The sequence below is a fragment of the Mobula hypostoma genome, chromosome 6, assembly GCF_963921235.1.
Source record: "Mobula hypostoma chromosome 6, sMobHyp1.1, whole genome shotgun sequence".
In the NCBI taxonomy this organism is placed as follows: domain Eukaryota; kingdom Metazoa; phylum Chordata; class Chondrichthyes; order Myliobatiformes; family Myliobatidae; genus Mobula; species Mobula hypostoma.
In genome coordinates this window covers 84,023,173-84,167,351 of record NC_086102.1, presented here as the reverse complement: position 1 = coordinate 84,167,351, position 144,179 = coordinate 84,023,173, and the positions used below count along the sequence as shown (strand labels likewise).

The following is a 144,179-nucleotide window of genomic DNA, read 5'->3' as shown; positions in this document are numbered from 1 at the left end:
CCTTCTTGAACTGCTCTGGTGACATATTTACAATGCTATCGAATAACCATTTCCAGGATTTCTCCTGGTGCTTTAACTATCGACCCGGTTTGTTAAATCCTCAAAGCAAAACAGCAAATTTGTCAAATATAATTTCCATTTCAATAAACAACGTTGATTTAGCTTAACAGTGCAGGGCCTTAATCTGAAACGTCAAAACCTCTTTCCCTCGGAGCCTCTTTCCCTCAGAGTTCCTCCAGCAGTTTTGTTTTGCTCCAGATTCTAACATCAGCTTGAGGAGGTGGTGGAGGCAGATAGAATCATTAGATTTAAGATACATTTAGACAGGCATCTGAATAGGTAAGGCATAGAAGGGTGTAGAGTCAATGTAAGCAATTGGGATTGGAAACATGCATTTGATGGGTCTAGGAAACTATTTCTGTGCTTTATGCTTCTATTGGATCTACATTATCTGAAACTCACAAGCTTCGTTGAGTTTTTGTACCATACCGCATCTTGCTTTCACCTTTTATCTTTTTTAATTCAAAGAGATTTTTTTTTCACGGTCAATAGTCCTGAGAAAACTTCCTTTAACACAGGTACCAACCAGCTTGTATTTATCCCCTTCTTCATCCCAAACGTGTCCACGTACGTATTTCATTTCTTACATATTTATTTAGAAATAAAATATTCAATTAAGAAGGCAAGTATTTTTACATGAAGTTAAACCAGGTGATGCTGCTACTGCTGGGCAGTAAGTGTATGAAAGGGAGGTCGCCGAAACAGATGGATTGAAAGGCGGGAGGATTACTAAATGACGAGGATGCAGGTGTGCTCGGACGAGAAGTCTTTGCCCTTACGCATGAACTTTCTTTTCCCATCCCTGATGCTAATCTGCACTATACTTCCAATTTTTCCCAGAATAAAATGTAGGTCATTTGGAACCAAAATGAGACGTTTAAGGCGGTGAACCTTTGGAATTGTCTACCTCAGAAATCCGGTAGAGTAACTAAGCCAAGTCAAAACGGAGATGATGGGAATTCTAGATATTAAGGGATAGTGCAGGGAAATGGAGCCGAGGTGAAAGGAGAGTCTTAAAGCCTGTCGAACGGCAGAGCAAGCGTCAGATTCTTGTTTCTTGTTAAAAGTTTTCAGCAAGAACAGGTATCTTCGCTTTTCAACTTTCACATAGAGCATCATGCCTTTCCATTACTTGCATGGCTGCTTCCTGAATTGCCATTCTTCGTATTCCGCGAGTTGCTGAGGCAGCGCCTTAAGGACGGTGTCCCTTGAAGGAGGACTGCACCAAACGGACGGGGTCGGGTCGGGGTGGGCGGAGGTAGGCCTTTTTATTATACTGGAGAAGCCGAGAGGCCGACTCTTCTCTTATTCAGTTTTATTCATACGCTCGGAGTTTGTCTGGCTAGCCTGCTCGCGACTCCGTGGGGAGGCCTTTCTACCGCTTCAAGTGGCTGTGACTGGGTTCCCCCCTGCCCGTGCGGTGAGCCGAGCCGGGCGGGGCGGAGTCATTGGCTGGCGGCTGGGCGGGCCGTGCGGGGCGGAGCGGTGTCATTGGCTGGCGGCCGGGCGGGCCGTGCGGGGCGGAGCGGTGTCATTGGCTGGCGGCCGGGCCGGGCGGGGCGGGGCGGGGCGGGGCGGAGCGGTGTCATTGGCTGGCGGTCGGGCGGGCGGGCCCGGACAGGTCGGAGTAGGCGCGCAGCAAGATGCCCGGCAAGAAGAGCCGTGCGCCGACCTCGACCCCGGACCAGTGGGTGGTGCTTGCCCCAGGTAAGGAGTGAATGGCGCCGGCTAAACATGGAACGGCCTGGGCGTCCTCCCAGCTCCCAGGCGGGTGCCGTTTCGGCTCTGAACCGCGCTGGCTGCCTGAGGGACCCGGGGGGAACCTGTGGTCCGAACCGATCGGCGATACCAGTACGCGTGCGCGGCCGTCCCAGAGCAGGCGCTGTAAAGTCGAGAGGTTTCGCTCTGCTTGGAGCGGGATATCCCGGTGGTATTTGTGTCCCGGGATTGTCCTCACTAAGCCCCCCCACGGCCCGGTCAGGTGCACTCCCGTTCTTCACCGTGGCCCTCAGCACCAGCTTCCCAATCCAGGGAATGACTGTACTTTCGCTGTCTATACTTCTCCCCAGCCAATGAGTTCCTCCAGGTATCTGCCTCTTCGTTAGCCCAATACTCACGTCTCTCTTCCCCCGATCATCTGTTACACTTTTCCCCATTATCTGTCCAACAGTTTCCCTGCTGTATTTCATTTGCCCGCACCCTACCTGCTGTCACCAATCCTCAGTTATTCACTCAGTCTGCACAACTTGATGTGGAACAGTACAGCATGCGAACAGGGCCTTCAGCCGACCATGTCTGGACTAACTATGATTGGTGCTGGTTTATTATTGTCGCATGCACTGAGATATAGTGAAAAACCTTGCTTTCCAGATAGATCATGCAATGCACTTGGAGTTTGTCTGTTATGTACCTTGTCGTGTGATGTGAGCGACTGTGGTCTTTCCGTGACCATGAGTGTTCATGGCACATTTTTCTGCAGAAGTGGTGTGCCTTTGCAGCCTTCTGAGCAAAGCTACAGGACCGGTGACCCCAGCAACTAACAATACTCATCAGAGATTGTCTTCCTAGCGAAAGTGGTAGCATAACCGGGACTTGTAATATGCACCGGCCGTTCATACGATCATACAGTGCCTGTTCCTGTGGCTTCACATGACCCTGTTTGGGGGGAGGGGGGGACAAAGCAGGTGCTACACCTTGTCCAAGGGTGACCTATGGGCTAGCAGAGGGAAGGAGCACCTTACACCTTCTTTGGTAGAGACGGATCTCTGCCCCCAATAACCAAAACTACATGGAGTGGCAAAACAAAAAGACAAAACAAAATATGTTGCAGTTACAGAGAAAGTGCAATGCAGGTGGACAAATGGAGTGCAAGACCCCTAATGAGAGATTTGGGAAATCAAGAGTTCATCTTTTAGCGTTTGAGAGATCTGTCCAGGAGTCTAATAGTAGGGATAGTCCTTGAGTCTGGTCTGGTGGTATGTGCTGTACTTTGTTTCCATCTTTTTCCTTTCCTGTTCATATTAATGTCAATGTCTGTCTAAATGCCTTCTAAAACACTGCTATTGTATCTCTGTGGTAGTTACCATGTAGTAATTTAAAAAATAGTTAACTTGTACATCATTAAACATCCCCTCTAGTATTATTATGCACTCCATTATTTGACATTTCCACCCTGCTGGGAGTTGGGGGGGGAAGATTTCCACTCTGGGAGTTGGGGGGTTGCATTTCCACTCTAGTGGGAGTTGGGGTGAATTTCCACTCTGGTGGGAGTTGGGGGGGTTGGATTTCCACTCTAGTGGGAGTTGGGGTGAATTTCCACTCTGGTGGGAGTTGGATTTCTACTCTGGTGGGAGTTGGATTTCCACTCTAGTAGGAGTTCGGGGGTGAATTTCCACTCTGGTGGGAGTCGGGGGGTTGGATTTCCACCCTAGTGGGAGTTGGTGGGGTGAATTTCCACTCCAGTGGGAGTTGGGGGGTTGGATTTCCACCCTAGTGGGAGTTGGGGGAGTGAATTTCCACTCTAGTGGGGGTTGGATTTCCACTCTAGTGGGAGTTGGAGGGGGGTTGGATTTCCACTCTAGTGGGAGTTGGGGGTGGGTGAATTTCCACTCTGGTGGGAGTTGCGGGTGAGCTGGATTTCTACTCTGGTGGGAGTTGGATTTCCACTCTAGTGGGAGTTGGGGCGGGATTGGATTTCCACTCTAGTGGGAGTTGGAGGGGTGAATTTTCACTCTGGTGGGAGTTGGGGGGGAAGTTGGATTTCTACTCTGGTGGGAGTTGGGGGGTTGGATTGCCACTTTAGTGGGAGTTGGGGGGGTGAATTTCCATTCTGGTGGGAGTTGGGGGGGAGTTGGTTTTCTACTCTGGTGGGAGTTGAGGGGGGGAGTTGGATTTCTACTCTGGTGGGAGTTGGGGGGGTGAATTTCCACTGGTGGGAGTTGGGGGGGAGTTGGATTTCTACTCTGGGAGTTGGGAGTGGATTTCTACTCTGGGAGTTGGGAGTGAATTTCTACTCTGGTGGGAGTTGTAGGGGTGGATTTCCACTCTGGTGGGAGTTGGGGGGTTGGATTTCCACTCTAGTGGGAGTTGGGGGGGGTGAATTTCCACTCTGGTGGGAGTTGGGGGGTTGGATTTCTACTCTGGTGGGAGTTGAATTTCCACACTAGTGGGTGTTGCGGGTGGGGTTTGGAGTTCCACTCTCGTGGAAGTTGGGGGAGGGTGAATTTCCACTTTGGGGGGGAGTTGGATTTCTACTCTGGGAGTTGGGGGGGAGTTGGATTTCTACTCTGGTGGGAGTTGGATTTCCACTCTAGTGGGAGTTGGGGCGGGGTTGGATTTCCACTCTAGTGGGTGTTGGAGGGGTGAATTTCCACTGGTGGGAGTTGGATTTCTCCTCTGGTGGGAGTTGGGAATGAATTTCTACTCTGGTGGGAGTTGTAGGGGTGAATTTCCACTCTGGTGGGAGTCGGGGGGTTGGATTTCCACTCTAGTGGGAGATGGTGGGGTGAATTTCTACTCTGGTGGGAGTTGGATTTCTACTCTGGTGAGAGTTGGGGGAGGTTGGATTTCCGCTCTAGAGGGAGTTGGGCGGGGTCAATTTCCACTGGTGGGAGTTGGCAAGTTGGATTTCTACTCTGGTGGGAGTTGGGGGGGAGTTGTATTTCTACTCTGGTGGAGGTTGGGGGGTTGGATTTCCACTCTAGTGGGAGTTGCTGGGGGTGAATTTCCACTCTGGTGGGAGTTGGGGGGTTGGATTTCCACTCTAGTGGGTGTTGGGGGGGTTGGATTTCTACTCTGGGGAGAGTTGGGGGGGTTGGATTTCCACTCTAGTGGGAGTTGGTGGGGTGAATTTCCACTGGTGGGAGTTGGGGGCGAGTTGGATTTCTACTCTGGTGGGGGTTGTGGGGGTGAATTTCCACTCTGGTGGGAGTTGGGGGAGAAGTTGGATTTCCACTCTAGTGGGAGTTGGGGGCGTGTGAATTTCCCCTCTGGTGGGAGTTGGGGGGTTGGATTTCCCCTCTGGTGGGAGTTGGGGGGGTTGGATTTCTACTCTGGGGGGGTTGGATTTCTACTCTGGTGGGAGTTGGGGGGTTGATTTCCACTCTGGTGGGAGTTGGGGGGGGGGTTGGATTTTCAGTCTGGTATCAGTTGGGAGGGGGGTTGGATTTCCACTCCAGTGGGAGTTGGGGGGGGTTTGGATTTCCACTCTGGTGGGGGTTGTGGGGGTGAATTTCCACTCTGGTGGGAGTTGGGGGAGAAGTTGGATTTCCACTCTAGTGGGAGTTGGGGGCGTGTGAATTTCCCCTCTGGTGGGAGTTGGGGGGTTGGATTTCCCCTCTGGTGGGAGTTGGGGGGGTTGGATTTCTACTCTGGGGGGGGTTGGATTTCTACTCTGGTGGGAGTTGGGTTGATTTCCACTCTGGTGGGAGTTGGGGGGGGGTTGGATTTTCAGTCTGGTATCAGTTGGGAGGGGGGTTGGATTTCCACTCCAGTGGGAGTTGGGGGGGGGTTTGGATTTCCACTCTGGTGGGAGTTGGGGGTGAATTGGATTTCTGCTCTGGTGGGAGTTGGATTTCCACTCTGGTGGGAGTTGGGGGGATGAATTTCCACTCTGGTGGGAGTTGAGGGGATGAATTTGCACTCTGGTGGGAGTTGGGGGTTGGATTTCCACTCTGGGAGGAGTTGGGGGGGTGAATTTCCACTGGTGGGAGTTGGGGGGGTTGGATTTCCACTCTGGTGGGAGTTGGATTTCTATTCTGGTGGGAGATGGGAGGGGTAATTGATTGTGTAAATCTGAACTACTCATCTCATAAATTTGTATATTTCTGAGGTCACCCCTCAGTCTTCGATGTGGAGAGAAAACAATCGAAGCTTCTCTAACCTTGGCTAATACATTCCAATCCAAGGGAACCTCTTGTGCACCCTTTGAAAGTCTTGCGACTTTTCTGTAGTGTGGCAATCAGAGCTGTGCGCAGAACTTCAAATGTGACCTAACTAATCGTTTATAAAGTCAAAACTGAGTTTATTGTCATATTCACAAATGTGTATGCACAGGTGCAGTGGAAATTTTTATTTGAAGCATCACAGGTATGTAGCATCACATAAGCAGATCTCACAAGGAAAACAATTTTTACATGAAAGAACACTTAGAATGGTAGCAATACCTGTTTTAGTGCAGAATGATCAAATTGGTCATAGTGTTGCTAATCTCTAGTGATTAGGGTCATGAATCAAACACTTGTTTCTTGAACATGTTTTGCAACGTGAATTTCCAATTTTTATGCTCAATGACCCAATCGGGGAAACCAAATAGAATGTAAAACAGTACAATAGTGTTGTGCTGAACTAATTAAATTAATTCATAACACGCTGGAGGAACTCAGCAGGTCAGGCAGCATCCGTGGAAACGATGAGTTGGCGTTTCGGGCTGGAACCCTTCGTCAGGACTGTAGAGGGACGGGGCAGAGGCCCTATAAAGAAGGTGGGGGTGGTGGGAAGGAGAAGGCTGGTAGGTTCCAGGTGAAAAACCAGTAAGGGGAAAGATAAAGGGGTAGGGGAGGGGAAGCAGGGAGGAGATAGGCAGGAAAGGTGAAGAAGGAATAGGCTTCCCCCCACCTTCTTTATAGGGCCTCTGCCCCTTCCCTCTACAGTCCTGATGAAGGTTTCCAGCCCGAAACGTCGACTCATCGTTTCCACGGATGCTGCCCGACCTGCTGAGTTCCTCCAGCGTGTTGTGAGTGTTGCTTTCACCTCAGCATCTGCAGATTATTTTGTGTTTAAATTAATTAATTCTCCCTCCCCAGTGTTCACTCTGCATATCCATGTTCTTATATAGGAGCTTCTCACATGTCTCTATTGTTCTTGTCTCCACTACTCCAGCACGCTCCAGGCATCTGTACTGGGGAACTTTACCCCACACATCTCCTTTGAACTTATTTCCCCATTCCACCTTAAATGTATGCCCTCTAGTATTAGACTATTTAACCTTGGAGAAAATATACCAGCAGTTTATCTCTGCCTCTCATTCTTGTAAATTAATATCAGGTCTCCCCTCAGCCTCTGTTGCTCCAGAGGAAACAGCCCAAGTTTATCCACCCTCTCCTTATAGTGCATGCTCTAACCCAGACAGCATTCTCTTCTGCACCCTCTTTAAAACCTTTGTATCCTCCTTATAAAGGGGCAACCAGCAATAACGGCCGTGGCCTAATTAAACTTTTATGAAGCTGCTGCATTACATAACAAGAAATGGGACTGCTCCTGTTCCAAACAGACAGATGGCTTAAACCAAGATAATGAGCCATAGAGTTTATGCTAGGAGCGATTTTTTTGATTGAGACTTGGCTTGAAAGGTTATTTAATATGGAAACATCTCATCTCAAGATGCATTATATGGTTATATATGTCATATACATGTATAACCAGAAATGACAAACTTGACTGACATATTCTTGGTACACAGCAATATGGGCATATTTTTCTATTTAACCAATACTTGGCCTTGAAACTAGTAGGCAGATTTGGGAATCCATGGTTTTTGATCAACCGGCCTTGCACTGAAATTTAACACCTCCCCAAACTTCTGCAGTGTTTTCCTTGTTGGGGAAACATGCTGGAGGAATTCCAGTATTCACATTATTGCTGTAGTGCAGCAAGAAGAGTTGTCACTTTATCATTTACCTCTTAAGCACTTAACAACACCACAGAAATATGGCGTTTTGCCCAGCACGTAATTAATTTCAAGTTGAATCTGTTCATTTCAAGTGTCGCAGTCAACATGGATGAGGTGGACTGGGAGGTTCTGTTTCTGTGCTGTATATCTCTGTTTTTTTATGTTCACCTTGTAGGTGCCAAGCTGGTTTCACAAAATGGGAGCTTGATTTTATTTTCCTTTTCTAAGGAAATTCTCTGTTAGTATTAAAGTGTGAAAAATTCTTCAACAGGAGAGAAGGCAGTGAGAGAAATTGAAAACTTGAGATTTTTTTGGTGATTTGTTATAGAACTTTTTTTACATTCACTGTATCACAGGTCTGATAATCAGTAAATTCTGGAATTAGCTGACTTCAGCTGCTTTGAAAAAATGAAGGCTTAAGGGATGAAGATAATTGTTTTCAGAACATCAGTAATCTGAAATGCTTCCTTGAAAATTGGCTTGTGAAATAGCTTCAATTTCTGAAAATAACATTTAGATCAATCACATCTGTGTCTAACTGGTTGACGTCTTTTGGTGTCAATGTTGGTGAACTGATGTACTGTTCTGTTACTAAACCAATGTCCACAGCTAGGTTTTATTTTCCTTAGTAACTGGAGTTTCCTTTGGCTACATCTTTTATCATTGGAAGGAAATTTGAATTTATGAAGCTCATGAGAAATTTCTTCAAAATGTGCTGTAAGAAATGGAACTGTATGTTCCGGAATCTCAGATCTTGAAGGAAGTGAGTCAGTAGCTGAAGTGATAGGCAGCAAGTTTACAAGCAATAAATGCAAAATGATCCAAACACAAAATTAATCAATGTTAATCAGTAGCTTTGAGCTTTTTTTGTTTCTTGTGGTTTGAAATTTGCTAACTGATCTGAAACACTGTCCTCTGTGCCGGAAGGAATGAAGAATTCCCTTTTACTAATTTGCTTTTTATCAATCCTCATTAAGTCAAACTGGTAAGGCTGGAAATGCTTGTTTGTAATAGTTACTTTGTTGCAAGTAGAATTTAAAATCTGCTCATCTACTTGTCTTAAAAAAAAGAGTATCTGAAGTGAAAATTAAGTTGGGTTATACTTCAGTAATACCAATATGAGAACAGAAAATGTAAAGAACTCAAAAGAAAATGAACTGAAATTGTATACAGTAAGTTGCTTATGTCACCAGCTTCACTTAAGCTCTAACAAAGCATTGTCTGGTTTTCCTGGGATTAAAGAGAGTCAGTTGTTTCTATACTTTTCGAAACCTCAAAGATAGCACATTTAAATTGGAAAGGATTTTTTTAAAAAATGTTTACAGATAATGGGTTATACGTTGGCTGTCGCTGGGTGCAACAACAAAATACATGTTCTATATTAAAAGGTTAAATTGTGTTTCTTGATGCAGCCTATTCATTTATGTTTGCTTTTATTCCTCTGGCTTTCCAATTTTAGAATAATGTCAAAAAAATGCTAAAAACATTCAGCAGGGCAGGCAACATCTGTGGCAAGGGAAACAGGATTAAGATTTCAGACTGAAAAGTGTAATGAAGGATCTTCAACATGACTTGTTAACTCTGTTTCTCTTTCCATAATGCTGCCTGACCTATTGAGTGTCTCCAGCATTTTATTTTTTATTTAGGTTTCCAGCATTTGCATTTTTTAATATATTTGGTTTTCATTTCCTGTTTCAGAGTCTGCTATCGATGCACCAAAGAAGAGAGGTTCTGGTCCTGTTTTTACTAAACTTCGCAATCCTAAAACAGGTAAGTATCAGAGTGTAACTGAGGTTTGTGGGAAAGGTGACTGCAGATAAAGGAAAAAAATTCAGTGGTTAAAGAAATGTCCCAAAACAATGAATTGCAGCACTGGCAGTTTAGCCAGTGTATCATAGTTCTAATATAATAATTTTATGTAATAGCTTACATAACATCAATAACTATGTTTGAAAAATACTTGGCCTTTGTGGAGTGAATGCATTCTTTGGATGGTGGACCAAACTAGTGGATTTATTGCTAAGTTTCGGTATTAAGGATCATAGAACCAATAAGTTCAGTTGATTTGCAGGTGAGCACTGATCAAAATGAATCTTTATTGTATAGAAATGATTGAATTAACAGCACATGAGCAGCTTACTATTCCCTCAACTGGTCTATGCCATGGCTTGTGTTCTACACCAGATTTTTTTTCCCCCCACCTCTTTTCAGTGAATCCCATCAGCATATCCTTGTGTATGATGTTATAGCAATTCTAGGAATGTGGCATAAATGGAACCGGAAATCTTGCTTAGCATTCCCTGTTTTCAGATTAATTGGAGAGTGGGATTAAAAATACATGGTTGGTAATATTGGTCCAAGAAGCAATGACTTCTGTGACAAGGGATGTTAGATGAGATTGTGGGCTGAAGTAAAGAATAGAAGGGAGCAAAGGCAATGTCATTTGACCTCAACTATTGAGGGAAATTCTAGAACAAATTTCCGATTAGTGCAGAATCAGTAAGGCAATAATAATTATATTGAAGGATTTTAGTAACCCAAATACTAACCAGAATATAACCAATGTAAAAAAAAGGGATTCAATTCCAAAATTTTTTTTAGGGAACATTTTACCACACTGACAAATGTGAGGGAAGAGGTTTAAGATGGTGCCGGTGAAGCACAGTGACAACTTGTGGGCAGCGAACAAAACGACTAAAAACTTTATTAAACACTCTTTTCCTCAAAAACAATCACTGCAAACAGTAGCCTGTAACTTCCCTGTCAGATCTGAGCTTTTAAGCCGCCTGTACAACCTGGCGTTTTTGTGGTGTGAACGCCAGGTGGTCAAGATGATGAGAGGCATTGATCATGTGGATAGTCAGAGGCTTTTTCCCAGGGCTGAAATGGCTAACATGAGAGGACACAATTTTAAGGTGCTTGAAAGTAGGTACAGAGGAGATGTCAGGGGTAAGTTTTTTTACGCAGAGAGTGGTGAGTGCGTGGAATGGGCTGCCGGCGACAGTGGTGGAGGCGGATACAATAGGGTCTTTTGAGAGACTCCTGAATAGGTACATGGAGTTTAGAAAAATAGATGGCTATGGGTAACCTGAGGTAATTTCTAAAGTAAGTACATGTTTGGTACAGCATTGTGGGCCTAAGGGCCTGTATTGTGCTGTAGGTTTTCTGTGTTTCTATGTTTCTAACTGAATTTTCAAAGGTGCAGGATGGTTGCAGTGTATGGGCTGAATTGAGGTGGCAGGGAAGAACCAAACAGAACTTATTCTGACCAAAAAAAAGCTTAACCTAAGTGGAAGATGGAAATTTACTAGTAAATATTTTGAAGCACTTTTTTACCAAATTGGGAAATAGTAAAACTGAGGAACAATTTTGTGAAGTAATGGATGGGGTGAGGATAATAGAAAGGGAAGTTTTGTGTTAAGTATTCACATGGAGGAGGATGGAATTTGGGTATTGTAGTATTATTTATTCCTTATCCCTCATTAGTTTTGGAGAAGGTGGTGGTGGTGAGCTGCTTTTTTGAATAGTTGAAGTATTAGGAGGTTTAACACTTTGTAAATGGATAAGTCACCAGGAACGGATGAAATATGCCCAAGGCTGACTTAAAAAACCAAGGAAGAAATTTGTAGAAACTCTGACCATAATTTTTTTGATGACACCTGATGACAGGAGTTATGCTGACTTGATGATTGGCTCCTGATTTAACTGCTTTTAAAAAGGTAGGAAGGGATAAACAAAGTAAATGGGTCAGTTAGCTTGTCTTCAGTTTTGGCCAATTTATGAAGGATAATGTAGACCACCTTTAGAAAGGCATTAGATTAAACGAACTCTTACAGAATGGATTTATTTAAGGAATGATATCTGAGCACTTTCATCAAACTTTTCAAGAAGATAACAACAAAGGTCATTGGGGGCAGTACAGTCAATGTAGTTTGGATTTCAAAGGTTTTGTGCCAAGGTTCAGTGTGGCAGGGTTTTTTTTTAAATGTAAAGGCACATGGAATCTGAGGGTGAGTATCCAAATGGATTCAAATCTATCTCAGTGGTTGACTTTGTGATTGGAAGATTATGACCATTGTTCCATGGGGACCAAGTACTGTTGATACTTAGTCTCTTTCACTCAGTAATTTGCATTCGAGAGTTATAAAAATATATGGAGCATGATGAAGAAGTATGTCAATATAAAAATTGGCTGTGTAGCTGACAGGTAAGAAGAAAGCTTTTTGATTGCGGAAAGATACAGATGGTTTGGTCAGTTGAGTAGAAAAGTAACCAAAAAAATTTAACCTAGAGAGGTTTGTGGTGAAGCTTTTGAGTAGAAACAACAGACATGGGAGTGTGTAGTCAATGGAAGAATACTAGAAATGGAGAGGAAGTCTACATTCACAGGTTTTTAAGGGCAGTAGAGCAGGTGAATAAGATGATGAAAAAGGAATTAGAGGTTCCTGCATTTGTTAGGTAAATCATAGAATTTCAGAGCAAGGAGATTATGTTAGAATTGTCTGTAGAGTTCATTAGGGCACCAGCTTGAGTGTGGCATATTTTATGGTCGCTACACTGCAGGGGAAAAATGTGATTATGTTAAAGAGAATGCAAAGGCAATTTGCCAGGGATTTGCAAATAATTCTTAACCTACTGTTACCTCCAAAATCCATGAAGTACTGTTTGTATCTTTCTCACCAAGTTTCCAGTGGTGACAACAGAGCCTGCAGATACTGGAATCTGGAGCATGAAACAATCTGCTCTAGGAACTCTGAGTTCAGCAGCATCTGTGGCAGGAATATGAGATGTCAACGTTTGACCTGGCTGATTACAACTTTGTCCTTTTGACAGCCCTCTATCTTCATCCACCCCTGAGTGGACCTGCACTTTCTTAATTCCAATTCCCCTCCAGCCAAACATAGCCAGAGAATTGCGTGCAATGGCTTCGTTCCTAGACTTGCATATTTGCCTCTAACTTCCCACAAGGATCAGTTCTTGGCTGCCTGGTTCTCTTCCACTTGCTGCCCCTCAGTGATGTCATCCAAAACAGCATCAATTCCCACTTGTACTGATGACCATCAGGGCTCCTCTCTTCATCACTCTGTTATCTCTGAATAACTCTCGTCTGAGTGCTACTGATACCATGTAACACAGTACTACATGTCGCATGGTTGAGTGGTCGGTGACTAAACCAACTCCCCCACCAGGCTTGCCTGGTGAGGAGGGAGGCTAGACACCCTGCAGGACAAAAAAACAAGACCTGTCAAAGGGTGGATGAACCCTCTTGTAGGGTCAACAGCCATCTAGCAAACGTGCCGTGAAGCGCGGAAAGGGCATCCCTTGCATTGAAGCTTGGTCTGGTCATTCACTGCAGCAAAACTTCCCCCAGCTGTCTTGGACTCCACCATGCTGCTGGATCTGGGAGGGGATGTCGAGAGGGTGGGTCTGGACCTGTGCAACCCCCTACTCACCTAAAATCCATTCACGCACATGCTGTTCCTTTCTGAGGAGTGGGGTATCCTATAACAAACCTCATTAACTGACTGAAAGGAACCATCATCATCCTGTGGGATGGATAGCTAGAGAGAGACAGAGATCTCTGAATAACTACACTGCTTGTCAGCATTCTAGTTTTGAAGGAGCTCTGTTTTATCCTACAGATTTGAAAGATTGAGCCATTACCATTGTTTATTTCACATGCACTTCCTCCACCAGAGTGCACAATATCTACAGTACGTACCAGTTACAAAGTACATTAAAGTTACTTTAAAGTCTACACTGACAGCAGCTCTCAAACCTGTGAAGTCTACATCAAAGAAAGGCAGGGGCAGCTGGCAAATAGGAATATGATTGTTTGCAAATGGAGTCAGAGCGATATAGCACGGGTACAGGCCCGTGCTATATCAAACAGTCTATGCCAATCAGAGTGTGCACTCAGCTACTCCCAATTTCATGTGTTCGGCCCATGTCCCTCTTAAGTCTCCCTCTCGCTCTCTCTCACTCACTATCCATCCCATAGGATGATGATGGTTCCTTTCAGTCAGTTAGTGGGGTTTATACCCCACTCCTCAGAAAGGAACAGCATGTGTGTGAGTGGATTTTAGGTGAGTAGGGGGTTGCACAGGTCCCGACCCACCCTCTCGACATCCCTCCCGGATCCAGTGGCATGGTGGGGTCCAAGACGGCTGGGGGAAGTTCTGTTGCAGTGAATGGCCAGACCAAGCTTCGATGCAAGGGATGCCCTTTCCGCACTTCATGGCACATGCTTGCAAGATGGCCGTTGACCCTACGAGAGTTCATCCGTCCTTTGACAGGTCTTGTTTTTCATCCTGCAGGGTGTCTAGACACCCTCCTCACCAGGCAAGCCTGGAGGGGGAGCCAGTTTAGTCACCGACCACCCGACCATGTGACAGATAGTGCTGGGTTACATGGTAGCAGTAGCACTCAAGACGAGTGACCTTACACATACCTATCCAAGTGCTCGTTAAATGATACTACAGTACCTGCTTCAACCACTTCCTCTGGCAGCTTTATCCATATATTCACCACCCTCTGACTGCTGAAGGTTACCCCTCAGGTCCCTATTAAATCTTTCCGCTCTTCCTGAATCAATGTACCCTTGTTTTGGACTCCCTTGGCCTGGGGAAAAGACTGTTACACTCCACATTATCTGTCCCTTTCATAATTTGTATAAAGTTCTCTTATTCTCCTACTTTCAGTGGAATAAAAGCCTAACCTGACCAACTTCTCCCTATAACTCAAGCCCTCTACTCCATGAAACATTCTCATAAATGTTTTTGGCTCATTTTCTGGTTTAACCACATTTTTATACATAGATAACTAAAACTGTACACAGTACTTCAAGCAACACACATCAAAGTTGCTGGCGAGCGCAGCAGGCCAGGCAGCATCTCTAGGAAGAGGTACAGTCGACGTTTTGGGCCGAGACCCTTCGTCAGGACTAACTGAAGGAAGAGCTAGTAAGAGGTTTGAAAGTGGGAGGGGGAGGGGGAGATCCAAAATGATAGGAGAAGACAGGAGGGGGAGGGATGGAGCCAAGAGCTGGTTAGGTGATTGGCAAAAGGGATATGAGAGGATCATGGGGCAGGAGGCCCAAGGAGAAGGAGAAGGAGGAGGGGGGGAAAAAACCCAGAGGATAGGCAAGGGGTATAGTGAGAGGGACAGAGGGAGAAAAAGGAGAGAGAGAGAAAGAATGTGTATGTGTGGTTTTGTCAACAACTTGTACAATTGTAATGCAGTGTCCCAACTCATATATTCAATGCCCTGACTAATGAAGGTCAAGATTCCACTGCATGGAACATGCAGTGTTGATTTCAAAACTTTGAACACTTTTATTGCCACTCTTAACTCCTGAAACTCCTCGACGCCACTGTGGGATTACCTTCACCAGAAAGACTGTAGCTTGGTAAAGATGGCTCGTGGCCACCTTCTCAAGGGTAGTTGGGAATGGAAAAATTTTGTTTTGTTCTAGCAATGCCTGATCTTCTGGGAGAAAAAAACGTTAAAAGTAGTCATTGCATTAGAGTATCATCTATTGAGAGTTAAGTAGAGTTAACATTTCAGCTCAATGACACCTCATCAGGTTATCTTTGTTTCTTCGTCCAAAGCTGGCCAAATCCTCTTGAGTATTTCCAGTATTAATTTGTTTTCCTTTCACATGTACAGCATCTGCGTTTTGCTTTTTGATTGAACTATGTAAATATGTGACTATTACTATCTATTTCTACTATTATGGTAACATTCTGACACTGAATCTGCCTCAGCTTGCTGTTAAAACCTAAATCTACGATATTGCCTCCAGGCTTGACTATTTCAGTGCATTCCCAGCTGGCCTCCCGCTTTCTGTGATGTGATCTAAATGGGTGTTCTTTGTTTCATGAGTCAGTTAGTAAGCTTCTTTGTGTTCTGGGTGCTGAAACACACTGGATGGAATTGGGATTGTTGGCCCACTTCTGTTCCATAATGACTCAATAATTTACCAGCTTCTGATTTAATCAATACCTAAATTTAAAATTTCTCATCCTTAAAACTCAACTCTGGATTTCATTTCCTCTTAACAAACTGTTCAATCCACTGACAATTGGAAGCAGAATTGTTATCATTGATGTGAAATTTGTTGTATTGCTGCGGACCCAAACTGGCTGCTGTGCCAGTTTCTTCTGGCATTAGTCTGTTATATTTGACACTAGGTTTCAATGAAATCCAGTGGGGTTTACTTAAGCTAATGCCAAATTCAACAGATCTATGAGATCTTTTCCTGTTTGACCACTGTAGCTAAACAAATGACTCTTTTTGGTATGCTGAAGTATAAAAATGAATTTTAATAGTAGGTCCAGTTATGACGTTCAAATGTAGGATGCTGGGAAGAACACAAGTGTGTGTGTGTGTGTGTGTGTGTGTATGCACAAACTGAATGGGCTTAACATGCTTAAGCCACTTGACTGTCCAGTGCTCCTGGTGTGACCTCCTGTATGTCGATGAGATTCGACGTAGATTTTGAGACCATTTCGCCGAGCATCTACACTCCGTCTGTCAGAAGAAGTGGGATCTCCCAGTGGCCAGCCATTTTAATTCCACTTCCCATTCCTATTCCGATGTGCTTATCCATGGCCTCCTCTACTGTCGCAATGAGGCTACACTCAGGTTGGAGGAGCAACACTTTATCTTCTGTCTGGGTAGCCTCCAACTTGATGGCATGAACATCTATTTCTCGAACTTCCGGTAATGCCACCCTGCCCCTTTTCCACCATTCCCCATCCCCCTTATCCTCTCTCATCTTATCTCCGTCTGGTCCTCCTTTCCCCCCACACCTTTCTTTCATGGCCATCTGTCCTGTCCTTTTAGACTTCCCCCCTTCTCCAGTCCTGTATCTCTTTCACCAATCAACTTCCCAGCTCTTTACATCACCCTATCGCCTTGTATTTCTCCCTCCTCTTCCCGCCCCCCCCACCCCACCCCTAACCTTTTAATTCTCCAGTCCGGCTGAAGGGTCTTGGCCCGAAATGTCGACTGTACACTTTTTCATAGATGCTGCCTTGGCCTGCTGAGTTCCTCCAGCATTTTGTGTGTGTGTCTTGTTGGATTTTTTATGTTTTAAATAAATGTACATATTCTAAACTATTTATTGTTTAAACATGAACCATTGCATGTTTTCTATCACGTTTTAATGTTCTTCATAGAATTAAATGTTGCTCTCCAACATATCATTGACAATACATAACCGATGACTTGTAGTGCATGTTTAAATTTAAAACCTTGATTTGGATTGAATGAAATCAATTTGCTTTTTAATAAAAACTTCTATTTTATTATGACCACTCTCCCCTAAAATCCCCTTGACTGCAGCATTATTCATTAACACTGACTCATTGCATTATACCAGTTTTAAGGTGGCTAGTTCTCTCATTTGGTGCTCAGTACTGATTTAGAAAGTCATCCTATGTACAAAAGATAAGTTTGTCTCCCTTTGCACGATTGCTTCTGATTTGACTTATGCAGTCAGTACGTCAGTTAAGGTTCCCTCATAATTATTGTATTACTATAGTAGATGTTCCTTTGATCGTTATATTACATTATCATTACATTGGGGGTTGAAGGACAATGTCTGTCAATGTTTTCTGCCTTGTTATTTTTTTAACTCCATCCTATCTGATTCTGCTAAGTTCCTTTCTCCCTCCTGCTTTTATCCTAAATTAGAGCTACCTCTCCACTCCTCCATCTTGCCTATGTCTTGTATCTATTGGACTATACCACTCATGTCTCAATATTATGTATGCATCTGTTTATTTTCTGTAGTTGTACAGTTTCTTTTGCATATTGGTTGTTTCTGCCTTTATAGTTTTTCATTGATTCTGTTGTATCTCTTCGTATCTACTGTGAATACCCATAAGAAAATAAATCTCGGTATTGTATGGTGACAAACGTACTTTTTGATAATACATTTACTCTGAATTATAAGTGAAGTATTGTAGAATTTTGAATTCAAGGCCTCAGTCTATTTATAACTACCTCCCTATAAAGGCTAAACAGATTACACCCTACTTATTTCTATTTGTGCTTTCAGCTCATCTACCTTGTTATTAATAGTGTGTCTGCTTTATTTTCCCTGGCTCTAGTTAGAGGTCAAATCTTATGTTTCTATACTCTGTACATTTCTAACATACTCTGATTATCGTTTAATTTCTTAAGATCCAGAGGGATCTTGGGGTCCGAGTCCATAGGACAATCAAAGCCGCTACGCAGGTTGACTCTGTGGTTAAGAAGGCATACCATGCATTGGCCTTCATCAGTCGTGGGATTGAGTTTAAGAGCTGAGAGGTAATGTAGCTATATAGGACCCCCGTCAGACCCCACTTGGAGTACTGTGCTCAATTCTGGTCGCCTCAGTACAGAAAGGACGTAGAAACCATAGAAAGGGTGCAGAGGAGATTTACAAGGATGTTGCCTGGATTGGGGAGCATGTCTTATGAGAATAGGTTGAGTGAACTCGGCCTTTTCTCCTTGGAGTGACGGAGGATGAGAGGTGACCTGATAGAGGTGTACAAAATGAGAGGCATTGATTATGTGGTTAGTCAGAGGCTTTTTCCCAGGGCTGAAATGGCTAGCATGAGAGGGTACAGTTTTAAGGTGCTTGGAAGTAGGTACAGAGGAGATGTCAGGGGTAAGCTCTTTATGCAGAGAGTGGTGAGTGCCTGAAATGGGCTGCCTGTGGCGGTGGTGAAGGTGGAAACGATAGGGTCTTTTAAGAGACTCCTAGATGGATACATGCAGCCTAGAAAACTAGGGGGCTATGGGTAATGCTATGTAGTTCTAAGGTAGGGGCATGTTTGTTGCAGCTTTGTGGGCTGAAGGGCTTGTATTGTTCTGTAGGTTTTCTGTGTTTCACTTCACTTGAATTATCCTAAGCCTTATCTACTACACTAGTTACTTGATGCTCTCATTTGATACTGTAGAATCCCTGGATAAACAGTTAGCTTAAGGACAGAAGCTAGTAAGTTGAGTTTAAGTGGTTGGACTGCAGTATAGTAGACAGTGGTATTCTGATGGGGTAAGTGCTAAGGTCTTAAGTCTTAGGGTAATGGATGAATTGAAGGAAATTTATATTAGGCAGGAAATGGTATTGGATAGACTATTGGGTGTGAAGGCTGATAAGTCCCTGGGACCTGATGGTCTGCATCCCAGGGTACTTAAGGAATCGTGGATGCATTGGTAATCATTTTCCAATGTTCTATAGATTCAGGATCAGTTCCTGTGGATTGGAGGGTGGCTAATGTTGTCCCTCTCCAAGAAGGGAGGAAGAGAGAAAACAGGGACCGGTTAGCCTGACATTGGTGGTGGGAAAGATGCTGGAGTCAATTATAAAAGATGAAATTACGACACATCTGGATAGCAGTAACAGGATTGGTCCGAGTCAGCATGGATTTATGAAGGGAAAATCGTGCTTGAGTAATCTTCTGGAATTTTTTTGAGGATGTAACTATGAAAATGGACAAGGGAGAGCCAGTGGATATAGTGTACCTGGACTTTCAGAAAGCCTTTGATAAAGTCCCACATAGGAGATTAGTGGGCAAAATTAGGGCACATGGTATTGGGGGCGGAGTGCTGACATGGATTGAAAATTGGCAGGCTGACAGAAAACAGAGTAGCAATTAATGGGTCCCTTTCGGAATGGCAGGTGGTGACCAGTGGGGTACCACAGGGTTCAGTGCTGGGACCGCAGCTGTTTACAATATATATTAATGATTTCGATGAGGGAATTAAAAGTAACATTAACAAATTTGCCGATGACACAAAGGTGGGAGGCAGTGTGAAATGTGAGGAGGATGTTATGAGAATGCAGGGTGACTTGGACAGGCTGGGTGAGTGGGCAGATGCATGGCAGATGCAGTTTAATGTGGATAAATGTGAGGTTATCCTCTTTGGTGGTAAGAATGGGAAAGCAGATTATTATCTAAATGGAGTCAAGTTAGGAAAAGGGGAGGCACAACAAGATCTAGGTGTTCTTGTACATCAGTCACTGAAAGCAAGCATGCAAGTACAGCAGGCAGTGTAAAAAGCTAATGGCATGCTGGCCTTCATAACAAGGGGAATTGAGTGTAAGAGCAAAGAGGTCCTTCTGCAGCTGTACAGGGCCCTGGTGAGACCACACCTGGAGTACTGTGTGCAGTTTTGGTCTCCAAATTTGAGGAAGGACATTCCTGCTGTTGAGGGAGTGCAGCGTGGGTTCACAAGGTTAATTCCCGGGATGGCAGGACTGTCATATGTTGAAAGATTGGAGCGACTGGCCTTGTATACTCTGGAATTTAGAAGGCTGAGAGGGGATCTTATTGAAACATATAAGATTATTAAGGGATTGGACATGCTGCAGGCAGGAAGCATGTTCCCACTGATGGGTGAGTCCAGAACCAGAGGCCACAGTTTAAGAATTAGGGGTAGGCCATTTAGAATGGAGTTGAGGAAAAACTTGTTCACCCAGAGAGTGGTGGATATATGGACTGCTCTGCCGCAGAAGGCTGTGGAGGCCAAGTCTCTGGATGCTTTCAAAAATGAGATGGATAGAGCTCTTAAAGATAGTGGAATCAAAGGTTATGGAGATAAGGTGGGAACTGGATACTGATAGTGGATGATCAGCCATGATCACAGTGAATGGCGGTGCTGGCTCGAAGGGCTGAATGGCCTACGCCTGCACCTATTGTCTGTTGTCTATCTATTGTCTCTCCAATCCCATATACTTTCTGACAGTGCAATCTGAACTGCAATCCTTACCCCAACACTTCAGCTGAAAGTTGCCTATTTTGTCCCAACTTTGTTGTACTTTCCAGTCAATGGTGCACTTTCACTTTTCCCCCTATACATTACTGTTGATTTTATTTTGCTCCTGACACTCAATATATAACAAATCATGATTCTTCACTTTTCTTAAAACTTCTCATCTCCTTCTGGCTCTTTGGATCATTATCTTAAACTTGTTCACTGACTTGAAACCTCAGTACTGTTTCTATCTCTGTTTTTGTCTATTTGTGCTTTTGTGTGCTTCCAGCATTTTCTGCTAATTGTCTGGATTTTTGTCTGCGGTGCTTTGGTTTTGCTGCTGGTCAGTATTTGAACTGAGTGTCATCACATTTGATTGGGTCTCCTGATTTCTACCACTGTTACAACACTGAACAGAGCTTTGAGTGTATTTAATTTTTCTCTATCTTTTTCAGGAAGTGCTGCCTTGTACCTTTTTAGCAGTGATTGCAAGCAGGTTTATGAAGTGAAGGCTTTTGATGAAGACTATCATTCTTGGTTTATTGGTCAGTCTGTTCAGCGTGGTGAGTATTCTTGTTAAGTATTTTTATGGCTCTTCATTTGTTATTATGATTACATTGCATGATACATTTGTAAAAATAACTATACTAATTTAGCCAGTAAATTTTTTTTTGCAATACAGTATAAGAATACAGTTTTCCATTGTATTTGGTGCACGGAAGGCACAGTTATTTTGAAGGTCTGTTGAGAATTCACAGTAGCAGAACATCTAGTCAGCAGTGTGAACAAATGGCAAGCATGCCCAAGATGGCACATGCCAAAGTTGATTCTTTAAATCCCAACCATAATAGAAGAATACATAATGATTATCTTTACAGTCAAATGATCAGCGAATATTATTTCACAGGAAATGGTGCCAGCTAGATGGTTGTGAAAACACATGATGTTGGATGATGTGTTTGAAATCCTCACAGACCTGATCAGTACAGTCGGCCCTCCTTATCTGCGGGTTCCGTGTGCATGGATTCAACCAACCGCGAATTGGGGAAACCCGGAAGTTCTCTCTCCAGCACTCGTTTGAGCATTTTTTCTTGTCATTATTCCCTAAGCAATAGAGTATAACAACTATTTACATAGCATTTACATTGTATTAGATATTCTAAGTAGTCTAGAGAAGATTTAAAGTATACGGGAGGATTTGTGTAGGTTATATGCAAATACTACGCCATTTTATATGATGGACTTGAGCATCCGCGTTTTTTGGTATCTGTGGGGGGTCTCGGAACCAATCCCCCGTGGATAAGGAGGGCTAGCTGTATTTGGATAGTAAATGATCGGGCCATTTGGCAGCGTGATTTTTATCTTCTGTCAGTTGAGTTTGCAGGGGTGATAAAATATGTGAAGAATGATTAACCTGGTAACATTACCCTAACACACCACTGGTTGAATACGTAAAATAATTGATTGGTCTACAAGTTAACCTTTCAAAGAATAGTCTCCATGACAACTGATGGTGAACTAAAATGGTGAGTGAGGTCGGTTTTGTCAATCTGTTTGCAAAGTATCTTGGACATCGGCTGATAAATAGGCTTTTTACTATATAGTAGATGAACAGGCTTTGTGTACAAAAGCTGGCCTTAAGAAACTTGAAGTAATAAAAATTGTAAAGAAGGCAATTCATTTTATTTCTGAGTCTGCTTTAAGGAAAAAAAACTTTCAGAAATTACTTAGTGAGGTGAATTTGGTGTGTACAGGATGACTTGTGTACAACTGTGTTCTTCGGCTTAGACATCCTTTCCTTTTACAATTTGAGTGTTTTGATGAAAATTGATTTTAATGAATGAAAAAATTTCTTGTCAAGAATTATGGCATTGTGTGGATTTGTAGACTGATGTTTTTTTTTGCCCATTTCTCATTTTTAAATGACTTCACCAAATTGCAGGGATCTGGCAGAACACTTAATGTTATGTTTGATAATATAAAAAGTCTTTGAAATCATACTGGAAGTATTCAAGCAGGATGGTGAATTTAACACTTTGAAGTATTCCTCAAACCTATAAACACTGGACTGATAGTGAAATTTTTGGGGAAAAAATGCATTCAGAGTCTTCCAATGCAATTTTTGAGCATTATTGGTTCAACTATTGAATAATTTTCTTCAAGATTCACTAAATTCAGGTCATTTGAAGAAACTGCAACATTCGTAAAGTATGCAGACACTGTAGCATTAGAAAAACTGAATTTTGGAAATGTTGCAGCACATTTTTTGGGTAATTTTGAAATGCAATTAATTTTACAAAGGAGCTCAATTTGGAGGCAAAAATGTGTCGACTTAAGAGATGAACTAGAAAATATTGAAAGCGATTGGTTAGTGACTAGATCAAAGCATAAAAATCCAGATAGAGGTTCTGAAACTCTAGAATTCCATTTCTGAAACTTTTAACTGTCTGAAAAATCTTGCATTGGCAATATTAACAGTATTTTCATTGACATATTAATGTGAGTCACTGCTTTTACTGAGGAACTTAGTTAAGTTTTCAGTAAGATGCTGGTGCACTCAGGTGCAGTGGCCACTTTGGGTCCAATCAAAGTTGTATTTGTTCATCTTGTCTTTTTTTTAAAGATCACAAGTCACTGCTGGTTACTAAGAATATCAAGTACAGCAGTACTATCCCATAAGCCAGGGGTCCCCAACCTTTTCTGCACCACGGACCAGGTTAATATTGACAATATTCTTGCGGACCGGCCGACCTCCACCCCCCCCCCCCCGGTGTTCAAGTGGGGTTAAACTCACCTCAACACGTCTTTTACAGTTAGAGCTGCCAACCTTCTCACTCCCAAATAAGGGACAAAAGTAGCAGTCAAATCCCGGGACACTTGTGTTTGCCCCAGGAAAGATTACCGTGACCATGAAGCCTTGCGCGGGCACCTGTGTGCGCATGCGTGACGTGCGAATGCGTGTATGTGCCGATTTTTTTCTCCTACAAATCGGTTTTGCCTTCATCTTCCCGACTATACTGCACATACATTACTTCTACTTTATATAGGCTGTGTATTTATCATATCATTCCTGCTTTTACTATATGTTACTGTTATTTTAGGATATATGTGTTATTTGGTATGATTTGGTAGGTTATTTTTTTGGTCTGGGAACGCTCAAAAATTTTTTCCCATATAAACTAATGGTAATTGCTTCTTTGCTTTATGCCATTTCGGCACGAATGGTTTCATAGGAGCACTCTACCTTAGCTGGGGAAATACAGGACAACGGCAGTCCCGTATGGGACAAACCAATTTAGCCCAATATACGGGATGTCCCGGCAAATATGGGACAGTTGGCAACCCTATGTTCAAGTTCAACAGTGCGTGGCAAGGAATGAGGAAAGATGCAGCTGACTCTTATCAGTTCCTCGCGCTAGTACATGCTTTGCGGCCCCGTGGTTGGGGAACGCTGCCGTAAGCAAGTTGCTCAATAGTGATGGAGTTGGACTTATTACATAACATTGTTGTGTTTTTGCCGGACTTGTCATGCACCATTGGATGTTGCGCAGTGTGTGTGATTGTCTTGGATGTTTTTCTCTTGTGTTTGCAAGACAACGTTAGACATTGGTAACATAGAATACTGCAATCCTGGTTCACTGGTTCATTGGCGAGACTGGCAGGGGTGCTGCGTTGCCTCAGTTGTGATGGGGACTAGGCTGAAGCTGTGCGGGTCTCCTGTTGCAGCCAACCAGGAGAGGAGACATTGAGGCGGTATGGGAGAGTCTCTAGGGGGCGTGCTGTGATCCGTACTTCAAATTGAGGAGCAACTTTTATTTACAGTAAGGGTGGTATAACTATGTGGAATGAGCTGCCAGAGGAAGTAGTTGAGGCGGGTGCAATAACAACCTTTAAAAGACAGTTGGATGGGTACATGAATTGGACATGTAATAGATGTAAAGGTTTAGAAGGTTATGGGCCAATCACTGGCAAATGGGACTAGCTTAGCTGTGGCACCTTGGTTGGTTCGGATCATTTGGGCTGAAGGACCTGTTTCCGTGCTGTATAACCCTGGCTGAGTTGTTTGCTACTCGTCCCAACTATTGGGCTTAAAGGAGCCATTCAGTATAAACTCAAGTGCTCTGTGCTTCAATCAACTTTGCCAAAGGCCTACACTTAACGTTTTGGGAGCAGCTGCTTCTCCCCTGTCGTCAGAATTCTGAACGATCCCTGAAACCCATGAACGCTGCCTCACTATTCTGTTTTTGCATTAGTCATTTATGCCTTCCACTGTACTGCTGTCACAAAAATAAATTTCATGGCATCAGTCAGTGATAATAAACCTGACTCTTGCGTTTGTTAAAAGTGCATTTGATTGCAGAAGGAAATGATTGAATGACGAGCAATGGTGAGTTAAATGATGTTAATTTCTATTCTTTCTCTTTCAAGATGGAAGGCTTCTCTTTGTTACTCCCCTGGATCCACTGTTTCTGGTACTGCCATACTTTATTAATGCCAATGAAAAGGTGAGGTGTTTTCCTGTACTAGATGACTACTATGTCAATATTTGACTATGAAATGCTGAAATGAAGAATATTCCAAAATTTGATAGGAACCACAAGGACCTAAAATGGTGATGATGATTTTTCTAATATTAGCAAATACTTGCACAAAACATGTATTGTTCCATGTTTTGTAGAAACTTGTAGCAAACAATTATTAATTTCATTCCAAGATTGTGATTTTAGTTAGTAGTTTTTATTCTTCATTACAATAAAATAAAATGTTGCCTTTTTCCCCCAGCAAGGAAAATTTGAGCCAGCCGATCAAGTAATAAAGGATGAAGAATTTCCTGCATGTGCCAGTCTACTGAAATGTCCAAGAACTTTGGAATCACTCCATCATGTCACTGATGAGAAAGGTAGAGCACTGGAAACCCAGAACTACTTGTAACTCCCTAAACCCTCCTCCTTTTGACTACACTGAGAGAATTTCATTTATCTTCATTGCTCTTTCCTGGCCCCAGCAGTACACACTCAGCAGTTGTTCTTTGGGCCTGGTGATTTTCCCCAATTGTAAATGTCAGTGACTACTTTAGAAAGGTTGAACGTTTCCTGATTACATGAATTAGTGTCTTCCGGTCAGTGTTGTCAAGGTATAGCAGCTCTGTGATGCATGACTGGATTTGGGTCAAATACTTCTGTGATCGGTGTGGTGATTTTAATGGGGTGAAACAGATACATTATTTGATGTTGTGATGTAAACCCATGCATGATATCAGCCTGACTGAATAGTAACACCCTTGCTTCTGAATCAGATGTTTTTGGTTCCAGCCCCCTACTAGGGACCCGAGTACATAACCTAAGGTTCCACTGCTGTCTAATATTGAGAGAGTATTATACTGTCAGATGATCTGTTTGCCCATTGAGACAGTAAACGCAGCCCTTTCAGGAGCATGCAGGATATCCAGTATTTTAAAGAAGTACATGGAAGTTCTTCCTATTGTATAGCGAACATCTATTTCCTCTTGCCAAATCATTTTGAAAGATCATCTGGACTTGATCACGTTGTTTGTGTGGGATTATGTTGTGAACAAATTCCCTGCAGCAAGTGCATGTGGAACCAATCTGAAAACAATGCAGAAACAGCCTAGCCTCCTGTTCACATCTCTGTTACTTTGGAAGTGGTGGTGGGAGGTAAGATTTGAATGCCAACAGATTAGAAGGAAAATCTGTAGAGATTTCCTCCTTGTGCCAAAAATACTAAGTGTGTGTGGGAGACTAATACATACATAATCAGAATCAGGTTTAATATCACCAACATATGTGGTGAATTTTTTGTTTTAGATTATGAGGACACTCAGTCCTCGTTTATTGTCATTTAGAAATGCATGCAATAAAAAATGATACGACTTTCCTCCGGAATGATATCACAAGAAAACACAGGACAAACCAAGACTAAAACTGACAACCACATAATTAAAACTTGTAGTTACAACAGTGCAAAGCAGTACCATAATTTGATAAAGAGCAGACCATGGGCACAGCAAAAATAAGTCTCAAAGTCCCGATAGACTCATCATCTCACGCAGGCGGCAGAAGGGAGAAACTCTCCCTGCCGTGAACCACCAAGCGCTGCCAACTTGCCGATGCAGCACCATTGGAAGCACCCGACCGCAGCGGACTCTGAGTCCGTCCCAAAACTTCGAGCCTCCGACACAGAGCACCATCCTCTGCCGAGCACTTCGACCCCGCCCCGGCCACTGAGCAACAAACAAAGCCAAGGACTCAGGGCCTTCTGCGGAGATTCTGGACCACACAGTAGCAGCAGCAGCGAAGCACGCATTTCAGAAGTTCACCAGGTGTTCCTCTGTGCTCTCATGTCCATCTCCATCAAATCAGGATTGTGCACAGCACCCTACTTGACAAATAACAGACATCACCACGAGTGGCCGCTGCGAGCTGCGTTGGGCTGCCATCTTCTCCTCCCCCCGGTTATTAAATTTGTTAACTTTATGGCAGCAGTACAATGATAAATATATATATAGAGATAAAAAAACTGAGTTATATTAAGTGTATGTGTGTATAATAATATATATCTATTAAATAGTTAAGTTAAAATAACTAGTGCAAAATAACAGAAATAAAAATGTAAGTTGCTGGTGAAAGCAGCAGGCCAGGCAGCATCTCTAGGAAGAGGTACAGTCGACGTTTCGGGCCGAGACCCTTTGTCAGGAGGGGTCTCGGCCTGAAACGTCGACTGTACCTCTTCCTAGAGATGCTGCCTGGCCTGCTGCATTCACCAGCAACTGTTATGTGTGTTGCTTGAAACTCCAGCATCTGCAGATTTCCTCGTGTTTGCAGAAATAAAAATGTAGTGAGGTAGTGTTCATGGGCTCAATGTCCATTTCAAAATCAGATAGCAGAGGGAAAGAAGCTATTCCTGAATCACTGAGTGGGCCTTCCGGCTTCTGTACCTACCTTTGTGGCAGTGACAATGTGAGGAGGGCATGTGTTGGATGGTGGGTCCTTAATGATGGAAGCTGCCTTCCTAAGGCACCGCTCCTTGAAGATGTCTTGGATACAATGGACTCTGGTACCCATGATAGTGCTCACTAATTTCACAAGTTTCTACAAGTTATTTTGATTTTGTGCAGTTTCCTCCCCCCGCCCCCCCCCCACCAACATCACCAATACCAGATGGTGATGCACCCAGTCAGAATGCTCCCCACGGTACATTTGTTGAAATTCTCGAGTATTTTAGTTGACAAACCTATTCTCTTCAAACTCCTAATGAAATATAGCTGCTGTCTTGCCTTCTTTATAACTGCATCAATATGTTGTGTCCTCAGAGATACTGACACCCAGGAACTTGAAATTGCTCACTCTCTCATCTGTCCTGAAGTCCACAATCAGCTGTTTGGTCTTGCTGTCGTTGAATGCAAGGTTGTTGCTGCGACACCACTCAACTAACTGGTATATCTCACTCCTGTACACCCTTATTAACTGCCAGCAAGGTGGAGATGTTATTATTAATCCACATAGATTGTGTTCTTCCGGTTAGGAAGTCAAAGATCCAGTTGCAGAAGGAGGTACAGAGGCCTAGGTTCTGTACCTTTTCAATCAGGACTGTAGGAATGAGTGTTAAGTATTGAGCTCCAGTCGATAAACAATATCCTGCCATAGGTATTTGCATTGTCCAGCTGTGTCCTGGATTAAATGAAGGAACCTTTTAAAGATCACAACTCTGTGCAAATGACTTTGTTTGCCAGCATACTTTTGTATATTTGTTTCTTCTGTTATCCCTGGCATACTCATAATTTCATTTAGTCTTGTTTTGCCTTTTTTTCCTCAGGAATGGGTGATCGAAAGTTTTATAAGTATAACAGAGAGAAAACCCTTGTGTGGCTAAAAAAGAAGGTGATATATTAAATTACATTTTATTTTCTATAAAAGGTGTAGACTTCCAGGAGGACTATGCCCCATTCATCCTGTGTTAAAGCTTTAATCCGTGCCAAGAACTTTAGAGGTGATATAACCAGCAGTGAGGAATCAAGCTATTTGTTAGCACTTGCAGAAGTCACAGGGAACTCTGTAAATCACTTGATTTTAGCAATTCATTTGTTTAAGTTCTGTTTTACTCTTGATATCCAATTGAGCTCTCAACCACTGTCCCCCGCCTCCCATACCTTGTGGTTGATCACAACTGTAAAAGCAATGGACAGGATTGTTTCTTGTTCTCCTTAACTTGCATCAAAGAATAGCTTTAAGCGAATGAACTGAGGAATTAATTTGGTTTTGTTTTGCTTGTGTTGGACTGGGTCTGTTCTGACTTGTTTCCATGAACACACTTGACAGAGAGTGAATCATTTTGACAGTATATGTGTGAAGTATTTCTGTGACTTGATTTTAATTAAACAACTATCAGCTGCATGGTAGCATCCTTGTCCCTATCAGAACATTTGGGCTCAAGTCTTAATCTAGAGACTTGAGTATATAATCTGGAGTCCACATTAAGAAGCACTGCACAGTTGTGTTGGAGGTGCACTTAAGTAAGTGAAGGTCTTGTCATTCTTTCTGAGTGTTTGTAAAAGATCCCAAGCCTATGCTCTGAACAAGAGCCAGATAGTTTGCCTGGGTGTCAGTACTGTCTGACCATCCAACTTATTACTCTTTCTGGACTCCTCTGAATAAACTAAAAACTGAGATGATTTTACAGTTTTTTTTTTAGTGTCTCGTGAAGTTCCAAAGCATTTTACAGCTAACAAAGAACTCTTGATGAGTAGATACCGTGGTAGTGTAGAAAACATGGCTATCAATTTGCAGATAACGTTGTATAAATAGATATGTAATAACAACCAGATAATCAGTTTTGGTCAATCGATTGAGAAATTAAATATTAGCCAGAATTTTTGGGGTAATTACTGCTCCCCCCTCCCCATTTTTGAATGTAGTGTTTTAGATATTTTGCATTCAGCTAAAATGTCTGATAAAACCTCAATTTGCTGCTGCATTTCCTTAGCTCTGTGGAAGCCCACATTTTGTGCTTGAAAATCGAAGAGCTGTAGATGCTGAAAGTCTAAAATAAAAACAGGACAGGCTGAGGGTGTTCAACAGGTTGGACAGTGTCTGTGTAGAGAAACAGTTAACATTTCAGATCAGTCTCCCTTCTAGTGCTTGTGTCTCTGGGTTGGGACCTGAACTTCAGCTTTCCAACTTGGTGGTGAGTGAGCTGTGCTACGGATGACTGTGTCGTGGTTGCTACATCTTAGAACATTATCCATAGTCTCATTGCCATTGGTTTGGATTTTCTTACCATTTTATCCAAGACCTTGTTTTGTCGTGACTGTGGTAGCTGGGTTACAATATTAAGGCAAGTCATTGCACAGACAGCTTTCAGTCCTCAAATGGAGTAGACTAAATCATTCTTGACTTGAGGCACTGCCTTAAAAAGTGTGGATTCACTCAATTGATAATTTTTTTTAAATAATTCGTTGGTTTTAAAGCACTTAGTGAAAAGCTGTAATTGTTTGAATCATTGGGAATGGAGAGCTTGTTTAAGCATTTACAATCTTCTGGATTTTGTACTAAATAGCATAATGCTTTGTGGGTCAACTTTTTTTTTTATTCTTTGGTTGTGTTTCTTGCTTTAAATAGGTTGAACAGACTGTTAAAACACTGAAGAGCTCTGGTGTCTCTGTTGGTGGAGGTGTTCAGTCCAGTATGTTGATAAGAAGTAAACAAGTCACAGAAGCAACAGAAGGTTGGTTCACATTTCCACAATCTGTTTAGGCATTTATTTTGCAGGTTATTTTCATCGGTGGAATGAGGTATGAAAAAGTACTTGGGCATATTTGGAATCAAGATTTGAGTCTTACTGATAAGTAAGTAAATGAGCATGTGATCTTGCTATTTGTATTTTTGTGAATGTTAGGCTTTTGCATTTGTTGATAAGTTGATCAGATTACTGGTAGAGTACTGATGTTCTTTGATTGTTGTGATTTACTTCCTTGGTTTTTGCTCTTTGGTTATCTGTTAAAATGATGCATGACTTGGATAGAAATACTAGACTTGGCCATGGCAATGTCAACATTACTATATATAGGGAGGAGCTGAAATGTGGACAGCTCAATCAATTAACTTAATTTTTTCCAAGTATGATGGGCTTCAATAGAGCAAAGGACCAGCGGCATCCAATCACATTCTGTATGGAGAATGGAACAGGTCTGGATGGAGATCAGTGATGTTCTTCTGGAAGCAAAGTTGTCCCTCCAGTTGCTCAATGAAATGTTAGCTGCTGCACTGTGCTGTCTGATAAAGATGTGCTAGAACTTCAAACTTTGGCAAAAGTACACGATGGTGGATATGCTTTAGCTACATTCATTTAGGTTTTCTACTAACTTAAAAACAGATATGGCTCAAGTCCAAGTGTCAGCTAGATTATAGTTCAATTGATCATGGAAACCATTCAGCTTAGTCTGTTAGAGCCATCCTATCTATCGATCCCATTGCCCAACTTATTTTCCTGTAACCTGTTCATGCACATTAGACATTGGCTGACTATGATCACCACTGTTTAATTGTTAGAAATAAAGTGAGGATTAGGTGAAGTTAAGAAGTGGCAGTGACATTTGACAAGGACTTTGAGTTGATGGTCACTAAAGTGAAGAATATGGTTCAAAGTGGCATAAAAACAAAAAATAAAAAAAAAGAGCGGAATTATGCCATTTGGCCCATCAAGTCTGCACTGCCATTTAATCATGTCTGATCCATTTCCCTCTCAACCACGTTCTCCCATCTTCTCCCCATAAGTTTTCGTGCCCTGACTTATCACAAATCTATCAACCTTCCAGTGACCTAGCCTCGATAGCAGCCAGTGCAATGAATTCCACAGATTCCCTACCCTCTGGCTAAAGAAATTCCTGCTCATTCCCATTCTAAATGTATGTTCTTTTATTTTGAAGTTGTGCCCTCTGGTCCTAGGCTTCCCTCACTATAGGAAATATCCTTGCCACATCCATTCTATCTAGGCCTTTCAACGTTTGATTGGTTTCAATGAGATTCCCCTCTCATTCTTCTAAATTCCAGCGAGTACAGACCCAGAATCATCAATCGTCAGAGATGGGTTGCTCCTCCACCCTAAGGGTGGCCTCAAGAAGATGCCATTGACCGACATGTCAGACTGGGAATAGGAATTGGAATTAACATGTTTGGCCAGCGGTAATTTCTGTTTTAGTGGATGGAGTGGAGGTGCTTGACAAAGCAGACCCCCAATTTATGATGAGCCTTACCAATGTCGAGGAGATCACATCGGGAGCACTGGAGCTTTATGATATTGTGATGCATTAAAATAAAAGTTAGTTACATTGGTTTGGTTGAAGAAAGCTACTGAGCCTGATAAGATTCTGGACTCGAGATGCTAAGGTATCAGTAGCACTAGAGAAGTCAAAATTCAGGCCTCATTAGATGTAATATACAATCAAATTAGTGATTTTAGTATATTGTATATGTCAGTTTTAAATAATAAATTAGATAAATGATGGGAAAATAGCCTGGAGGATAAAAGTGATGAGAATGTTTACTCGTACAGAGAGTAAACAGAGACTGCCTAACAGCTGTTCCCAAGTTTTAACTATTAGGTAATTCATTAACTGTTGATTAAAGGCTCAATATAAATTAAAATTAATTTCTTCAAATGGGTGCAAATAAAACAAGAACACAAAAAATATCTGATTCTGATCCAGTTTTGCATTTTGAGTGCATTTTTCATATGTCAAACTTAAATTATTATGTAAAAGTATTTCTATGCCCAAGCCAGTCCAGTGCTTGATGTCTATTTATGGACACATATAAAACAAAACTAAAATGTTTACTGAAGTGGATCAGCTTAGCCTTATTATTTGGGAATCGGATCAAGTGGAAAATTACTGTATTTTGTACTGAGACTTTGATTCTCATGTTTTCTTTGATGCTCTGATCTTCTAGCGAATGGAGAGTCATTCTACTCTTTAGGTCACTGTCGACTGGCTGCCATTCCTCATTTATTCTCACTTTGTGGCTTCCCAGCAAGGCTGATAGTTGTTGCCCATTCCTAAATGTCCTTGAATCATTTTTGATTATAGTGATGTCTCATGAGCCATGACAGTGCAGACTGAGGTCCACCAGACAGCACCATCTTCTGAATCTTCCTCACTGCAGAATTGCACCTCCCATTCCAGCAGACCTTCAGCTCAAGTGGTGCTAATCTGCAGAGCAACTGGAAAACAGTTCAATCTCCATTGCTTTTAGAACCTCAGTCACTGAGCTGTAGTGCTGCACAGACTATGTATGTGCCTACTCAGAAGCTGAGCTCTTAAGTCATCATTCACTGAAGCATACGTGAGTCTGGATCTAGCAATGAATGATCTGCTTTTCTTCCTGATTCACATTAAATCAAGACATTAATAAATCTGGTTGCCTTAGCAAAACTCAACCAATGTGTTAGTGAGCAAGTTGTTGGTTGCGTACATGCCTTTTAATAGCATGTCTGCTGTAAAATAGCATGTCATTCCCCTTCCTTTTCAGTCTTGAAGAAAGGTCTCGGCTCAAAACGTTGACTGTTTGTTTATTTCCATAAATGCTGCCTGACCTGTTGAGTTCCTCCAGCATTTTTTGTGTGTTGCTTTAGATTTCCAACATCTGCAAACTTTCTTGTGTTTACACTTTCCATCATCTTTCTGATAATAGAGAGTTCATCAACGAGTAGTTAATTTGGGGACCTACCATTTTTGATGTGCCATACCTGAATAATTCTCCACTCTGTCGGTAGATGCAAGTGGCATAGCTGAAGCTACCCTGGTAAAGTTTATCTCAGCAATAGGGGTTGAAAGAAGAATTGGTTCTCCCCTTCAACCTTTTTCAGCCATTGAAGACTATAATACCACATCTATATAGTGTAAAGTGGGGGGCAGGGGTTGTGGGGGAAAAAGTTCTGATGCATTCAAAAGTGTAAGTAGGATAGTGTGGTGTAGAATCCAAGCCCAACACCACTAGGAAAATTATCATGTAATTGGGTTACTTAACATTATTAACCAGAAAGATGATCTGTTTGGAGTGCAGCTTGAACAGTTCACTTTCAGACCCTGATGGGTGAAGTAAAAAAATCCGTGAGAAAATGTTGAAATATATTTTAACATCATTCTCAGGCTTATTTTTAACTTATTGCTATAGATGCCAAACCACTCCTGGGCTCTTAACAAAATCCTGATTTCTACGTTCCTGTCATTGATGCCAAGACAACTGGATAACTTTAGAGTCTTCTAGCTATGTTTTTTTGTCTAATTGAAATTTGTGTGACAAGGTCTGCTTTCAAACAAAGGTGTGAATCCACTTATATCTCGGCATCATGATAATTAGTTACTCTGCAACTTGCTATCAATGTACCCCAGCCCCTTGATTTTACTATAATCCTCAGTGAATCCTCTGAGAATACTGGCTTACTCAAATGTATCTGCAAAAATTAAGAAAACACTTGGACCTTTGTAGATAGACCCAATATTCAGAGAATGATTTTTTAAAAAAAGATGTCAAATCCTTCCCAGCACTCACTATGTTATTCTTACAGTAATATTGGTCTTTTTTGTATGGGCAACTATTTTGTTTTAGTTGGAGATTGCAGACCATCATATTCAAATCTTTGACATTAAAACATTGCATAGCCACATTGGAAATGTTTTTATGTTTGTATTAGAACTTAGTAGATGTTGGAAAAAATTACTGATCTTGTCCATGAATGTTATTCATCATTCTAGCATCTATTGCTGTAGGTGAATCTCAAAATACCAGGACATTGTTTTCCATACCAGGAAATTGCTTCTCCGAGTGGAGGCCTGTGACTAGTGGTGTGCTACAGGGATCAGTGCTGGGTCCATTGTTATTTGTCATCTATATCAATGATCTGGATGATAATGTGGTAAATTGGATCAGCAAATTTGCTGATGATACAAAGATTGGAGGTGTAGTAGACAGCGAGGAAGGTTTTCAGAGCCTGCAGAGGGACTTGGACGAGCTGGAAAAATGGCAGATGGAGTTTAATGCAGACAAGTGTGAGGTATTGCACGTTGAAAGGACAAACCAAGGTAGAACATACAGGGTTAATGGTAAGGCACTGAGGAGTGCAGTGGAACAGAGGGATCTGGGAATACAGATACAAAATTCCCTAAAAGTGGCATCACAGGTAGATAGGGTCATAAAGAGAGCTTTTGGTACATTGGCCTTTATTAATTGAAGTATTGAGTATAAGAGCTGGAATGTTATGATGAGGTTGCATAAGGCATTGGTGAGGCCGAATCTGGAGTATTGTGTTCAGTTTTGGTCACCAAATTACAGGAAGGATATAAATAAGGTTGAAAGAATACAGAGAAGGTTTACAAGGTTGTTGCCGGGACTTGAGAAACTCAGTTACAGAGAAAGGTTGAATAGGTTAGGACTTTATTCCCTGGAGCGTAGAAGAATGAGGGGAGATTTGATACAGGTATATAAAATTATGGCGGGTATAGATAGAGTGAATGCAAGCAGGCTTTTTCCACTGAGGCAAGGGGAGAAAAAAAAACCAGAGGACATGGGTTAAGGGTGAGGGGGGAAAAGTTTAAAGGGAGCATTAGGGGGGGCTTCTTCACACAGAGTGGTGGGAGTATGGAATGAGCTGCCAGACGAGGTGGTAAATGCGGGTTCTTTTTTAACATTTAAGAATAAATTGGACAGATACATGGATGGGAGGTGTATGGAGGAATATGGTCCGTGTGCAGGTCAGTGGGACTAGGCAGAAAATGGTTTGGCACAGCCAAGAAGGGCCAAAAGGCCTGTTTCTGTGCTGTAGTTTCTATGGTTCTATTGTAGCTGACATTCAGCTTTAAGCTGTTTTGTTACCTGCAGAGAGGTGTGTTCAGCTCTTTAATCTCTAGGAACTACTAGGACCTGCTGTATTTTTTTGAAAGCTGAAGTAAATGAAGAAACAGAACCACTAGATACTGCGTCAGAGAAATGAGGAATTAAGTGAGGTAATGCTGTCACTTCAGAAAATATATCCATCTGCAAAGATTAGAGTTGATGCCAACTATCAGTGTTGATAGCGGTTTGTAATTCCTGGTTACTTTCCATTACAGGTGCAGTCTGTGCATTGCTATCTTTATTTGCCAAGTGAGGACGGGAGGGACGAACGGCTCTTGTTTTTGTTGTTTGTTTGTTCCAACATCTGTGTTATTCTGCCCAGCTAGTAGGACCGCTATGTTGGTGCCAGAATGTGTGGTGACACTTGCGGGCTGCTGCCAGCACATGCTTGGGTATGCTGATTGTTAATGCAAGCGATGCATTTCACTGTATGCTTTGATGTACATGTGACAAACTTGAATCTTGATCCACAAGTTCCATGTGATAATTGGAGCCATGTATAGGAGTTCTATTATCCAGATTAGATTAGATGAGATTCAACTTTATTGTGATTGTGCTGAGTACAGATACAAAGCCAATGAAATGCAGTTAGCATCTAACCAGAAATGCAAAGAATAGTGTTATTTACAAAATAACTGCGAATAAAAAGTAAGTGCTACAGCACACAACTATAAAAATACTGAGACAGTACAATATGGGTGCAATACTGCTTAGCGCTGTGATGTGAGGTTCAGCAGGGTCACAGCCTCAGGGAAGAAGCTCGTCCTGTGCCTGCTGGTGCGGGAGCAGAGGCTCCTGTAGTGCCTACCAGATGGGAGGAGAGTAAAAAGTCCATTGTTAGGGTGAGATGCATCCTTGATCATGCTTTTCGTCCTACCCAGGCAGCGTTTATGTCAAGTCAAGATGACTTGAAGAGGTCAGTTGTATTGAAATTGGAAATTTCTTGCTGCCAGGCATAAAGTGTGAACAAGTTTGCCAATAGCAGATGTTTCTTCGCTGAAAACAATGTACAGGTGAACATACTAAAAACGTTTTTAAAAAGAAATGTGTACTGCTCTTCAAGGAGGTAAACTTACTTGAACAAAAAAAGGCACTTAGAAATTCCCATTCGCCTCCCCCCCCCCCTTCATTTTACGAACAGGTGCTTAGAAAGGTTTTAACTCGTGTAGAGCGTGGGTTGCAATCCGTGAAAATCATTTTGAGGTAAAGGTGTAAATGTATCTAGTTGTGGATTCCAGATGAACCACATGATTGGTTTTTATGTTAGAAATGCTGCATTATGACTGTAGTCCCTTTAGCAAGTACCTGTCAGATTACATGGATTCTGTGGTAAGGTAAGGTCAAGGATATTGAGCAAACTTATTTACTGCCTGGTGCTAGCCAATTCTCAAGCTCTGCAGCTTTCCATGTGGACCTGAAGACTTGGACAATAGTTTTAGAAATTGAGTTTTCAGCTTCCTCTGACAACAGGAAGACTGTGCTGAAGAGAACTGGAAGAGGGTCTTTGTGGAACAATTTAGCCTTCCAGAAACTGCTGGTGGAGTGTCCTGAAGAAGCTCTGCTGAGGTACTTGAAATTTAGCACCCCACTGCTGAATCAAATGGTTTGCTCATTAAAAACAACTTGATTATTTCATATCTCCCCTCATCCCAAAAAGTGATGTTCATGCTGAGAGGTCAAGTGGTGATGCTGGGATTCTGTACCAAATGAGCTTCCTGGCTGGTCTTGAAGAAGGGTTTCGGCATGAAACGTTGCCTACGTACTCTATTCTGTAGATGCTGCCTAGCCTGCCGATTTCCTCCAGCATTTCGTGTGTGTTGCTTTAGATTTTCAGGCATCTGATAATTTTCTCACTTTTGTGGTGGAGTGCCCATTTGTACTTGACCACTGGTTTAGCTATGTTGCAGAAAAGTTTGAAGGCGTCAAGTGAAACTCTGCTGAGGTACTTGAAATTTAACACCCCACTGCTGAATCAAATGATTTGCTGCATTAAGAACAACTTGGTTATTTCAGTAACTCACCTCATCCCAAAACAAGATGTTCATGCTGAGAGGTCAAGTAGTGTTGTTGGAATTCTGTGCTGAATGAATGTTCCTTGAGCTTCCAAGCTGGTGTTTCACAAGGACTAGTTTCCATTTTTTTTTTGTGTGTGCGCGTCTGCTTGTGTGCAATGTTGGTGGGGCGATGTCTTTTTCATGCCTTTACAAGGAGCAGAGCGAGGGAGAGAGACTGTGTGGCACGTCACTCCTCACACAGACATTTCGCAGTATTTTTCCTTTTATTTTACAAGGTCGAGTTGCGATCTCGGCACTCAACCCAGCATGGATGGAAAGTGTACTCGGGAGCGGCCCTGACTGGGTTCGAACCCGGGAACCTCTGTTCCAGAGTCCGGCGCTGATGTCATTGCTCCACCAGCCGGGCTGCACAAGGACTAGTTTTCAATATGAAACTTTTTTTAATATATAGAAATGAGCAAAGTTCATGTAAAGAATTTACTGACATAAAAATTGACAGTGATCTATGTATGAAGGTTAAAAACTTGTTCATCAAATCCTGTTATTTCACAGTATAGTTTCCCACAGTATATTTGATTTATTTTTTCTTTTTTCTTTTTTCTTTTTATTTCTTTTTGTCCTGTTCTGTCTGAAAGTTAACATGTTCCCACTTTGTCTGGAACTTAAGAGTGGCAATGTGCTAAAACATATTATTCATTAAAACTCCTAGCTTCCAAATTCACAGTTGTGCTGCTAGTCTTCCTTGAACCTCAAAAACTCTAAATCTGTTCTCAGTGGAAAACATAATTTAAGACCTTAGAACAAGATGGTAGTACCAGAGGGACATCAAGACTGCTGTATACTCTGCTTTATGGAAACATAACTCACATCCACAATTTTGGACACAATCCTGCAGCTCAATGACTTTGCCATTCTCTGCAAAGACAGGACAGGTTGCCTTTATTACTTTATGGCTTGACCATTGCAATGCTCTGCTGGTGTATCTCTACATAAGTTTGAGGAACCATGGATAAACCAGGAGATTAATATTCTGCTGAGGGCTAGTTTTGTGCCATTCAAGACTCAAGGCTATTTTAAGAATGAGAAAACAATACCAATTGAAGTTAGAGATGGAATCTGATGCACTTCAGCTCTGGCAGGGTTTGCAGGCTATTATTTCCTACAAAGCAAAACCTAACATGAATGGCTGTGGTGCTTCACTGCCAGATGAGCTCAAAGTCTTTTATGCCTGCTTTGAAAGGGAGAATAAAAACTATACTCCTGCAAATCCCTGCTGCATCTGGTGACCCTGTGATCTGTGTCTTGAAGGCCAACATCAGAACACCTTTGAAGAGGATGAAGCCTTGCAAGTTATCAGGCCTTGATGGTGTACCTGGTAGGGCACTGAAAACGTGTGTCAACCAACTGGCAGGAATGTTACAGGACATCTTCAATCTCTCACTGCTGCAGTCGGAGGTTCCCAACTGCTTCAAAAGGGTGACAATCATACCAGTGCCTGAGAAAAGCAGGGTGTGCTTCCTCAATGACTATCGCCCAGTTGCACTCACATCTATTGTGATGCTCTGTTTTGAGAGGTTGGTCATGGGCTGAATCAACTCCTCCCTAAGTAAGAACCTGAACCCAATGCAATTTGCCTGTTGCCACTGTAGGTTTACAGTGGATGCAATCTCACTGGCTCTCCACTCGCCTTGGATCAACTGGACAATAGCAACACCTACATCAGGCTGCTCTTTATTGACTACAACTCAGCGTTCAACACTGATTCCCCTCAGTCCTATCAACCAGCTCCAAAACCTGGTGCTGTGTACCTTCCTCTGCAACTGGATCCTTGGCTTCCTCACTGGGAGACTGCAGTCTGTGCGGATTGGAAATATCATCTCCTGGCAATCATCACTGTCACACATCAAAAATGAGTGCTTAGCTCACTGCTCTACTTTCTCTACACCCAAACAGTTTGACTAGGCACAGCTCAAACACTATCTATAAATTCGCTGATGACAACTATTATTGGCAGAATATCAAATGGTGACAAAGAAGAATATAGTGTGAAATAAAGATAGTTCGTTGAGTGGTGTCTCAACAACAGCCTTGTACTCAATGCCAGTAGGACCAAGGGATTGATTGTGGGCTTCAGGAAGGTGAAGTTGAGGGAACACAAATCCAGTCCTCCTCAAGGGATCAAAAGTGGAAAGGGTGACCAGTTTCCAGTTTCTGGTGGTCAACATTTCTGAAGATCTATCCTGGGCCCAAAATATTGATGTAATTACAAAGAAGGCATGACAGCAGCTATATTTCATTAGGAGGTTGAAGAGACTTGGTATGGAGATCATTCTAACTGGTTGCATCACCGTCTGGTACAGAGGGGCCACTGCACAGGATTGGAAAAAGCTGCAGGAAGTTGTAAACTCAGCCAGCTCCATGATGGGCGCTAGCCTCCTCAGCATTGAGAACACATTTGAAAGGCAATGCCTGAAAAGGGTGGCATCCATCATCCAGGACATGCCCTCTTCTTGTTGTTACCATCAAGGAGAAGGTACAGGAGCCTGAAGAGAGACACTCAACGTTTCAGTAACAGCTTCTTCCCCATTACTATTGTTTTTCTGAATAGATAATGAACCCTTGAACACTATCACACATTTTTTTCTTGCTCTCTTTTTGCAGTACTTATTTAATTTATTTTTCATATTTATACTTGTAATTTGTTTTTTATTATGTATTGCAATGCACTGCTGCTGCAAAACAACAAAAATTCACGACATATGGCAGTGATATTAAATCTGATTCTAATGCTGGCGCATCCTACATATGTGGTTTTCCATGGAATGTTCTGGAGTTTCCCTACACCTAGAATATATTTTGAACCTTGTGTGCCTACATTTGCTTACATTTTGCTTTTAGCTTTGAGGCTGTTAGACCAGACCATGAGACGTATTTTTCTGAGCAAGCCTTGGAAATTGGTCATTAAGTGGGAATACTGATCACTACTTAAATTGCTAGCAAAATGCCAAATGTTTTTACTAATTTAGCACTAACTAATCAATAAACCAAGTAATGTATTCTCAGTATTGCATTTAGGTATCATATTTTGATTTTTCTATGTGAATATTGGATTTTTTTCCCCCCAGAGGACTACATACGATACGCTCACGGTTTGCTGTCAGATTATATTTCCAGTGGTCTAAATGCAGAGCTCTTCAAGTTCTTGAAGTAAGTATCTGAATAATTACAGAAATGTTACTTGTAAATTAATTGTGAAGTTAATCAGTCCTGCCCAAGGGTTTCGGTCTGACTGTACTTTTTTCCATAGACACTGACTAGCCTGCTGAGTTCCTCCAGCATTTTGTGAAGTTCCGTCATTTTACAAAATAGAGCTTTGGTTCCTTTATTATTACACTAAAGTACTCTCCCATTCATTTACTCCTCTGATAGTGACAGACGGTTGTTGATAGAGCCTGCACTTGTGTATTTAAGATAACTAACCAGTTTGAGAACTTCAGTGTGTTACCAATGGTTTGCATTTGTATAGGATCTAAAGATACTAAAACTTACCAAAGTGATACACGGAAAGCACAGTGGTCAGTTGTCAAATCTTGCAAAGACGAGTATTGAGAAACTGGAGTAGTCTGTGAGGGTACAGGTCCTGAGGAAATTAGAGTGACAGTGTGTTACCAGGGATGATATTGAAAACAAGATGATGTTCTTAAAATTGGTGGAGAGTCTAGGTCAGTGTGCAAGCAGCAATGTTTTGAACTCAAATTTATCTAGAACATTACAGTTGTCAAATCATAGGGTATTAAAGATGAACATAAAACTCAAACACAGATATTTCTCTGACTACAAATGGAAGAACAGGAATGAAACCAGATGTGTGTTGATTCACCAGCTAGGTAATGGAGAAGGTTTGGAGGTGGATGGCGTAGTTAACCAAAGGTTGTAGGTAGATTAAGGAAGAATTGTTTACCATGATCACACTGATGACAGTTGCCAGTGTGATTTCTTTTCAAATATAATTTTGATAGGAATTTGAGCAGATTAGAGCATCTAAGTCTAGGTTAGATGGGAGTGAATTTGAGCAAAGGGATAATGTAAAGAAAATAACAACCAATGTGAAAATGCACCTTCAAAAATAGCAATTTTCATTTTTCTGAATGATATGAAATATTCCTTCAGAATGCTATAAAGTACAATGATATAAAATGTAATGCTAATGCTTTGAGATATTGAAAATCTGAAAAGTCCTATAGAAGAGTTTTAGCTTTTTCAAATTGCCAGTTCCAAACCTGTATTTACATGGCTGTCCTAACCTGCCATTCATGTCAGAATTTAAATTGCCATTTTGGGACATTAAAACTTGTTCAAAAGTTCTGATTGGACTCTGAGCAATGCAAGCATGATGCTTATTGCATTCTTCCCACCTTCCTTCAGGCCAGAAATCTGAACCTGCTGATATTCAACATTTCTCATCTGCAGACCTCTGGAGGACCTACACTCCATTTACCCTTCCCATCCTCTAGTGAAAGGGATATTCGTAATAGACGTCTTCAACCACCAGTGTAATTCTACCTAGTGCTCCATTATATAGTATTAATTGAGAGTTAGCATTAGTTCTGCAACAATCAGATGAAAGACCTGAACGTGTCATAAGTGGAGTTTAAAAGCAGTGAGGATTGATTCATTAAATGGGTGCCTTGAGTACTTGTGTCCTGTTGGAGTATGTTAAACTTACAATGAGTACGATTGGGGCCACTCCTGACACTTGCTACAGCACTGGAGGAATGCCACATTGATTGGATTTTCTTGAATGCAGTAGGATGCTTTACATAACCCAATAATCTCCCTACAGTAATTTGAACAAGAATTGAGATCTTCACCTCAGTCAGCCATGGAAATAAGAATGCTTCTAAGGTCAACCATAGCCCAGATGGTAATCTGTGCATCAGAAAGTCTTTGATTCAAGCCCCACTGCAGACTGAACCAAAAGTGACACTCCACTGTAGTACTAGGAGGAGTCTTGCTCTACTTGTAGTACTGGAAGAAGTGTACTATGATGAAGTACTTTAAGAGTTTAGTTATAGCTAGAATCAGCCCCTGCCTAAGGAAGGACCTGGACCTGTTGCAATTTGCTTGTTGCTACAAAAGTTTACAGCGGATGCAGTCTCACTGGCTCTCCACTCGGCTTCAATCACCAGGGCAATAGTAATACCTATGCCGGGCTGCTGTTTGTTGACTACAGCTCAGTGAGTGAGTTTGTAAATCTGGCAGGAGCAAAGAACGTTGGGAATGGCGATGGTGGAGAGCTGCAGGAGGCGAGTGGGACAGGTGGTGATGAAGGGGTGCCAGGGCGTGGGGGGTTGGAGTGCTGGGGGTGCAGACACACTCAGCCATGAGACAGCAGGCAAGGTCATTTGATTCCAAACAGTTGGTTTATTGATCAATACAGAATATCTCTCTGGTGCTTCCCGCTACCTCCCCTCTCCCTGCCTCCTTCCCACTCTCGGCCTCCATTGGAGACCCATATCAGAATCAGGTTTATCATCACTCACAGTGCAATACATAAAATTACTACAATACTGTGCAAAAGCCCTGGCCACCCTAGATATATATATGTGCCTAAGGCTTTCACACAATACTGCATGCCTGTTACATTAAACCTAATTCTGATTCAATAATATTATTGTATCCTAAAACCTACCTGATTGGAATTATTTGTATTTGTTTGTTAGGTTGCCAGCTATTTCAACCAACGCAACATTAAATGAACCACCATCTAAGGTTTGTTTCTGCATTGATCATTTTTGCTTTGTGCTATTATAGATGCCCAGTAAAAGTTTTGGTAGGAAATATTTAACTGATTAATTTTAAGGAAAAATTTATAATTAGTTTGAATGGAGTGAACATTTGTTTCTGTTTGAAAGATGAACATTCCAATCTGCTTATCCTTTGTGGCAAAGAGATTTGTAGTAAGAGAGTGCAGGTTCTCACAAGTTCAAGTAAATCAGAGATTCTAATCAGAATAATTGTAAACGCTTCAGATTTTCATTAAGAATTAATCCCCACTCCAAGATTTTGGTATTTAATTTCAACTCTGCCTATAGTGCAGCATTGTAGTAGTGAGGGAGTTCAGTCTTGCTGGGGGTGGAGTTCATTATTATAAGAGTATTGCACAAGTGCAATAATCACCTTTTGGGTGGACCATTTTGGAAGTATCTGGGCGAGCCCCAGAATCACCACGGTATACAGACAGAGTTCTGGTAAATGGGTGCTTGATGATTGACATAAATATGGCAGGGAACCAAAGGGCCTGTTTCTGTACTGTCTGCCTCTGACTCTATAACAGGAAGCCTGTCTGTGTTGATCTGACATCATGGCCAACTTTCCCTTGGCTAATGCCACCGAACTGCATAATTTAATTTGTATACAGCTTCCATTTGCAATCCTTTTATTTTATAAGAGTTAGATAAAATTTCCTTGTGTTCTATTATACCTACTAGTATAATTCATGCAGTTGAATTCATTAACGTCTACACATTTGTGGACATACCAAGCAAGCTACTATGGAGCTGTTGGACTGTGCTCAAACCCAAATGGACTACAGATGTCATACAGTGATGGAAATGTGCACAAGGAGAATCTGTAGGCTTTACTAAGTGGTTTTATGATTTTACCTGAACATGCTTGGGCAATAAAGAATAATTAAAGGTTGTATCACCAACATTGAAGAGAACATACCAGTCACTTTGAGTCCCAAAATAATATGGGAAGTTCCATGGTGATGGTGTTGTCCCATGCTCCCCATTCTGAGCAAAGCTGGATGGATTTAGTCAGCAGCCTACGTAGGCAGGTCTGCTGTCAGTCCACCTATCAGGGCTTTGTTATTTTTGTATCACCTAACATTTCTGGCTGATCAGTACAAAACATTATTAGCACATGCTGTGCACATTATTTTCTGGCTACCACTGTGATTTCTGAGCCAGCAAAACCTCAGTTATCCCTTTGTATCTATCTTACACTTTGAAATGAATCCAAGTTGGTTGAATAGAACCATGTTCTGTTAATGGAGCTGATTTGCTTGTGAAAATCCAATTGCAAGATCTCTTTCCCATTGTCGACTTTAAGTATACATAGAATTGTGCCTACTGTACCTACATTTTTCACAAACATTACTGGAAGACTTCACCAGAAATTTTTTTTTTAGTACTGGTAATCACACGCAATAACATAGTGGGCTATATAATACTGCAATAACTGGAAAGTACTGGGACTACTCAAAAGATTGGGCAGCATCAACTGAGAGAAAATATTTCACTTGATGACCTTCAGAAATTTTAGATCTCTACATATGCTGCCCAACCTACAGATTTTCAGCATTAACTTTTTTCCAGATTCAGGTTTCCTCAATACTTTGTTTTCACCTAGAATCTGATATGAGGGAGGGAGGGAACGTCGACTCAGACCATGAGAGGCCTGCGTTGGGCATTTTCATGCCTTACAAGGCGCAGATTGGAAGTCTATGTGGGGCGCCACTCCTCGCAGACTAGAGCAATGTGTGATTAAGTGCCTTGCTCAAGGGCACAAACACGCCGCCACAGCTGAGGCTCGAACTAGTGACCTTGAGATAACCAGACGAACGCCTTAACCACTTGGCCACGTGCCCAACTATAAGTGTTGCTTTAATTATTGGGAAGGACAAGATGAAATACTAATTTTAGGCTGATTACTAAGGAATGAGCGATTTCTTCAAGTGTAAAATACATGATATGGTCCGTGTGCAGGTCAGTGGGACTAGGCAGAAAATGGTTCGGCACAGCCAAGAAGGGCCAAAAGGCCTGTTTCTGTGCTGTAGTTTCTATGGTTCTATATGAGAGGGCAAAAGTAATTTCCACAGTATGAAAAGATGGTGCTTTATGATGATCTATTACTGGTCCCATGTAAAAGAATGCTCAGCGAAGCCTTTGTATGAAATGTGCATAACATTGCATATTTAAGTTGCCTTAAATCAGCAGTTAAAATTCCTGCAAAAAAGCGTACAGTCTGTCAACACCGTACATCTTTATTCAACAAAACTGCCATTACAGAAAAGGAAATTGTCTGATAAACCAGTGGAGGCTGAAGAGGATTACACCAAGTTTAATTCTGATTCTAAAGAGAGAAAGGTAAGCCTTTTTACTTACTGTGCATCTGATGCTATTGTCCAGAAGCCATGTAAGGCTATAGGATCTATAGAGGTTCCAGATTCTTTTTATTTAGAAAGTATTGCATGCTGTTGGTCAGACCGCACTTGGAGTACTGTGAGCAGTTTTGGGACACTTATCTAAAAAGATGTGCTGGCATTGGAAAGAGTCCAGAGGAGGTACACAAGAATGACTCCAGGAATGAAAGGGTTAACACGAGGGGTGTTTGGCTCTGGGCCTGTACTTGCTAGAGTTTAGAAGAATGAGGAGGGTGGTGAAACCTTTCAAATATTGAAAGGCCTAGACAGATTGGATGTAGAGAGGATGTTTCCTGTAGTGGGGGGGCGGGGGTCTAGGACCAGAGGGCACAGCCTCAGAATAGATGGTTATCTATTTAGAGCAGAGGTGAGAGTGAGTGAGGCCTCCATCGGTCAGGGTCGACCATGGATATTGCATCCTAGTTGTCCAGATGGGAAATCCTGGGCAGTACGATATGGAGAGCAAGCTGCTTCCCATGAGTAAGCTCCTCTTCTCCATGCATCCGATGAACCCGAAGGAACAGCAGAGACTGACACAGTTTGGTACCAGCAGCATCACAGGAGTTGCTAGTCAGTGTATAGGACTGCCTTGGGGATTCCAGCTCTGGATTTTTTCCTCTGGGTTTACTTCTGTAGCCTTCCCCATGAGCAAGGCAGCGGAGGTTTGAGATCAAAGTTTTCCTTCTCCCAGATGAGCTGCTGACCATGGCTGATGAGCCCCATCTTCCTGAAGCGACTGGTTTTAAGGTGCCAGTAACCTGCCTTTGCCCCTTCTGTCAGTAGAAACGGTTCTACCAGGCTTGGTAGCGAAGCCACACATGAAGGTCGAAGGTCAGAAGCTATTTGAGGCGCATGCCTTTGGGAGCATTTAGTGGTAGTGGGAGCTTGTCCCCATTATCACCCCCGGCTATAACAACTTAAATCCAATTTATTTTTGAAAGCTACTGTTTAACCCATTTCATGCAGTGAATTCCAAAAACCTGTTTAATGTTACTAACCAACTTTCTCTCCATACTGCAATAATCCCATTTATTCAAAGGGCTTCAGTCAAAGTGAACACCCTATTATGTGGCAGTTTATCAAATGCCTTTTGGAAGTCTACATTTGATAGATCGGGGTGGGGGTGGGGGGGGGCTGATGTAGATGTAGGATGGAGTTGAGCCTAAACTGCTTTTTCTAGAGAGTAGTGGATCTGTGGATTATTCTGGCTTCCTTCTCAAAGCCCTTTCTGGTTCTGGAGTTTGACCATTCACTTTTTGGGAACATCTTCAGTTTTTCCACCATGAATCTGTAGACATTTAGAAGATTACGGCAATTTCTGACTGCAATTTTCTCCCTTGTTTCCTGCAGTGGCTGAGTTAGCATCCCTTCTGGACTGTTTTGACTTTTCCACTTGTAATGCAGTTGGCCTTTCTAATGCTGACTCAATCATTTTTAGCCATCCAAACTCTCTACTGCTTTTGCTGAGACTCCAGCAGGACCTTTTAAAGACTTTTTGATTTTGTGTATGGTATTTGTATCATACCTCAGTCACATCTGTCTGCCTGTTGAGTAGATTTCCTTATTGTTATTTAATCACTCTTGTGTTGCATATGAATCATTCCCTGTTCACGTGCCCTTAGAGTATTTTGAATTGCTTTTTTATGTTATCAGTAATTTCTCATGCTCTCTTTTTCTTCTCTATTTCCATTCTCTCTTCTCTTTGAATTTTCTGTAATCAGCTTGTTTCTCATTTGCATTAGTAATCTAACATCTTTCTTGTACTCCTAGACTCTGTTTTGCTCTTACTGGTCATCCACGAAATTCTGACTTTAATCCCCTCCCCTTCTCCTTCATGGGAAAGTACAGTCTGTAGCTGAAACATCTGTGACCTTCCATCATCCTTTTTATAGTTTTGCTTGCCAAATTGTCACTCCAGTTTTCACAGGCTAGACCTGGGTGTCCTTGTAAATTAAACAATGTTAGCAAGCAGGTACGTTAAGTAATTTGGAATGTTGACTTTATTGCAAAAGAGATGAGTATAAAATAAGTTTTGTTAAGAAATGTTTTCTATGTGAGAATGTGAATTTTTGGAATTCTGCATCTTGGAGAGATGTGGAGACTAAGTCGTTGAATATTTTGTATGCCAAGAAACTTTTTGTGTATAAGGAATTGATCATTATAGGAAACTGTCTGAAAAGTGGAAATGAGACCAAGGTCAATGGCAGAATAGGCTTCAGAGGTTATATGCTGCTGCTTTTTCTTGTATTATTACTTTTCTGAAGTGGCAGGACAATTTTTTTTTTTAAAAAAAATGTTTTTAAAATACATTGGATTCATGGCTTTGTAAGTATTTGCACTGAGTACAAAATAAAAGTTATGGTAAACCTTAACTGAAGTGGGATATTGTGTACTATTCTGGGCACCACAGTTTAGTAAGAGGGGATAAAGAAGAGATTTATAAAAACAGTTCTAGATGAGGGTTATTCAGAGATACCGAGGCTATTGTAAAACATAGATAGGAGAGCACAGTACAGGCTCTTTGACCCACAATGTTGTGCCGACCCTTTAACCTACTTTAAGATCAATCTAAACCCTTCCCTCTCACGTAGCCCTCTATTTTCTTGGGGAAATGAACTAATCTTAAAAAGTAAGAATAAACTTTTTCCAGTGGTCTTCAACTAGAAGGCAAGATGAGTTTTAAAAAGACATAGTGAGGAAAGCAAAATTGTTCACTCCAGAGTCGTTATATTTTGGAATCCACTGCCTGAAAAGGTGATTTAGTAATAGCTGTCACTGGTGAGTTGGATAAACTGCAGGTAGTGGAGATGAGTCAGGGGAGTGGTTCTATTTGGCAGACCCATCAAAGAACTGCCGTTGATATTATCAGTCACTTATTGTTACGTGCTGTGTTATTCTTTAATTCTGTGTTTTGTCCTTAATTTGGGCCAATCGCAATATATAAAATATTCCAGTCACCAAACTGATCTTCCAAAATGCACTATACTGTCTAACATTAGACAGGTTGAAAGTGACCCATGGCCTTTTGTTTTCAAAGGGGGCAAATCTTCAACTAGCGAAACTCTTGAGTGTCGCCCTAGTGGTGAAGAGGTATTTGAAACTGTAAATTGGGTATAAAATGGATTCATTTGAAAATTACATGATCACAGAGGGGGGTATTTGGTAGGATAAAGAGCTATCTGAAAAACCTTGGATTTTTTTTTAAACGAGTCACAGATGTGATAAGTGGGGGTGAAGTAGTATTGATTGCAGTTGATTCTTGTTGCTGCATTTGAACAAGTAAATGTATACTTGGAATGGGTACACAACTGCACCAGAATTAATTCAGGACTTGGAGTTAATGATGACAGATTTAGAAACATAGAAAACCGACAGCACAATACAGGCCCTTCAGCCCACGATGCTGTGCCGAACATGTACTTACTTTAGAAATTACCTAGGGTTAATCAGCAAGAGGGATTCATTAGAAAGGCCCAATGACAATAGCACAGATGCAAGTGGAGTGGTTATTTTGAGTGTGCCAGTGTTTAGAGTGGCTTTGGTCATCAAGCTTGGGCGAGATCAGGCTGGGGTGAGATAAAATATCTTGTAAGCTACACTCTTTCTGTTCTTATTTGTTCATTCCTTGTCTGTTAAGGCATAGTAGTTTAGTGAGAATGGCTCCAGGGGCAGTATTTTGTGCAGTGTGTGGGATGTGGGAAGTCTGGGAGAACCTCCATTCTCCCAGATGAAGCTGCAGCTCCCAAGAGAACATATTAAGGAATTGAAACTGCAGCTCAATGACCTTCGACTTGTATGGGAGAATGAGGAGGTCATAGACAGGAGCTACAGGGAGGTAGTCACCTGAGGTTGCAGGACACAGGTAACTGGGTGATGTCAGAAGGAGAGGTGATAGAGAAGGGATGCGCTCAGACTGATGGTTTGAAGTGTGTCTGTTTTAATGCAAGAAGCATTACAAACAAAGCGGATGAGCTTAGAGTGTGGATCAGTACTTGGAGCTATGATGTTGTGGCCATTACAGAGACTTGGATGGGTCAAGGGCACAAATGGTTACTTAGAGTGCCAGGCTTTAGATGTTTCAGAAAGGACAGGGAGGGAGGCAAAAGAGATGGGGGTGGGGTGGCACTGTTGATCAGAGATAGTGTCACTGATGTAGAAAAGGAGGAAGTCATGGAGGGATTATCTATGGAGTCTCTTTGGGTGGAAGTTAGAAGCAGAAAGGGGTCAAGAACGCTACTGGGTGTTTTTTATAGACCACCCAATAGTAACAGGGACATCGAGGAGCAGATAGGGAGATAAATTCTGGGAAGGTGTAATAATAACAGGGTCATGGTAGTGGGAGATTTTAATCTCCCCAATATTGATTGGCATCTTCCTAGAGCAAAGGGTTTAGATGGGGTGGAGTTTGTTAGGTGTGTTGGGGAAGGTTTCCTGACAGAATATGTAGATAAACTACAAGAGGAGAGGCTGTACTTGATCTGGTATTGGGAAATGAACCTGGTCAGGTGTCAGGTCTCTCAGTCAGAGAGCATTTTGGAGATAGTGATCACAATTCTATCTCCTTTACCATAGCATTGGAGGGGGATAGGAACAGACAAGTTAGGAAAGCGTTTAATTGGAGTAAGGGGGAAATATGAAGCTATCACGCTGGAACTTGGAAGGTTAAATTGGGAACAGATGTTCTCAGGAAAATGTATCGAAGAAATGTGGCAAATGTTCAGGGGATATTTGCGTGGAGTTCTGCATAGGTACGTTCCAATGAGACAGGGAAAGGATGGTAGTGTACAGGAACCGTGGTGTACAAAGGCTGTTGAAAGTCTAGTGGAGAAGAAAGCAAAAGCTTACGAAAGATTCAAAAATCTAGGTAATGATAGAGATCTAGAAAATTATAAGGCTAGCAGGAAGGAGCTTAAGAAGGAAATTAGAGAGCCAGAAGGGACCATGAGAAGGCCTTGGCGCGCAGGATTAAGGAAGACCCAAGGCATTCTACAAGTATGTGAAGAATGAGAGGATAAAATGTGAGAGAATGGGACCAATCAAGTGTGACAGTGGAAAAGTGTATGGAACTGGAGATAGCAGAGGTACTTAATGAATACTGCTTCCGTATTCACTATGGAAAAGGACATGCAAGGCTTATTGAGAAAGTAAGGAGGCATAGGATCCAAGGGGACTCTGCTTTGTGGATCCAGAACTGGCTTGCTCACAGAAGGCACAGTAGATGGGTCATATTCTGCATGGAGGTCAGTAACCAGTGATGTGCCTCAGGAATCTGTTCTGGGACCTCTACTGTTCGTGATTTTTATAAATGACCTGGATGAGGAAGTGGAGGGATGGGTTAGTAAATTTGCTGATGACACAAAGGTTTGGGGGTGTTATGGATAGTGTGGAGGGCTGTCGAGAGGTTACAGTGGGACATTGATAGGATGCAAAACTGGGCTGAGAATGGCAGGTGGAGTTCAACCCAGATAAGTGTGAGGTGATTCATTTTGATAGGTCAAATATGATGGCAGGATATTGTATTAATGGTAAGACTCTTGGCAGTGTGGAGGATCAGAGGGATCTTTGGGTCCGAGTCCATAGGACACTCAAAGCTGCTATGCCGATAGACTCTGTGGTTAAGAAGGCATATGGTGCATTGGCCCTCATCAATCGTGGGATTGAGTTTAAGAGCCAAGGGGTAATGTTGCAGCAATATAGGACCCTGGTCAGACACCATTTGGAGTACTGTGCTCAGTTCTGGTCACCTCACTACAGGAAGGATGTGAAAACCATAGAAAGGGTGCAGAGGAGATTTACAAGGATGTTGCCTGGTTTGGGGAGCGTGCCTTATGAGAATAGGTTGAGTGAACTCGGTCTTTTCTCCTTGAAGCGATGGAGGATGAGAGGTGACCTGATAGAGGCGTACAAGATGATGAGAAGCATTGATCATGTGGATAGTCGGAAGCTGTTTCCCTGGGCTGAAATGGCTAGCACAAGAGGGCACAGTTTTTAAGGTGCTTGGAAGTAGGTACAGAGGAGATGTCAGGGGTAAGTTTTTTTTATGCAGAGATTGGTGAGGGCGTGAAATGGGCTGCCTTCAACAGTGGTGGAGGCAGAAACGATAGGCCTTTTAAGAGACTCTTGGATAGGTACATGGAGCCTTGAAAAATAGAGGGCTTTGGCTAACCCTAGGTAGTTTCTAAGGTAAGGACATGTTCGGCACAGTTTTGTGGGCCGAAGGGCCTGTATTGTGCTGTAGGTTTTCTATGTTTTGGATAAACAATTGATTCCTTGGAATAAATGGGGAAAAATAATTTCAATTTTGTTTTAAATCTAAAAAGGGACTTATTTATTGAGGTAGATAGTTAAAAGATTTATTAATCAGATTTTTAAAAAAACACTTAAGTGATTGGAAGAAGCCAAGTAATGGGTTGTTTCCCCTGTTGCTTATAAACAGAGTAGCATAGTGAATACCAGGATTAGCTAGAAGTATTTTCCATTTGCAACCAAGGTTGGTAAAATGTACTGTAGTTATTGAAAAGTGTTGTGTAATTTCTTGAAAATAAAATGCAAATAAAGTTGAATGGCAAATCAGAACAGTCAGCTGTGACATGTAAAATCTTAACTGGTATTTCTAAGAATTATATTATTTAGAGCATTTTAATTGATGCAGTATATTAGTTCATACTATGAAGTAACTCATTTATGTCAATTAAACAGAAAAACTGTTGTTATGAAAGCTTTAACCGGTTAAATTTGCTTGACAAAATGTTGACTGCTGCTTTCTTCCTTTTAGCCCACCAAGATGACAGCTGCACAGAAATCCTTGTCCAAGGTTGACAAAAGTGGAATGAAAAATATATCTGCTTTTTTTACGTCAAAGAACAAAGGAACAAACAAGACACCATAATTTTTGATGGATTATTTTTTTATTTTTAAAAATGCTGAGTTAAATATTTTGCTGTTTCATTAGTGCTGCAGATTAAAATAATTGAGTTTATCTGCTTTTGTTATATCTCATTATATTCCTTAATAGGCAGGTTGTAATTCAAGAATCATATTGCTTGTGCTTGAATATCATTAAACAAATTTGTTTCTTTGTAAGTTGTCTGAAAGTATTTCTGTACAATTAGACTTTGCCTCTACCTCTTAACATTTTGTGGTCAGCCAACGTTGCCATAGATTGTCAGTTTGCTTATCCAGTTTCAACTTTTGAGTCAGTAGTTCCTGGAGCAGACATTGCTTTCACTATTATTTCCAAGAAAACTCCAAGTGTCACTAACAGTTTCTTCCAGATTCCTGTCCACTGGAAGCACTGAAAAATGTTTAAGTGGAAAATTCTTACTCTTCAATTAATGTTGACCTCACCAATTTCCTCCTGTGTTAGTTAAATGTTTATTATATCAGGAATTTTGTAATAGTCTACATCAGAATAACATTTTCCATGTGGAAACGTCCTTTTTAAAAGAAATCATAAACCTGTTTGTAAATTTGGCTTCAAAATTATATAAGCATAGAAAATGCTGGGAATACTTAGAAGGTCAGATAGCATTGCAGAAAGAGAAATGGAATTAATGTTTCAGATTGATAACTCTATTCTTCACAAAAGCATGGTACACTGCTACCTTGGTTACAAAGTGTAGGCATTGATCCTATACCCTCCTTGCAATTTTGCTCAAAGATTCTACAGAGGACAAGTACTGCTAAGATAAACATGGAGATATCAGGGTGGGTTGGTTGTGAGAATGAGCTTCCGGGAGAATTTCTCATTTCTACAAAAAACAAAACATTAGCAATATTACAAGGCTCAGGAATTTCCTTTTAACCAAATCCATTTTGTTTTACCTTTTCTGAGTTGCCCTGGTTGAAGGAGCATAAGTTTCTAGGAAGTATTCGAGCAATTATGTATATTTTAAATGAGCAGAACTAACCAAGGTTCTGAGTGCCCATTAAATAATTCTGGTAGACTGGATTTCCTGGGTACAAATTGATTTTCATAATCTCCTGATAGTCAGTGCACCTTACAGTCAGTGTACTTGGTGTTGTAAGATGTACAAGAGCCAGTTTCCATATGTGGTTAGCTATGCTGGTTGAGTTAAAGGTGAGTTAAAATTGTTGCCCTGCACACCAGAGAAAGCTCTGCTCTTCAAATAATGCTGCAGTGGTAGGCAAATGCCTCTAACAGTGAAACACCAATGCAGCAGGTAAATTTCAAGCTTGTCCTTCAGTTGGGACCTGAATCCACTGTCCTATTAATACAAACAGTTACTGAAATATGGTATTGCTGGGCCTTGCGCTAACTCATTGTACAACATGGGGTAGCACCAGTGTACACCACAATGATGGCACTACTACAAGAATGCATTGAATTAAGAAAAATTGATTTTTCTCCTTGGAAACACAATCGAGCAGATGTGAAATTTGCCACATTGATTGGTAGTGAAAAGAATAGAGCAAATATACTTGAATGATACTTCTTGATAGGGCAACTGTCTAAGGTAGTATCAGCTCAGAGTGGTAAAGTGCAAGCCAAAGAGATACCTGGAAGCATTTATGTTAAAGGGTGATTGAGTCTAGTTGAGTGAAGATGGTCACTCATTACTTTAATAGGCAGACTAGAATTGGTAATCTGGAAGTCTACTTTGGAAGTACTGCAGGCTAGCAAGAAAATTGAGTCAGCATTTTCTTCAAATGCCTCAAGAAATATATCTTCCCAACTGGAGATGTGTCTGCATTACTTTATCATAACTGCCAAATCTGTTACCACATGGACTGCACCAATTCATGAAGGCATTTCAGAATGCAAAGCGTCCTTCGTAATCCCTCTGCTTAAAGACAATGTAATCTAAGTCGATCACTGCCATATAGTATGTGTCTGGTCTAAGAAGTCACTTTAATTGACTTTAGGATAAGGAGTCAGCAGAAAATGTTATCTCAGTCTGAGCAAGTTCCTAAGCTGTTGTGGTTTGAAGTTGTGAGCACTCAAATAACCAGGGGGAACCAGCAGATGTAATGTATTGATATTTTCAGAAAGCTTTAAATAGCGTCCCACACAGGAGATTGGTCAGTGTCACGGAAAAGAGTACTTGGACCTGGAGGGAAGTAAATTCAGAAAATCTTTATTGATGCATGATATCATGGAGAGTCCAAGCTCCTAAAAGTGGGGTCTTGGAACTCTGCTTAGCAATAGAGTACAGTTTTATTTATACTCCAAGCGTACGTGACAAGAAGCACTTTAAGCTATAAGGAGGAATTTAGACTGCAATTCTACAGAACAGCGAAGTAGCACAATATGGCCTTGAACGGCTATACATTTTACTTAAGTGTTGGTTCCCAGAAAGGTACATCAGACTTGCTCAGCCACAGACATGTGATAATTCTTAGAACAAAGAAGCACAGATATAGTTATTTCCACATCCCGGCTACAGCGCACATTTCAGTCACGCAGTGTTCATTAGTCACAAATAAATGGTTATAGTTTTTGAATTCACACTTTAAAAAAAAAAATCATTAACCCCTTAATGTCCATCACAAGGTCTTTAGTATTTTTCTTCCACAGTCAGCAAGTTCAAGCATGTGGAATTGGGGTAATGTACTGTCATGGACTGAGAATTAATTGACAGAAAGCAACAAGTGTGAATAAATTAATATTCTATGTCAATGATTTGGCTGAGGGGACCAAGTTTATATTTCAGAGTATTCTGATGATATAACAATAGCTGAGATTATGAATAGGGAAGAGGATGTAAGAAGCATCAAGGAGATGCAGACGAGCTGAGTGAGTGGACAAGTCCATATCACAGGAAAATAATTTGAAAAATGTGTGGTCATCACTTGCATAAAACAGAAAAGACTAGGCCATTATTCTCTAGAGAAGACTGAGATCTCATTAAAACTTGAAAGATTCTGATAGGGTCCAACAGGCTGGTTGCAAGAATATTTTCCCTGGCTGAGAGGTCTAGAACCCGAACGTAGCATATTAATCTACCTACAACATTCCCAGGGCTCTTGTTCTTGACCTAATTTTAGTCATGCTTTTGTGAACCAGATACTTGGCTTGAACCAACTAACATGACCCCAGATGGATGGATAATGACAAGTAAAAATGGATAAAAAAGAATCTTAAGCATAACCCAAGTAAACAGGACAAATACCAACAAGTGAAGAAACTCAGAGGATAAGAATGTAGAAATGAGAGAGAATTGTTCTGCTCTCCACAGATTCGAACCCTGAACCCTAAACCGAATGCTACTACAAACCCAAAGGGAAACATTTTTCCTGACATTGCTGGCAATTTCAAACTTAAGGATTCCTGGAAACCAATTTACTTCATGCATTAAATATTGGCATAAGTATTAATATTCAGTTATACATTTAGCTGCCTGAGTTTTAAGATTGCTAAACCTCTGCAATTCATTGTACTCTTCCAAGATCATCCTTAAAAATAACCACCTTTACCAGCTTTATTTGTGTCTACAATGGCAACTATTGTCAATCTTTTTTTGATTTCTCTCCCACGAATCACCATGCAACATTTTACAGTGTTAGAAACAATGTGGATTGTTCTCATACTTTTAAGATTGTGATTAAAAATTCATGGAAAAGTCATTTCTTTGGCTCGTTTAAAAAAAATAAGTAAGTGATCATCTGGTAACCCCTGTCCTATTTGTTACCTATCGCCCTCCAGGTGGCAGTCCAGCAACGCACTCGAAAGAAAACAAGTGTGCAAAGATGACCTGAAGTGTTGATTTTAATCCAATTCAGTGAGTGATGGTGTGGAATTTGGTGTAACAGATTTAAACTGCTGTCAGATTTATTTCTGCATTTCCCTTTCATTGATTTCCTTCACTATTATGAGCTGTGGCTGTGGGGTGCTGGGTTGTAGATGCAATACTCTTTAAGCTACTTCATTTTTTGATCTTTCAAATGAGACCTTGGGTGCAGTTGGCGGCATGGAAAATTACTACCTGTGGTAATACAGAACAAGTATTCTTTTCAAACACTTGACACATTCAGAGGGCTCTGCAATTTCTGAATTACCTAAGAATGTACAAGACTCCTAGTCCATATCTCCAAATGCAGAACACACCAATATCAATTCCCCAGTTTTCCTATCAAAAAGCCTGTATAATTAACAAAATGAATGAAGGTATGAGCATTATTATTTCAACATTTACTTCAAATATCTCCCACTTTTAGTAGACCTATCTGATTTGTGCATTCCTTTTCCCCAGTTAACTTCATAAATTCAACCTCGCCTACATCTGTTGACATGCCAAACTTGAGAGAGCTGTGACAAAACTAAAAGCCGATGTCCCGAACTGCTCTAATGGCAGACTTGGGTATGTTTCGAGAGCTGGGAAAGCCAACTAGAAATGGTTCGAGAGGATTTAGCCAGAAAGGATTGGTCCTTCGTGTCCTTGAAGCAACTCTTCTGAAGACATGTGGCATTAACTCGAGGTCAGCTTCTGGCAAGGAAACCTGTTAATTGCAATGTGCTATACTCATTCAGGTGATGAACTTGCACTCCAGTTTGAAGAAGCACTAAGATTAGATACCCTGGGTGGGGATCTTTACTGTCCAACTGCTTATCTGACTGAACTGTGAAGGGAAAGTGGTACAGATTGAGCTGCTGCCTCAGCTCTAGTAGGTTCAAGCCCGACCTCTGGTGCTGTCTTAAGGATTTTGCACATACTTTCTCTGACCACGTGGCTTTCCACTAGGTGTTCCAGCTTCCTCTCTCAACCCACATGTATACTGTTTGGCTGCTTAGTCGATTGTTACAAGTGTATGTAAGTGAGTAGTAGATATTGTGGGGCTAATTGATGGTAATATGGGAAAAATAAATAGAGTATTTTACTCAGTTCTGGTTGCCTCATTATCGGAAGGAAGTTTTAGAGAGGGAGCGGAGAAGATTTACCAGGATACTGCCTGGATTAGAGATCATGTCTTATGAGGATAGGTTGCGTGTGCTAAGGCTTTTCTCTTTGGTGCAAAGGAGGATGTGCAGTGACTTGATAGGGGTGTATAGTATGATAGAAGGCATTGATAGATTGGACAGCCAAAGACCTTTTCCCAGGGCAGAAATAGCTAATACGAGAGGGCATAATTTTAAGGTATTTGGAGGTAAGTATGGGGAGGGTGTCAGAGGCTGGATTTTTACAAAGATAATGGTGAGTGCGTGGAACACGCTGCCAGTGATGTTGGCAGACGTAGATGCATTAAGGACATTTAAGAGACTTAGATAGGCACTTTGATAAAAGAGAAATGGAGGACTATGTAGGAGGGAAGGGTTAGACTGATCTTGGAGTAGCTTAGAAGGTCAGCACAACATCATGGGCTGAAGGGCCTGTACCGTGCTGTACTGTTCTATGTAATAAAATGGATTAGGGCAGGATTAAGTGTTTGAAAACGGGTGCTTGATGGTCAGAGCAGACGGTGGGCTTAAGGACCTGTATCCGTTCGGTACCTCCTTATGACTCAGTAACACCGTTGCTATTATCAGCATTTGACAGCTACTGAAAACAAATTGATTCTCTCCTCACCAACCTACCTGTTGTAGATGCGTCTGCCCATTAATAATACTGGTAGAAGTGATTACGACACTGTCCTGAGGAAATGAAAGTCAACTTCACACTGAAGACAATTCTCGTCATGCCATTCAGTAATTCCACAGTGTTAAGTGGAATAGATTTAAAAAAAAAGTCACAGCTCAAAACCAGACTTCCATGCTACATATACCAAGCAGCAGCATTAGAATCAGAACAGTATTCCACAACAATCTGCATGTTGCTTTATATCCTATTTTATCCTTCACTCTGCCATAATCAAGTCTGGGGATCAATCTTGATTCAACGTGGTGTGTAAAAGCAGATGATGGGAGCACCATTTGGTAAGCTTGAAATTGAAGCCCTCACCTTCTGATGGGTTATAAGTGCAGCACTAACACAGCATGCCACAGAGAGAACTAAATAATATGATTTGTGGACCAGACAATAGTCCTGCATTTCTACTGCATTCTGTAACGAAATGATGGTGGACATTTATACAAATTATGAACGGACATAGCTCCTATGTGGAGTCCAGCACATGAGTGCAAAAGACAATGCTGAACTGTTTGCAACCAATCTCAATCAGAAGTGTTGATCCATTCGGATTCTTTGTGAGATTCCTACCATCATGTTTCACTCCATGTAATATCAAGAAACTGTTTGAAGCACTAAAGTTAGCAATGACTATAGGACAGATCAACACCCCAGCTGCAGTGGTGAAGACTTGTGCTCAATAGCTAGCCATGCCATCAACTCTTCCAGTGTTTCTGTTTCATATGGCGTTTGTTCACACTTCTAATTGAAGTGTGGCCCAGAAGGAGCAGGCATGAATCTGCCCGTTCGGAGGCCAGGGTTGGAGTGATCTTTGTCCACGGCCATTCCAACATGGGTGGCCCTGAGTTTGCAATGCCTGATGGAGTCCTTGAAGCACTCAAACTTCCACATGACATCAACGTGTTGATCCATTTCGTGGAGGAGCTTTTACAGTACAACCACAATAATACCATCTATCCAACGATGTGGAAAGTTATCGAGGGATTAGATTCGATTATGGGGACACTCAGTCCTCGTTTATTGTCATTTAGAAATGCATGCATTAAAAAATGATACAATGTTCCTCCAGTATGATATCACAAGAAACACAGGACAAACCAAGACTAAAACTGACAAAACCACATAATTATAACATAGTTACAACAGTGCAAAGCAATACCATAATTTGATAAAGAGCAGACCATGGGCACGGTAAAAAAAAGTCCCAAAGTCCCGATAGACTCATCATCTCAAGCAGGCGGCAAAAGGGAGAAACTCTCCCTGCCATGAATCTCCAAGCATCGCCAACTTGCCGATGCAGCCTTTTCGCAGTAAGGTCTAATCTATTCTGATCATATACTGTACTGCAATATTTGCCTATGCAAAATCATCTGCAAAGTGATGGAAGGAGCCTTCAACAGCACTAGTAAATGCTTCTTGATCATTAACTTGCACACAAATGCTTTGATTGGGATTTTACCAGGATTACTCACCTCCAAAACTCACTACACATGGTGAAAGAGCTGAATTCTAGGCATGCAATATACGTAACTGAACTTGATGTCAAAGCGGATTTGGACAAGTGAGGCACTAAGAACCTAGTAAAATTGAAGTTAGTATAAAGTGAGGGAGAATCTCTTGTCTGGATGGAGTCACACCTGGCACAAAAGAAGTTAGTTGTGATTTTTAGAGCCATAGAATATCACTAGAGGAGTTCTTCATGGCAGTATCTTAAGGCCCAACCATCTTCAAATATTTAATCAATAGCAATCCCTCCATCATAAGGTCTGTGATAATTGCAGAGTGCCCACTCCTTTGTCTTACATAGTGCAGTAGTTCAAGCCCAAACACAGCAAGACCCAAACATCATTCATACTTGGGTTGATAAATGGCAAGTAACACTTGCGCCGCAGAAGTGGGAGACAATATAGTCTCAGACAAGATAGCACCCAATCATCTTGACATTCAATGGCAGTACCAATGTTAACTCCCTTGCGTCCTTCACCACATCTAATATCTCCTGCAATCCCACCCCACCTCTGGCAATGATTTCCTCACAGTACACTCCGACGTGTACCAATGATGAACGTTGAACTTGTTAACCTTGTTTAATGAGTCATTACCTTTGTTCTATGTTTGTAACAATTTCTCCCTAATACTCTAACACAACTATGACTAAAAATTCCCTTACACACCCTTTGAAAACTGGTCATTTCCTTCAGTGCAGCTCATGTGATCAGGACTTTATTACAAGATAATTAAGAATTAGAAAAAAATATTTGGTACACCTTTATCGAGCCAGCAAACCACTCCTCCTCTTTGCTACATCTTTTTGCTTTTCAATGTTTACAAGGTTTTCATCTTTACTGATGTGGTTGAAGCATCTGTAATCTGTAATATTGTGCCTGAAACTTACTTGTCAAAACACAGTAAGTAGAATTTAGAAGAGCTTTTAATAAGAAACTGATGTGATGTTTGAAAGCATATACTGTATATTTGTGACAGTCTAAAGATGAATATGACTGGAAATGTTATTGGTGTTAGATGGGCTGAATATCCTCTGTTTATTTTAATTCCCTGAATGATTTTTAAAGAACATATATTTTGTAAATCCTGTTGTATGCTTGCTTTAAATAAAAGCTGTTGAAGTTTAATTGCAAGGGGGTGAAACGAGAAACACTTTCATGCACTGAGATCTTACAATATGGAATTTGCTGCCTGAAATAGAAACAGCCAGAAATGGAGAGCTCAAGTCACTATGTCCAAAAATCTGTCCAAGCTTTTTATAGATGTTTGGCACATTGTTTAACTCGGCTTTCGGACTAGACAACTCTGGAGGTTTACGTTTGTTACACAATCTCTAAGGGTTTCCACAGCATCCACAAACAGTCATTCACTGTTGTTATATGTGATCATTGTCAGCAAGTGAAACCTCGCCTCAGGCTCTGTATAAGAAACTCTTGCATAAAACAAATCATTTGTACTCATCCTTTGTTGTAACTGCTGATGCTTTGAAAATAAATGTTGGTAAAATTAAAAAGCTCATCTGACGAAGCCGCTTCAATCTGGACGGTTAACTCTGCTTTTCCAAAGATGCTTCCTGCTGAAAGTTTCTTGCATTTTCTGTTTTAATTTTACCTTTGAAAGATTTAGCCAATTAGTCTTTCTACTCCCTATCCCCAAATACTCAGAATGCTTTTTGAGCATAAATTCAATTCCCTCCTGCTCCTATTTTTATTTTCTTAAGACACGTCATGCTGGACACAGTATAGGTATGGTGTTAGCAGAAGGAAATAGTCCTGACTGCCATTTTGGAGTTTAACACTCCATCTAATAGTGTCACCTGAAAGGACATTACTATGGTGCAAAGCTAAAAAGTTTGGAGAAAATCTGCTTTTGAACAGCTGAGAATAGAATTTGGAGGTATTCAACACTAGGGAAGATTGCAAAACATAACTGGAGGATATTAATAACAGAGACGAGAAAATCTGCAGATGCTGGAAATTCAAGCAACACACACAAAATGTCAGAGGAACTCAGCAGGCCAGGCAGCATTTACGGAAAAGAGAGAACATTTCGGGCCAAGACCCATGCTGCCTGTCCTGTTGAGTTCCTCCAGTATTTTGTGGATATTAATAACAGACATGAAATAGGACCATGGAGTGGGCCACCCAGCCCTGTGCGCCAACTCTAATCAGTACAATGACAGTGATCTATTACTTCAGTGTCACTTTCCTGCACTAACTCCATACTCCATCATTCCCTTAAAATCTAAACATTTCACTGTTATGTTTTATTTCCCTGTATGTTTCAATGTACACGCGACAAGTAAACTTGAATCCTGAATCGCGAAGCTTGAATTTAGAAAAGCCTTTACCATTTATGTATTCAGCTACCCAAATGGCTGTAGCATGATTTATGGAGGCTATAGATCCCTTTGATCCATGGGCCTAAAAAGCTTGGCTGGGAACTGCACCAGCCAAATAGAGCCGAAATCTGCTGATCTCCTGGCTGGCTGACAGTAATAGAGTAATGACAAAGGGAATGCTGACTTTCTGAGATTTGTGCCCTGTGGAGTAGTAGTGGGTGAGGGTGTGGTAGGCTGTACTGTTATGCCCTGGTGCTGATTGATAGAGGTTGCCTTTCAGTGAGTGATAGGTCTATGATGCACTGAGCAGTGCCTGAGAAATTGACACAGCTGGTGGAATATCTTCTGTAAATCTGAATTCACTGATCTTGACCACACACATGAGGTCGCTGAACTATTAGGGGTATTGGGTCCAGAACATTTTTTCCATTCACCTCAGCATCTATTTCTCCACTGCTGCAATTGCATTTGATTGAAAGGTTTCCCTCTGTCCTCATCTGGCTTCAGGGACCAAGGTGTCCAAAACTGGACCTGAAAATCAGTGTGATTGCTCTCATTTCTGCTGGCAGATCTCTGGAATAATTCCCTCCACTGCTTCTAGCTATAACTGAGATCTCCGGAAGTGGACGTAGGCCTTCTCAGTCCTAACTACCTTCAACCAGTGCTAACCTCTGACAAAGTTAGCTTCTGCGCTGAGACGCAGTTAGTGCTCAGTAGCAAATAAAGAGCAGGCAGCAGAGAAATTGTGTGCAACCTGCAGCAGATCAGACCAGGGTTCGTTAATCACACATCAGGATACCAGTGTGTAGTTAACTGCTTTAACTCATTTAGCCTCCTAACTCACTTAACTGATTTATCCTCATTTAGCATGGATGATTACCAACTTGTGCAATCTTTGCTGCCTTGTGATATGCTTGGAGAGATGCATCTGCTGATGTCTTCCAGCGTAAAGTAACCTTTGTTTCTGATTGTGTAACGAGTTCTTGTAAAGCAGGACTATAAACCTGCATCAATGTGAGTATAAATCTGTACAATTTCAGTTAGCTGTTTTAATGCAAAGAGGTTTATAGCAAAGAATCTAAGCAGACAGAAATTTAATGAGATTCGGTATTCAGAGCACAAAGAAAACAGTTCTCAGTGTTGATGTTTGTAAACAGTTATTCTGCAGGCTTTATGAGCTGTCTCCCACTCTCAGGATTTCAAGTTATGGGTGTTCTGAGTTAGTCAACAATGGGGTTGGAGGATGTGGGTGGGTGGGGGTTATCATTGAGTTCTATCATACACTCCTAGCTAGTCTAAGCAGGGTGTTATTGAAATGTTCAGAGCTGAGATGGATGGTGTTTGCCAATGTGTATCAGTGGAGCAATGCAATAAAATTGAGATGCAGATCAACCATAGACTGAATGGAGAAGCAGGTTGACTAGTTCCTCCAGAATGTACAGTATGTGCAAGTCTCGTCTTGTTATTCCGCTGAACACTTCCATGCACGGACAGGTAGTGGTGAAGAAGCAGAGAATCTGCAGAAGAACTTGGACTGATTGGGAGAATGGGCAAAAAAGTGACAGATGGAATATAGTGTAGGGAAGTGTATGGTCATGCACTTTGGCAGAAGGAATAAAGATATAGAGTCATAGACTATTTTTTAAATGTGGAGAAAATTCAGAAATCAGAGGTGCAATGGGACTTGAGGGTCTTCATGGAGAATCCCTGAAGGTTAACTTGCAGATTCAGTTGGTGGTAAGGAAGGCAAATGCAATGTTAGCATTTATTTCAGGAGGACTAGAATATAAGAGCAAGGAAGCAATGCTAAGGCTTTATAATGCATTGGTCAGACCATATTTGGGGGATTATGAGCAGCTTTGGGCCCTTTATCTAAGAAAGGATGTGCTGGTGTTGGAGAAGATCCAGACGATATTCATGGGAATGATCTCGGGAATGAAAGAGTTAACATATGAGAAGCATTTGATGGCTCTGAACCTGTCTTCACTGGAGCTCAGAAAAATGGGGAGTGGGGGGGGGGGGGGAGTCTCATTGAAACCTGTTGTTCATTAAAAGGCCTAGATAGAGTGGATGTGGAAAGAATGTTTTTATAGTGGAGTCTAGGACCAGAGGGCACAGCCTCAGAATGGAATGACTCTATTTAAAACAGAGATGAGGAGGAATTTCTTTAGTGAAAGGGTGGTGAATCTGTGGAATTCATTGCAACAGGCGGCTGTGAAGGCAAAATCGATGGGTATATTTAAAGCAGAGGTTGATAGATTCTTGATTAGTAAGGGTGTCAAAAAGTTATGGGGTGAAAGCATGAGAATGGGATTGAGAGGAATAATAAAAAGTCATGAGGGAATAGCGGATCAGACACAATGGGCTGAATGGCCTAATTATGCTATGTTTTCAGGTCTTGTGTGGGAAAACATCAGGGATGGAGGTTGTGTCTGTGCTGCCTTTTACATAGTTGCAGACCTGGCTGCACAAATTGTGTTTACAGTTCAGCATGCTGTTCTTCCCATCTTACTGGTGATTATTAGCACAAAACAAGACAAGGCTAATAAATGGAAAAGAAAACAAAATAGAGCAGGGCTCCAGGGAACATTCTGTACAATTTTGGAACAAGTGGGGATTGATTGCCCAAAGCAAAATGTCCCGAAGGAAGTTTTGAAATGTTGTACTGTCGAGGGGCCAGGTTCAGATCTAAAATAAGTCTGGATTGAATTTATTTAGTGATTGTGCAGGGTGGGGGGGGGGGTGCGGGGTTGAACTCTATTCTAAGTTCTACTTCAAAATAATGATCACTTATTTCCAATTACTAAAAGGTGTGCATGTCACCAAGGTTACTTTGTACCTCTCAAAGTCTTCCTTACCTTTCAAAATCCTGCCTTATTTTTGAATGTTCCTGTGCTTTGTTGCAGCCTCCTGAATATATTTTCCTACATGTCTCTGGACTGAATTTTCTACTTTTATGCCCAGTTGACTAGACTACCTGTATCTTCCTGAAGTCTAATACTTTCCACCTTATCATCAACTACATTGTTTCACCGACAAATGTCAGTGTCTTCATTTAAGTCCAACTTCACATCCATCTAAAAGGTGAAGGTTTGTATCATTTCATAGAATGCATTTCATTAACCTCTCCACCACTAATATCAAACCAACTGGTCTGTAATTACCTGATCTGTGCATTTCTTCCTTTTTACTCAACAGCATAGAATTAGTGTTCCTGTGATCCTCCAGCCCTATTCTAGAGCTGTGGAGTGACAGCCTTTTGAAATGTGCTACCCATAAAATTCCTGTTGGTCAAGCTCCAAAACTCAGAGCTCAAGCTTCTCCAGGTGATGTTACCTGTACTTGTGGTTGTTCAGAACTCAGGGATGCAAACAAGGCACATCATGCATTCCACAGGCCTAAAGTACCCACAAAATATAACAATCCCTTTTCTCCTCATTGCACCAAAATCCTGGGTTTCAATCTTGATAGAAGCAGTAGTTTATGGAATAAGAAGATGCCAGGTTGCTTACAGGTTCTCCCTGAGTTATAAACATCTGACTTGTGGACATCCCTTACATGAACAAGCGTTTGGGAGACTGGCAGGGTGGATGGGGCTAGACTTGCCAAATGCTGCATGTCTGCATTTATTTTCTGCCAGGTGGGAATAGGGTATTTTCACTTGCCTTTTCTCCCCACCTGCAAGCCTCCCACCTGAACAGCAACAGGCAGGGGCTGGGTGGAGCTGAGCGGAGCTGGGAGGACTGAGTCAGAGAGGCTGGCTGGCTGGCAGCCGTTGTTTCCACGCTTTCTCATGCTCTCGTCCCAGCTGTTTCTATGATCTTCCGCCACACACTGTTTTTCTTCATCTACCTACAAAAAGTTCAGTTACTAACATTTCTCAGGATTTGAAACCTGGGGATTGTCTGTACTGCAAAAGGTAACAAATCCTTCCTGTATTTATACTGGATGATATATATTTTATATTTATAACATCTCAAATTTTGACATCGTTTCTGCCCTCATCTGCCTATCCACCTGGATCCATGTTAGCTCTTGCTTACCCCTTCTCTCCACCTTTTTATTCTGGTTATTTTCCCCTTTGATCCAGATGAAACGCTTTGACCCAAAACCACAACTGTCCATTTCCCTCCATAGATGCTTCCTGACCTGCTGATTTACTCCTGTGCCTTTTGTGTTGCTCTAGTTTTCTGGCATCTGCAGTCTCTTGCGTCACCTGTCTGTATTTATACTTGATCAGACCCACTTAGTACAAAACCACCTCAGCAGTCCCCACATTGGCTTCATCAGTCACCTCAACCTCCAGAACCAGAAGTAAATCATTTTCTAAACTGAGGGACCACCTGTGAAGAAGGAAATAACCAGTTCTAGCTGGCCACTTAATTGTGCAGCTGCTGAACAACATGAAACTAACTACACCATTGTCAAAGTTAGAATAAATTCAGAATGCAAACTGCAATTTTTTTCGGATGACCGGTTCTAGACCCGAAATGTCAACTGTCCACCAATTTCCCTCCACAGATACTACCTGACTTGCTGAGTTTTTCCAGCATTTTATTGGTTGTTGCAGTGTAATCTATTGCATAATATATTTATTATATTTGCTTTATATGTTTATTATTCCTGATTTTCCACAAAACACTTGAGTGAGTAAAAGCCTTGCAGCTAAAACAGTACAGAAATGTGCAAGTCATTTATACCTACATGGTGAAAAACAATAGAAATATGTCTGGGTGAAACTTTGTCTTATGCTTCAATGCTCCAGAAAATGTTATACTCCACCTAATTTTTATATTTTCAACACAAACCATGATAAAAACAAAACTAAGGTTGTGTCCCAGTTGGCTTTAGGCTGTAATCTGTTTACAACATGACACAGAACTCTGACTTTCCATTTTCCACATTGAGATGCTCCTCATTATTCAGGTCCAGTCCTGACTTTGCTCCAGCCTCTTCCCTAGACTCTGCACTATTCTCTGGGCTCTTGTTACACTTGGATGTGCTGACCTCTCCACCTTCATAATGAAGATAAAAATATGATCACAATCATGTTTAACTCAAATTGTAAGTCAAATACTCATGTTACATGTGCTGAATTATTCAAAGGGAGTAGCAGCTGGAGTAGGCCATTCTGATGCTTTAAGCCTGCTCTGTTTTTCATGATCCTGCCCAACTACAACTCCCACCCTCCCCCCATATCCCTTGATACCTTTGGCCTTTAAAGCCAAATCTTACTCTTTCTTGAATATAGAAACATAGAAAATAGGTGCAGGAGTAGGCCATTCGGCCCTTCGAGCCTGCACCGCCATTTATTATGATCATGGCTGATCATCCAACTCAGAACCCCGCCCCAGCCTTCCCTCCATACCCCCTGACCCCCGTAGCCACAAGGGCCATATCTAACTCCCTCTTAAATATAGCCAATGAACTGGCCTCAACAGTTTCCTGTGGCAGAGAATTCCACAGATTCACCACTCTCTGTGTGAAGAAGTTTTTCCTAATCTCAGTCCTAAAAGGCTTCCCCTCTATCCTCAAACTGTGGCCCCTCGTTCTGGACTTCCCCAACATTGGGAACAATCTTCCTGCATCTAGCCTGTCCAATCCCTTTAGGATCTTATACGTTTCAATCAGATCCCCCCTCAATCTTCTAAATTCCAACGAGTACAAGCCCAGTTCATCCAGTCTTTCTTCATATGAAAGTCCTGCCATCCCAGGAATCAATCTGGTGAACCTTCTTTGTACTCCCACTATGGCAAAGATGTCTTTCCTCAGATTAGGGGACCAAAACTGCACACAATACTCCAGGTGTGGTCTCACCAAGGCCTTGTACAACTGCAGTAGTACCTCCCTGCTCCTGTACTCGAATCCTCTCGCTATAAATGCCAGCATACCATTCGCCTTTTTCACCGCCTGCTGTACCTGCATGCCCACTTTCAATGACTGGTGTATAATGACACCCAGGTCTCGTTGCACCTCCCCTTTTCCTAATCGGCCACCATTCAGATAATAATCTGTTTTCCTATTTTTGCCACCAAAGTGGATAACTTCACATTTATATATTATTGATTTGGCCTCAACTGTGTTTGTGGTAGATAATTTTATAGTTTTCGTGGGTATTTAAGCACAAATCACAGAATTAATTATCAGCTGCACAATATCAATTAGAATAAATTAAGCAGGGGTTTCCAGCCTGGGTCCACAGAGCCTTTGCTTAATGCTATTGGTCCATGGCATAAAAGAAGTTTGGGAACCCTTGATTTATAGGAAGTAGATAAAGAAAATGAATGCTTTTTATTTGATTGAGTTAGCCAAGTGAGCAGTGGAATTGTATTTAGAAATGGAGCAGAACAATATTAATTGAGTTTCAAACAGCAATAATAACTTGCATTTGTTAGATCCTTTAAGGTAAAAATCCACAATAGCCTCACAAGAGCCAGATCAGACAGATTTAACACCCTACCGCATACATTAAGACAGCTGGCTAAATAGCTGAATTTTAGTGCAAATATTAAAGGTGGTAAGAAGATTGAGTCATTTAGGGAAGGAATTTCGTGTTCCAACTCTAGGCAACTGAAAACACTGCTTCTTCTGGTAGAGTCGTGCACAACTAGCAGAAGTGTTCAAGGACATCTTCAATCTCTCACTGCTGCAGTTAGAAATTCCCACCAACTTCAAAAGGGCGACAATCGTACCAGTGCTCAAGAAGAGCAGGGTGAGCTGCCTCAATGACTATCACCCAGTTGCACTCACATCTACAGGGATGAAGTGCTTTGAGAGGTTGGTCGTGGCCAGAATTAACTCCTGCCTAAGCAAGGACCTGAACCTGCTGCAATTTGCCTATTACACCAAAAAGTCTACAGTGGATGCTATCTCACTGGGTCTCCACACAGTCTTGGATCACCTGGACAATAGCAATGTCTACAGAAGGCTGCTGTTTATTGAATACAGCTCAACGTTTCAGACCATCATACCATCAGTACTAATCAGCAAGCTTCAAAACCTGGGCCTCTGTACCACCTTCTACAACTGGTCTCCTGGTGAGGAAGTCAAGGATCCACAGTCATTGCAAATTGGAAACAACAACTCCTCACTGACAATCAGCACTTGCACTTCTCAAGGATGCCTGCTTAGCCCACCACTCTACTCTCTCTATACCCACGACCATGGCTAGGCACAGCTCAAATGCCATCTATAAATTTGCTGATGACACAACTATTGTTGGCAGAATTTCAGATGGTGACAAGGAGGCATACAGGAGTGAGATAGATCAGTTGGTTCAGCGAAGTTGCTACAACAACCATGCACTCAACATCAGTAAGACCAGGGAATTAATTGTGGACTTCAGGAAGGGGAAATCAAGGGAACACACACCAGTCCTCAACGAGTGATCAGCAGTTTCAAGTTCCTGGATGTCAACATCTCTGAAGGTCTATCCTGGGCCCAACATATTGATGTAATTGCAAAGAAGCCATGACAGCGGCTATATTTCATAAGGAGTTTGAAGAGATTTGATATGACACCAAAGACTCTCGAAAATTTCTACAGATATACCATGGAGAGCATACTAACTGGTTGTCCGGTATGGAGGGGCAACTGCACAGGATCAGAAAGTTGTGAACTCAGCTAGCTCCATCATGGGCACCAGCCTCCCCAGCATTAATGACATCTTCAAAAGACAGCATCTATCAAGGCTACACAGAGGATACTTCAAGGATACTTCTTTTTCTCTGTTCTGTCTTGTTTTGTGGCCCCTTGAGGCCCGTTATTTTTGCATTCTGTTACTGAAGTTAGCATTCCTGCTGAACTGCCTCTACTGCTCCACTTTTGGGTCTGCCTCCTCTACATTCCTTGACAGGATGAGCAAACCCTCTATGGACCCCAGAAGATTATGCTCGCCTGAATAAAGTCATTCTTCAACATGAGCACATGATCCAGAAGCAGCAGGAAACCATTGACCATCTGCTCGCCATTCCCTTCCAGCTCTTCATCTTGATTCAGCAACCCCGTGGCAGTCAACCTGCTCCTTCTGAGCCCCAGATTCTGGTGCCTAAACGTTTCGACGGATCCCCAATATGATACCGCGACTCTGTCACAGTACGTCTTAGACTTTGAACTCCAGCAGTCTGTATCCTACGGAGTGAGCCAAGATTGCCTTCCTCTTCTCTCTCTTGACTGGGTGAGCTCTGACTTCAGCCACGACCCAACCCACCTGAGCCTGTACCTCCAGAACCTAGGATGGTGGAAGGTGGTCCAGTGTACACGGTTCACCGGTTGATGGATTCACATCACCATGGAAGGGTTGTGCAGTACCTGGTCAACTGGGAAGAGTACAGACTGGAGGAGAGGTCTAGGGTACCATCTGGTTACATCTTGGATCCATCATTTATCGAGGAGTTCCACTGGACCCATCCAGATTGTCCTGGGCAGTCAGTGGCTGGCTTTAGGAGGGTGGGTCCTGTTAGGTTCCACCCAGTTAATAGGTGTCACCTGCCCCTCGTTTCTCATTCATCTTCTGCAGCCAATTTAACTTTAGCTCTCATCCATAGTCCTTGTTCCCTCATTGAAACAGTCAGCCTTAACAAGTTGCTCCTAGCCTTCAGTTACCTCGCTGCCTGCTGTGTTTGTTTTTTGTGCCTTTCCGACACTTTGAGCCACACTGCCCAGCAACCCTGACAACTCATTGATCCTAATATAATAATGGGACAAATTACAATATCCAATTAATCTACCAGGTATGTCTTTGGACTGTGGGAGGAAACCAAAGATCATGGAGAAAACACACGTATTCTATGGGGAAGACATATAGAGACCCCTTAAATTGAGCTCCAAACTCCGATGCCCCAAGCTGTAATGGCGTTACACTAACTGCTAACTCCTCACGGCTAGTTATTTTGCAGTTTGTTATTAAGGTTATTGTCATCTGCTGAGTCGTCTCTGCTGCTCTGCTTTTGGATCAAGTCTCCACTGCATTTCCCGACAACGTCCATCATTAAGAGCACCCATCGCCCAGGACATGCCCTCTTCTCATTGCTACCATCGAGGAGGCACAGGAGCCTGAAGACACACACTAAATGCTTTAGGAACAGCTTCTTCCCATCTACCATTACATTTCTGAATGGGCAATGAACCCATGTACACTACCTCAACATTTTTTGCACTTATTTAGTTTAATTTTTGAAATATTTTTCTTACTGGTGTGGGCACGTGGCCAAGTGGTTAAGGCATTCAACTAGCGACCTGAAGGTTGTGAGTTCGAGCCCCAGCCGAGGCAACGTGTTGTGTCCTTGAGCAAGGCACTTAATCACACATTGCTCTGCGATGACACTGGTGCCAAGCTGTATGGGTCCTAATGCCCTTCCCTTGGACAACATCGGTGTCGTGGAGAGGGGAGACTTGCAGCATGGGCAACTGCTGGTCTTCCATACAACCTTGCCCAGGCCTGCACCCTAGAGAGTGAAGACTTTCCAGGCGCAGATCCATGGTCTCGCGAGACTAACGGATGCCTTTACTTTATTTCTTATTGTAATTTATAGTCTTTTTATTATGCATTGCAATGTGCTGCTGCCTCAAAACAACAAATTTCACGACATATTCCAGTGACTTTAACCTGACTCTGAGATACTGGCATTCTAAACCGAATACTTTAAAAATGATTCCCGTCCAAATGAAAATTAACTCAAAACAATTGTTTTTTTTTAAATCCATGGCCTTTTGTCACTTGCGAAATATCAAAAACTTCCATATCTCACCCACAGCCTGTATGGAAGTTTAAAATAAGCAAACAAAGGGCAGCTGGTGGAAATGCTGCCCCACAGCTCCAACAATCTTGATCACTGGTGTGTGTGTGAAATGTGTTGCATGTTCTCCCAGTAACTGCGTGGATTTCTTCAAGGTGATCTGACTTCCTCCTACATCCCAAGGCTGTGCAGGTTAGTGGGTTAATTGGCCACTGTAATATGCCCCTGATGTGGAGAGAATAAAATGGACAAAGGAACTTGATGTTTGCATGATTTGTTTTTTTTCCCCTTCCTTGTGCATCGAATGTTGGCCTTTTATTTTTTTTCTCTTTAATTTGGGTTCTTTCGGGTTTCTTGCTTTGTGGCTACCTGTGAGCAAGCAAATCTCAAAGTTGTATAATTCTTACATCCTTTGACAATAAATTGATGTATTTGATGGTGGCCGTGTAGTTAGAGGGCAAAGGTGCCTGCTTCTGTTCTGGACAACGTCATGACACTATTCATTTTGGAGACTGGGATTTGGCATCTACTGTATATTTGTTTTATTGGCTTTAGCTACTGCAAGTATTAAAGAGGATACTAAACTTCATCTAAGTGTGTCCACAATAGTTTTGACAATAGGGGAGAGAATATGTGGAGTCAAGTAACATGAGAAAGAAAGACCTTTCAGCCCGCATAGTGCATAGCGACCATCAAGCATCCTGTTACACTAATGGTTGTACAACATATCCAACAATGACAGGAAACCTGTGCGGGAGAATTTTTAAAGTGGAAAAGCCACTGCACTGGGGCAGTTCCACTCTCTCAAACTCGGAAGTCCAGGTCTAATGATACAAGTAGTCATTGCAAACTGGGGGTCTTCCTTGGTTGCAGCAGATGACCATGACTAATGCCTTGTCATGCCCTTCACTCTCCACAAAATGTTACACAACTGCCCAGTCCACCAGACTTGACTTTACATGCTAGGTCAGGCATGTCCCTATCTCATTGGGTTTCGAGGCACACCAGCCACCCTCACCGGGTTTAGTCCACCTGTTGAACTGGTGTGCTACAATGTGGCTGCTGTCGCATGCAAACAGCTACTTGGAGCCACGGGCGAGAGCTGACTGTCCAGTGGGGCCAAAAGGTGAGTGAGCTGCCCCAAAATTGACACAACAAGCCCCTTTTCCAGAGGTGCTACCCCTCCCTGGACACCCCATACACCTCACCCTGTTACACAAATCCTGTTTTAGTCTCCACTTTCTCATCAACTCACTGCAAGTTCTACCGCTCACCTACGCACAGGAGACAACTTATGGTAAACAATTACTTAGCAACCCTCGCAGTTTTGGAATGTGGGAGGAAACTGGAGCTCCAAACAGTCGCAAGGAGAACGTGCGAAGTCCATGCAGGCAGCATCCCAGAACCAGGATTGAGCCGGTGTCTTTGGAGCTGAGTGGAACCACTTCACCAGCTGCACCACTGTGCTCTGAAGTTCCATTGCAATGTGCTGGAAGCTCAGTCTTTCATACCACAAAAGAGTTACACCCTGGAAAATCCCTGAGTTTTGGGTTTGGTTATGGCAGATGAGTTTTTGTTACTCTGGACCCTCTCCCAGCTTCTCAAGCCTGTAGGGAGACTGAGCATTCATCCCTTGTAAACTTCACTTCATCAAGGCAACTGTTATCTGCTCTCTAAACCCATGTTAGATCCTGCCTTCCTCTGCCCAAGGTCATTCAGTCTTCCTTCATTCTCTTTGAATATAATTGTTTACTGGCCAAAATTAGCCAAACCTCACGTCTCTGCTCCCACCAGCAACCTGAGCTTTTGACTCTGATTTCATACAGCCCCATCCTGCTGTGCGGTGCTGAATTGGGCAGGATCTGCTCTCAATAGCCTCCTGCCAGATGGACTGAGTCTGCAACAATCATGACGCATACATTTTATTCTCTCCATGTCCTTCTCTATTCCACTGGACTTTACCAGTGAACTGCACACTTGGGGCAATTTACAATGGCCAGTTGACCTACCACTTCATGTGCTTTAAGATGTTGGAGGAAACCAGCAAACTTCACACAAACCAAAGACCAGGATTCAACCTGAATCACCACAGTGCTATATTCTGCTAATCCTTCTCTGCACCCTTGCAATGCTCAGAATTGGTTACAATATGCCATGTGAGGTCTTGTTTAGCTTTATGATGAACTTCTTTCCTTTCCTGTTACAGTTCTCCAGATATAAAGGCCTCCTCCCAAAGCTGGTCCATTCCTTTCTCGTCAATTTTTGTGTCTGCCAATTTTAATATCTCACAAATAGAGATCACAATGTCTCTTGGGACCTATGTCGTTTTGACCTTTTAATAGTTTGGATAATTTTAATAATTACAATCTTACTTACTTTGTGAACAAGTGCTTTGTAATCTGGGTGAATGGCTTAATTGCGAACTACAGTACTGTGTAGAAGTCTTAGAGAGATATATATAGCTAGAGAGCCTAAGTCTTTTGCACAGCATTGTAGTTTTATGCATTGCACTTGTGACGACAAACCAAGTTATCAGAAGATTGGTGCTGATAAGAGAGAAGAGAGAGATTAACGAGAAAGAAACACATTTCAGAGTATTAACAGACCGGTTGCTTTGAATCTGAACTGTTTGAAGTTTTACGGACAGGCGATACCCCAGCAGGGGGATAAAAAGAACAGGTTCGCTAAGGCACGACACACCACGAGATTACGAGATAACGAGACTCTGGAAGAGCGGTGCGCCCCCACAAGTTGGTGGGAGTTTGGAGATCTGGTCGCGGGAACCGACCATAGACGCACAGGGTGAAAAGGTACGATCGGCGGGAACCTGGTGTGTGTGTCCGCCCTTGCCTGGGTGCCGGGTTCACCGCGGAAGAATGGTCGTATCTGGAACGGAGGGGTCACAGTCGGTGACCACAAAAGACATTAAAAGGGTTCGCCCGAAAACTAACCGCGAAGAACATCAAAGGTCTGTCTGAATCAGATTTGCATATTATCTCTCTCTCTCTCCAACGGCACAATAACAATTACTACGAACTGTACTAAGCTGAACTGAACTCTGCGTCACTTGAGACTGATCATTTTACCCCTAGACTGCGATAGAGCTTGATTGATTCCTATTACCTTAATTCTGTGTACATGTGTGTTTTATCATTGCTAACCTGTTGCATTTATATCCTTACGATTAGAGTACTGTGTTGCTTATTTCTTTAATAAAACTTTATTAGTTTCTGTTAACCAGACTCCAACTAAGTGGTCCATTTCTGCTGGTTTGGCAACCCAGTTATGGGGTACGTAACATAAGTGGGGATCTCGTCTGCGATTTTGAACGCCAAATTTGGGACTGGGTAAATTGATTGGGTTAAAATTCCCGAAAGAAAGAAAGGGAAAACAGTAGAAATGGAGATTGAGGAATTTCTAAAGGCGCCAACCTTGGAGGCATTAGAGGATGCCAGGAAATCAGAGTTGGCGACTGTTGCCATACGGTTGAATCTTTTTATGGGGAAGTCGACAATGAGGAGAGCGGAGATGCACAGAGCTATCATAGAGCATTACGTATCTAAAAGTGTGTTTCCCCAAGGGGAGCTGGAGGTGGTATCTATGGGCAAACCTGGTGGAGAAGCAGTACAGCTGCAGATGGAAAAATTGAGACTCGAGCACAAGTTATGTAAAACAGCTGGAATGAGAAGAGAGGGACAGGCAGTTAGAACGAGAAGAGAGAGAGAAGCAGAGGGAAAGGGAATTTGAGCTGGAGAAGTTAAGTATGATGCTAGCGCAGGGGCCCGTGCCGAACCAAGGTGGAGGGTTCAGGGCAACCCAGGAGGTTAGGCTGGATCCCCCATTTGAGGAGGCCAATGCTGATCGTTACTTTCTCCATTTTGTAAAAGTCGCTGCAAGTCAGGACTGGCCGAGGGATAAGTGGGCTGTTTTGCTTGAGAGCGTACTTAAAGGAAAAGCTCAACAAGCTTACTTGGCATTGTCCGCAGAAGATGCCCAGAGGTATGATGTGGTGAAAGACGCGATACTCAGGATTTATGAGTTGGTCCCGGAGGCATACCGGCAGAGGTTCCGGAATGTGAGGAAGCACGTACTTAGAGTTTGCCCGTGAGATGCAGATGTATTGTGAGCGTTGGTGCGCCTCGAAAGGGGTCAGTGGGGATTATGACAGACTGCTACAGCTAATACTGATTGAGCAGTTTAAAGATTGTGTCCCTGAAGGTATGAGGCCCTGTCTAGATGAGAGAGAGGGAGAAACCTTAGCCGCAACTGCTAAGTTAGCGGATGAATACGCGTTGACACACAAAGCGAAGTTTACCCCGAGTAAAAGCTACCGGAAGGGTAGTCAAGAAGGCGGACAGAGTCCGCCGGAAAAGCCAGAAAGTAAGCCGGGGACTAGCGAGAAGGATAAGGAAGACCGGGAGCAGTTTGGTAGGAAGTCTCCTGGGGTCATATGCTATAATTGTGGGAAAGCCGGTCACTTTGCGTCCAGGTGCTTTGCCCCAAAGAAGGAGATGGGGAAAGGAAAAACAACGGTTCCAACTGGCTGTATTGAGCTGGCAAACAAACCGCTAGGGGAGAAGAGGTCTGATAATGTTCAGGAAGGGCGCGAGAAGTTTATCTCGGCCAGATTGGTGTCAGTGAAGGAGGGGTTAAACCCAGTTCCAGTACGGATCTGGAGAGACACTGGAGCTTGTCAGTCATTGATCTTAAAGAGTGTGTTAGACTTTAGTTCAGAGACCCAGACTGGGGAGGTCAGGGTGATAAAAGGGCATTGGGAAAGGGACTGAAGCAGTACCTTTGCACCAGGTACACCTAAAAAGCGACTTGGTCTCCGGACCGGTCACGATGGGGGTGAGGCCCGAATTACCGATGGAAGACGTGGAGGTCTTACTCAGTAATGACCTTGCCGGCGGAAATGTGTTCTCAACAGTAAAACTGACAAGCCAGCCTGCCAGCATTGAGACCCCGTCCATGGACTCACAGGTTTATCCCGTTTGCGCAGTGACTTGGTGCATGTCCAGAAAGGCTGCTGAAGCGAATGTAGATTTAGCTGAGACGTTTTTACCAGCCTTGTACCAGAAGGGGTTAGAAAGTGAGAAGGGGCATAGTGAAACGGAAGTTGAGGTAGACTTATCATTAGCAAGGAAGGAATTTATACAGGCACAGAAGCGAGACGAGGAGCTGATGGTTTTGATGGAGACAGCTCTCTCTGAAGCAGAATTAAAAAGGGAGCCAGTGGGCTATTATGTGAAGGAGGGAGTACTAAGGAGGAAATGGAAACCAAGTACCATGCCCGCAGATGAGGAATGGGGGGCGGTGCCGAAAATTTATGGGGATGAGATTCTTAACCTGGCCCACAAGATACCCCTCGGTGGACATTTTGGGGTGAGGAAAACAGTCGATAGAATCATGAAAGAGTTTTACTGGCCACACAGGAGGAAGGATGCTACTGACTATTGTAGACATGAGCTAACACAGTTACAGGCTATTGATATGCTAACAGCTTACCACGATAGGCAAGCGGACCTAGTCGGTGTTATCACGAAAATTAATGAGGCTAGGGTGCCACCTGATAAGGGGAAAACCCATTTTGAAAAGATAAGTATGGTGCCAACCAGATGGGAGAACTCTATTGTTTTGGCCAACTTTGCTGATGAGTTCTCTCACTTAACCCCCGAACAGAGCGAGCCGCTGAGAAAGATAATTAACCAGCACGCACACGTATTTCCGGATGTCCCGAGGCGATGCAAAGAGCCGGGACATGGTGTTGTTGTCACATCAGGTTAGCCTAGTAAGCAACACCCCTATAGGATGATTAATTCAGTGACAAAAGGGCTAAGGAACGCAGAAGCGTATGTTGACGATTTAGTGGTCTGGAGTGACACGTGGGAGGAGCACATTGTGGCAGTAGAGGAACTGTTTAAAAAGCTGTTTGAAGCCAGCCTGACAGTGAACCTCACAGAAAGTGAATTTGGCCACGCGAAGGTCACTTATATGGGATTTGTGGTAGGACAGGGGCAGCTGGCACCGATGCAGGCTAAGGTGCAGGCTATCTCTGAAGTCCCCAACCCGACAGACAAGAGAGCCCTGAGTAGGTTCTTGGGGATGGTGGAGTACTATCGGAAGTTTTGCAAAAACTTTGCGGATATTACCCTCCCTCTTACTAAACTGTTGCCAAAGAATGCGAAGTTTGTGTGGGGCGACCTTTGTTATATTTGTCCGGGACGGAAACCACTAATAATTTACACTGATCACAGCCCATTAGTGTTTTTGGCCACTATGAAGGATAAAAACAAAAGGTTGCTAAATTGGAGCCTGGTCTTAGAGGATATTAAAATAAACACATATAAAAGGAACAGAAAGTGTGATTGCTGACTGTCTGTCAAGGTGTTGAAAACTTAAGGTTCTCTGTATTAGCCTTATAGCTGATGACCCTGTATATTAGTGTGTACCTAATAATGTATTCATGCTCATAATTTTTACCCCTGGTAAAAATCCTTTGAAGGATAGGGGTGTGACGATAAACCAAGTTATCAGAAGATTGGTGCTGATGAGAGAGATAAGGGAGACAATGGAGAAACATTCAAAATGCTAATAAGAGAGGAGAGAGATTAACAAGAAAGAAACACATTTCAGAGTATTGACAGACCGGTTGTTTGAACCTGAACTGTTTGAAGTTTGATGGACAGGCGATACCCCAGCAGGGGGATAAAAAGAACAGGTTCGCTAAGGCACGACACACCACGAGATAACGAAACCCTGGAAGAGCGGTGCGCCCCCACAAGTTGGTGGGAGTTTGGAGATCTGGTCGCGGGAACCGACCATAGACGCACAGGGTGAAAAGGTACGATCGGCGGGAACCTGGTGTGTGTGTCCGCCCTTGCCTGGGTGCTGGCTTCACGGTGGAAGAACGGTTGTATCTGGAATGGAGGGGTCACATTCGGTGACCACAGAAGACATTAAAAGGGTTCGCCCGAAAGCTAACTGCGAAGAACATCAAAGGTCTGTCTGAATCAGATTTGCATATTATCTCTCTCCCCCTCTCTCCAACGGCACAACAACGATTACTGCGAACTGTACTAAGCTGAACTGAACTCTGCGTCACTTGAGACTGATCATTTTACCCCTAGACTGCGATAGAGCTTGATTGATTCCTATTACCTTAGTTCTGTGTACATGTGTGTTTTATCATTGCTAACCTGTTGCATTTATATCCTTACGATTAGAGTACTGTGTTGCTTATTTCTTTAATAAAACTTTATTAGTTTCTGTTAACCAGACTCCAACTAAGTGATCCATTTCTGCTGGTTTGGCAACCCAGTTATGGGGTACATAACACACCGTACTGCTACTGCAAAAAAAGCAAACAAATTTCATGACATGTGGGTAATGGTAAATGTGGGTCTGATATGGGTGCCTACTGAGAGTGGAAAGAGGGCAGGGAAAGGGGAATCATGGTTGGGAAAAGGAGAAGGGAGATGGGAGGAGTGGGTAAAACCAGAGAGACATTCTATAATGATCAGTAAACCAACTGTTTGGTATCAGATTACCTTGCCTGGTATCCCAGGGCTGGGTGTGTCTGTATCCATGCCATGCCCCGCCTCTGGCACTCCTCTGCCACCTGTCCCACACCCCTTCCGCAGCGCTCCATTCTTGCTATTTCCAACATCCTTTGCTCCCACCAGATTTACAAACTCACTCTCCACTCCACATTGAAAAATACAGTACTGTGCAAAAGTCTTAGGCACCCTCGCTGTAGGGAATATAGCTGTATACACTGTATTGTATGTGTGTAACGTATGTGCAAATTACCAGAAAGTGTGCAGCCACTTGCAGGTTCATCCTCACTGTCAGCATATTTCATAGCAACAATGGTTTTGCAATCTTCATCGTCATTATTGAAGGGATTGAAGGCAGATAAATCCCCAGGGCCAGATGGTCTGCATCCCAGAGTGCTTAAGGAAGTGGCCCAAGAAATAGTGGATGCATTAGTGATAATTTTTCAAAACTCGTTAGATTCTGGACTAGTTCCTGAGGATTGGAGGGTGGCTAATGTAACCCCACTTTTTAAAAAAGGAGGGAGAGAGAAACCGGGGAATTATAGGCCGGTTAGCCTAACGTCGGTGGTGGGGAAACTGCTGGAGTCAGTTATCAAGGATGTGGTAACAGCACATTTGGAAAGCGGTGAAATGATCGGACAAAGTCAGCATGGATTTGTGAAAGGAAAATCATGTCTGACGAATCTCATAGAATTTTTTGAGGATGTAACTAGTAGAGTGGATAGGGGAGAACCAGTGGATGTGGTATATTTGGATTTTCAAAAGGCTTTTGACAAGGTCCCACACAGGAGATTAGTGTGCAAACTTAAAGCACATGGTATTGGGGGTAAGGTATTGGTGTGGGTGGAGAATTGGTTAGCAGACAGGAAGCAAAGAGTGGGAATAAAGGGGACCTTTTCAGAATGGCAGGCGGTGACTAGTGGGGTACCGCAAGGCTCAGTGCTGGGACCCCAGTTGTTTACAATATATATTAATGACTTGGATGAGGGAATTAAATGCAGCATCTCCAAGTTTGCGGATGACACGAAGCTGGGTGGCAGTGTTAGCAGTGAGGAGGATGCTAAGAGGATGCAGGGTGACTTGGATAGGTTGGGTGAGTGGGCAAACTCATGGCAGATGCAATTTAATGTGGATAAATGTGAAGTTATCCACTTTGGTGGCAAAAATAGGAAAACAGATTATTATCTGAATGGTGGCCGATTAGGAAAAGGGGAGGTGCAACGAGACCTGGGTGTCATTATACACCAGTCATTGAAAGTGGGCATGCAGGTACAGCAGGCGGTGAAAAAGGCGAACGGTATGCTGGCATTTATAGCGAGAGGATTCGAGTACAGGAGCAGGGAGGTACTACTGCAGTTGTACAAGGCCTTGGTGAGACCACACCTGGAGTATTGTGTGCAGTTTTGGTCCCCTAATCTGAGGAAAGACATCCTTGCCATAGAGGGAGTACAAAGAAGGTTCACCAGATTGATTCCTGGGATGGCAGGTCTTTCATATGAAGAAAGACTGGATGAACTGGGCTTGTACTCGTTGGAATTTAGAAGATTGAGGGGGGATCTGATTGAAACGTATAAGATCCTAAAGGGATTGGACAGGCTAGATGCGGGAAGATTGTTCCCGATGTTGGGGAGGTCTAGAACGAGGGGTCACAGTTTGAGGATAGAGGGGAAGCCTTTTAGGACCGAGGTTAGGAAAAACTTCTTCACACAGAGAGTGGTGAATCTGTGGAATTCTCTGCCACAGCAAACTGTTGAGGCCAGTTCATTAGCTATGTTTAAAAGGAAGTTAGATATGGCCCTTGTGGCTACAGGGGTCACGGGGTATGGAGGGAAGGCTGGGTTCTGAGTTGGATGATCAGCCATGATCATAATAAATGGCGGTGCAGGCTCGAAGGGCCGAATGGCCTACTCCTGCACCTATTTTCTATGTTTCTATGTTTCTATATTATTATATTGATCTGCAATTTGAAGAACAGGGTAGGGTTGAAACCATTAATTACTGATTATGATGTTCACTGATGTAAAAAGAGATCTTTGTCTATTCATTTCGGGATTCTGGCGAGGCCAGCATTTACTGTCCATCTCTAATTGTCTTTGGGAAGGTGGTGGTGAGCCACCTTCTAAACTGTGATCTACATTCATCACGGTTTCCAATTAATCAGTGATTTTTGAGCAATATCAATGCCTGTAAATCTATTCTGAGGTATTAGGAAAAATGCATTTTATAAAATGCCATTTTTACAATGTTAATGAAGAGGCCTTAAATAGAGAAAGAAAGGCAGGTGGATTAATTCCATATGGATGCAGTACATGTTGCTTAAGTATTATCTCACCGTAGTATCTTTGAGATGATCTATGGACTAAGTGTCAGATACGAAGTTTCAGGATGATGGAAGTTTTGCATTTTGCTAAGGCTCATGGTATTCAAGGCCAGTACAAGTCTGATTATTTATTCAACTCCTGCTGCTGAAGAATCCGTAATGTGTTGGAGAAAAATATGTTGGAGCTCTATTGCCTCTGTGTACAATTTTCAGAAGTATGTCAGCACCGTTACGCCTCCAGTTAAACTCACCGTTATGGGTTGATTTCCCCTTGCTGCTCTCAGCAGTTTCGTTCGAATTCTCTCCATTGGCTGTCAATGGCTGTCCCATAATTTCTTCCTCTGTGGCACCCAGGTTCTGGACAAGGAAGTAGGTGATCATCTTTCCTTTACCTTTCACTGTAATCGCCCCCCTTTCCTCTATTTCAAAACCTTTCTTCTGCAGTGCTCTGTAAGAGAGTACAGTGCTGTTACAACAATTTGTGTTGTTAGATGACCCTTATGTACATATTTTACCAGGAATGATGGACTTGTGATTTTACGGTGCTCCTCATGACTTTTGGATGTTCCAAAGTAGTGTAGTCATTCATGAGAACTGCCACATCTAACGTGCAGACATTACCATTCCATAACCACCAATAACATGACCAGATAAACTATTTCAACAGTGCGGAGGAAAATGCAGTAGCCAGAAAATGAGGAACAACTTGTTTCTCTTTAAATAATTCTGTAAGGGGTATTATGTGGTAGAAGACTTAAGATCAAAGATGCACAGCTGGCAAGAATTGGAAGAGGACTGTGATTGCAGAAGTACAAATGAGCATGGGAAATAGAAGCAAGAGTGGGACTTTAGCTCTGGTGTTCAATAAGATCATGGCCAACCTTCTACCTCAACTCCATTTTCCTGCACGTTTCTCTGTAGCCCTTACTCACAGTACCCTAAGATCTCTCAATCCCAATCTTGAAAGTAGAAGACAGCAGAACCGGAGAAGATGAATGTGATGAGGAGGATAAGCCCACGAAAGGATTTGAGAAAATTGAAGCTTGAGGCTGTGTTGATCTGGGAGTCAATGTGAATGGGTGAGCACCAGGCCAATGTGCAGGCAGCAATGTTTTAGATGAGTTGAAGTTGGGAGTTGGGAGCCTAGGTGGTCTTGTAGGTGAGTTGAAGCAGGAGCAGAGTTGCTGGATTCCACTACCTATTCGCTGATGCACTGAGATGGATTGCCAGGGAAAATCCATGGCTCTCCATCCTTGAGGCAGTGTTAACTGTGTCACCAAATAAACAATACCTCGGCATCTTCTGTCCTACCACTCCAGCCAGGACGGGTCCAGAATGAATGCCAACCCGGATCTGATTTTAGAAAAGAAAGAAAGAATTTAAAGTGAAACATGACCTTACAGAGGCATGTAAAACCATGAAGGGTATTGATAACATAAATGCATGCTGTCTTTTTCCCCAGAAGAAAAGTAAATCAAAAACTAGAAGCCATTAGTTTAAGGTGAGAAGGGAAAGATTTAAAAGGGACCTGAGGGACAACTTCTTCACACTACCGGAAAAAGTGTTTGACGCAAGTACAATTATAACATTCAAAAACACTTAGGCAGGTACATGGATAGCAAAGCTTTAGAGGGTACAGGCCAAATGCAGGCAAATGGCACTAGCTTAGATAGGCATATTGGTCTGCATGGACGAATAGGGCTGAAGGGCCTGTTTCTATGCTGTAATACCATATGATGTTACACCAGTTAGCTGTGAGGCCATTGGTTCTCAAATGTCAGTCTCAGATGAAAAATGATCATTTTTATGTCCCGAGTTATGGGCATCAGACGGGGTCATGCATGTGGTCCTGCACTCCTGTTAGAATTGCCACAGATGATTGGACAGCTCCAAACTCCTTCTGAAATTCCAGTCTTAAAGCACCTAGAATTGCCAACTTGGTTGTTTCCCTGGGGATTCCTCTAGTATCCCAGTGAAGTTTGTGATGAGAGGTCAAGTTAGCCTCGTGCAAGCTCTGGGCCAAATCTTTATCATTTTACCATATGAATGGATGGACTTTCTAAAGTTAAAATTAAATCCTGGTCTATAATTCCCACGATTATCTTTCTTGAACAAGGGAATAATATTTGCCATGGACCCCAAGATCCCCCTGTTCCTCCAACAATGTTAAGAGTTCTGCCATTAATCCTGTGCTCTACATTCAAGTTTGACCTTCCAAAGTGTATCCCTTCACACTTTTCTGAATTGAACTCCATCTTCCACCTCTTAGCCCAGCTCTGCATTCTATCGATGTCCCATTGTAACCTATGACAACTTTCTACACTACCCACAACACCACCAACCTTCATGTCATCTGCAGACTTTCTAACTCACCCTTCTGTGTCCTCTTCCAAGTCACTTATCAGGACCACAAGGTCCCAGAACAGATCCCTGTAAAATGCTACTGCTCACCAACTTGCAAGCAGAATAGGGTCCACCTACTACCACCCTCTGCCTTCTATGGGCAAGCCAATTCTGAATCCACACAGCCAATTTTCCCTGGATCCCATGCCTCCTGACTTTCTTAATGAGCCTACCATGGGAAACCTTGACAAATGCCTTACTGAAATCCATGCACACCATATCCACTGTTCTACCTTCAACAATGTGCTTCGTCACATCCTCAAAGAATTCAGCCAGCTCACGAGGCATGACCTGCCCCTCACAAAGCCATGCTGACTATGCTTATCTAAATGCTCACAAATTCTGTCTGCAATAGTTTGCTCATCACTGATGTAAGACTCGCTGGTCTATAATTCCCAGGATTAATATTTGTCATCCTCCGATCTAATAGTACTACTCCTGTGGCCATTGAGGATGCAAAGATCATTGCCAGAGGTGTGGCAATCTCTTCACTCACTTCCCATAGTAACCTGGGGTATATCCTCTCTGACCCCAGGAATTTACCCAGGAGGTGACTCGTGCAAGCAGCTCCAATGGAAACCATCAAATATTCCCGCTTCACTCTGCTACAGCTGAGAACCACAACTACATCCGAGGTCTGTACAGTTAGCAATTTAAAAAATCTATTCCCTCTCTTCAACTAGTAGACATCCATCACTGTCCATTTTCAACACTTGCCTTGTTCTATTAGCACTTAACAAAACTATCATGCAACAAGAAGTTATTGGCCTCTTTCTTATCTTCTGAAAGAACTATAGATTAAAACATCAGAATCCAACAATTGGCATAGTCGGCAGGATATTGCAAAGTTTAAGGATTTGGAATAATCACAGACAAAGTGGAAATTTGTCGGTGCCTAAACAAAAGGGGTAAGAACGTCTTCTGTTCCAATTTATCTGACAGAAAACTTAGTTCTGGCTTCAATATCATTGGCTGGAAATTAGGATTGAGGACTACTACAATACTATTTTGTAAAAAAAAACAGATATAAAAAATATTGGTTGCAATTCATTTCAATTGCAGGAAAAATTATTTCGGATGCCTGGCAAACTATTGGTACATAGTAAAGATATCAATTGTACCATCTGTCAGTTGCAATCCATTAATTTGGTTACAGGGCAACCCATCAGTCGCAAGATGACCCAACGGTTGCAATCTATTCAGTTGTAATCTATTCGGTTGCCAGGCAATCTATTTTGGTAGCTGGACAATCTATTCAGTTGTAATCTATTCGGTTGCCAGGCAATCTATTTTGGTAGCTGGACAATCTATTTGGTTGTAATCTATTGATATTTTGAGATCATGGTCAAAGTAGCAAAAGAATGTACAAATTAAGATTGAAACAAAATAATGCCCAAAGTTGTGAAATCTACTGAGAGTTCTTAGCTGAATAAAACATCTCAGTTTGATAAAATAAACAAAGAAGTCTGGCTAAAATATACCAACAGTGTTAAGCTTATTGAAAACCAGATAATGCCCAATGGAAAAGAAAAACCTGGAATGGCTGTTAGTGATTTAGAGATAAGACCGCATGGTTGGTTTGATCAAATGTGCAAGTGAATTAAAGAGCTAATGGGACGAGTAAAGTCTTTTACTAATCTAAAGAAATGCAAAACTTGTGATGAACTATAAAACCGGTAGGATAGAGAGAGCAAAAGGTCTAAAGAACAAATCCTTGTATTAACTGAATGAGCAAACAAAAACTACTGGGTAGTTGAACTGAAGTGCAGTGCATGGAGTTTCAAAGTGGACTGAGTCCATTTCCAACAGTGCAGCCACGACTTCAAGTGGGCATACCTGCTAGCAGTGCTCATTTGATGTGGCCTATGATGCTACTGCTGGTACTCCACCCTGGGAAACATACCCTACATCAGACAGTTCCCAGAGATAGTCCTGGCATCTGAACTAGGAATTACTGCCTATATTGAACAGTGCCCACAGACAGCATCACCATCTGAACTCCATAGAACTACAGGATGGACATGACATGGACTCTACAACGGTTACTAGCAACTCAAATGAGGATGATGGTAACGAAGCAATAAGATTGACACACGTAATATGCTGGATGAACTCAGCAGGTCAGGCAACATCTATGGAAATGAACAGTTAGTGTTTTCGGCACAGACTATGACTCTCCTAATTGCCAGTCTGTGTCTGGGCAAAGATTGACCACTATATCACAGCTTGCTCAAATAAAGACAAAGGGAGTGAAGACATGCAGGACTGAAGATGAGACCATTGCTCACCAATGTATTGACGAGCTAACCGCTCCAGTGGCAGATCCATCAACTACTGCTCAACTACTCAACAACCTGCTGAAAACAGTAAGTGCTCAGTCAATCCTGTGATTCTTAATGAAGAACAACTGAAAGCATTTCAAACTTTAAAGGTGATGTTGTGTACTGCACCTGCATTGAGAATTCCTGACACAAGTAAACCATTGTGTGTCTCATTGTATGTCAATGAGAAACACAGCTACATGATGGCAGTCTCAACTGAGGTACAACAAATCCAGCTACACTGTTACCATTGGACATATAAAACTATGACGACCATGACTGGAAGAACAATGACCTGCCATGAAGATGCAAGTTATTACAAAGAATTGCCTCTATCAAACCCAGATCTGATACTGTACACTGATTGAGAGAATAATTTGAGTGGCTGGATGGGCCACTGATTCTGTACAATAAGCAGAACTGAAAGCTCTGATTGAAGCCTGTAAACTGGCAGAAGGAAGATTAGCTCATCTCTGCTCTGCTTCTCGATATGGTTTTGGAGTTGCTCATGATTTTGGAAACTTATGGAGGCAAAGAGGACTTCTTAGGGCCGTAGGAACACCAGTCTAGAATGACCAACTAGTACAAGAACTTATGGATGTCATACAATTGCCATCAGAAGTTGCTGTATTAAAATGTAAAAGCCACTCCAAAATAACGACGACTAAGTATGATGAGGAAGGTGTGCCATGGCCTATGGCTCTTCCTATGGTCTTATGTAACATCTGAGTAATCCCAAACAAGAAAACCAAACTAATACCATTGAAGTTAGTAACAAGACATCTATGTCACTGCCAGGAGTCCGCAATCTCAGTGAAGCTGATATACACATTACAGCAGATAGTTTAGTTAACTATTGTGTGAAATTAACCCAAACTGTACAGTCTGCTTCTCAACAGGTTTCTGCCATCTGGAGTGATCCAACAGAGGGAGGATACTGTCGAGTGGGTCCTGATTAAGAAACCATATAAGGCATCAGTGGGAGATCAATAGGAAGGTCCTTATCGGGTGATGTTAATTGCTAACTTAGCAGTGAAAGTAGAAAGCAAAAGTAAGTGGATACACACCAGACAAGTGAGCTAAAGTGCTATTCGGATAGGACAACACACACTGTGATTAATATGCTAGTAATCTCTAAATGAGTGCCTACGCTGCTGGGCTACAATGAGCAAATCACTAACCAGCCAGAAGACTTCAAGCTAGTCACCAACTACTGGACATTATGAAATTTATTGTACTGTTTTTTTTACTGTTATATTTTTGCCAATTTTCCCTTCTCACAATGTGTCAGTTTAGATGTCTCTCAATGTATACTTGCGAGTATCACATGAATTTGCTGAAGCCATTAATGCCTCTAGCTGGGTATGTCAGTATATACAGCGCACTCTAAAATATTCACAAATGCTAGGTATTCCTGCAGTTCCAGAACAAATGTACACCTTCTTCATTAAACATTCCAGCAATGGTGATTTTGACATTATGCCTGTAATTCATTATTCTCAAGGGAGATACAAGAATACAATGGGAGATACAAGGGAGATGCCAGTATACCCACAACATACTATCTTAAATTGGATCATTTCTGTAAATATAATCAACATGATTTAGGGAATCATATCATTCTGACTACTCATGTATTTTTCCTGGGTAATCTCTATATCATGACAAAGCCATTAGATCTTTACATGTGTTCACTATAAAAGCTACCTTTTGTATGAGTGCAGAAGGTACCATTTCAATAAGGCATAGTTCATGCAGTTACCTTTATATTATACTAAATAGGTTAATGATTTGGGAATTTTCATTAGCGATCAGAAAAATACTACAATTCAACAAAGCTCCTGCCACATAATAAGAAATGGTCTAAGTTCATGGAACAATAGTACTTAATGTGCAGAAATGATGCCTACAACTCTTTTCCACGTAATTGGTTGGGATCTTGTTATTTAGGGCCTGTTTTCCCTCCCATGCGGCATATACACACACCTTACTTTTACCTCCTGAGTCAAGAAGTAAACAAGACATTTCAGAAGATCATTTTGCATCAATTTTATTTCCATTTTATAGTGTTGTACAGAGTATAACAGAGAATCGAGGAGCATTTCAACTCCTTGGACCCCCAGCGCATGTGGCATGGCATACAGGTCATTACAGACTTCAAACCTCCTAGTATTGTGCCCCCTTCCAGCTCTGCTTCCCTCCCTGATGAGCTCAATTACTTCCACGCTCGCTTTGACCGAGAGAACAAGGAGGTCACCCTCAAAGTGGATCTCCCACCTGGTGAACGGCCTCTCTCACTTTCCACCTCCGATGTTTATGCCACCCTGAGCAGGGTGAATATACGGAAGGCAGCTGGTCCGGATGGAATACCTGGCCGTGTGCTCAGAGTCTCTGCAGGGCAGTTGGCCGGGGTCTTCACGGACATTTTAAATCTGTCCCTGGCCCAAGCAGTTGTCCCCACAAGCTTCAAGATTGCCACCATTGTGCCAGTGCCGAAGCATTCCACTGCCAAGGGCCTGAATGACTTCCGCCCAGTTGCACTCACCCCCATCATTGCAAAGTGCTTTGAGAGACTGGTTCTATCACATCTGAAATCCTGTCTGCTCACTACCCTGGACCCCCATCAATTTGCCTATCGCACCAACAGGTCTACAGAGGACGCCATCTCCACGGCACTTCACTCCACCCTGACCCACCTGGACAGCCCCAACTCTTACGTCAGAATGCTGCTCATTGACTTTAGTTCGGCATTCAATACTGTGACCCCCTCCAAGCTGATCGCCAAACTTCACCAGCTTAGTATCAGCTCATCCCTCTGCAATTGGACCTTGGACTTTCTGACTAACAGACCTCAATCAGTTAAGTTAGACAACCTCTCCTCCTCCACTCTCACCCTGAACACCGGTGTGCCTCAAGGCTGTGTGCTGAGCCCTCTTCTGTACTCCCTTTTCACCTATGACTGCGTTCCTGTACATGGTTCTAACTCCATAATGAAGTTCGCAGACAACATCACGTGGTTGGCCTGATCAGAGGGGATGATGAGACGGCCTACAGTGACAAGGTCCAGCACCTGGCCACGTGGTGTGCCGACAACAACCTGGCCCTTAACACCCAGAAGACTAAGGAGATCATTGTGGACTTCAGGCATGCTAGGAGCCATACCCACGTCCCCATCTACATCAACAAGAGCTGTAGTGGAGCGTGTATCAAGTTTCAAATTCCTTGGTGTCCACATTTCCAAGGATCTCACCTGGTCCCCGAACCCCTCCATCCTGGTCAAAAAGGCGCAACAGTGCCTTTATTTCCTGCGGAGCATCAAGAAAGCTCAGCTCTGTCCCAGGATACTGTCAGATTTTTACCGCTGTACCATTCAGAGCATACTCACCAACTGCGTCTCAGTGTGGTATGGCAATTGTCCCATATCAGCCCGCAAAGCACTCCAGCGGGTGGTGAAAACTGCCCAGTGGATTATCGGCACCCAGTTGCCCACCATTGAAAATATCTACCATAAACGCTCCTGGGCAGGGCAAAAAGCATTATCAAGGATTTATCTCACCCTAACCATGGACTTTTTACTCTCCTCCCATCCAGTAGGTGCTACAGGAGCCTCTGCTCCTGCACCAGCAGGCACAGGAAGAGCTTTTTCCCTGAGGCTGTGACCCTGCTGAACCTCTCATCACAGCACTAAGCAGTATTGCACCAATATTGTACTGTCTCAGTACTTTTATATTTGTATGCTGTAGCAATTACTTTTTATTTGCAGTTATTTTGTAAAAAACACTATTCTTTGCATTTCTGGTCAGCTGCTAACAGCATTTCATTGGTTTTGCAGCTGTACTTCGCACAATGACAAAGTTGAGTCTAATCTAATAAGAGAGATTAAAAATGTTGCTGCAGCTTTATAAAGAGTAGCCAATGACACTGCTGATGCCTTAGGAAATGTAACAGCAGAAATGGTCACCTCGTGTAGGATGGTTCTTCAAAATCATATGGCACTAGATCTTCTCTTAACAGTTATAGGCAAGGAGCATTGTACTTACATACCTGATGAGTCTGAAGACATAACTAATTTGTCTATCATATCCGCAAAGCAGCAGCTAAAATACATCAATCTGATGGATGGGATTTCTTTGACTGGATTCACTTAAATCTCAGAGGCTGGAGTTGCTCAATAGTACGAGTCATATTATTCATACTAATATGCCTTATCATAATTGACATCTTTTTCACTTGCTTAAAGTTGATCATTAATAGAATAGTTCAAACTTGCATGTGTGCCTACTAATCTGCCCAACCATAACACAATCCTATGAATACTTAGAAGAATATATTCCTTTTGAATTTTCAGAACTCAAGTTGTTTTTGATCATTTTATATTTAACGTAGATACCACAAGTTTCCCTGCCTCTGAATTTTTGGATGTAATGATTCTAAATGTGTGATTTAGTATCAGAGGAGAGATTGTTGGATCTCACTGTTGAATAGTTTTTTTTAAGTTTAACAATTAATTGTCTGCTTGTATTTATACAATTACATATTTTCAAGTAACTGCTTACTATGCTTCCTAGTGACCATAGTGTGTATATACAGCTGTTTAATATATTCCATAGTGGTTATATTGGTATGATTCTGGATATTTCTCTTGCTACTGCATTATTTGAATAAGAGCTTTCTCATTGATTGTCTCTTATTATAAATTTGAGTGGAATTTTCCATACCTCTGTAGTATAAAAGAGCTGATCACGGGGCCAGCACCATCTTAGTTCTTAGATCTTTTGACTTTTCCTCTCTTCAACTAGTAGACCTCTATCACGCTCTGTTTTCAACTCTCTCTTTGTTCTATTAACAAGTTTTGTGCCTTTTTCCTGACTTCTGAAATAATCTTGGATTAAAACATCAGAATCCAACATCCCCCAACTATTGAATCCCCTCTCTCCACTGCTCTCCTCTTCCTCCCTCTTCCCTTCTGAGCCACAGAGCCAGACTCAGTCACTGTGGCTTTCCCCTGGTTAATTGTTTCCCCCAACAGCATCCAAAGCCCTTGGCAGCTCTGCTGGGAAAGGTGCAGCCTTTCCCCATTTTCAGGCCTCAGTTGTCTGGAGCCAGTGATGGGAGGATAACTGGCAACAAAGATGTAAGATTTCTCTGACAGATAGAAGCAGCAGGCAACTTAGGAAACTATATCTCTGGACTTTCAGCCCAAATATTTCCCCCACTCACCACTTCCATTTCCCTGGCTTTGGACATGCACTCCGGTAAGGAACTTATTGTTCTTAGACTGGTGAAATACTCCTGCTCTCCAGCAACAACCATGGACTGAAACCCACAACTGTTCCCTTTTCATGAACTGTATGTCTCACCCTATCTTGATGGAGGTGTCAATCTGCAGAACAGTTTGGAACTGTTTCCATACCTGAACTGAATCCCCAGTAACTGGGTTCTTCACCTTTCTTGCTGCAATCCTCATTCCCAGGGCAAAGTTGGCAACCCTTTCTGCATGGCTTGCTACGGGTACTGGAACCCCACCGACAACCATGTAGGCATCCCCAATTGTTTCCACCTGCACGGAACCAAAAGCATATTCATTTGCCCTCAAAACCAGACAGCTACGCATAAGCAGCATTTGTTTACCTTAATCCAGACAGAAGAACTTCATTTAATAATTTCAGTAACAATAGCATTTCAGGAACACAAGTGTACCAAGATATGAGTTTGCCATTTTCTTCAGCTAATCAGGACCTACTATTGGTTTTACATCCTGCAGTTCTGTAATTAGGAATGATCGATGCAAGTGTAGCTCTGATGGAGGTACTGTCCTTCAGGTGAGACATTATTTTTGAGTGGACATAGGGGATCTCTTTAGAGAAAACTAGCATCCTTCCAGCATCCAACCCTCAGTCAAGCCACAGAAGAGTACCTGTTTACCGTCACGTTGCTGCTTACAGAGTTTGTTGTGCACCAATTGGCTTCCAGTTATAACAGTAACAACAATTCAAAGGTGTCTTATTGACTGGAAAGGACTTTTTGCATTGTGAGAAAACATAATTAATCTCTCATAAATATAACCTCTCAGGTTTACCTATGTGATTAAAGTGAAGCCCAAGGTTAAGTTAAGTTTGGGCACGCACACATATCATGTCTGCAGTCGATAATGGATCAGATCTTCTGCTGATGTGCCCTGATCACCCAGCAGATAAGTTTAGCACTGAGTTACTCCTGGAACAGTGTCCATAATGCATCCAGGCTCCCAGTAGGTCACCAGCCTCAGCTACTCATGGACTCTACCAGCACAGATCTCGCTTCCCCAACTCTCAGTGGGATAAATATTAGCCTAACTAGTAATTTAATTAGATTAATTATTTTAGTTGTTTTTTTTAAGCGTGAGTGTTACTATTTGTCATTCAACTTTCAAATATTTTTTTACATTTTTTGCAGATCCTGAGCTACATTGGATATTTGCGCATGTAAAAGACATTCAGAGATATTCAACAGCAAGAACAGCTTTGACAACTAATGCAGCTGGGGCTAGGGCTTCAGTGACTTTCAACACATCTCTCTCAGTTCAACTGGAAGGCTAAAGGGATCGGGGGTATGGAGAGAAGGCAGGTACAGGTTCTGACTTGGATGATCGGCCATGATCATACTGAATGGCGGTGCTGGCTCGAAGGGCCGAATGGCCTACTCCTGCACCTATTTTCTATATTTCTATGTTTCTATGAAAGAAATATACTTCGGTGGGTCACAGGAAGACTACACCCAAAGGTATGCTGGAAGCAACAGGGGAGGTGATATTGGTAACAATGCATTCTTTAACTAGCATGGGTCACAACAGCACCTCTAGCCTTGCACTTCAATCTCCAATAACAGCTTATCAGATTAAACACTGTATAGGAGCCATGTATCTGTCCTCTATCTGCTTTGTATTCTGTATTGTGCATTCATTATGTTTATTACGGTAACTAGTCACGTAAGTGGGGGTCGTAGTAAAAGCAAAGGGAATAAGTTACATTTTCTTGTTTATTTCGAGGCAGTTTGTAGCTTGGGACCAGCAGAGGTATCGTTTCCTGACTGCTAAGATAATGCTGAGATAATGCTTAAGTTCATGTTTGTTAATTGCTAATAAAGGATTTGATTTTTGGAGCAATCATTAGAGCTGGGGCTGCGCCATGCAAGTATAATAACCCCGTAACAGTTGCAGGCTAGCAGCAATTGTTTTGTTTTGGGGTTTGATTTAGTTTTGCCACTACACACTGCAAAAGCTGAAACCAACAGGACAGCTGGAAAGTCCAAGGAGTTCAGAAGGCTCGTAGCAGAGATGGAAAGGAAAGTGGCCACGAGCCCAGATTTACCGTGATCACAGTGCCCTCAGGTACATGATTGGAAATGGGAAATTGAGCAGGAAGATTCACTACCAAAACTGGCAGGAAAGTTCCAACTCCACAAAAATCCTGCAGAGAGATGGAGAGTTTTTTTGTGATTGTGTGAAGAATAGTTACAATGCAGATTGCAAAGCCTGAAAGGCAGATGCAAGCAGATTCAACAACAATTCTAAGAAGAGAATTGAATAACTATTGGGAAAGGAAGTATTTGCAAGGGTATTAATTGTGTAGCTCTATGAGCCCATGCTGTCCATTTTGTGATGGTCCTGTGCAGTTTGATCAAGTAATTTCAACCAATTGCACTGGGAGGTCCCAATGGCACCATTAATTTTCTCTTTTTTGGTTAGCTAATGGCATGCTTTTCATCTGACAGTTTAAATCCATTTTACTGAGGGGTTTCAGTTTTGGGGTTAGGTGCCAATGCTGTACGACTCACCTTGTAAACGTCATGGACTGACGTTATGCGGTCAAATCGGGAATACATGGAATTGAGCGTGTGGACAACCTCGATGGGCTCACAAGCAGCACAGATGCTGGTAAACGTCACCACGTCGCTGAAGAGAATGGTGCACTCTTTGAAGTCCCCTGAAGGAAAATGCAGACGTGTGTCACAACCACCATCACTTATGCAGAGGCTGATGAGCAACTTCTAAAGGAAGTAAATGTGCAAGTTCAAAGGAAGCCTGAATCACCTAGCCTGAAACTCCTCACAATGAGGAGCACATCGGGCAAACTCAAAGTTAAGTTCATTGTCATATGCACAAATATATGTAAGAACAGGTACAATGAAAAACTTACTATGAGAAGCTTAAAACATAAGCAACATAGACACATGCAAAAGGGGCAAGTTAGGTCAATGTGTGAGTGGATGTAGCACAGACCAGAGGGTGGAATGGCAAATATATGTATGTTTAATTTTGCAGTCATTTGCAGGGGAGTTAAGGGTTATGGGGAAAAGGCAGGTAGGTGGAGATGAGTCCATGGCCAGATCTGCCATGGGCCAGATAGCCTACTCCTGCTCCTATTTCTTATGTTCTTATGTATCTAATTTCAGATTGACGAGATGTTAGGTTCACTCTCAATCCTGTGGGAATATTCCCTGAAATGTGGCCCAACAGCCAGGATTAAGCAGGGATTATGTGTTAAATTCCCAGACATCCTACCCTGCAGAAACTCATTTCAGGGAGGTAGCGCCATCAATTTGCGGGAGACTTCGGGGAGAGGTGGGATGTCTGCAATAGAGTAGCTCCTTAGCAGCCAGCCAGCTAGTTTAAATAACGTTAGCTATGCTAATGAACAAATGACACCTGTTAAACTCACCTCAACATGTCTTTTTCAGTCTTAACCCACCATGGGCAATAGAAAAGTCACTGTTGCAACACCGTCATTATTTCTGACTCCTATTAGGCAGGGGTACACTTTAGGGTAGTCTGGGGTGACGTACGTTTTATGTTTTCTTTTTTTGGAACACTCTGTCAAGGCGTGCTCTCGCTCTCTCTCTCTCTCTCTCTCTCTCTCCCTCTATCTCATGGTCGCTCTCTCTCTCTCACACGTGCTCTCTCTCATGGTTGCTCTCGCGCTCTCTCTTGCTTTCCCCTCTCGCTCGCTCTCAAAAAAATTGAATTCCGGGATATTGTATACAATTTGCGGGCATCAGGGAGCCACTATCAATATGCAGGAGACTTCTGGGAGAGGTGGGATGTCTGAGTTCCGGGACACTGCAATGAGCGATCCCAGAACAAACATCATTTATAAATTTTTTTCAATTTTGTTTGCCATTTTAGGAAGTCAGTTATATCGGTGATCTGAAAACAGGACCATTTGAATCTCAGGAACTGGCCGTTTTGATACTGAAATACTTGATCATTTTCCAAAAATTGTGAATTGGGATAAGTTGGTTCGAGGCAAAAACTATATTACGTCAGAAATAAAAATGGAAAAAGCTGGCAATATTCAGCAGTAGAGGAGCATCTACTGCATGACGAGATAAATAGAATCAACTCTCACTGAAACTGGGAAAAATTGGAATAAAAAATTGCTAGGAAGGAGAAGTCAAAAGAGAGGCTAACAGGTTGCAGACCAAGAGACTGGATGACACAGATTTGCAAATTGCAACTAATGATCTGACGGAGATGTAAACAGCAAGTGGTAGATAGAAAAATGGGAGAGTGGAAAAAAAAATACTCCAACACAGATGTAAACACAGCAGTTGCTTGAAATCTGAAATGAAGCAAAGAATGCAGGGAATTCTCAACAAACCAGGCAACATCTATGGAGAGTAGGCATGCAGTCACAAAGAAAACACACCAGTGGCTCGACTTCGCTAAGAGTTTGAGGAGATTTGGTTTGTCACCAAAGACCCTTGCAAATTTCTACCGATATACAGTGGAGAGCAATCCAACTGTTTACATCCTAGGATTGCAAGAGGCCGCAAAGGGTTATAGACTCAGCAAGCTGCATCATGGGCACAAACCTCCCTACCATTAGGACATGTTCAAGAGCTGGTGCTGTAAGAAGGCTGCCTCCTTCATAAGGATCCTCACCACGTAGAACATGCCCTCTTCTTGTTACTATGATCAGGGAGGAGGTGCAGGAGTCTGAAGAACAACATTTAATGATTCAGAAACAGCTTCTTCCCCTCTACCATCAGATTTCTTAATAGTTCATGAACCTACAAACCCATGAACCACAGTGGCTGCAACCTCACTGGCTTTCCATTTGGCCTTGGTCCACTTACTGTTGTTTATTGTTTATAGATCAACATTCAACACCATCATCCCCTCAGTACTAACCAACAAGCCGCAAAACCTGGGCCTCTGTACCTCCTTCTGCAACTGGATCCTTGACTTCCTCATTGGGAGGTCACAGTCAGTGCAGGTTGTTAGTAACATCTCCTTTTCACTGACAATCAACACAGGTACTTAGTCCACTACTCTAACTCTCTCTACACTTGTAACTGTACGGGTAGACATGATTCCAATGCCATCTATAAATTTGCAAATGACTCAACTGTTGTTGGCAGAATCTCAAATGGTAATGCAGAGGCATGCAGAAGTGAGATTAGCTGGTTGAATGGTGTTGCCACAACAATCTTTCACTCAACATCTGTAAAACCAAGGAATTGACTTTGAACTTCAGGAAGGGGAAGTCAGGAGACACACACCTGTACTCATCAAGGAATCAGCAATGGAAAGGGTGAACAGCTTCAAGTTCCTGGATTTCAGCATTTCAGAGGATCCATCCTGGGCCCAACATATTGATGCCATCACAACAAAGACACACCAGTGGCGATACATCATTAGGATTTTGAGAAATCTGGTTTATCACCAAGGACTCCAGCAGATTTCTACAGGTGCACCTTGAAGAGCATTCTTACTGGTAGCATCACCACCTGATATGGAGGCTCTAACGCATAGGATCAAAAAAACAATCTGCAGAGGGTTGTACATTCAGCCACCTCCATCATGGGCACTAGCCTCCCCACTATCAAGGACATCTTCATCCAGAAAAAGGTGGCATCATCGTTAAGGACCCTCACCATTCAGAACATGCTGTCATCTCATTATGGCCATCATGGAGGAGGTACAGGAGCCTGAAGATGCACACTCAAAGTTTTAGGGACTGTTTCTTCCCCTCCACCATTAGATATCTCTACGGTCCATGGACCCATGAACATGACCATATTGCTCTCTTTTTGCATTATATTTTAAAATATTTCTAATTGTAACTTATAGTAACTTTATATTTTACACTGTACTGTGGTCATAAAACAACAAATTTCATGACATATGTCAGCCTGATTCTCACTATGTTGTTATTAATTTTTATATTATTAATTATTAATTAATTTTTGTAATTTATGGTAATTTTATGCCTTTTGCATTGTATAGCTGCCATATTCCAACAAGTTTCATGTTATTTAAGACTGATAACAAACCCAGTGCTGATTCTGAGAAAGAAGATTGGAGTCAACATTACAAGTTCTTTCATCAGAACAGAAAAGGGTGGATATTGGATTCTGGGTTGTCGTGTGAACTTTGCTGAGATAAAAAACACACAGAGGACCCAAGGGAAGCCCACGTGGTCACAAGAAGGACATGCTAATTCCACCCTGATGGCATCAGAGAATCGGGATTGAACCAGGTCACTATTGTGAACCAGCACCACAGCGTCACCTGATCATTGAGGCTCCTGCACTGACAAAGGAATGATCATAAAGCAGTACTGATCCTTATACCTTGGATGCTAAGTTTAGAAACTGGGCTGCAACTGTACAGATCTTTGGTTAGACCACACATGGAGTAATGAGATCAGTCTTGGCACCAAACATCGGGAAAGATCAACTGACTTTGGTGGGGTTTTGTAATTACCAGAATAATATATGGACTGCAGAGGTTAAGATATGCAAATTGTACAAAGTGATATTGTATTTTCTGGAATATAGATAAGAAATGGCTGATATCAATTGCACTGTGACTTCCTCACTATTGCTGCTGTAACACCCGGGGAAAGGTTTCACTGATAACGTTATGGTCTTTCTGTAGAAGCAGTGTTTGGGTTATGGTTGGAGATAACGGGGGCTTTGGAATGTGAGCTGTCCAATGAAGGGAATGTGTTTTTGTGTTGTGTGCCTGGCACCAGGGTGAGCTGGGCTTTTGTTCAGTGGGAGATGAAGGGAGAAGACGCCGGAGAGAAGAGCTTGTAGGACTCAACCCGGAGCAAGGCCATGATTCAACAAAGCCCAGGGAGATTGAAGGAGGATTGGCGAAGGAGAAACCATGAGCTCCAACTTGTGCACATTACAGTGTTTCATTAAAATGAGCCCTTTTCTCTTTTTTTTGCTTTTTCTTCACTAACCCTTTAGTCAGATTAAGAAATATAAAGCTAAATTGTTTAACTGTATGTGGTGTACTGTGTGTTATTTTGTGGTATTTATTTGTAACAGGGTAACGAATCATGCAGCATCCACACAAACAGGGGGCTTCAGGGTGGGCTTGCACCTCAATCTCACGCGTTTGGCAGGGCTGGAGATTGTCTTCCCTAGATTTACGCAGCTGACAGAACCGGAGTGTTTCACTGCCTTATGCAGAGGCAAGCAAAGGGAGTTGTCACTCTCGTTTGACATTTTGGTCACCTCACTTCTACCCCTCCCCATGCATTCGGTGCTCACAATGTGGCCTTCACTACATTGGAGAAATCCAGCACAGATTGGTGAAAAGCTTTGCAAACAACTTCTGTTCATTCCGCAAGGATAACCCTGAGTTTCTAATTGTCTGTCACTTCAATTCTCCCTTCTACTTTAACCTTGTCTTTGGCCTTTTATACAGTTGCAATGAAGCCCAATGCAGGCTTCAGGAACTGCACTTCTCTTCAAACTAGACGTATATTCCAACATACAGTACATAAGAAATGGAAAATATTGGCCATTCAGCCCTTTGTGCACGTCTGATCTTTTTCCTCAGCATCACTTTCCCTCATTGACCCCCATCTCTTGTGATTCCCTTTATATTCAATAACCTATCAGACCTTGAAACCTACCAACTTCTGCCTGAGAAGCAACTTGGATCTGTTCCAATTTGCCTACTGAAGCAACAAGTCCATCCAGAGCAGATGCCATCTCCTTGGCTCTTCACTCAACCCTGAAACATCTGGACAGCAAAGATGCATACATCAGGATGCTCTGTATCGACTACAGCTCAACAATCAATGCCATTATCCTCTCAAAACTAATCAATAAGCTTCAGGACCTTGGCCTCAATACCTCCTTATGCAATTGGCTCCTTGAATTCCTCACTTGCAGACTCCAGTCAGTTTGGATTGGCAACAACATCTCTTCCAGAATCTCCATCAGCACAGGTGCACCATAAGGTTGTGTGTTTAGCCCCCCGCTCTACTCACTTTACACTTGTGACTGTGTGGCTAAGCACAGCTCCAATGCCATATTCAAGTTTGCTGATGACACCACAGTCACAGGGCAAATCAAAAGTGGTGATGAATTGGCATATAGGAAGGAAATTGAAAATCTGGCCGAGTGGTGCCACAACAACAACCTCTTACTCACTGTCAGCAGGACCAAGGAGCTGAATATTGACTTCAGGAGGAGGAAACCAGAGATCCAAGAGCCATTCCTCATTGCAAGATCAGAGGTGAGCTGTACTGTTCTTGGGTCAGCAAATTTAAATTTCTTGGTGTTATTATTTTGGAGGACTGTCCTGTACACAGCACGCAAGTGCAATTATGAAGAAAGCACGTCAGCGCCTCTACTTCCTTAGGAGTTTGCAAAGATTTGGCATGACATCTAAAACTTCGAGAAATTTCTATAGATGTGTAGTGGTGGGTATATTGACTGGTTGCATCGCAGCCTGGTATGGAAACACTAATGCCCTTGAATGGAAAATCCTACAAAAAGTAGTGGATACGGCCCAGTCCATCACGGGTAAAGGCCTCCCCGTCATTGAACGTATCTACACGGAGCATTGTCGCAGGAAAGCAGCATCTATCATCAGGGACCAACACCACCCAGCACATGAGATCAAGGTCCCACACAGGAGATTAGTGTGCAAACTTAAAGCACACGGTATTGGGGGTAAGGTATTGGTGTGGGTGGAGAATTGGTTAGCAGACAGGAAGCAAAGAGTGGGAATAAACGGGACCTTTTCAGAATGGCAGGCGGTGACTAGTGGGGTACCGCAAGGCTCAGTGCTGGGACCCCAGTTGTTTACAATATATATTAATGACTTGGATGAGGGAATTAAATGCAGCATCTCCAAGTTTGCGGATGACACGAAGCTGGGTGGCAGTGTTAACTGTGAGGAGGATGCTAAGAGGATGCAGGGTGACTTGGATAGGTTGGGTGAGTGGGCAAATTCATGGCAGATGCAATTTAATGTGGATAAATGTGAAGTTATCCACTTTGGTGGCAAAAATAGGAAAACAGATTATTATCTGAATGGTGGCCGATTAGGAAAAGGGGAGGTGCAACAAGGCCTGGGTGTCATTATACACCAGTCATTGAAAGTGGGCATGCAGGTACAGCAGGCGGTGAAAAAGGCGAACGGTATGCTGGCATTTATAGCGAGAGGATTCGAGTACAGGAGCAGGGAGGTACTACTGCAGTTGTACAAGGCCTTGGTGAGACCACACCTGGAGTATTGTGTGCAGTTTTGGTCCCCTAATCTGAGGAAAGACATCTTTGCCATAGAGGGAGTACAAAGAAGGTTCACCAGATTGATTCCTGGAATGGCAGGACTTTCATATGAAGAAAGACTGGATGAACTGGGCTTGTACTCGTTGGAATTTAGAAGATTGAGGGGGGATCTGATTGAAACGTATGAGATCCTAAAGGGATTGGACAGGCTAGATGCAGGAAGATTGTTCCCGATGTTGGGGAAGTCCAGAACGAGGGGCCACAGTTTGAGGATAGAGGAGAAGCCTTTTAGGACCGAGATTAGGAAAAACTTCTTCACACAGAGAGTGGTGAATCTGTGGAATTCTCTGCCACAGGAAACAGTTGAGGCCAGTTCATTGGCTATAATTAAGAGGGAGTTAGATATGGCCCTTGTGGCTGCGGGGATCAGGGGGTATGGAGGGAAGGCTGGGGCGGGGTTCTGAGTTGGTTGATCAGCCATGATCATAATAAATGGCGGTGCAGGCTCGAAGGGCCGAATGGCCTACTCCTGCACCTGTTTTCTATGTTTCTATGTTTTTATGATTCTTCGCTCTGCTGCCTTCAGGAAGATGTTGTAGGGACCTCAGCACTCACACCACCAGGTTCAGGAACAGTTGTTACCCCTCAACCATCAGGCTCTTGAACCGAAGGGGGTAACTTATCATTGAAATGTTCCCACAACCAATGGACTCACTTTCAAGGACTCTTCATTTCCTATTCATGATATTTATTTATTTATTACCATTATTATTCTTTCATTCTTGTTCTATTTGCAGAGTTTGTTGTCTTTTTGCACACTGGTCGAGCCCCTAAGTTGGTGCAGCTTTTTGCTGGGTTCTATTATGGTTATTTTTCTATTATGGATTCATTGAGCATGCCAGCAAGAAAACAAATCTCAGGGTTGTATATGGTGAAGTATTGTTGATAATAAATTTACTTTGATCTTTGAACTTTGAATCACTGAGTGACTGCACCACCACAGCCCTCATGGCTAGAGAATTTCAGACATTTGCAATCCTTTGGGTGAAGAAATTTCTTCTCAGTCCCGTAGACAATATTAGACAAAAAACAGTCCCTTCCCTTATTGTTTTCTTAACAAGCTGATCCAAAAAACTGTATCTTATACACTCCATAAATTCACTATTACTAGTAATTTAGTTTTCGCAGACTCCCTGTGCAGCTCTGAGGAACATTGCACTGTCAAATGGGCCATCAGTGAATCTCCCCCCGCAATACTAAAGTCAAAAAATCCCGTGGACCTTTCTGACAAATCGCACTCTTTTGTCACTGACAAAGTTTATCACTGAAACAGAGTAATTGCCCTCTTGCCCTCGGTAGGAGTTTCATGACTGCAAATTTGTTGCCACATTTCCCAGATTTACAATGATGATTATACTTCAGGAAGTATTTCATTAGTTATGAAATGATGTGGATGACCATGAAGGAGTGAAAGGCACTGGGCAGCATGGCATACAGCAGCACATCAGTCTTTTTCTTTTCCACCTCCAGGTTCTTGGACAGGATCTGAAGCTCTTCCTTCTTGCGCTCAAGCTGATTGGACAGTTCGATCTCAGCCAGCCGCTGCTGGTTGAGGAGGATGAGGTCTCGGGTGGTGTCATGTTGGGCAATATCAGCAAGATGCATCTTCCTCTCCTCCAGTTCCTGGACGCAGCGCAGTTGTGGCGAGCACAAGTAGATCATGCACTGGATGGATCCCATCCACAGCATCTGCCCTGAGTATCAGAGAGGGAAAGAGAGCAGAGAAAGAGAGGGAACGGGAGAGAGGACAGAGGTAGCGAGGGAATGGGAGAGGACAGAGATAGAGAGAGAGGAGAGAGGACAGAGAAAGAGAGGGAATGGGAGGGGGAAGAGAGGACAGAAGAACGAGAGATAGAAAAGAGGACAAAGAAAAAGAGGGGATGGGAGAGAGAGGAAAGATGATAAAGAGAGGGAATAGGGTGAGAATGAGGGGAAAGGGTGAGGAATAGAGAGACAAATATAGAAGAGAGAGGCAAAGAGATGAAGGGTGTGGGGGAGAGGAAGAGGGTAAGAGAAAGAGAGAATGCGAAAGGGAGAGGAAGGAACAGAAAAAGAAGTGAGATAGAGAAAGGTACAAGAGAGGGGAGATGGGAAGAGAGACCGAAAGTAAGGAAAAGAAAAAGGGAGGAAAGGGGATAGAAAGTGACATATAGAGAGAGAATGTAACCCTGATTATCCCATTTGGTACTATAATGTAATGTTACATGCAAAATATAACTTAGAATCTTTAACTTCTGGTAAACAAACAAATTTCACTCCCCTGCCTTTCCTCTATTCCTTCTCTGTCCGTTTACCTCTTCTCACCCGCCTGTCACTTCCCCCGCGACCCCTCCTCCTTCCCTTTTACCTATGGTCCACTCTCCTGTCCAATCAGATTCCTTCTTCTCCAGCCTTTGATCTTTCCCACCCACATCCTTCCCCTTCCTCTTTATTCTGGTGCTGTATCTTCCCTCTTCCTGAAGAAAGATCTCAGCCCAAACCGTCGACTGTTTATTCATTTCCATAGATGCTGCCTGGCCTGCTGAGTTCCTCCGGAATTTTGGGTGTGTTGCTGTAATCTTTGTGATACTTCCACAACAGTTGCAGCGTCCTCATGTGGCTTTGGGAGGAAATCCCATTACTTAGATTGGGTTTGGTTCTTTTGTGCCCTTTTCTGCAGTCCTGGGCACCTCATTTAAATATGAGAGCCTAGAACAAGCACCGCATTGTCTGGTAGTGGTCCATTTGCCATGAAGGGGTATCGAGATCACTGCAGCCTTCTTCATTGCCTTGGACCCCACCCAACCCCATCCACACCCTGCTCTGTTCTGAATGGCCATACCTCGAAGTTTCAGCATTGGTTGACTTCTCCAAGACACCGGCATCATTTCTCTCCGAGTTTTCAGTACAAACTGGCTGTTAATAAACTTTCTTATGCTGGAAATGGTAAGCGGCACTGCTGGATGGGTGATAGTGAAGTACTCATCGATTTTAATGTCCTTCATTTGTAACCCTGGCACATACTTCTGGATGTTCACTCCTGCCTGCTTCACCCTTCGCTGGAGAGATCAGAAATTAACTTTTAATCTGTCTTTCTAGTATACAAGATGAATCAATCTTCAGCTGAGGCAATCAAAACCCTCACAACTCATCCGGTCTCGCTTCCACCTCCAGTTGATTACTATCGGAGGATGTAATTCACCAACAACAAAAATCACGGAGCAATGTATTGAGTGCGTCTGATCATTTTAAGTCCATTGATGTTTAGCACTGGCTATACCTCAGTGGCAGCCTGAAGATTATGGGTTCAAGCTCCACTTCAGGAACATGAACACATAATCCATTGTGCAATTTTAGAGCAATGCAGCAGCATCAGATACATTGACTTTCAGATGAGAGGGAAATCAAGGCTGCTTCTAAAGTGAATACAAAAGATCTTACAGTGCCAGCTTATAGAACAGGCAAAGGCAATCTCGCAAAACACTGGACGATTGCAAAGCCTTGCTAAGTTTGAAATGTCTGATGCATTTTCCAATATTACATTGGCTAAGAAACCCTTTGGGAAATCCTGTCGTCATTAAAAGTGCTCATTATGTCCTTCTTTCATACTAACATGTGAATTAAGAGTTGTTCTTGTTCTGTAACCATTTAATTAGTATTGATCTAACTGTAATCTTAACTCTACATTCCCATCAGTCTGGTAGATAGACTCCCATTAGGAGTCTATCTATTATCTACCACTGCTTTCAAAATATTCAAAGTCTCAGATTCCACCATCCTCCTTTCCTAAATATTTCTGCACCGTAAACCCCAAACCATCCAAATCTCACTTTATGACCTCAGTTTTCTTGCTTTGATTGATTATGATTACATTCCATCATATCCCAGCCTCTGGGGGGGGGGGGTTAATACACCACACTGTAGTTATTACAGTGTTTGATACCGAATCGTCATTCTGTATACACTCAGTGGCCACTTTATTAGGTACTGGAGTGGAACGTGGTGTGGTCTTCTGCTGCTGTACCCGTCCACTTCAAGGTTCAATGTGTTGTGCGTACAGAAATGCTCTTCTGCACACCACTGATATAACATGTAGTTATCTCAGTTACTGTCACCCTCACCTTCACCTTCCCATCAGTTTGAACTAGCCTGGCCACTCTCCTCTGACCTCTCTTATTAACCAGGTGTTTTATCCCACAAAATTGCTGCTCATTGGATGCTTTTTGGGTTTTTTTTGTACCATTCTCTGTAAAATCTAGAGACTATTGTGCATGAAAATCCCAGGAGATCAGCTGTTTCTGAGATACTCATACCACCCCCTCTGACACCAACAATCACTACATGGTCAAAGTCACTTTTATCACATTTCTTCTCCATTCTGATATTCAGTCTGAACAACAACCGAACCTCTTGACTATGTCTGCATGGTTATATACATTGAGTTGCTGCCACATGAATGGCTGATTAGATATTTAGATTAACGTGCAGGTGTACAGGTGTACCCAATAAAGTGGCCACTGTGTTTATATGTTGATCAATGATGCCAATATTGCTTATTATGATGTACATACATTTTTATTAGTTCCCATTTGCTGCCTTTCAATGTTTTCAAACCCCAGCTTGCTCCGGTTGTCCTTTAAAACCCAAATCCTGACAACAGCAAGTAATTTAGTTTGCTATTCTGTAGACTGCTGGTGAGCGAGGGTGAACAAAATACTCCCAGGCCTGCTATACCTATTGTTTGCCCAGCATAACATAGTGTAGAGGTGCAGCTTGTAGTGCTGCTGCCTCACAACCACAGTGCTCTGAGTTCAACCCTGACCTTAAGTGCTGTCTGTGTGGAGTTTGCATGACCTCCCTGGGTTTTCATGGGTGTCCTTTGGGTGATTTGGTTACCTCCCATATCCCCAAAGGCATGGGCTTAGTAGGGTAACTGGCCACCGTAAATTGTCCCTGATGAGTAGGCAAGTGGTAGAATGTAGGGGGAGTTGATGTTAATGTTGGGGAGAATAAAATGGGAATAGTGAAGGGATTAGTGTAAACAGGTATCTTAGTTATAGCACCATATAGAACAAACACTACACCCATAACAAACAGTTGGAGAGAAGGGGTTGATGGATTTGCATAATTGTGCACTTGCCTGAATTGAACCTGGGCTACTGTGTTGACTCACATTCTCAAGCAAACTCCTTTTGCAAATCTCAGTTACTTTCCTGCAACTCACCCGGTCTCGCTTCCACCTCCAGATGATTACTATCAGAGGATGTCCACACTCACTTTCTGAATCTGACAACACATAGCTTAGGAACAAGACACAAAGGTTTACCTCCTTATCAAAGACAATATGGAAAGGGAATGCGTCACAGAAAGCTTTGTTGTCGATCCAGAGCTTCTCCGGATAAACTGGCTCAAAGGAGTACAGCAAGTTACCTGGTGATAATAATACATCTGAGTGGTTAGTAAACTTTTTTACATGTTTCTGGTTCTTGGCAGTTCTTTAATGATAGGGAACCAATTACATTGAAGGCAATCATTTCATTATGCTGATCACTGTAAAATCACTGCAGTGGAAGAGTTGGCATATTAATTAACAACTTACTCCCTAACTCAGTGCCAAATGGACTTGTTTGGGGTGTCTTAAAGGTCCCATCTTTATCTCTGGGCACCACTGCAGGCTGATGCAACACTGAGGGAGAACATCACAGTGCAGATGCTGCCCATTGGCATCTACTGTTCACTGTCTTCATGTATTCATGGTCCTTCCAGAAATGGGTAATTGGTTGGCATGGATTCCAGAGGTCAAAGGGCCTTTTCCCATTCTACATCTCTCTGTCTCCAAAACAGTGGAAAATATGCACGCAGGTGTGAATTTCCATGGGCAGAGCTACCTTTGTACCAGATAGTCAGGTGGTTGGTCCAACCAGAATCTCGAAAAAGCAGATTTGCTAGATAGTCACTCATTTCAGAGGTGTATACAATGTGGCGGCTGTATTTCTCTTTCTGGTGAATACACTTCAGTACATTGAGGGATTGCAGAATTCAGTTCTAAATTAATAAATAGGGCAAAACCATATCGGTAATCAGGGTTAGAGTAGATAGATGAAGGAAAAGAAGATGAGGGGGGAGACAAGTTGGACCAAAAGGATTGCACACCTGGGAAGTCAATAAGCTGTGTTTCTGATGTTCTAATGCATTTATGAGAAAGATGGACATGTGAGAAGGAAAAATCCCGAGTTGAGGTGGCACAGTGGCACGACTGGTAGAGATGCTGCCTCACTCTTCAGTCCTGATCTCAGATCGTGTAGTATGAAGTTCACGCATTCTACCTCTGACCACGAGGTATCCCTCATGAGCTCTGGTTTCACCCCGAAGATCTGCAGGTAGATTAATTGTCCACTGTAAATTACCCCTGGTGTGGGTTGGTGGTAAGAGAATTAAAGGGTTATGTGTGAGATGTTGCAGGGGTTGCAGGGAAATAAGGAGAAGGAAGATGGGATTGATGGGGATTGCTCCCCTGCACCAACATAAAATATTGATGGGCCAAATGGCCTCCTTCTGTATAGTTATGACGAAAATACAAAATATGTTAGCTATTTTTCTGAGCAATGTCAAAAATATATTCTTTTATTTTTGGTTAAATAATTTATCACAAGTTTCTTAAACTTGAATTAAACATTCTTAGAAATTCGAAATACAGAATAATGTGCAAAAAGCTGATGAGTTTGAAGTGCATTATCCATGATTTATTTCATTTAATTTGCCATCATTAAATATAAAAGGACATACCATAACCTAATTTCACAACACTCCTGACAATGTCCCAGTATGTACTTCTCCCAGACCTATGGGACGGTGCACGATGTTGTTCCTTTAGCTTGATCAGATGCTTCTCAATGTCCTGTGTACACAGTAGGCAGTATGTTAGTTCCTTCACAGGTGCTGCCTGGTTCTTACTCAGTGACTATACTTCCTGTTAGAATAACTTCCAACAAGAATGAAGTCAGTATGATAGAGTGAGCAGGGTCCACCACAGGCAGGTCATCTAGGCTGCCAATCTGACTGCTAAAGGTTTGCCCTGTTGGCTTTCAACCACTGATGTAACGGTCTGCGTCTACTAATGGCAGAAGGTGATTTACCCCTCAGCTGCCAGGGTCGTAAATCCCCCCGAGATTGACCAGGAGTGTCCTGGAATTAGGGGTTCTAGAATACTCCTGGTCGGACTGGAACACGTTCAGAGAAGTGGCTACCTACAGCCATCGCATTAACATTGATCTGTGACTGGCTGCAGAGAGAAGTGCGACGAGAATGTCACTGTTATTAAACACACCGATGTGAGGGAAAACGAGAAGCCATGGCTGCATTAGTCCAAGTACAGCTGAGAGACTGGGACGCTGCCTTCAGATCGGTGAATAAGACAGCTCTCATGTCAGCCAGAGCTGCACTTTCCCATGCCAACAGGAAGGCAAAACAGAATTATTCACAGAGACGATGCAGCTCGGTGTTCAATGCCCAAGAGGATGACAATATCCTACCTCAATGACCGCTGTCCAATTGCACTGGCCTCAAAAATAAAGAAGTGCTTTGAACAGCTGGTTGTGGATTGCATTAAATCCCAGCTTCCTGCAACAGTGGGCTTTTTCCAGTTCGCTTATCAGTCAAATCAATCCACTGATGATGCCATAGCCTCTGCACTCCACTCCATCCTGTCCCACCTAGAAAACGGTGCCTCACATACCAGGAATCTGTTTACTAACTTCAGCTCAGCATTTACTATGATCACCCCTCAGAAGCTGGTGGGTAAACTGTTCTCGTTGAGTCTCAACAGCTCTCACTCTAGATCCTGGACTTCTTGACAGAAAGCCCACGGTCAATCCATGTTGGCAGAAACATGTCTAGCTCCATCACACTAAGCACTGGCACCCCAACCCTGGCTAAATGCTCAGCCCACGCTGCTGACGCACGACTGCACTGCTAGACCCACTTCCAGCCGAATCACCAAGTTCGCTGATGACACAATAGTGTGGTCTCATCAATGATGATGAAACGGCGTACAGAGAGGAAGTAGAGCGGCTGGTTGAATGGTGCGAGCACAACAACTTGAGTCTCAATGTGGACGAGACCGAAGAGGTAATTAAGAACTTTAGGAAGCTGTGAGCCAGCCACTCCTCTCTGCACATACACAGCTCCTCCAAGGAGAGAGTGGTAAGCACCGAATTTTTGCAAGTGCCCTGAACAGACGATCTCACCAGGTTCATCAAAACCACCTTTTTTGTCAAGAAAACACAGCAGCATCTCCACTTCCTGAGAAAATTGAGGTGAGTGAGGCTCCCCCTACCCCACTACTTCAACCAATTTTTACAGGAGCTTCATCAAGAGGGGCCTGACCAGCTGTATCTTTATCTGGTACAGGAATTGCAAAGCAACTGACCACAATACCCTACAAAGGATTGTAAGGACTGCTGAGAGAATGATCAGGATCTCTCTCCACCCATTAGAGATAATTATCAGGAGCACTGCGTACACTGGGCCCTTAGCATTGTAAGTGATACCTTCCATCTGTCCATCAATCTTTTTGACGCCCCCCCCCCCCACCATCAGGCAGGAGGTATCGTAGCATTAGCACCCAGTAGCACCCAGGTCATAAGACTGCTGAACTCCCTGCCACCACCCAGGTCTCATCATGTGTGAAGCGCCAGTGTTGTTTTGTTTCGCAATATACATGTGTACGGTTGACTGACAATAAGCTGCACTTGAATTTGACCTTCTTCCACAGAACAGTAATGGGAGCCACGGGTAAAAATCAAAAGGCTTTTAAAAATACTGGGTAGCAACTTCCTGCAAAGTTCTGGCAATTCCTGATATAACTGTCAAAAAGTTTGTGATCGCAAAGGTTGAAGCCCCAATTTTCCTGAGAGCTTCTTGTTATTGTCTTTCTAATGTGTTCCAGCACTGGATGTGGTGAAGTTTCCCAGCATCTGGAGTATACAGTTCTGGTCTCCATGTTTAAGGAACAACATGCTTCATTGAAGCAGTGCAAGGGAAAGCTTGCTTGGTTGATTCCTTCACATATGAAGATTGGTCAAGCAAGATGCGTCTATCCAGAATGAGGGGGATTTTATTGAAACATCTGATTCTGGGGGACTGGTGGAGTGGTGTTGAGAGGACCTGTTATGTTTCACTAGGATGTTTCCCTTAACAGGGGTATCTAGAACTAGGGGTATGATTTCAGACTACGGGTTCGCCCATTTAGGTTGGCAATGAGAAGGAACTCCTTCCCTCAGTGGATTGTTGATGGTTGGAGTTCTTGATGTGAGACAGCTGTAGAGGCAGTCACTGAATGAGACCTACAAAGAGTTGAAATACAGGGAGCCAATGGGTACGGAGAAAGAGGGGGAGGGTGGAATTGAGGCCAAGACCAGATGAACCACGATCTTTGTGAATGATGGAGCAGGTTGTAGAGGCTGTTCGACTCCCACTCCTGCTTCTTGTAGTTTTACATACAATTTCAAACCTACCTGGTGAACTTATATCAGAGTCCATCTGATGCTAGTTCATCCACTCCATTTATTTCAATGAAAGGTGGTAACTTACAGGTATCTTTTTATTTAACAAATTGAATTTAAATCTATTTAATTGTTTAAATGTTTTCTAGTGTTTTGAGTTGAAAGTGTAAAGCATAATCAATCATTAAGAGTTTTGAATGATGCTTTTTGACAATAGCATGGTTTTGGCAGCTGTCAGCGACTTTCTGTGGGAGAAGTGCTCAATCCTCAAGAAGGCAGTGTCCATCACTATCGACTCTCACCATCTGAGACATCCCTTTGTCTCATTACTACACTTAGGGAGGAGATACAGGAGCCTGAAGACTCACACTCAACAATTCAGGGGCCGCTTCTTCCCCTCCATCAACAGATTTCTGAATGGTTCACGAACCTATGAAAACTACCTCATTATTCCTTTTTGGACAATTCATTTTGTAACTTATAATAATTTTATGACTTTGCACCATATCGCTGCTGCAAAACAACACAGTCCAGGTGATATACTACACATCAGTGATAATAAATTTGATTCTAAACAACCTATTTAAAAATTGTATCTCTTCCCTTCCAACAACACTCTGAAAAACTGTTTCCCCTCCCTCTTCTGTGAGTGACATTAATTTAATTCTCTCACAACGAAGAACCATCAGGAATAATTTTTTTAAATCTTATTTTCCAATTGAAGGCGCCACATTTGGTAAATTTTATGGAATAGGAATTGCAGAGTTAATAACTTGAATCCACAATAGGCGATTGGCTTTGACTTGCAAAATAATTCCCATTGTTTCAGAAATTACAATTACTTTTTACACATACTCCCATCAGAGGCAGTTTAATCCATTTGGCATCAGCTATATAACTGTACGTGTGACCACAGACTCTTGTGTAACCGACCCTTTTTAATACAGGTCCTCCCTGGCTAATGAATCCCCAGCTTATGGGCAGCCCTTACAATTTTGGGAAAAGGGTAGGATGGATGGGGATGGATTTGCCAGCTGCTGCAGGGTTGCACGAATCTTCTGTTGGCTGGAAATGGGACATTTCCACACTTTCTCTGCCCAAACTCACCATATCCTCCCTCTGAACTTCAGCAGTCGGGGGCTAGGTGGAGTCGAGCAAGACTGGGGAGCAGCAAGCACACTCACGCTCTCACTCACTGATGGCCACTCTTCCCGCACGTGTTCACTCTCACATTACAGAAGTTTCTGTGATCCTGTCCCACGTGTTATTTTTGTTCATATCCTTATGAACTGTAAGAGTCATGAACAGTTCTCAGGAACAGAACCCTGACATAACCTGGAGGCACTCTTTAATGTGGTATCTGAATACTTCTATAGAGCATTAAAAGCTTTTGCAATAGGGCAGTTCAAGCAGCCTCCTTAATCATGAGCGCACACCCACAGTAGGCTCTATATCATAATTATCGTAGCCCATCAATATACAGAGTCTGAAGGCACTTGAATAAAATTTCTCTTGATGAGCTATCTACAAACTAGTGGCATGGAATAAACTGCCTGAAAGCGAGGCAGAAGTAATTCAATAACATTCAAACGTCAATTTGATATTTGGTTGGAAGGGGTAAATATTCTTGGCTACAGGAATAAAAACAGCAGAGGAAGAAAACTGACTGGCTGCCCCTTCAAAGTCCCAGCACAGGCAAGAGAATGACATTTGATTGCATGACTTAAAACAAGTGGATCTGCTAAAGATTTACGTAATAACTTTGGGACATTATTCCCAAAGAGTAATTGATTTCACAGATTTGGCTCCATGCTACAAAAGAAGTAAGATCTAACTTTCTGTCCATCTCCCTCCCTGTGGATTGCGAGTTGCCTTCCAGCCTCTCCCTCCTTCTCCTTGGGCATTTCTTCTGGACGACAAGGAAAATCACATGCTCCTTTTCCTCTGTGCATTCTTCCTCTTCTGACCGGTTCAGGATTTCCATCTCCACCTCGGTTTCAAAGAAGTCTATTGCTACAGCTTCTATTATCCCTAAAGGAACAGATGTTTAAAACAAAAGTGACATGCGGTCTGTACATGGAGGTAGGGTTTTGCCCATACTGTTCCCTCAGCACGTGGAGGAAGCGGCTTTTCTACAGACCTCATTCGATTTAACTTCCAGTGTCTCGCAATCCACAAGCTGGCTTTACACTTCATTGAGGAGCAACAAGTATGATAACTCTGGCTTCCCACAGCAACCCAGCCGGATGGCAACTGGGGCAAAATCCAGGCAAGTAGCAATATAGTCTACAATCCAGTTTACTCTTGTAAACAGGCTGCAAGTGTAAAATCTATCTTGTAAACAGATTACAGTTCTGTTTCCAGTCCAGCCTGTAACCCAATGTGAAATCAGACCTGCAATCTGCAATCCCGTTTACAATCCAGTCTGCAATCCCAGGCAGCAACCCTACCTACAATTCAGTCACAGTACAACTTGCAATCCTGCCTGAATAATGCCTTAATGCTGCCTTAATCCTGTCTGCAATCCAATTTCCAATCTCACCTGTAATCCATTTAGCCAAGTTGCCTTTAACACATCTCCAAAAAAATGGGGACGAATTTCGAACCCACTGGGCACCAGCTGATGGCATACGTCAGCCATCAAGTGCACGCTAACACCACATGGTACACATCACCTTATCCAGTGCAACGGTCACTCCGCCTGTTTAAATTAGGGATCAGGGCCCATTTGATGGTCCCAGCTTCCTATTTTCACCACAATCTTTGATTGCAGGCTTAAGAATGGAGAGAAAGTACCCACTCAAAATAGCAATTTCTTAATTTACTTCTTCCAAAGTTACAGGAAGGGCTTTGGGATAACTTGCCTAGATAAAGTACTCTTTGATGAAGTGGGTAACATAAAGACACAAAGGAGTCACCAGGTCTCCGAGGTGTAGATTCAATGTAGAATAAGTTCGATGTACTGAACGGCCTTATACTTTTCCAACATAGGTATCAATAACTGGCCGTGCTTCTTCTGTATCCAACATAAAAAATGGGTGCAAGGGAGTGTTAAATGGCAGCTGATAATACCTGGGACGATATGGTAGAGCCCCTTCCTGTCAGAATAATAATGAAGCCACATCTCTCCATCGTCCCTCATTTCCACTCGAAAAGACGGTGCTCTCATTGCCTGTTAACAAAATAAAATTGCACCATTTTATTGAAAGACATTGGATTCGGCAAATGCATTCTGCAACTTGCTTTCAGCACAGTTACTTCAAATAACTTCTTTGTCACTCTGGGGTACCGCAAGTCTGTGTCTTTATTGCTGCTTTGCTGTACACTTGAATGCTTGGTGGAGGGCTCTGATGTTTTTTGCTGATGGGGGGGTGTTTGCCTTGTTGCTGCTTATACATGGGAGGGGGGAGCTGACGGGCTTAGGGGTTCTAACTTTTGATTGTCATTCATTCTTTGGGGCACTCCTCTGTTTTCGTGGAAGTTTGTGAAGAAAAAGAATTTCAGGATGTATATTGTATACATTTTTCTGACATTAAATGTACCTATTGAAACATTGACTTTGGACTTTAAAATCTTCTCTTTATACTTTTATTGGCTCCATTACAATTCAGTCTTGAACATTGATAATATAGCAAGTGAAATATCTCCACCATGGTGATTACCTGAACTCTGTGAATGTACCAAATCAGCTCTAGGCAACGTTATTGCATTTGCTAGATTCTGGCAATTAAACTGAGAATGGAATTCTCACCGCTCAGATTGAACTCGGTATTGCAATGGTTCACGGTCAACCATGACCAAAGGCTGGTGTCTGGGGCAGTAGGCTGGGTGTGGTGTGGGTGACCTGCAGAGGACACACTGCGTGACTGGAGCTGAAACTTTCCAGTTCGGCAGGCTCCTGCTGGAACAAGTAATATATCTGCAAGCAAGGCAAAATGTGTAGGGCAGTGAAAAAACGGGCAAGAGAACAGAACTAATTTGACGTTGGCTTTAATGAGGTAGCATTGATGCAGTAGGCTGAATGGCAACATGAGGACCAACATTCTCCATCATCCACCCAAAATAGCTGCCCCGAACAAGACTAGGACCTCTGCTTCTCTCTCCATACTGTCTGTCTGAGTGGTTTCCCCCTTTCCACAGCTAATTGAATTTCAGTAATCCTCAGAGTTGTACATCACAGAAACATGTCCTTTGTCCACCATATCCATGCCAAATCTTTTGCCCGTTTACCCATGTTAATTCCATATTCTTCTAATCCTTGTCTGTTAAAGTGCCTCTTTAAATACCTCTTAAATATAGTAATTGTATCTATTTCCACCAATCAGAGATTGGTCATCCCTTGTGTTTCAAAACCTTACACCTCAATTCCCCTTTAGACTCTGTTATCTCAGTTTCAACCTGTGGCCTCTTGATTTTAATACTCTGTCCCTCCTTGTCAGCAGCGGCAGCTGTTAGAAGATGCAGTCCCACTCTAGGAACATGTTGTGACAGATGCTTCACGGCCCAGCAACATTCCCTCTTGTGCTTTAGACCAAGAGTGAGGGGCATTTTGAAGTAGGAGTGGAAAGATCTTCCCAGTGTTCACACCAATATTAATATCTGAACAGCATTCCGAATTAAGGTTCATCTGCTCATCTATTTCATTGCTTTGTGGGAACTTTACTAGATGCAAATTGGCTGCTATATTTCTTTTAGTGGCTATTCTTAAAACATATATCAGGAGGTGCAGAAGCCTGAAGGCACACACTCAGTGATTCAGGACTAGCTTCTTCCCCTCTACCATACAATTTCTGAATGGACATTAAACCCATGAACACTACCTCATTTCTTTTTTGCACTACTTATATACATATAAAATACTAGCAACACACATCAAAGTTGCTGGTGAACGCAGCAGGCCAGGCAGCATCTGTAGGAAGAGGTACAGTCGACGTTTCGGGCCGAGACCCTTCGTCAGGTCCTGATGAAGGGTCTCAGCCCGAAACGTCGACTGTACCTCTTCCTAGAGATGCTGCCTGGCCTGCTGCGTTCACCAGCAACTTTGATGTGTGTTGCTTGAATTTCCAGCATCTGCAGAATTCCTGTTGTTTGTGATATAAAATTCTAATTCAGTTTTTATTATTAAGTATGCAATACACTGCTGCCACATGACAAGAAGTTTCACAACATATGCTGGTGATCAGCTGATTCTGATTCCAATTCTGAGACTGTGTAAGACACCTTGGCTTATAAACAAAACATTGTAGAAGTATAAATATGTTTTCCTTGCTCAGAGTCAATTTACACAGCCATCAGGTCAGGCAGCAGCTGTAGAGAGAGAAACAGAGTTAACATTTCAGGTTGAAGACGCTTCATCGGATGGGTCTGATTAAGGGCCTGTAACCTGAAACATTGGCTTTGTTTCTCTTCCCACAGATGCTGACTGACCTGTTGAGTATTTCCAGCATTTTTGGTTCTTGTTTCAGATTTTTAGCATCTGCATTTTTTTAAAACTTTCTCTCAACCACAGTTTCAAATTGAAGTAATGAAAGTAAAATAGCTTGAATTATTAATAACCCAAGGGATAATACCCACAGTGCTTGTAGAAAGGTGTATTACCTGATATGACAGTGCAAGATAACTGTGAAGAGCATCTAAATTTTCAATGAATTCCATCAGTGATCCTCCCAGTGTGCGTAGCATCCTGTCATAGCCAGACACCTTACAGAAAGTGAAGAACTATCCTCCAAAGAGTTTCAAAAGCACCTCAGTGGATAGGTCTGTGAGTAAGATATCTGATTTAGTTTACTACATTGACTACTGCAGCAAGTTACCAGTGAATTTTCACTTTATAATCCCACTTTTGAAAAAAATCGTACTTTAACGCAGCCCAGAAAATGCAGTGCAATCTTACTGAGGGTGGCGTGGAGTGAAAGATGGTGAACTTGCTGGTGACTTTTCAGTGTCTGGGGAGGTGTAATCAGTGTGACACTGTGAGCTCATACTTATTGCCAAGAACAAGTGCTTGTCAACAGGGCAAGATCAATGAAGGAATCGACTAGCTGACATCCACCCAGACACCCACGGGTAGGTAATGGATGCATAGGTAGCTTATCGTACAGTTTAGTTCATCTGTATATCTGTAGATTGTTAATGTCCTAAACGATGAATGAAAAGCCATTGGGGTACAAGTATTTCATGCACTAAATATCAGAGGGAGTATGTATGGGTATCGAACTCTGCTTCTGTTCCATTGAATTCTGTGAAACTGAACCTCAGATGCAGTTTTCATAAGTACATTCCCACACTACCCGTTACTGCATAGACAGAGAAGGAGTTAAGATATTGGTCAGTTCCTTCAGTAGATTGTTTGCTGCTCTAGGTTCGAGTATCTGCAGTCTTGAAAGATTTTCCACACTATTGGATGATATTCTGTTAGGGAAGCATGGGAACTGAGTCTCTGAGAATGGAAGGGGAATGTGGGAACTGGGAACTGAGTAAGTTTAAAGGCAATGAGTTTGCCAGGGCACCGGTGAGTGGAAGGGGATTACTGACAAAGATCACCTGGTGAGCCAGATGCTGAACAACCATGACTTATGAATAGTGGAATATTGAAGGTGTTGACACAATCAATATCTATCTGCACTGGAACATTTTGTATTGTTTCTTACAACTTAACTTTGTAGGTAGCTCTCTGTACACCTGACATACTGCAAATTGTGTTATACTGGGCTGCACACAGCACTTTAACATATCCATTCACATAGGCACTGCGTTTCCAACATCTCAGCAATTGTGACTTACTGAGCATGTTAGATGAAGCCTGCAGAAGACTCAGTGTGATAACGTCATCGTAAACCTGGTAGGTTATAAAGGTGTCTTGAACTTCAGCCTGTGCTCTGGGAAGAAAAAGGTTGTGAGAAAGAAGAGCTTACAGAAATGGAAAACTCTGGTGACAGCTGAAAAAAACCCCAGCAGGTTGCTCAAAACCTAGCTGGTATCTGTCCTGTATATTGCTCTTTCATCCAATATATTGCGCTTTGACTTTTATGATTGATCCTTTTGATTGAACTGAACCCTTTTTGCTGGTTCCTTTTCACAATAGAAGATAATCTGAACCAATTACTGTCTTGCATTTGGGGTGTCAATAGTTCTTTTGGTTGATTTAGTTCAATGGACAAATCCACTCATTGGACATTGTCACAGCCCAAACTGACAGTGTTGTCACTGGATGACTGTAGCAAAATAAGCAATCATTCAACTTGAGTGTGTTGTAGCACCCTGTCCTTCAACAATTCACTATCCCCACAGAACTTCACCGCTGAATTGTCCTTTGGGGATCTGTTTATTTTAGCCACCAGAGATGCCTGGCTCCAGAGATCAAAAGATTATTTTTAAGACAATGTCTTCTTGACAGAATAATCATTCCAAATAAAATATCCATTGTGTAGGGGCCATGTGTCTGTTCTCTATCTGCATTGTATTCTGTGTTGTCTGTTTATTACAGTAACTAGTCACATGAGTGTGGGTGTGGTAAAAGCAAAGGGAATAAGTTATATATTCGTGCTTTGTTCATGCCAGTTTGCAGCTGGAGACTGACGGATGTCGTATCCTTAGTTGGCCAATCAATTACTCTTAACTTACACCTGGGCATGCTTAAGTTTCATTGCTTCAAGATTGTATGTTTGCTAATTGCTAATAAAAGATTGAATATATATCTTCAGTTTTTAGAACAATCATTATGGGAGCCAAGGGTGCATCATTCAAGTGTATCAAATCCGTGGGGGTCACCAGCAGCAGCAATTAAATTTGGTTAGAATTGGCCATTACATATTGGTTAAAATCTGGGCAAACAAAAACACACACACTCACAGCAAGAAACCTCAAATCCCACTTTGGATTTCAATGCAAGTTAAAATAATTTCTGCCAAGCTTTTATTTTGAAGGAAATGGCCTAAAATCTCCAGCTTGTGGAAGCCAAGGTCTCGGTGCCAGCTACATAGAGTGCTAGTCTATACTGACTGGAAGAACTTTGATTTTGGCAATAATGTGAAATGAATGAGGACAGATCACCCGACCCTTTTCCACAAGAGGCTCTATTTCCAGTAACTTCAGTCAAAATGGCTCCCATAATCAATAAAGAATAGCTTCAAAGCCTTTGACAGAATTATTAGTACACACCTCAAGGCCTCCCATGTATCTTCACCAAAGTTCTCTACTAGCAGAGATTTCAGGCAGGTATTAATGAATCCATACTGAAAACAAAATGTTTAAACATCAGTCTATCATTGTGTTAGCTCTGTGACTACATTACAACCATATCAAGTCAAGTTTATTGTAATGTGCACAAATGAAAAGAACTTGCTTAATCACAGTCAGATAGACTCAGACAACCAGGAACATGTGATACATAGATTATACATAAATTATATAAAACTGTAAAAATCCTGTGCAGAAACAAAGGAACAGTGCAAAACAAAAGTAGTCAGAGAAAGTCCATCGTCATGCAAGAGGTGGTCCATTGTGTTGTGTTCCTGGGATGGGTTTTGAGCTGTGCAGGTTGGTTCAAGGACCTGATGATAATAGGGAAGTACCGTAGCTGCTCCTGTGGGGATTCAGGCTCCTGTGCCTCCTGCTGGCCACCTCCATTCTCACCCACCTGTTCTTTATCTATTACAACCTAGCTACTTGGATTGACTGTACTCTATGACTGAACACCACACCCTGTCATGGTCCGGTCTGTGAAGTCCGCATTCCGGTTCATGGTCCGGTCCATCGATTCGTATTCCAGGTTTACCAGTTTCCCTTGTCCTGTTGTGTGCCTTAATTGAGACATATGATTCTCACTTTGGGCTGGCTACGTAAACAGCTCCTGGGTTCAGCTTCATTTGCTGGACTGTTCCCTTCCCTTTCCTTTACTTCTGAAGCCTTGCCTGCAACCTCGCCTGTATCACTGTCAAGTTCTACCGCTGGAGTAAGACCGGAGCCTTCCTGTGTCTAGATAAGGAACTGTCTTTCATTGTTTTAAACTGTCTCTTTGTGTCTATGCCTTCACTAGATAGGTCTGGCCATTTGCCGCTACCTTGAGTTGGGAACTGTCTCTGTGTCCACGCCTTCGCTAGGTAAGTCCGGCCGTTTGCCGCTACCTTGAGTTGGGAACTGTCTCTGTGTCCACGCTTTCGCTAGGTAGGTCCGGCCGTTTGCCGCTACCTTGAGTTGGGAACTGTCTCTGTGTCCATGCCTTCGCTAGGTAGGTCTAGCCGTTTGCCGCTACCTTGAGTTGAGAACTGTCTCTGTGTCCGCGCCTTCGCTAGGTAGGTCCGGCCATTTGCCGCTACCTTGAGTTGGGAACTGTCCCTGTGTCCACGCCTTTGCTAGGTAGGTCCAGCCGTTTGCCGCTACCTTGTGTTGGGAACAGTCTCGTCGAGTTCAGCATTCTGTGTAGGAGTCCCGGCCCTGTGTCCTGTTCCCAAGGAGGGGTCCAGGCTCTGTGTTCTGCATTCCTGTCTCCCAAGACCAAGGCTCTGTGTTCTGCGTTCCTGTCTCCCAAGACCAAGGCTCTGTGTTCTGCGTTCCTGTCTCCCAATACCAAGTCTGAGCTTTGTGCCTCATCTTGTCCCTGTGCCTCGCCTAGCCCGGTGCTGGAAATTCCTCGTCCTGGGCTGGAGTTTCCTCATCCTGTCCAGGAGTCTCACATCTCATCCTGTAGCCACGTCTTATCCTTGCCTAGATCCGGAGTCCGAGCCCAAGTCAAGACCCAGGCTCTGGGTCCCTGTCCAGTCTCTGGCTCGGAGTCCTTGTCCAGGTTCCAAGTTCCTAGTTCCTCGTCCAGGTCCCGCTTTCCTAGTCTAATCCTAGCCCAGGCCCTGTATCCTAGCCTCGTCCAGGGCCTGTGTCTTGTCCAGCATCGTTTCTTCCTCACTTCCCTTGCTTTCTTGACACACCTAGTCCTGTTCCTAGTACTTCAGTGTCTGTGTCTTGGCATTTGGGTCCAGTCCCCCACGTATGACACACCCCTTACAGCAAGGACATGAGCCCTGCAGGTCAGTGTGGGTGATCTGTCCACGGTAGTTCCTTCATTAGCTGGTTCTCCACAGGGATATAGGATATATGGCACATCTTCCTGTAGTAGCTCAGGCATACAAAAAATCTAGAACTGTTTGCAACAGTAGTGAGGCCACAACTTAAGTTCTGTGTGTTGTGTTCACCACATTACAAGAAAGAGGGTGAAGAAGAGATGGAGGCCGATGTTCTCCATGCTGGAATGTTGTAGGTGCTAGGAAAAATGGGAGAGACTGGGGTTATTGAAAGGAGACTTAACTGAAATGGTGCATGGTAATCTACGAGGGTCTAGATACAGTAAACAAGGAGAATCTATTTCCTACCACATAACCATGCCGCACAGATTTAAAGCAACTGGTCGCAGGATTTGAAGAGTAACGGGGGCGGTGACGGGCCGCACCTCAGCCTGAGAGCACCCAGTGGCCGAAACACTTGTCAGTCTACGTTTGGTCAGCGGAAGGACCCTGACGACCCAGTGCGGGAAGGTGAAGGTAACAATCTGCCGGAGTTGCGATGGAGATGGAGTTAGGCGAAGACGAGGGCGTCCCCACAAAATCATTCAGAGTCCCCCCCCCCCCCAAAATCAGAAGCTCTGGATGAACCATGAAATCAGTAATCTGCCGAGGGCCAGGTCAGAAACATTCAAGTCCGTCGACCAAGAAAGTTACCGGAGGTCCAGCAATGATCTCCGGAAAGCCATCTCAGGAGCGAAGTGGCACTTCTGGACCACACCTGGATCATCGAAGGATGCTCAACAGCTGTGGCGGGGCTTGAATTTCATCACCTCTTATAAAGCTACACCAAGCGACATAGGCAACAGCAGCGCTTGGCTTCTAGATGAGATCAATGTCTTCTGTGCTCGCTTTGACCATCAAAACTTGGAAGAACCTTTACAAACTCCCACAGCCCCCGATAATCCTGTGATTTCAGTCTCTGAGGCCGACATGCAAGCAGCCTTCAGGAGGGTGAACATATGAAAGACATCCGGCCCGGACAGGGTACCTGGCCAAGTACTAAAGACCTGTGCTGATCAGCTGGCTGGAGTGTTCACTGAGATCCTTAACCTGGCGCTCCGGCAGTCTGAAGTACCCACCTGCTCCAAGCCGAAGAAGAACGTGGTGACCTGCCTGCACGACAATCGTCCAGTAGCACTTACATCCCCTGCGGCGAAGCGCTTTGAGAGCTTGTGATGCAACATATCAACTCCTGCCCGAGAAGCGACTTGGATCTGCAACAATTTGCCTACCAGCACAACAAATCTACAGCAGATGCCATCTCATTGGGTCTTCACTCAATCCTGGAACATCTGGACAGCAAAGCTGCATACATCAGGATGCTCTTTATCAACCACAACTCAGCAATCAATAACACCGTCCTCTCCAAACTAATCAATAAACTCCAAGTCCTCAGCCTCAATCCCTCCTTGTGTCTTCTGGAAATTATTTTGCACAAGTAACTCTGGCTGAGCTTGACGTGGACACCTTCCAGTTTAAGTAGACTGAACAAAACTAACCCGCCAGATCAAATCTAACTCCGGAGATAAAAAGTGACTGCAGGAGCTGGAATGGGGAAGCCGCCGAGTTTCTCCCGCTCTTCGTGTGCTGCTCCAAATCTAACGCTTGAAACGTTGGTGCAAATAGTGCAAGTAACAAATAGTAAATGTTCTGGTGACTACACACCACCGGACCCCGTTGTTTGTGAATCTACTGTTGACAGTGCAGTTTTGGACAATTTGCAACTTCCCGCTGGTTCTCTGCAGAAAATTTAATCAGATATTTAACAATGGACCACTATTATGTCCCCTCCAGCGTGCCTTCCTCACTCAGGGTCCGCCTTTATACCGATTGAAGGAGACCTGATCCAGCTCTCCCGACCTTTCACCGTTCTGTCTTAATATCCCGGCTCCTTTTTACCGCGCCGCGTGTTCCGGGCTCCAGCCGGTGGTCTAAACGACATAAACCACCGTCTGCGAGTACTGGAAAGTCGAGAGAACCCTAGTCGGAATCAGGGGAGGGTGGGGGCGAGAACGAGAGCGGGAATTGGAAGTTAGGACAGGTGACTTCAAGAGATGAGAGTCTGGCTACACGTACCATGTCTTCCGCTCTCCGCCGCACTGCTGCCGCAAGAACGTGGGTCAGCAGAGTGGACGAAACGGTAAATCGCGTTCCCTCTCTTCAGACTAATAGTTCAAATTTACTCAGAGTCTCTCTCTCTCTCTCTCCGCCTTTTGCTTTTACCGTGTCCCTCTGCGCGCGTTTCCTCGCTATGGGACAACCTGCTGGAGCCAAAGTCTCCAAGGTAGGAGGAAGAGACGTGAGGAAGGCGCCGGCCTTCTGCGTTTACTACTGCGTATATCGCCCATTCAAAGTGTCTTTAAACCGGGGACGGATCCACCACCCTTTCTCTGTTGGTGAAACTGCCGCAGAGCAGAAATTCTGGAGCCCCTCCTGCTCTTCGCGAACGGCCAGTCCTTGCCAAAACCTTCAAGCTTATCGGACCACGGCACGAATACGGTGAGGTAGGGGTAGAATGCAGAGTTTGCTTGCGGTAATTTGTACTAAAAATAATTCGAACATTAATTAAATTAATATAATTAAACAATGTTATAATTAACTTAATAGTACAATTGAAACGATATTATAATGAAAATATTATTTAAATTAAGGCAAAATTATAATTAAGTTATATCATAATTAAAACAATTAATGAAAATCTAGCCATCAAATAATACCACACGCTGTAAAGTAGTTTAACCAATATTACGATGAAGTACTACAGAAATAGCTAAAGCGCCACCATCAAGTAACAAGTTGATACTTCATTACCTTCCAACCTGAAGCATCATCTGCTTCTTCCTCCCAGACCTGCTGAATACATTCAGAATTTTCTGTTTTTGTTTCAGATTTCTAGCATGTGTTTTTAAAAAAATTATTTTGCTTCTTGACCAATTGTGATAATGTCGTGACGTGCCTCCAGTAGACAATACAGTACTAGGGTTAGAGAGGCTGCCGGAAAATGACATCCAAAAATGCTGTAAGTAGCTGTTGTCCAATATTAGCCATTACACAGCAAAATGGAATACAGCTCATAATCACACTTGTACAAACAAGTGTTTTAATGCAATTTAACTTCACATATTATTAACAGCACAATCATTACAATGCTGAGGTATCTCCATCCAACACTACCATAATGATGTGTAATGTTACAGTTAAATAGTATCGGAATTAGATAATGATAAATGAAGTATAACATGGCACAGTCATACAAAGCTAGATTTAAACAATGCTATAATCATTTATTACAAAAGTTGAAAAGTTGGAAAAGAGCTGTATTTTGCTTAGAAACCATATTTTTGGTAGTAAGGTTATCCAAGGATTTATTGGTAAGATCTATAACTGACACCCATTTAAAATAGATCCATTCCCCAGCATTTAAAAGAGGCTTTGGACTTTATTTTCCTGTTTTAATATGAATAATTAAAGACTGTAACCCCTCCCCCCAAGTGAAGGAACACACTTGCTGAAGCAACACACAAAAAAGAGTTGTAGGAACTTAGTGGGTCAGGCAGTATCTATAGAGGGGAATCACAGTCAAAATTTAGGCCCAAGAACTGTCATCGAATCTGGAAGCAGAATTAACGGGTGGGTGAGGGTGAAGAGCAGGAGCTGGTGGGTAATAGGTAGGTGAATGCAGGTGAGAGGGGGAAGGTAGGTAGGTGGAGAAGGAGGGAAGTGGGAATGGTGTGAGAAGCTGGGAGGCAGTAGGGAGAAGGGGTAATGGGCTGAACGAGATGGAATCTGACAGGAGTGGACAGGAACCAGATAATAAATGGAAGAACGTGGGGAACAGGAGAATCAGTATCAGAATCAGGTTTAATATTTCTGACATACTGTATAATGTGAGATCTGTTGTGGCAGCAGTACAGTGCAATACGTAATAATAAAAACTATAAATTCCAGCAAGAATTATAAATATATAAATAAATTAAATAAGTAGCGCAATAAGAGAGAAAGATTAATGAGTTAGGGTTCATGGGTTCATTGTCAATTCAGAAATCTGATGACAGACAAGAAGAAACTATCCTTAAAACATTGAATGTGTGTCTGTATTTCATCCCTGATGGTAGTAATAAGAAGAGTACATGGCATGGGTGATGGGGGTCCTTAAAGATGGATACAGCCTTTCTGAGGCATTGCCTTTTAAAAATGCCCTCGATGCTGGGGAGGCCAGTGCCCATGATGGAGCTGGATGAGTTTTCAACCCTCTGCAGCTTTTTCCAATCCTGTGCAGTGGCCCCTCCATACCAGATGGTGCTGCGGCCAGTTAGAATCATCCACATTGTACTTCTGTAGAAATTCTTTGGTGACAAACCAAATCTTCATCACAGTAGGCATGAGTGCAAGAGGGGTATTGTCACTGAGGCAGTCACCCTGCTTTTCTTGGATGCTGGTATGATTGGCGGCCTTTTGAAGCAGATGGGGACCTTTGACTGCAGCAGTGAGAGATTGAAGATGTCCTTAAACATTCCCGCCAGTTGGTTGACACAGGTTTTTTGTGACCCACACCCCTGGGACATAACGACTTGCAAGGGTTCATCCTCTTGAAAGATGTTCTGGCGTCGGCCTCTGAGACGGAGATTACAGGGTCAGTAGATGCTGCAGGGATTCACGCAGGTGTAGTTGTATTCTCCCTTTCAAGTCATTGGGTGTATTTAAGGCAGAGATAGATAGGTTCTAAAGGGTATGGGGTGAAGGCAGGGGAGTGGGGATGATTGCAAGAATTGGATCAGCCCATGGTTGAATGACAGAGCAGACTTGATGGGCCAAATGGCCTACTTCTGCTCCTCTATCTTATGGCCATTCAGAACATGCATAAAAGGTGTTGAGTTTATTAGGGAGTGAATGGTCAGTAGGCAAGAGGGAAGAAGGAGCGTGTGATGGACAGGTCATGAGGGCAGGGGAGGGGAAAGAGAAGGGGTGAAGGACCCAAAGGAATAAGTGAAAACAAATGCGGTGGAGGATGGAGAGGCCACGGTGGTGTTCCTCTAATTTGTGTCTAGCCTCAACTCGGCAGTAGAGGAGGCTGTGGACAGACTTGGTGTTGTGGGAATGGGAAGTGGAATTAAAATGGCTGGCCATTGGGAGATTGTTAGGGTGGATGGAGAGAAGATACTCCCGATGAACTTGTTCCACACTGTGTCAGTCTCACTGATGTAGAGGAGGCAGCACCAGGAGCACTGGTTATAATAAATGGCACCAATGGATTCACGTTTGAAGTTATGGGTCACCTGGAAGAACTGCTTAGGGCGATGGGAGAGGAGTTGAAGGGGCAGATGTCACACTTACCACTGATATTGGGAAAAGTGTCAGGATGGGGAACAGTGGAGAGGGACAAGTGAGTTTTGAAGGCAGCAATCCCTGTGGAAAGTGGTCAGAGGAGGGGAGGAGAAGGTGTGCCTGGTGGCGGGATTCTGTTGGTGATGGCAGGAGTTGTGGAGAATGACGTGCTGGGGCAACCCCCCCCCCCCATGCCTCTGCATCCAACTCCACTCAACCAGTTCCCCTCTATCGTCACCCTCCTCTGTCTGGCAGAACAGGTTCTCACTCTTCACGACTTCTCATTCAGCTCCTCTCACCTTCTCCAGCCCAAAGCTGTAGCCATAAGCACTTGCGTTGGCCCCAGCCCTACCTCCCTTTTCACTGGCTATGGGAAACAGCCCGTGTAGCAAGCTGTTACTGGTAACAGTCCCCAACTACACTGCATTGGTGCTGCTTCCTGCACCCATGCTGAGCTTGGCAATTTCATCATATTTGCCTCCAACTTCCAACCTGCCCTCAAATTTACTTGGTCCATTTTGACACTTCTTTTGCCTTTCTTGATCTCTATGTCTACATCTCCAGCACTTTGTGTATTTTGGTCCAGATTTCCAGCATCTGCAGAATCTCTTGAGTGCGAACAGCCTTGCAGAAGGTTTTGCTTAGCCGCACTCTGTGGAATGGTTTTCTTATTGAGTGATGTGCTGCCACCATGTGGTGAAAGTGTGGCATTGCTATTCCTCCAGCAGTGTGTTATAGCAAAAAAATTACTGCCGCAGGAACTCTGCAAGTCAAGCAGCATATGTGAATGCAAAAGGGTAGAAGACGTTTTGGCATCAGCATCAATGCTGTTTGCATTAATGCAAGTTAAGAAATGCAACAACTGAATTATGCACAGAAAGACTCCAAAAACAACAATGATTGGATAAACATCAGAGATTCTACAGACGCTGGAAATCCAGCACAACACACACACAAAATGCTGGAAGAACTCAGCAGGTTAGACAGCATCTTTGGATATGAATAAATAGCTGATGATTCGGGCCGAGCTGAGCTCCTTCATCACTAGAATTCAGAAGAATGGAGGGAAAGGGACCTCTTTCAAACCTATCTAATGTTCAAAGACCTGGATAGAGTGGATGTGGAGAGGATGTTTCCTCTGCTAGGGGAGTCTAAAACCAGAGGACACAGCCTCATAATAGAGAGGTGTCCATTTAGAATGGAGATGAGGAGGAAGGAAGTTATTTAGTCAGACAGCTGTGGAGGCCACGTCATTGGGACAGACGTTGATTAGTCAGGGCATGAATGGATACGGGGAGAAGGCAGGAGACTGGGCCTGAGAGGGAAATGGATCAGCCATGATGAAATGGCAGAGCAGACTCGATGAACAAAATGATCTAATTCTGCTCCTATATCTTATGGTCCTATCAGGACTGAAAAGGACGCGGGGAAGAAGCCAAATAAGAAGTCAGCAGGTCAGGCAGCATCAGTCAGAAACGATGAGTCGACGTTTCGGGCCGGAACCCTTTGTCAGGACTGAAGAATGAAAGATGGGGAAGGATTTGAAGAATGCTTGCAGTTGAAAGACCAGTAATTTGAAAGACAAAGGGGTGGGGGAGGGGAAGCACTGACCTTGAAAACAATGGGTAGTAGAAGAAGGAGGCAGAACCATGAGGGAGCTGGGGGAGGGGGCAGAGTGAAATAGGGATAGAGGAAGGGAGGGGGAGGGAATTACCGGAAGTTGGAGAATTCTATGGTCATACCAAGGGGCTGGAGACTACCTAGACGGTATATGAGGTGTTGCTCCTCCAACCTGAGTTTAGCCTCATCACGGCAGTAGAGGAGGCCATGTATGGACATACCTGAATGGGAATGGGAAGCAGAGTTGAAGTGGGTGGCTACCGGGAGATCCTGTCTGTTGTGGCGGACGGAGCAGAGGTGCTCGATGAAGCGGTCCCCCAATCTGCGTCGGGTTTCACCGATGTAGAGGAGGCCGCACCGGGAGCACCGGATGCAATAGAAAACCCCAACAGACTCACAAGTGAAGTGTTGTCTCACCTGGAAGGACTGTTTGGGGCCCTGAATGGTGGCAAGAGATGAGGTGTAGGGACAGGTGTAGCATTTACGCTTACAGGGATAAGTGCCGGGTGGGAGATCAGTGGGGAGGGACGTGTGGATAAGGGAGTCGCGGAGGGACCGATCACTGCGGAAAGCGGAGAGGGGTGGAGAGGGAAAGATGTGCTTAGTGGTGGGGTCCTGTTGAAGGTGGCAGAAGTTGCGGAGGATAATGTGCTGGATCCGGAGGCTGGTGGGATGGTAGGTGAGGGCAAGGGGAACTCTACCACCCGACCAGCCTCCGGATCCAGCACATTATCCTCCACAACTTCCGCCACCTTCAACAGGACCCCACACCTAAGCACATCTTTCCCTCTCCACCCCTCTCCGCTTTCCGCAGGGATCGGTCCCTCCGCGACTCCCTGGTCCACACGTCCATCCCCACTGATCTCCCACCCGGCACTTATCCCTGTAAGCGTAAATGCTACACCTGTCCCTACACCTCATCTCTTGCCACCATTCAGGGCCCCAAACAGTCCTTCCAGGTGAGACAACACTTCACTTGTGAGTCTGTTGGGGTTTTCTATTGCATCCGGTGCTCCCGGTGCGGCCTCCTCTACATCGGTGAAACCCGACGCAGATTGGGGGACCGCTTCATCGAGCACCTCTGCTCCGTCCGCCACAACAGACAGGATCTCCCGGTAGCCACCCACTTCAACTCTGCTTCCCATTCCCATTCAGGTATGTCCATACATGGCCTCCTCTACTGCCGTGATGAGGCTAAACTCAGGTTGGAGGAGCAACACCTCATATACCGTCTAGGTAGTCTCCAGCCGCTTGGTATGAACATAGAATTCTCCAACTTCCGGTAATTCCCTCCCCCTCCCTTCCTCTATCCCTGTTTCACTCTACCCCCTCCCCCAGCTCCCTTATGGTTCCACCTCCTTCTTCTACTACCCATTGTTTTCAGGGCTATGACGTCAGTGCTTCCCCTCCCCCACCCCTTTGTTTTTCAAATTACTGGTCTATCAACTATAAGCATTCTTCAAATCCTTCCCCATCTTTCATTCTTCAGTCCTGACGAAGGGTTCCAGCCCGAAACGTCGACTCATCATTTCTGACTGATGCTGCCCGACCTGCTGAGTTCATCCAGCGTACTGAAAGTGTTACTTTGATCTTTTACAGTATCTGCAGATCATTTTGTGTGGCCAAATAAGAAGGCCGGGGGAGGGGAAGGCATACCTGCTAGAAGGTGATAGATGAAGCCAGGTAGGTGGGGGAGGGAGGATGAAGTTTAGAAGCTGGGAGGACATGGGTGGAAAAGGTAAAGGGCTGAAAAAAGAGGAATAGGCAGCTTGTTCCACACTCTCACCACCCTCTGGGTGAAAATGTTCCTCTTCAGGTTCCCCTTAAATATTTCTCCCGTTTACCCCCTATCCTATGACCTCTAGAGTCTCACAATCTCAGCGGAAAAAACCTGCTTATATTTATTCTATCTATACCCCTCATAATTTTGTGCACCCCTATCAGATCTCCCCTCATTTTGCATGGTTCCAGGGGACTGGAAAACTGCAAATGTCACTCCTCTTTACGAAAAGAGGGAGGCAGCAAAGAGGAAATTATAGGCCAGTTAGCCTGATCTCAGAGTTGGGAAGATGTTGGAGTCAATTGTTAAGGACGAGGTGATGGAGTACTTGCTGACACAGGACAGTGTAGGACAAAGTCAGCATGGTTTCCTCGAGGGAGAATCTTACTGATGAACCTGTTGGAATTCTTTGAGACGTAGGATAGATAAAGGGGATGCAGTGGATGTTATATATTTGGATGTTCAGAAGGCCTTTGACAAGGTGCCACGTGTGTGGTTGCTTACCAAGTTAAGAGCCCATGGTATTAGAGGAGAGTTATCAGCATGGTTAGAGCATTGGCTGATTGGTAGGAGGCAGCAAGGATCCCTTTCTGGTGGGCTGCCAGTGACTAGTGGTGTGCCACAGGGATCAGTGTTGGGTCCGTTTCTCTGTATGCTGTATATCAATGATCTAGATGATAGAATAGATGGCTTTGTTGCCATGTTTGCGGATGATATGAAGATTGGTGGAGGGGCAGATAGTGTTGAGGAAACAGGAAGGCTGCAGAAGGACTTAGGAGAATGGGTTAGAAAGTGGCAAATGAAATACAATATTGAAAAATGCATAGTCATGCACTTGGGTAAAAGAAATAAGTGTGTAGACTATTTTCTAAATGGAGGAAAATGCAAAAATCTGAGATGCAAACGGACTTGGGAGTCCTTGTGCAGAACACCCTAAAGGCTAACTTGCAGGTTGAGGTGGTGGTGAGGAAGGCAATTGCAAGGTTAGCATTCATTTCAAGAGGTCTAGAATATAAGAGCCATGATGTGATACAGAAGTCATTGGTGAGGCCTGACCTTAAGTACTCTGAACAGTTTTAGGTTCTTTATCTAAGAAAATCTGTGCTGGATTTGGAGACAGTTCAGAGAAGGTTCACAAAGATGATTTTGGGAATGAAAGGGTTATCATTTGAGGAACGTTTGATGGCTCTGAGCCTGTACTTGCTGGAATTTAGAAGGATGATGGGGGGATCGTATTGAAACCTATTGAATGTTGAAAGGCCTAGACAGAGTAGATGTGGAAAGATTGTTTCCTTTCTTGGGGGAGTCTGGAACAAGAGGGCACAGCCTCAGGATAAAGGGGCATCCATTTAAAGCAGAGATGTGGAAAAATTTCTTTAGCCAGACTGTGGTGAATTTGTGGAATTTGTTACCACAGGCAGCAGAGGAGGCCAGGTTGTTGGGTGTACTTAAGGCAGAAATCGATAGGTTCTTGATTGGACATGGCATCAAAGTTTATGGGGAGAAGGCTGGGTGGTGGGCTGAGGAGGGAGAAAAAGGATCAGCCATGACTGAATGGCAGAGCAGACTCGATGGGCCAAATGGCCTAATTCAGCTCCTATGTCTTATGGTCTTATGATCTCATTTTCAGTGCTCCAGGGAATAAAGTCCGAACCTATTCAACCTTTCCCTATAACTCAGGTCCTCAAGTCCCAGCAACATCCTTGTAAATTTTCTCCGGGTCACCAGGTGGAACATCTAATATCAGCCTAAACCCTCCGTGTTGCTGAAATAGGACTTCACTCTTGATATAATTCAAATAAATCCTCAATAAATAAATAACTAATAGGAAACTGTGAGCAACAGAGACACAAAATTTAGTGAAGTCTGTCTGCCACATCAGTCTTCCCAATTCGTAATTAAGGGATCACTACATCACTGATTGAGAAGGATCATTGTTACAGGACGAGGCTTTGGCATTTAAACAAAAGAGCCCTCTAACCAACAACCTGGTTTCATCGGGTACTCGCATGTTATTTCTGCCATGTCAGGATCAGAAGTATTGACACCATTGAAATAAAAGTCTGAGTCCAGAGGCAGGTTTTGAGTATACAAATAGTAAATATAACTTGGATATTGTTGGATTGTTGAAATATTTATGGGGATCTCTACAATACTGCCAACAAAAGACCTCTTGAGATAGTAATGAGGTATGCACTGTCAGGGAGAATTGCCTCTGGCAGGGAGCTTGGGACTTGTGTTTTTTGCTATATTCCACTGAATGTCCTGAAGCTTTGTGTGTATGATATCCTGAATTACAATGATAACAACAATGTGGGGCAGCAGGGTAGCGAAGCAGTCAATGAATTGCTGCTACAGTGCATTGAACTGGGTTCAATTCCACCGCTGTTTGTAAGGGGGCTGTACTTTCTCCCTATGTCTATCTGGGTTTCCTCCAGAAGCTCCAATCTCCTCCCACATTCCAAAGACACACCAGTTAGTAGGATAGTTATAATTGGTCACACGGCTGGAAGTCTCCTGCACAGAATCGTTGGGCCAGAATGGCTCATTGCTGTGTGCTGGAAGGGCCTGTCACCGCACTGTTTCTCCAAATAATAACAGAAGTCTTTGGAAAGGAAGCAGATACATTTATGTAAGGCTTGGAATATTCCAAAGGACCTGGCAGTCACAGATTACCTTAGAAGCGTTAGAATGTAGCAAGGGTAACAGACAATGTGGAAACAGCAAAGTTCCCACAAACAGCATTGAGGTAACTTGATAACTTTCCCTTAGTGGCTTCTGAAGGAGCTCTCCCAGTCAGAATACTGGAGGAATTCACTTGTTCCTCCTACGTCTTAGGCTCCTTTACGACTTCTATGAGAATAGATATGGTCTCGGACCACGTGGCACTCCCTCAGTACCAAAATAATGTAATCCTGCTGTTTGCAATCACCCAGAGAATCAGAATCACAATCAGATTTAATATCACTGGCAAATGTCATGACATTGTTAAATTTGTGGCAGCAGTACAATACAATACATGATAAAAGAGAGGGAAAAAACTGTGAACTACAGTAAGTATATACTGTATATAAAACAGTTAAGTAAGTAGTGCAAAAATAGGAAATAACAAAGTAGTGTTCATGGGTTCAATGTCCGTTCAGAAATTGGATGGCAGAGGGGAAGAAGCTGATCCTGAATCGTTGAAGTGTGTGCCTTCAGACTTCTGTGCTCCCTTCCTGGTGCTAGCAATGAGAAGAGGGCACGTCCTGGGTGGTGGGGGTTCTTAATGATGGATGTCGCTTTTCTGAGGCATCGCTCCTTGAAGATATCCTGGATACTACAGAGGCTAGTGCCCCTTATGGAGTTGAGTAATTTTACAACTCTGCAGCTTATTTCGATCCTGTGCTGCAGCCCCTCCCCCCCCATACCAGACGGAGATGCAGTCAGTTAGAATGCTCACCTCGTACACCTGTAGAGAAATTTGTGAGTATTTTTGGTGACATGCCAAACCTTCTCAAGCTCATAATGAAATACAGCCACTGTCTTGCCTTCTTTACAGCTGCATCGATATGTTCGGTCCAGGTTAGGTCCTCAGAGATATTGACACCCTGGAACTTGAATTTTCTCACTCTTTCCATTTCTGATCCCTCTATGAGGATTGGTGTGTGTTCCCTCATCTAACCTTTTCTGAAGACCACACTCATTTCTTTGATCCTACTGACATTGAGTGCAAGCAACACACATCAAAATTGCTGGTGAATACAGCAGGCCAGGCAGCATCTCTAGGAAGAGGTACAGTCGACTTCTCGGGCCGAGACCCTTCGTCAGGACTGGCGAAGGGTCTCGGCCCGAAATGTCAACTGTACCTCTTCCTAGAGATGCTGCCTGGCCTGCTGCGTTCACCAGCAATTTTGATGGCTGTTGCTTGAATTTCCAGCATCTGCAGAATTCCTCGTATTTACAACATTGAGTGCAAGGTTGTTCCTGCGACACCACTCAACTATATCTCACCCCTGTATGGCCACTCATCACCACCTGAGATTCTGCCAGCAATGGTTGTATCATCATCAAATTTATAGATGGCATTTGAAATGTGCATAGCCACACAGTCGTAGGTGTAGAGAGAATGGAGTAGTGGGCTAAGCAGACATCCCTGAGGTAGCCCATGTTGATTATCAGAGAGGTGGAGATACTATTTCCAATCTGCACAGATGGTGGTTTTCTGGTTAGGAAATCAAGGATCCGGGTGCAGAGGGAGATACAGAGGCCTAGGTGCTGGAGCTTTTCGATCAGAACTGTAGGAATAGTGGTAATAAATGCTGAGCTGTTGACAATAAACAGCATCCTGGCATCGGTATTTGTATTGTCCAGGTGATCCAAGGTCACGTGGAGAGCCAATGAGATCGCGTTCGCCACAGACCTATTGTGGCGATTGGCAAACTGCAGTGGGTCCAGGCCCTTGCTTAGGCAGGAGTTGATTCTGGCCGTGACCAACCTCTCAAAGCACTTCATCACTGTAGATGAGTGCTACTGGACAACAGTCATTAAGCAGCTCACCCTGCTCTTCTTGGGCACCAGTAAAATTGTTACCTTTTGAACCAGGTGGGAACTTCCAACTGTAGCAATGAGAAATTGAAAATGGCTTTGAAAACGCCAACCAGTTAGTTGGCACAGGTTTTCAGAGCCCTATCTAGTATTCCATCTGGGACAGTCGCCTTGTGAGGGCTCAGCCTCTTGAAAGATAGTCTGATGTCGGAACGTGATTAGTCTGCTGGACGGGACTCATGGCTGGTGTTAATCACTCTGGCTGAGCCGCGTTTATTGGGTGTGGAACGGGACAGAGTACAGATTTACCAGAATAATACCGGGATTTTATTGGTTGGTTTTATAGTGTGAAAGAAATTGAAAGGATACTGCGAGTGAAGTGTTTGAGGGGAACGAGTGGGGGATACTGTGCGAGCGACACACCAAACTGGGCTACACCACTCAAGGGTCATGTTGCTTCTTCAGACAAGGTGAGGGGAGGTCTGGCAATCTGCTGAGAATTTATTGAGATGGTGCTCCCATATTACGCAATGCACGGTGTGCCTGTGATGCTGATGCAAATCAGTTTTCATTGCACAGTTCCCCAATTGGAACAGTTGATGTCATCACCATTTACATGAAAGGCTGGTTATACGTGAGGATCTGAGGAACTGTGGACAATGCAGTTGAAGTTTGAGGAAAGAAATCCCCATTACTGTTTGCCTTTTCCCTGGGCTCCGGTTCTCAAGCCACCCTGGTGCCAGATTCAGGACTTATACACTCAGGCCTATAGAACAGCCATTATGGTGACCAAAGACTAGGCAATGCCAGGCTTGGAACATATGCAATGCCAGGGTTGTTGGCCTACTGACGTCAGGTCACAAACCACATACAATACTAGGCCTGGGCACAAGGGACCAGCTTGGGAAATACTCTAGGTAGGTCAGTCTAGCTTCTTATCGGCGGAACTACTTGTGGCAGAGCTATGGACTCCAGAGTTTACCATTGAGAGTTCAGATTGGGTAATTAGCAGAAACTGTATTTTCTTTACCCTGTTATACTGAGTTTTTGTCATTTTGTACAATGTCCAGGGATCCAGCAGGCAGCTACAGCCTGGATTAGTTTGTGACCCTGTTCACAGCCTCCCACCCAAAATAATTTCTGTCCACCTCCACCTACCCCAATGCATAATCTGTCCGTTATTGCAGGAAGACAATGCCTGGTACTTGAATCAGGTGTGTTGAAAACAACGATACTCAGTGATGGGATGGCTGTAGTTAGGGAGATTATTGAGGAACAAAGATAGGTAACTGGAGTTGAGATACAGGAAAATAAGATCTAGTTCAATGCAGAGGAGACTCAAAGGGTCCTCAAAGCTGTTCTCAGGTTATTTCATTAGATGGCAGATAATGTTTAACACCAGGAAACGGGCAGGGGTTTGAATGGTTTCTGTTGTAGCTGCACACATAATACTCTGTGTAACACAATGCCACGTATAGGCCAAATGTGAGACAGTCTGAGATATCCGAACAATCTCATCCTTTGATGCCTTTGTGGATATTGTTTAAACTCAGGAGTACTAGAACAGTGGCCCAACCATCAGGGAACGTCCTACCCAACCTCATTACATCAACCAGTCAAAGTGCTGCTGGAGGAGCAGAGAGGAAGTGCAAGCAGTCAGTCATGGAGATGTTCTTGTGGTAGGACAGCACCCTCTTGCCTTGGTTGGCAAGGTGCATGGAGATATCCACACCTGCTTTGCATCAGCTCTTTGCCATTTCCATTCCACCGTTCAATAAGAACATCTAGCATAAAGGGCAGATGGCCACTGGCTTAATGCACATCAAAAAGATAACCATTCCAATAACATAACACACAATAGGGTTCACCTGGAATCTTGCCTACAACGTACAACCTCCTAACCCCAAGCTGAGAATGCTATCATGTTTCTCTAGAGTGGTGGAGCCTGAGCGGAGATTTGATCGAAGCTTATAAAATTGTATGAGGCATAGACAACCAGTCTCTTTCTCCCAGGAGTGAAATGTCCAATAGCAGGTGGTCTGCATTTAAGTTGAGAGGGGACATATAATATAACAAAAAATAGTGGGAAGCTAGAAGATTGAAAAAAAAACAACAAAAAGCAACTAAAAAGCAATAAGGAGAGGTAAGATGAAATATGAAGGTAAACAGACAATAATATAAAAGAGGATGCCAAAAGTTTTTCAGATATATAGAGAGTAAAAGAGAGGTGAGAGTAGATATCGGACCACTAGGAAATGATGCTGGAGAGGTAGTAACAGGGGAGGGCAAAGAAATAGCAGATGAACTGAATAAGTATTTTGTGTCGGTCTTCACTGTGGAAAACACTAGCAGTATGCCTGAAATTCAAGAGCGTCAGGGGACAGAGGTGAGCATAGTCACTATTCCTAAGGAGAAGCTTGGGGTGCTGAAAGGTCTGAAAGTAGATGTTACCTGAGCCCCAGATGAACTACACTCCAGAGTAATGATAGAGGTGGTCGCAGAGACTGTGGAGGCATTAGTAATGATCTTTCAAGAGTCAAAAGATTCTGGAATGGTTCCAGTGGACTGGAAAACTGTAAATGTCATTCCACTCTTTAAGAAGGGAGGGAGGCAAAAAACACAAATTTATAGGCCAGTTAGTTTGACTTCAGTGGTTGGGAAGATGCTGGAACCATTGTTAAGGCTGAGGTTTCTGGGTACTTCGAGGCGCATGATAAAATAGGCCAAAGTCAGCATGGTTTCTTTAAAGGGAAATTTTGCTTGACAAATCTGTTGAGTAAAATAACAAGCAGGATAAACAAAGGAGTGTCAGTTGATGTTGTGTACTCAGATTTTCAGAAGGACTTTGACAAGGAGCTGTACATAAGTCTGCTAAACAAGATAAGAACCCATGGTCTTACATGAAAGATACTGGCATGGACAGAAGATTGGCTGACTGACAGAGGGGAAACAATGGGAATAAAGGGAGCCTTTTCTGCTTGGCTGCTGCTGACTAGTGGTGTTCGGACTGCTCCTTATCATGTTATATGTCAATGATTTGATTGCTGGAACTGATGGTTTTGTGGTAAGTTTCTGTATCATACAAATATAGGTAGAGGGCCAGGTAGTGTTGAGGAGTTCAGAAAGGGTTAGACAGATTAAGAGAATGGGCAAAGAAGTGGCAGATGAAATACAATGCGGGGAAGTGTATGGTCATGCATTTCGCTAGAAGGAGTAAATGTGTAGACAATTTTCTAATTCGGGAGAAAATTCAGAAATCAGAGGTGCAAAAGGACTTGAGACTCCTTGTACAGAATTCCCTAAAGGTTAACTTGCAGGCTGAGTCAGTAGTAAGGAAAGCAAATGCAGTGTTTGCCTTCATTTCAAGATGACTAGAATATTTAAACAAGGAATTAGTGCGGAGGCTTTATAACACATTGATTTGACTGCACTTGGAGCATTGTGCACAGTTTTGGGCCCCTTCTCTGGGAAAGAATGTGCTGGCATTTAAGAATATACAGAAGAGATTCTCAAGAATGATCCTGGGAATGAAAGGGTAAATGCATGAACAGTATTTACTAGTTCTGTGCCTGTCCTCAATGGAGTTTAAGAGAATGAGGGGAATCTCATTGAAACCTGTCGAATATTGAAAGGCCTAGACAGAATGGACATGGGGAGGATCCTTCCTATAGTGGGAGAGTCTCAAAAGCCAGAGAACACGGCCTTAGAATATATGGACGTCCCTCTAGAAGATAGATTTTCTTTAGCATTTCTTTAGCCAGAAGGTGGTAAATTTATGGAATTCATTGCAGCATTTAAGAGTCTCTTAGATACGCAGATGAATATACAGAGAATGGAAAGATATGGTTAATATGTAGGAAGAAGGATTACATTAATTAGTAATCATTGGTTTAATTAGTTCTACACAATGTCTTGGGCTGAAGAGCCTGTCCTGTGTTGTTTTGTTCGATAATCGATGGTATGTTTCATATTCTAAGTTTGCTGATGGTCCTTTCTTTCCACATGGAAGTCAAGGTTCAAGTATCAAGTGCAAATATTATTACTGTATTCTCATTGATGTATTTCTTGTGGATTTTTAAAAAATAAGGTAAATCTAAGACATCCATTTCACAGACTAAATGCCCAATGCATAAACATAATGTGTTATTCAATGCAGGTTCGCTCTTTTAACAACATCAATTCATAATTACTTTGGGTCATGGGAATGTACAGGTTCGTTCTTTTGGTGGTTATGTGGAATTAGGGATCTAGAGGATTGATTAATAATCATGTGAAATGTGACTTCAAGTCCCACTGTGGGAGAATTTGAGTTCAGTTTCCATACTGTCTGGATGTGAAAGGTTTATAACTGGTAATTGTCAGTAGAAGCGACCACAAGCGCAATTAGTTCATCACAAACAACTGATTTGCTCAGTTGTCTCAGCAAGTGAAAGTTCACTTCATTCGCTGTCTGTGCCACACAACAGTCAGGATAAGAATAGAATGAGGTGGTAGATAAATGCGTGGCTGACGAATTGAAGCAAGGAGCAGGGATTCAGATTTCTGGATAGTTGGGACCACTTCTGGGACAGGTGGGACCTGCACAAAAGAGATGGGTGCACTTGAATCCGAAGGGCACCAGTATTCTTGCTGGCAGGTTTGCTAGAGCTGTTGGAAGTAGTTTAAACTAATATGGCAGGGGGATGGAAACCAGTATGATAGAGCTGAGGATGAACCAGCAATTTTACAAGTAGATGATGGATGTAACATGAATGTAAGGAAGGACAAGCTGATGATTGGGTACAAATGCAGACAAAGCAAAGAGTTACATTGTACCACAGAGGAAAAATATAGAAGAGTGAAGAATTCAGGACTGAAGGTGCTTATTTTAAATATGTGGAGCATTCGGAATAAGGTGGATGAACTTGTGGCACAATTAGATATCTGTCAGTATGACATTGTGGCCATCGCTGAGTTGTGGCTGAAAGAAGGCTGTACTTGGGAGCTTAACAACAAAGGATATACTTTATATCAAATGGACAGACAGGAAGGCATAGGTGGTGGTGTGGCTCTGTTGGTAAGAGATGGAATTACATCTTTAGAAAGAAGTGACATAAGGTCAAAGAATGTTGAATCTTTGTGAGTGGAGTTAAGAAACTGCAATTATGGGAATCATATATAGGCCTCCAACTAGTAGCCAAAGTGTGGGTTTGACATAGCAAAGGGAGCTGGAAAAGGCATGTAATAAGGGTAATGACACAATTGTAATGGGGGACTTCAGTATGCAGGGGGATTGGGAAAATCAGGTTGATGTCAGATTGCCAGAGAGGGAGTGTGTTGAAGGCCTATGAGATGGCTTTTGAGAGCAGCTTGTGCTTGAGCCTACTTGGGGAAAGGTTATCTTAGCTTTGGTGTTGTGTAATAACCCAGATCTTATTAGGGGTTTAATGTTAATGAACCCTTAGGAAGCAGTGATCATAATAGGATGGAATTCATACTGCAATTTGAGAGGGAGAAGCATAACTCACATGTCTTAGTATTACAATGGAATAAAGGGAATTACAAAGGCGCGAGAGAGGAGCTTGCCCAGGTGGTTTGGAGGAGGATACAGGTGGGAATGACGTCAGGGCAGAGATAGATGAAGTTTCTGGGAATAGTTCACAAGGTGCAGGACAGATTTGTCCCACAGAAGAAGTTCTCAAATGGGAGGAGTAGGCAACCGTGGCTGACAAAGGAAGTTAAGAACCATATAAAACCCAAGGAAAGGGCACATAAAGCAGCAAAAACGAGTGGGAAGTTGGATGATTAAAATCTAACAAAAGGCAACTAAAAAAGCTATAAGAAGGGAAAAGATGAAATATGAGGGCAGACTAGCCAATAATATAAAACAGGATACCAAAAGTATTTTTCAGTTTTATGAAGAGTAAAAGGGAGGTGAGAGTTGATATTGACCATTGGAAAATGATGCTGGTGATGTTGTAATGGGGGACAAAGAAATGGCAGATGAACTTAATGTTACTTGGTATCAGTCTTCACTATGGAAAACTCTAGCAGTGTGCCAGAGGTCCGTGAGTGTCAGGGAGCGGTGTCAAAATACCTTGAGTGTTGTAAAAGCAAAAGAAAGGGCATACAACAAAGCAAAAATTAGTGGGAAGATAGAGGATTGGGAAGTTTTTAAAAACCTACAGAGAGCAACTAAAAAATCATTAGAAGGGAAAAGATGAAATATGAATGCAAGCTAGCAAATAATATCAAAGTGGATGGTAAAAGTTGTTCAGGTATGTTAAAAATAAAAGAGAGATGAGAGTGGATATAGGACCGCTAGAAAATGAGCAGGAGAAATAATAACAGGGGACGAGGAAATGGCTGATGAACTAAATGAGTATTTTGCGACAGTCTTCACTGGAAGACACTAGCAGTATGTCTGATGTTGTAGTCTGTGAAGGAAAAGAAGTGGGTGCAGTTACTGTTACAAGAGAGAAGGTGCTTAAAAAGCTGAAAGACTTAAAGATACGAATAAGTCATCCGGACCAGAGGAACTGTACCCTAGAATTCTGAAAGAGGTAGTGTTAAAGGTTGTGTGGCATTAGAAATGATCTTTCAAAAATCATTGGACTCTGGCATGGTGCCAGAGGACTGGAAAATTGCAAATGTTACTCCACTCTTTAAGATAGAATGAAGGCAGCAGAAGGGAAATTATAGACCGGTTAGCCTGATCTCAGTGGTTGGGAAAATGTTAGAGTCAATTGTTAAGGATGAGGTGATGGAGGTGATGGAGTACTTGGTGACACAGGATAAGATAGTACAAAATCAGCATGGTTTCCGTCAGGGAAAATCCTGCCTGACAAACCTGTTAGAATTCTTTGAGGAGATTAGAAGTAGGATACATAAAGGGGATGCTGTGGATGTTGTATATTTGGACTTGCAGACGGCCTTTGACAAGGTGCCACAAACGAGGCTGCCTAACAAGATAAAATCCCATGGCATTTTGGGAAAGATACTGGAATGGATAGAGGAATGTCTGACAAACAGGAGGCAGTGAGTGGGAATAAAAGGGACCTTTTCTGGTTGGCCGCCAATGACTAATGGTGTTCCTCAGGGGTCAGTATTGGGACCGCTAGTTTTCACATTGTTTGTCAATGATTTGGATAAAGGAATTGATGGCTTTGTGGCAAAGTCTGTGGATGATAGGAAGATAGGTAGAGGGGTAGGTAGTGCTGAGGAAACAATGTGATTGCAGCAGGACTTAGACAAATTGGAAGAATGGGCAAAAAGTGGCAGAGAATGTATGATAATGCATTTTGGTAAAATGAACAAAAGTGTGTTCTATTACCTAAATGGGGAGATGGTTCAAACATCAGAGGTGTAGAGGGACTTGGAAGATCTCATGCAGGACTCCAAGAAGATTCATTTACAGGTTAGAACCATAGAAACCATAGAAACTACAGCACAGAAACAGGCCCTTTGGCCCTTCTTGGCTGTGTTGAACCATTTTCTGCCTAGTCCCACTGACCTGCACACGGACCATATCCCTCCATACACCTCCCATCCATGTATCTGTCCAATTTATTCTTAAATGTTAAAAAAGAACCCGCATTTACCACCTCGTCTGGCAGCTCATTCCATACTCCCACCACTCTCTGTGTGAAGAAGCCCCCCCAATGTTCCCTTTAAACTTTTCCCCCCTCACCCTTAACCCATGTCCTCTGGTTTTTTTTCTCTCCTTGCCTCAGTGGAAAAAGCCTGCTTGCATTCACTCTATCTATACCCATCATAATTTTATATACCTCTATCAAATCTCCCCTCATTCTTCTACGCTCCAGGGAATGAAGTCCTAACCTATTCAACCTTTCTCTGTAACTGAGTTTCTCAAGTCCCGGCAACATCCTTGTAAACTTTCTCTGCACTCTTTCAACCTTATTTATATCCTTCCTGTAATTTGGTGACCAAAACTGAACACAATACTCCAGATTCAGCCTCACCAATGCATTATACAACCTCATCATAACATTCCAGCTCTTATACTCAATACTTCGATTAATAAAGGCCAATGTACCAAAAGCTCTCTTTATGACCCTATCTACCTGTGATGCCACTTTTAGGGAATTTTGTATCTGTATTCGCAGATCCCTCTGTTCCACTGCACTCCTCAGTGCCTTACCATTGAGGCTGAGGCTGTAAAGAAGGCAAATGCAATATTGGCATTTATTTCAAGGGGAACAGAATATAAAAGCAAGGAGATAACAGTGAGGCTTTATAAGACATTAGTCAGGTCACACTTGGAGTATTGTCAACAGTTTTGGGCCCCATACCTCAGAAAGAATATGTTGTCATTGGAGAGAGTTTAGAGGAGGTTCATGAGGATGATTCCAGGAATGAAGGGGTTAACATACCAGGAGCATTTGGTAGGGTTTGGTCTGAACTCACTAGAACTTAGAAGAAGGAACTGGGATCTCGTTGACACCTCCTGAATATTGAAAGGACTAGATAGGGTGGAAGTGGAGAGGATGTTTCCTATGGTGGGGGTATCCAGAACTAGAGGGCACAGCCTCAAAATTGAGGGGAGACTTCTAAGTACAGAGGTAAGGAGGATTTTTTTTAGCCAGAGAGTAGTGAATCTGTGGAATGCTCTGCCACAGACTGCGGTGGGGGCCAAGTTCGTGGGTATACTTAGGGCGGAAGTTGATAGTTTCCTGATCGGTCAGAGCATCAAAGGATATGGCGAGAAGGCAGGTGTATTGGGTTGAGTGGAGTCCGGGGTCAGCTATGGTGGAATGGTGGAGCAGACTTGATGGGCTAAATGGCCTAATTCTGCTCCTATGCCTTATGGTCTTATGGTCTTCTGGTTTGCTGTGAGTCTAGTTTTCAAACTCTATTTGACTCTTCACTGGCTTCAGAGAGAAACCTCTCAGATGCAATACCATTAAATATTGGTCCTAACATGTTCTTCCAACCCCATGCAACTGATGAGGGGAAGGAAGAGTTTCTGGTCACTTTTATACACATTCTTGCGGTGTTGCTGAGCAGACATCAAAGTTCAAAGTAAATTATTATCAAAGTACATGTATGTCACCATATGCAACCCTGAGATTCATTTTCTTGTGGGCATACTCAATAAATTCAATAACCATGATAGAATCAATGAAAGACCGCACCAACAGTGCAGACAACAAACTGTAAATACAAAAAGAAACAAAATAATAATAATAAATAAATAAATAAATAATAAACATCGAGAACATGCGATGAAGAGACCTTGAAAGTGAGTCCATGGGTTGTGGGAACAGTTCAGTGATGGGATGAGTGAAGTTATCCTCTTTGGTTCAAGAGCCTGATGGTTGAGTGGTAATAACTGTTCCTGAACCTGATGGTGTGAGTCCTGAGGCTCTGTACCCTCTTCCCGATGGCAGCAGTGAGAACAGAGCATGACCTTGGTGGTAGGATTCCCTGATGATGGAGGCTGCTTTCCTGTGACTACGGTTCATGTAGATGTGCTCAATGGTGGGTAGTGCTTTACCCATGATGGACTTTTTGGAGGATCTTCCACTCAAGGGTATGCATAGGGGCTTCCATACCAGGCTGTGATGCAGCCAGTCAATATACTCTCCACTACGTATCTATAGAAGTTTGTTGAAGTTTTAGATACCATGCCAAATCTTTGCAATCTCTTAAGGAAGTAGAGGTGCTGCTGTGCATTCTTTGTAATTGCACTTATGTCCTGGGCCCAGAACAGGTTCTCTGAAATGAGGAATTTAAAGCTGCTGACCCTCTCCGCCTCTGATCCCCCAATGAGAACTGGCTCATGGACCTCGGGTTTCCTCCTGTTGATCAATAATCAGCTCCTTGGTCTGACATTGAGTAAGAGGTTGTTGTTGTGGCACCCCTCAGCCAGATTTGCAATCTCCCCTCTATATGCTGATTCGTCATCTCCTGTGATTCTGCCTACGACAGTGGTGGCACAGGACACACACAGAAGACTGAATAAAATCGATGCCCCCTTCCCCTCTTCCCCTATTCCTCACTCTGACCTTTTACGGCTTCTCACCTACTGAACACTTGCCCTTGCATCTCCTCCTCCTTCGCCTTCCCCTATGGTCCACTCTCCTCTCCTATCAGATTCCCTCTTCTCTAGCCCTTCACCCTACTGCACACCCTTTGCTTCACCTATCACCTTCTCGTTAGCCTCCTTCCTCTGCCTTTTTATCCTGACGTCTTCACCCTTCCTTCTCAGTCCTGAAGAAGGGTCTTGGCCCGAAACGTCGACTGTTTAAGCATTTCTATAGATGTTGCCTGGCCTGCTGAGTTCCCCCAGCATGTTGTGTATGTTGCTTCGGATTTCCAGCACCTGCAGACTGCCCATGTTTATGAATAAGATCAGCACTAGGCAGGCAGGAGAAACATCTGATTAGCAGTAAGAAGGAATTGTTAACCATCCAGTTGAA

At 42.9% G+C, this 144,179-nt stretch overlaps 2 protein-coding genes across 3 annotated transcripts; one reads left to right on the top strand and one right to left on the bottom strand.

Moving 5' to 3' along the window:
* The first annotated feature begins 1,655 nt into the window (after positions 1-1,655).
* On the top strand, positions 1,656-61,220 carry rnaseh2b (ribonuclease H2, subunit B). Of its 2 annotated transcripts, XM_063051102.1 has the most exons (11): positions 1,656-1,767; positions 9,428-9,499; positions 20,938-21,045; positions 24,911-24,987; positions 25,265-25,382; positions 28,316-28,380; positions 30,118-30,223; positions 40,529-40,610; positions 43,127-43,175; positions 45,479-45,556; positions 52,388-52,788. In XM_063051102.1, exons 1-11 carry the CDS (start codon positions 1,704-1,706, stop codon positions 52,499-52,501), a joined length of 933 nt encoding a protein of 310 aa, XP_062907172.1. In that variant the 5' UTR covers positions 1,656-1,703; the 3' UTR covers positions 52,502-52,788. The 2 variants fall into 2 exon arrangements, with proteins under 2 accessions (XP_062907172.1, XP_062907173.1); XM_063051103.1 differs by lacking the exons at positions 45,479-45,556; positions 52,388-52,788 and adding an exon at positions 56,279-61,220.
* A 5,686-nt stretch (positions 61,221-66,906) lies between these two features.
* LOC134348727 (guanylate cyclase soluble subunit beta-2-like) lies at positions 66,907-121,690 on the bottom strand. Its single transcript, XM_063052532.1, is given in 17 exon segments — positions 66,907-67,058; positions 81,911-82,107; positions 82,858-83,012; positions 91,797-91,943; positions 94,199-94,353; positions 100,530-100,568; positions 102,388-102,663; positions 103,791-104,007; positions 106,275-106,378; positions 107,735-107,846; positions 108,200-108,230; positions 112,287-112,482; positions 113,524-113,623; positions 116,050-116,210; positions 117,235-117,329; positions 118,612-118,685; positions 121,586-121,690. Coding segments are annotated over 17 exon segments (2,316 nt in total).
* Positions 121,691-144,179: the final 22,489 nt, after the last annotated feature.

Coding starts and splice junctions, on each gene's coding strand:
- rnaseh2b (XM_063051102.1), top strand. CDS start 1,704: ATGCCCGGCAAGAAGAGCCGTGCGCCGACCTCGACCCCGGACCAGTGG. Junction 24,988..25,264: donor TTATTAATGCCAATGAAAAG/GTGAGGTGTTTT, acceptor TTTTTCCCCCAG/CAAGGAAAATTTGAGCCAGC. Junction 40,611..43,126: donor GAGCTCTTCAAGTTCTTGAA/GTAAGTATCTGA, acceptor TTTGTTTGTTAG/GTTGCCAGCTATTTCAACCA.